Here is a 141,980-nt window from a genome sequence, read left to right as displayed (position 1 = left end):
AAGCTGCATCCAACCTTGGACACTGCAAGGGATGGGGCAGCCACAGCTTCTCTGGGAAACCTGGGACGGGGGCTCAGCACCCTCACAGCAAAGAATTTCTTCTTAATACCCAGTCTAAGTTGGCTATATTCCACTATAAAGCCATTCCACTTTATCCTGCCTCTTCATGCTTCTGTAAAAATTCCCTCCCCAGCTTTTCTATAGCCCCTTCAGGCACTGGAAGATGCTCTAAGGTCTCCTTGGAGCCCTCCCTCTCTTCTCCAGGCTGAACAACCCCAGCTCTCTGAGCCTGTTTTCATACGAGAGGTGCTCTATCCCTTGGATAGAGTTTGTGGCCTCTTCTGGTCTTGCACTGATTGCTCCATGTGCTTCATGTGTCCTCCAGGACTGGCCACAGTACTTCAGGTGGGGGTTACTGCGTCCTCAATAACATTAGCACAAAAATGCATTTATTTTTTAGAAAGTTTCATCTAATCAAAGGCAAAACAATTGTCTGGAAAAAAAAAAAAAAAAGTGCTCAGAAAATAAAATGCATATCTTCCTGGGGATGTCAATTGCCACTGACTAGTGTCATTTTATCATATCATAACTGGTAAAGTGTAATACACACAGTGCTGGGCAAACAGCACATTACACCTGTGAATCCAGTATAAATTGCATGGGTGATACTGGTGCTGATGCTGTGGAATTTAGAAGCTCATGACAGCACCACACCATTGGCAGCATTGTGTCTGTGATGGTTGTTTCCAAAGCATTCACCAGGAGGACAATTTTAGCTCCAATTTACAAAACTCCAGCTTGCCTTGTCTGGAGGGAATATGTGGAACCCGTGAACTCTCACACAGGCATCAGAAATCAGCATTTTGCCTGGGCCTAGGGGAACTCTGAGATGTGAGATGGTGCCACTGGATCTGTCAGCTTCTTTCCAAAGTTTGCAGCCCACCTTCTGCTGAATGGAGATGTGGTGGGGAACCTAAATTCTGCTTGTGGCTGCTCTAGGAAAGCTCCTCAGCCATGCATCTGGAAAGGTTGTGGTGGAGGGAGAAAAATAATCTGAACCACAAAAGGCTTCTTTTTCACACCAATATGTTGAGGATCATTTCCTACTGTCATTTTCCTACTATTCTTCTCCAGAGTTTAAGACTGGAAGTCAGAATGAGTGATGTTCATGCAGCATCCTGAAGACACGTAGTCCTCTGGCCACTTGTTAGAGCAGACCCACTGCCTACAGTGGGCAACAAGCTTGGATATCTGCTTTTGTTTTTTCCCTTCAATTATGAACTCCTTAAGACTTTAGACAATCATGGTGAAAAGCAAAGTTTTCAAAGAAAATCCAGACACTATACTGTGAATATTCCAGACTAGGAGGTTTTTTAATGTCTTGATGCACTGCAATACTAATTAACTGAATTAAACACACAGGGACCTGAGCCAACAACATGCAATTTTATGAGGGTAAGTTTTTGAACTCTAGTATCCCCCTAGTTTTATTTTGGGACAAAAAATTCACCAGCAATTTGTTAGGAAAACAGTTTAGTCTACTCTGGCATTTTTAAATAGGTTTTGAAATATGATTTACAAGGCAGGATCATTGTGCAAAGAATGAAGACCAAAACCATGTGAGTATAAATACCCTACATGAAAACTCATCAAGTGGGTTGGAGCCACTGAAGAGAAGTGCTCTGCAGAGAAGGTAAGCTTCTCAGGATCTTTGTAAAGAATTTTAGATGTTAGCTTGACTTTCTTAAAGGTCTTTTCCAACTAAAAAAATTCTATGATTCTATGATAATTAGGTGGAAGGAAATTAACCTGACAGGTTGTCCAGCTGTATGAAGAAAACAGATTTTTTTACTCGAATCAACATTAATGTTAATTTTTGTTGGATTTTGTTTTTTTGGGGTTTTTTTTTTTTGCCATTACAGGTTCTACAGCATCTTTTTACAGAGTTACTCAATTTGAAAGCAAGGCAGAGAACAGTACAGATTCAAAGATCAAATCAAAGGGATACACAGAAGAATAAAACTGCAGGTGCTCTTGCTGTTACTCACCTGGCAATCCTCACAGCCTTTCCTGAGCCACCATTCTCACCACCAAAGCTACATTTTTATACCTCACTGTGCCTTACTCCTCGATTACCACTTCTGTTCAAGTGAGAGGTGTGTTTGGCTCAGTAAAAATAGACTGAGTAGGGTGAATGGAAAGGAAGCCTTTTTGCTTAAAAACAGATCATATCTGCATACATGTTCGAAAGTGCAGGCCACATTAACAGGATCATATAATCCTCTAGAAGAGTGAACTCAAGCTTTAACCTCTGGAACCTGGGAGAGGGTACTAGACAAGAGTTCTTTGCTGAAATGGGTTTTTAAAAATAACCCTCAGGATAAGAGAAAAAGAAGCTATGTGATATTTTTACTGCTGTGGCAGTCACAAGTGAGGAGGTTATATGAATAAGATATGATAACAGCTAATAATAGAATCTCTGGTATTAGTTCTTTGTCACTAGCTGCAGTGTTCCTATGAAAACTCTAAGACCCAGATGTTAATCCTAAAGAGAAAATGCTCAGGACTATTTTTTCTGCCTTCAGCACCAGTGATCTCAAAGGACAAAGGGAAGATCTTTTCTAAGCATAACAAAAAAGATCTGCAAAAGAGATCATTCAGATTATTAATTGTGCATGAGAATGCAGTTATCTTACTTCGTGGACTGGGAGACTGCATACAATGAATTGTGGAAAATGCAGTCAGAGCTATGACAAACAATGTCCTCAGTACTGGAACAGTCTCTGTTCAGATGATGATGCAGGACTGAACCTTCACCAGCTTCTCTGATATCAAGGGATGTTCTGGCATACATCTAAAGGTAACATCAATGTGGCTTTAAAGAAGAGAGAAGCAGTTTCACCATGGTGCAGAGGTTCACACAACTCTATTTCTCTTAAAATGAAATAAAAGAGTAATTATGTTTCTTTAATAACAATATATACCATGTTCCCAGGGAAAGAAAGATGAAAATGACATTTAAATAAGTGTAAATCCTTGGTGTAGAAATAAACCTCTCATAAACCAATAGAAGTTTCTAGTTTTGAATTAACCTACATATGCATTAATAACACAACCTGTAGCCATGCCATGCTCTACCAAGTTCTTCATCATCATCATCATAAATCATCATCATCAACATCATTACTTTTGACTGATTTTTGTCCTACTGTGGATCTCAGCCCATTCTTAATAAGCCTGTTTACTACAACCACATTCACAGTGAAATAATTCAGCAGGCAGAGCCAAGGGAATTGTTGGGGAATGACCATCAGAGTCATCCTTCATCATTGCCAAAACTGTGGCTGGCAGCACTGTTTAACCATGTAACCAGCAGGAATATTCATCAGCTAGCCACAAGCTTTTACCCCAGGTTTCATGCACAGAATTGCAACAGAAGCAACAATGGTTCCTCATCAGTCCATTTACAATTTATCATTTAAACAAATCCAGCAAACAATTCAGAGTGGTTCTTAATAATCAATGTCAGCAGTTCCTCTTACATAGCCACAGAGATGCTCTTTTCACAACAGCCTCGTACCTAAAGCATCACTGATACCTCATTTCATTTTTTGTTCCTGATCCTAAAAACTTACAGTATATGTAATATATAATTATTATATATATATATAATACTTGCATTTTTTATACTAGCACAAGATCCTGAGCATATTCACAAATCAAAGATCTATTTTCTTCTTTCTCATGTTTAAAGAGTAAATTCAGTTCACTTTATTCTTATCAAACTATTTTACTGATTGTTTTTTCTTACACCTACAATGTTCCTTCTAAAGATAAGCATATAAATAGTCCAAAAGCCTATGATTTCTTGATTCAAGACTGAGTATTTTCCTAAGGGTTCTTATATCTGTTATTGAATAACATTTTAATCTGCATGGTTCCTAGCTCTTCATGACTTTCAAATTAGCTATATCTGTTTTTCCTGTTCTTCTAAATTAGGCCATATTTATAAATGCAGTTCATCTACTCAGCCATTTTACAATTCATCATTGATTTTCTTGTTCTGCTTGATTTATTAATAGATCTATTTATCTAGTGTTTGTGAGGATATATTTGATACCTCTTTGTAATTCCCATAGCCTGTTCCATTATTCTGTCAACTGACTCTGTAAGTGGAATTTGGGCTTTACATGCACCAGCACTAGCTCTGAGTCAAACCTTAAACACAAAATCTTCTCAGTCTTACCAATAAAAATTGCCACTGCTGTGTTACAGTCTGCTGAGTTTTCAGCAAAAAATCAATATTTTTACTTACCGCCTAGGCAAATGAAACACCAAATCTCAGCTCACACTGTTCTCCACATCCTTGTGCTGTATCCTCAACATGAATTCATCTCATATTATGCTGGAGATGGAAATTCCACTGACTAATGTATGTGAACATGTAACATCTTAACTTCTGAGACAGGGAGGGAGGAGAGGAAAATCCATTTTGTTTTCAGATCCTGTGTTAACTTCTGAAGGTTAGAGAATGCTTGCTCCACTTGCATGAAAACCAAGTAACCTGGGATTTAGTGAAAAACTACAAATTCCTTCATAAAGCACTTTTTGTACACTCTTGCAGGCAACATCCTTCTGCATTTTATTGGTCTCTTTTGCTTCTCTTTTTCTGTTTTGTTGATCTAATGCTCAGTTTTTTTACCTTATGAAGACTGGTTCTGATTCCATGCCATTTTGTAAATATGCTTCAGCACGTTTGCCCTGGATGACCCAAACATCAAAACCCCTGACAGCTTTTTCAAAGAAATATATTCAGTGCACCCACATATTCCCAAGATTTTTATGGTGTCACCTAATGACACAGATTTTGTCATTGTGTGGAGTCATTACAGTGAATTGAGAAAGCATTTATTTTTTACCTTTTATCATTACAATATTAAAATTACCAATGTATAAGAAAAAGGGTGACTTTGTTTTAAACTTCTAAAAACTCATTTTAGCAATATTGGCAATTTTTGAAACAGATTTTTTTGGTAATGCCCAATATTCTTTTCCTGAATCAGGATCAGTGTATTATATCCTCCATTTAAATAATAAACAAGACACAGTCTTAAAAACATATAATGGATTTTCATAATGTTTGCACTGAAATCTTAAAACTTTTAATATACTTCCTGATATTACATACCAGTCAGAAGTAAATTTTAATTTGTTTTATAGTCTCAGCTACAAACTCAAGAGCTTTGACAAAGGAAAATCTCATTAGCCATCTTCTCTTGCAGACCAGAAATGGATCTATGTTGTGCTAGGGCTTTTTTCTCCATATTTTTTTTTTAAATTAATCTAAATCCTGAGGGAATGAGAAGGTCTGAGACAGTTCTTTTAAGCTCTTACTGAGATCCTGCTGAATGTGAAATCACAGAGATTACTGAAGAGTTTTATAAAAAGGCACAAATCAGAATTCAAACACCAGAAAAAAAATAGGACACTGAATTAGTGATATAGAAAATATACTTTCTCCTACTGACTTCTCCTTCTGATGCTCATGCAACAGAACTAGTCAGTTTTGAAGATTATCTTGGCAGATAATTTAAGATTTTAACAACAGAAGGCATCAGAAAGATGAGACATGGAAGGTCAAAGGAAGAGACAATTTGATGGCTCCAAGTCCTGCTTCACTCCTGTTTGAAGGGCACAACAGGGAGGAACAGGGCTGCTGTGAATGCTGCACTGCTGAGGGAATTGTGCTAGATTCATTATTTTCATCCTGCAGAAATTTGCTGGAAAACAGTGAAATTTGAGTAAGATTGTGCTGCACATCTGCCTTACCACGTATTTGTACTTGGGTAAAAAAATAAAGGGGGGGGAGGCTTTGCATCACAATTTTTTTTCCAGAATAAAATGGTCTTAATGAACACTACATGGGAACTCTTTTCACAAAAAAACCCAAACCAAACCAAACCAAAAAAATCCTAAAAAAACAGCAACCAAAAATCCAACAAAACCAAAGAACACCACACCAGAAAACCCACAAACAAACTTAAAAAAACAGATGCAGAATAATTTAGAGTGCCCAAATATAGAACTAATTCTACTCCAGCCCCTATAAAAGACTGTGAAATTTGGCCTCAATGTGGAGTGAAATCAGAAATAAGAAAAAAAGAAAGTAACTTCAAAATAATATAACCACTTTCTCACACTACAAATATTTTCTTTATCGGGAATCAGTTGACGGAGGAACTTCTGAGAGGGAAGGGACAAAGTGAAACCTTACTTTTTTTAAACAAGCCAAACGTTTCAAATTAGATCTATCTTTCTACACAGTCATAGAAAGAGCATTCTGGGATTATTTGGAAGCTTCAGTCCTGCTGGAATTAGATTGTTTTTGTGTTTCAGTGTGGGATTTACCTGTGGGTGCAGGGAATGGCAGCAAAGTTTTGACAGAAATTAGGTAAGAATTAAAAACAAATATATGAATTAAAATGTGCATCTCTTTGTCTTTAGCTTTCAGGAATGGGAACAGACAACCTGTCCCTTTCACGATAGGTGGTCAGAGCTGCATCATCTCCTGATATTTCTTCTGTGGTTTATCACGAGACGAAAAGAGACCCGTAATCCAGAAGTTTTCACATAAGAAACACTCAGCATTTACAGCATTCCTCTTCAACATTGTAAGCAGGAACATAAAGAGACAAAAAAGGAGTCCTATGCTTCTCTAAAAGGAAAATCTTCCCATGATCATTGTAAAGCCTGCTTGACATGTATTGTGACTGACTGATGTGTTTTGCCTTTGTTTTCCTGGGAACAGTATCCCTCATGTGTAAAACTAACTGTCCATAGCAAATGAATTAACACATTTTGTCTCCCCCCTTCTTTTTCCAGACCATGGTGTGAATGTTTCCAGGAATGAACTCAAAAAGAAGGGAGTCATATGTTTAGGCTAATAATGATAATGGAAGTAAAGCTACATGGCAAAGGAGAGTGTTCAGAGAGTTTATATGGATGCTAGGAAGCTGAACAAAGTTTTCCAGGAGACCAGGTGCACTCCTGATAAGAATTCAAGAGGAGTTTTGATTTGAGAATCTTTTGAAAAATGACAACATGAGGAAGCCTGAAGAAGGTCCCTGAGATTATCCATGCAAATTTAAAAAAAAATTCACTGCATCCATCGTGACTTCCTGCACATGTTTGTTTTTCAGAAACACTGGTTTGATTGTGTTTTACTTGCATGAGTATCTACAAAATCTGAATTTCACACCCATGTGCAGAAGTATTTGAAGAAAATGAGTGGCAGACCCATTCTGTGTGTTCATGCAAGAAAAGCTCATACATTATTTTAATCAGGCTTACACAGTTCCGTGAGACAAATCTGACCAGTCACAAAGAAACCTAAATGTTAAACCAAGAGTATAAAGAAAGATCCATTTTTGATCAGGTGAAGAGGAGATGACTGCCAAAATACTCATGAGATGTCACACATAATCAAATTTAAAAAAATAAATTTACAGTATTTGAAAAAGAGCAAAAGGATCTAGTTTAATTTAATTAAATATTAATTATGAGTTATTCACTCACTATTAGTATTTTGTTTATAAGTGACACTTATTAATTTAGTTAATTAATTAATTTAGTTCTGCAGCCACGGACAAATCCATGAAAAGCTTTTTTTTAAAAAAAATATTTTGATGTATCTTAACTCCTAGTTTTGTAACTATTTCACTAGTTTTAAAGATCAAAATTATCTTCATTTCCCAGAAAATTTATTACAAGACTGCATCAGGAAGGTTCCTTTTCTGCAACTGGGAGACTCCCTCCAGGAATGAGTTCATCTCCTTTGGCCAGTATGTTACAACAGACTGGAAAAGGGATGGTGCTTCATCTTCTGATCCTTCTCTTATCCTCTGCTTTTCTTTTTTTGTATTATGTTATTCAAGTCTAGGGGGTTTTTGTTTGGGTTTTTTTTCAGCATTTCTGTCTTCCATTTATTTTCATTTACTCTGGTGGAATGTGGTTTGTTTTTTTAACGTTTGCATTGGTGTAAAAAATAAAAAATCGGTTAGAAAATTTTTTTCATAAAGTAAAAAAAGAAAACAGAGAGAATGTTCAATAAGGCATTCATGGCCATGAGAAGATTCTCAAAAAGTGAAGAGAAATGAGCTTTTATATCATATAGACAGTGCACTTGTTTCATCCACATTCTTATTTCTGAGCAGCACTGATAGGGATGGCTCCTGTGTCTTGTTAAGCCTTTCCTAATTTCTCTTGTCTGTGTTATCACTTCAAGATGTCCATTCACAGAAAGAAAACCAGTGCATACAGTACAGATACATCTAGACTTGCAATTAAAAACCAAAAACTACTCAGTTTCAGATTGAAATACCAAACATATATGTATGTTATTTTTCACTTTTCCTAATAAACCCACCAAGAATTCTGAAAGGGAGGCAACCAATCAATACCCACAAGCAAGGATTTTGGTTTGCAGTGCTGACTACCTTCAGGGTTGTCTCTCCAACTGTTAAGCACAGCAAATATCCAGAGATTATCAAAGGGAAAGTTACACTTCTTTGCTGATTTCCTCATAAACTTTCAGTGTACTTTTGTGATGAAAGAGTAGGGATCCAATCTATAGAAACAACATCATATGTTTGGGACATAACTGGATGAGGGCAGAATTTGCACAGAAAAATACACAGAAGTAAAACCTGTCTCTCTGATGCCACTTGATTGATCTGGTGGCTGACACTACTCTCTCCTTTTTCGTTATAAATATAAACTTTAAAATTAACCAAATTTGTGTCAGAGGAAAAACAATCAGATCCTTAATGCAAGTGACTAAAAGGTGAATACTGTATTTCTCCATCTGCTACAAAATGCTCCTTATTCTTGGAGAAATCATTTCAATAGATTCCTTGAAGACAGGATAAATAATACCATCCTGATGTAAATAATATCAGGTTCAGTTCATGATGTATTCAGATAAAACAGTGAGACATCATACACAAAGCCCATCAGGCCAAATTCTCACTGATTTTGATTGAAGTTTGCTGAGATGAAGATGGAAAATGAATTAAAAATATGACCTGTTATAAAAACCATTTCATTTAAAACTTTTACTTAGGTTTATTTAATGTTGATCCCTCATGTCTATGTTGTATGATCAACTAACAAACAAACAAAAAAGACCAGGAATGTCTGAGGGATGATACTTGAAGTGGTCTGTCTAAATCTTACAGTTGGGTTGTTTAGATGCAGGTTTCTGCTATTTAAAAGCCCTAATTAAGTGAGGAATTAAAGCAGCCTCCCATGAATAACAGGTGAGATGCAGACATCTGGAGTAAAACCACCACAGCTGCTGGTGCTTTGCTATAGGGAGAATCCTTCACCATCAGGATGTGGTGTTTGCATCACAAGAAGGATGCTGAGGGGCTGGAGCATGTTCAGAGAAGGGCAACCAGATGATGAAGGGTCTGGAGAATGAGTCTTATGAGGGAACTGAGGGTGTTTTGCATGGAGAAAAAGAGACCTCACTACTCTCCACAACCTGAAGGGAGGTTGGAGCAAGGGGGGTGTTGGTTTCTCCTCCTTTGAAGTAACAGGAATAAAAGGAAATAGCCTCAAGTTTTGTCAGGAGAGCTTTGGATTGGATATTAGGAACAATTTATTCCCTGAAAAGGTTGTCAGGCCCTGGACCAAGCTGCCTGGAAGGATTTCAAAGCCATGTAGATGTCTTGATGAGGGCCATGGTTTAGAGGTGGCCTTGGCAGTGCTGGGTTAACTGTTGGACTTGATGATCTTAAGGTCTTTTTTAACCAAAAAGATTCAATGGTTTTATGATCCTATGCCTTGACCAATCTTTCTTTAATAGCAGATGTTGCTTTGCTTTAATAATTGCTTGGAGGACACAGTTCCATTTAAATCATTGCTATACTTATTTAACATCATGGTTTTAGACAATTTTTATAATTTGCATGAAAAGGAAATCTCACACTCTAAAGCTCTTTAAGTCCAGACTGAGAAAAATTAAGAGCATTAGAGGACTACAGATCATGAGAAATTTCACTGGTGATTTCACTATTGCTTTTCCAAAATATGGTGAGAGCCATGTAGTAATTATTTTAGATTATCCCAACAGTCACTTCACATATAAACACCTTCTGTGGATGTATTGCTCTCAAAATAAGGTGTATTCCTACATATGCCACATGAGAGATGACATCACAGGATCTCTCCTTACTCATTTAATCAATCACTTTCTCTCTTTTGGTTTCTTCTGTTCTATATAGTTAGTTTTCTCTGAGATAAAGTCATCTGTTATCCTATCCTCTCTTTTGGTCACCTCATCTCTGTGCTTCCCTTTACCATCACATTTCAATCAGGTCATTTAATCTACAGGGACTAGAAAAAAGTAGGGCTGAGCCTTTGATTTTTCTCTTCAAAGCCTCCTGGCCCAAAACCTCTACTCAGGGGGAAAAAAAACAAATAAAAGGCTCTGAAGGGACTGCATCATTTTGTATTTTTTTAGATGAGTGTCACAAACCACTTAGAAAAATGCCTAAATCACACTCCAGAATGACAGAAATACTGAAAATGTTTTATGTTTCCAAGATTTTCTAACCGCATTGCCCAGTCCTTTGAAATGCACATGAATATGGAGTCAGTCTGAAAAAGAGGTCCCTACTTGAATGCAAAATTATATACAGTGCACAGGGGGTTTTAAAGGACATGTTGCAGCCACTCATGCAAGCAGGGAACATAAATATGAAGATGTAGGCAGAGGGCCCCAGTCCCAGATTGTTCAAGGTGGCAGCAGCTCACTGCAAACCTATCCTGCTGCCAGGGAGGTTGGTGCAAGAAATAATTTCAGTTTTTGTTGTCATCAGCAGTGGCAACATCAGTGTAATAGCACAGGACTTGTCTGAGCTGCTGTACCTTACACAGGTCCAACACATCCCATGTGCAATAAGCATATAGAAATGTTTCTAATAACCAAACCAGTTTGCTCTTGCAACTCTTATTCTGTCAGATTTTTTACAAGACACCTTGGTTGTGAGCACTGAACTTGCTCTGGGGACCTACAGCTGCTATCTTGCCCCTCCAGCTGCCAAGGACAGGGCTTACACCTCATTCCAGGTCCCCTTTACACAGCTCAGGTTTCTCATCTTATAGTCTCCAAGCTGCTCATTTGACACTAGTGACATGATCTTTTGAGAGATCCCAGAGAACCCTTCTGAGGGCTGCTCCTGCTGCAAATAGTGGGGGAGGAAAGGAGATAAGTTATCCAGTGGTTCCACCCTTGAAGTTGGCCCTGATCTGACAGGGGCAAGCACCAAATCCCAAAGACAAACTTCTCACGGCATCAGCAACTTCCAAAATGTCAGCCAGCAATTTATTGAGTATTCAGAAATCATTTAGATGATTTTGAGGTGGCTTTGTAGTATCTGCTCTTGGTTTTTTTATTTTTTTTTTTAATCACAAAGACTATTTATAGCCAGTTATTTCCATCCTGTTGCTGATGCTTCAATTTCCACATAAACCATTATAATATTGTGAACTAAAAATAGCACCAGTAAGACATGAAAATGTTAGTAGATGATACCCACAATTCCCTATTGATTTCCCCTTCAATATTATGAGAAAAGGGCATTAATGCAATACAATGGAGAGCTCACAGTTAAAATACAAGACTATTACATTGCAATAATAGCTAACGCTGTTGTATTTCACTAGTATGGCATTTGCATAGCATGATGTAAGAGTGTGGCATGATACATTAGGAACAGAAGTTAATAAAAGCCAGGGAAATGATGCAGTCCCACTTTTACTGGCTGGGAAAGGAAAATAATGAAGATTAAAATAAAATAAAATATCTTTGCATTTAGCTACGCTGCGATGGAGGAAGCGTTGATTAAAGTAATTTGCAGTGGTTCAGCTTTATTATTTCTAAAGAGGAGTTGTAGCTGCTGAGACTATTATTATCATTTATATGATTGGGGATTAGGCAATGTTTCACTGTAAACAGAGCACACTTTCCTCAGTGATGAACCAGAGTTCATTAAAAGAGGGTTTCTCTCCATTATGAAAATCTGTATTGACTTAGCTGCAGAGACAGCTCCAGAGTGAAGCCAAACACAACATGAGCAGGTTCTACACACTCACATATGATGCCTAGGTGACTATTTTATGGCACTAGAAGATAAGCATCCCAATGCCCACGTTCCAGAAATGTGGCTGGGCATAGAAAACCATGAGAAATTCAGCAGCTCTCCAAATCAAAAGATTATCTGTGGCTGCTTCTATGTTGGTTTGTTGGATTTTTTTCTTTTTTTCCCCAATTTTTAAATCAGAGGGTCTGTTAAGGAAATTACTTTCACATTATGTGCCACAATGAGTTCTAAAAAATCAGTGTTTTCCCAGTGCAACAAGAGTTTAGGAGCTGGCCACCACAAACACGTTTCACTGGATTTTCTTTGACATATTTGCAAGCCAAAATCAAAGTGATTATATGTGATAAATATGTGAAAAATAAGCAAAAATATGTGATACCAAGGTTTGCTAATCTTGGAGAATGGCCACAGACACGGCATAAAATATCAGTGACAATCAGTGAGTGTTGATATCAGCAATATCAACATTTGCTTTTTTAAAAAAATAAACCTAAAAAATTATTTCAACAGACACTTTTTTACCATGCAATTTTTTAAAGTCATCCAACAGCTCCATGACTCTCTGATGAGATAAAAATATTGCTGTCAACCAAACTGCCCACAGACTCTTTGAATTAAAGAAAAAGATCTTGATAAAGGTATTTGTCCTGGGATTGCATTTACTGCTGTTCTTCCATGTGTGTGTAATGTGTTGATGGTCTGGAAAAATATTAAACATGGTGCTGGAGTCCTGTAAAATGTTATCATGGAATTGTCAGCTAAAGAATTAAAAATTTAATATACAATAAACAAAAGATCTCTAGGCTACTTTTCAATTCCAAGAGCATAGCATTCTGTCGAAATCTAACCATAAGGTGTTTGTAAAGTGCCTGTTGTGCAGATGTTTAGGGCTTACTTAATTTCAATAAATGTCTTTACTGACTGTAAAATAATAATATAATACTGTGAAGCTATTCATCATAAAAAGTGGGCTAGTTACAAGAATCACAGCATTTTTAAAAGTTCTGATCTGCTACATTGAACTGGTCTTTAAAGAGGAAAAGAGCCTCCCTAAGACTTTCATTCTCATCTTGGTTTTTACTATCATAAAGGAGATGTGCAAATTAAGCACTTTTATCTGCAACTATAGGGCAAAGTTAACTTGAGCTGTGGAGGTGGAAATATTCCAGCAACTGCATCTAAATTATTTGGTATCAACAAAGAAATGAATGAAAAATAAGTTGAAAGGAAATCCTCCTCATGCAGTGTATTGGAAACTGCAAAATTTGTGTTTTCTCACAGTTGGTTTGTGGGCACTTAGCACAAAAAATAATCCATCAGTGTTTTTCCAAAGGGCTGCATTATCTTTTAGGCTTTTAAAATTTGCTGTTATGGAGGAGAAGGGGCACAAGGAGGAAAACCAGAGCTGGTGTCTCAGGGCAGTAAGCTGATTGCCTGTAGGCATCAGCCATCTATTGAAGTGCTTTATCCCTGTAACATCACTAAATCAAGTAGATGCACTGAGGTACATCACTTCCTTAAGACCTCAGGTCTTGCTGTCCATTGACTGAACAAATCACCCTAATTAACTGATTAATGAAACAAGGAACAAGGAACTTTTCCTCTGGTGTTACTTAATCCAAGCAGTGGCTCTGTGGCAGGAGCTTCTTCCAAACCACAAGAGCCTCCAGCCCCTAGACCCAAGCTTATCTGTTGGAAATTTATATAAGCACACCCCTATAAACAATAATATTAGAAGGGTTGGATATCCTTGAGGTCCCTTCCAACCAAACATTCTTGGAACCTGTGACTGTCTTTAAGACAGGTCTGGCCAGCAAAACTGAAGCATTGGTGCTGCCCATGGAATAATCACCTTAATAATCATTTCATTGACTGCAGGATGATAGAGGTACAATTAGTGAAACCTGATGAGGGAGTCCCTAAAGGTATTTGTTTATCTCTCCAGCATTACAGTGTCTGTATCTGAAATACCTTTGCTCTCAGAGCAAGCCTACTGTCAGAGCCTATTGACAATACTCTTAATCATCAGGTTCTCTGTATTTCTGTGCATATCTCTCTCTCTTGTGTTTTTAATACATTTTTCTATCTGTTTTCAACTAACCCACAAAGCTGTCAGTTTTCTGAAATGCTTCTCTCATACTCTCCTTCTCCACGCATATCTATATTTCTGGCAATATCTAGATAACTCAAAAAGAAAGCTGAGCATCTTGTTTTAAAAGTGATCATATTCAGTATTGCCAGCCCATTTTGTACATTTGAAGCAGTTTAAAAAGTCTATTTTTGTGCAATGCAATAATGAGGTCTCATGGACAGCAAAAAACCCACCACACATACCTCTGAGGAAACACTGACAACCTTAGCTGATGCCTCATTTTATGCTGAGCTTTTTGTTCCTTCGTTATATTCAGTTTATTTTCTTTTCACTGTATCTGACCTGATTTTTTTGAGCATTTTTACTATCACTCTCCCAATCTTTGTCTTTTACACTGCCAAAAACGCATGCATGATATTTAGAGGGAGCTGATTCATCAACGAATTATAGCAGATTAGATGAACAATAAATGAATGTTAGCAAACTGACACCTTTTCTTTGCCTTTGCTGAAAAGATGTTGCAGGTTTATCCCTAGCCTGCAGGAAATTTGAATATCTCTAAAAAGCAGAAGGACAACCAATGTGGTAAACTCTCTGTGGTTCAATGAATCCTTTTTTTCCCTCAGTGGGTCTATGCACAGTGGGGTCCTTCTGTTTTCCTTATTTCTTTCCTTTTGCTTTCTTTTAATCCAAAGGGGAGAACTAATGGTTGGCATCCCATTTAGAGGGCATTAGCCAAACCTGCAGGTGTTAATTCACTCCATATTCCTGCCAATGTCCCCACTGGTCTCTTGTTTCTAGCCCTTCATCAAACCAACACTGCTTTGAGCAGACTCCTCACATCTTGCAATAAATTAATAGTTTATCATTAACTGCCTGGAAAATAAGTCTGACTGGTCTGCATCACACAAAAACACCCTTCCTTTCAGTCTCAACAGCCGAAAATTCAGGTCAATGGGTTTCCCTATTAATTTCTCTGCTCTCTGAAGACCTCTATGTGTGTGTGTGGGGGGTAAAATCATATTAATTTTTGTAAGTTTGCATCTTACCCTGAATCTTGGGTTTGTCTTTTTGCTCAGGGCTTGCATCTAGTGTTGGAATTTCAGTAGATAGGTTAGAATTTCATGTGGAGTATATAGACTGGAAATAGATCAAACACTGCAGAATCAAAGGTTTTTATTCCCAAGCAATTTAATAGAGTCATTTTGGGTTGGATTTGGAACGTGCTGACATCAGTTTCAAGTATTCACTACTGTGTGGGATTCAGTCCATAAAGAGATAATAAATGGACCATAGATGTGCAGTTATTTTTTAGCTCTACCCCCCCCCCCCCAAGCATCTTCTGTCCTTTAGGGAGCTGAACAGGCTAAATAGAAGTGTCAAGAGAAGGACAGCTTTTCATTTGCTGAACTTAGAGGAAACACCAGTGAACATATTTTCTCTTCAGAGAAAATTTTTCTTTTCAGAGAAACTCTTTCAAAATGTGTTAGCAAAGCTACCATATTATTTTAATGCTAATGTCCCTAAGTGGCACAGAGAACTGTTAATTAGGTGATGTCAGCACATAAGAACCATTTTACTGCATGCTAGTACATGTGTGGTACAATTATAGTGATGCAAAGATATAATATTTGTGCATAAATTTGGAATGTCATGCAGTACGGTTTGCTGTAGATCCAAGAAATGCTAACATTCAGGAAAAACTCCGTTACAGTTTGGAAAACATAGCAAAAAATGATATAAACATATAAAGATACTTATTTTTCCCTTAGCAATCTGGCCTTCTCAGTGTTTTATATGAATAAATGCAATACTGTATGTGAAATTCCTTGATTCATAATGGTCTGATCAGATTTCTATTACTGCTGCAAATAAAGTGCTCAGGAAGGAGAGAGCCCCAAGCTCTGGGACAGTCTGTGATGCCTGCTGTTGACTCTTTTTCAGAAAGCAGCCTATGACTGTATTTAAAAACCTCTTTGGTGAGCATTTCACTACAGACTCATCTGGACTGTGAGGACTTGCATCACTACGGGCCCCATCATCCGCTCAACAAAATTTATTCTGCTAGATCTCCTGGGTCTGGCATAAGATCCTAAATAGAAAAAATGTCATTACTTATTACTGAGAAGTCATCACTCACTACTGAGGACATTGACAGCTGATATAAATTGCAGGGCCTGGCAAAACCATGAAAATTGTTCATGTAATCCTAAGTTAAAACAAATACAAAACTCAGCAGTATGCAGCTCTTCATATCCCACAAGTGATGAACAAAGACTAATTAATTATTCATTCCAACCCCCTGTGGAGGGACAGCTGTTAATATTGAGGTAGAGAAATCACTGAAGGGTCATCTGAGTGGAGGAGAACTTGAAGATCCTTCTACAGAAATCCTCCTGTGGGTATTTCCTAAGGCAGAAGGATGATACTTCTGTGTGCAGAGGGGTGAGGACAATACCTGAGGATGTGTGAGGAGTTCTATTCCACTCCAGACCCATCTTCCTGCCACTGCCCATTGGTACCTGAAACTTTTATGAGACCCATTATCTTTTCTTAGTATATCCTAAATAACAAGAGGGCAGCAGGCAGCCTATGATGACAATTACTCTCAACCTAACCCTTCTCCATCATCAATTTTCCTGGGAAATTGGATGCAAGAGGATGACTCTGTGCTTCTTCCATGGCATAAAGACACAACCAGGAGTTCAATGAAGCCCCATCAGAGGTGTTCAATGACAAAAAATACATGGAAAGCGGCTGTCCTCATCATGATCACAGGGGAGGGGAGCACAGGCACTGTGGTTCTCAGTGACTTCCCAGAAAAACCATAGCCAAGGCAAGAATGTAAAACTGCACCTGAAATATTGAAATTCTTCTGGAGTGTTGGCTCAGACTCACCCTGGCAGATTTCTGGCTACCTGGTAGATCAGCAAGCTGACTCTAATGGTGTTTTTAAATGCCCTTTGAAAATTACACTTGAAAGACACCCCCTCTAGTATTTTTCCCACTCCTTTAGCTCCAAAGCAGAAAGAAACCCAAGGAGCCACCAGATAAAATTCCGAACCAAAGCAGAATATCCAATCTGAAAATAACTATGGAGTCTTTTTACAGTTTGAACTTTTCTCTGGTTTTCTCCTGTAGAAAGCATGTTTATTCCACAAGTTTCTAGCTTGTACAGAACCCAGGACTCCTAGCCTTTTGTTCTCATAGCAGCATGACAACACATATCTAAAATATTATATTTTTTCTGATTTGCCCTGCTTTTCTCCTGAGACTAATAGTAACTCAATCAGCTGATATTTGAAGACATAGAAATTCTCTGAGTCTGATTTACCTTGTGGTTCTGGATATGTTAACAACTAATCTATTACATAAAAATGCTTCCTTTCATTATATATATTTCTCTATTGTCAGCACACCCATTCTAAATCCTGATTGTCAGTGGTTTGCCGCAGAAAATCTCCAAGAATACCAAGACTTTTTTGATGACGATGGAAGAGAAGGAGAATTTTTGTGGAGAACTAAATGGATACAAATGCATTAAGGCAGGCAGTCTAGCATGAGACAAAAACCTCTTTCCTGTGTGCCAGTGCAGTGTTGCTTTTTAGGAATTCATAAGGATGAAATGCACTGGGGCTGCACATATTTTAAGTCTAATTTGTACAAAAGAGCCATGGTGACATATCCACAGTACCCACCTGTGGGAATTTCTTGTCACTGGGGGCACTAAAAACTTCAAAGCTTAATTTTGTTCTTCCCTTTTTGAAGGCAATACCAGAACTGATGTCAGTGGCCTCACACCAGAGTAAAACTGGGGTGAGAGAGAAGTGAATCTGATTTATTCCTTCATGGCAAGCTATGTGGATTTGGTTTCTTTTGTTGTTTTGTTTTAGGGCTCACTTCTACAGTTCTCCAGCACAGAAACAGAAATCAGTATTACTGTTCATGACTAAAGGTTCATTATAAGAAAATGAAAAAGAGCTTGTTTCTTACTCTTTTTTAAAATATATACTGAAAGCCTGCAAACCTGTTTTCTCTCTTTTCCTATCCACAACTTTTTCCAATATAAGAAGTATAGACTTTGTTGCATGCTGTGGTCAGCCTGGAAAAGCAGGAGTTCACCTTCACAGCAACCACAGGAGCAAAGAAGGTGGAAGAGGGAACACTTATATTCACATTCCCTTCTCATTTTTATGCCCATTCAATTAAGGACTGACAAAACACTGGGATAAAATACATGTATTGCTGGCTCACCTTGCTGAGCAGCTGAGGATGAATTAAGCTCAAAGATCACTCTCCAATCATGGCTATTGCATATGTGCTTCCTGTAATTATTTATTTCCTCTAGGGGGAAAAAAAGAAATGTAAGAAAAAGAAGAAAGAATACTAGCAAGACCTATGAGGCCAGGATCGGGTTTACTTCTGATCTTGCACAAAAGAGATGAGTCCCACTCCCACCTATTTTAGTGATGCCATTTCAAAGGTGACAAGAAAAGGTATTTTCAGAAGGATTGGTGATGGGTGCTCCAGAGATGCTCATCAAAGCAGCTGGGTCAGGCAAGCCCAGGTGTGTGCAGGAGGGACATGGTGATCTCCAAGCATGCACCTTGGGTTGGATTTCTTTTTCAGAGCATCCCTTCTTGGAAAAGACATTAAAGCATTTCCCACCACCTACTTCCTCCCATCTTCTTGTGAACTTTTACATTATGCTTGTGGTCCCTTTTCCTATCTTTTCAGTAGATGCCTCAGGCAGCATCTCCCCTGATTTCTGCTGTGCCAACAAGGACATCTTCTGCTGATCATAAATTACTGACAAAGGCTCAGTCCCTCAGTAGATGTAAAAACTTCCAGAAATTTCACCTAAGTAGCAACTGTAGCAGTCACAGGTGAAAAGCATCATCACCAGGGTATTAAAACTATTGTCTATTCACTGTGAAAAAAAAAAATATATATAAGAGTTTGCTTAGCACAGAATAAGGCCTTACATCCTATAACCTCCTGGAAATAATTTATTTATTACCACACCACTTGTTTGGTAAGACTTCTAGTTCTAGGGTAAGCTTATTCTTTTAAAACTATCAGCCCTACAATCCCTACAGCATGTTAGAGGCTTCTTGTTTATTCTTATAAGTCTAAAAATTTAATTGCTGATGATTAAACACACAGTGAACTTATTAAAACCCCAAATATTTAATAAAATGTAGCTGGCAGGAGATAGAGATTTGAATTTTGTTTTAATATTTCTGCATAATATGTAACATTTTGTTAATAGGTCCATCTAATAATGAGAGGCATTTTTCTTTGCTCTTATTTTTACATCTTAAGTTTTAATACACTTCCCTGTGTCCCCTTTGAAGCACCAGGTGCTGATTTAAAAGAAAAAGGTAGAACAATAATTGGCAAAGAGGTCAAATAGTAAAACATGCACCAGTCAGATTACCTGATAGGAATCCTAAGAGTATTCCTTGAATGCTGCTTACAAAATAGCAGAAAAATTTATTTGGAGAAATAACATTACCCCAATTAAGGAAACTACCATCTAAACCAAATAAGACATTTTTGAATTTTGTCTTCGCTCCTCCAGGTTGCAGCTTGCATTGGCTTCCAAGGAGTAGCTGATGACAGTAGTGAAAAAACATTCTTTATTCAGTATCTTCACATCTTCACATTCAGAGAATGTTACTTGGTAAAAAATCACATCAGCCTCCCATCATCTGCATTGTATTACTCCAGGTTGCCTGGAGTCACTGTAATGTAAAATTTTTGTACTGTGCCATGGTTAAATCCCAGCCATTTCATGTTTAAGGTTCTACCTTTAGTCCAAAGCCATGGACAGCTCAGTATGACTCATTGGATGGGTGTTCTGGTTATCCATACACTTAATATGGCTTTTCCACTAACTCATAGTATTTTCTGTGAGTCTGTTTTGTGGATTTTCCTCTCCCCTTTGGACACCTTTGGTGCTCACATACATTATATTTTGCTTTGGGCATTGACTCCCCCAGGGACCAGAACACTTACCAGCTTCTGGAACCCTTAATAATAAGGGTAATAAGGAAGTTTTAGATGTGATTATTTTATCCTCTAATGGCTCATTTAAAAACACTCATTTAAAAAGCAAAAGAATAAGCAAAGAATAAGAAATACAATGCTGAATATTTCCAGTAATTTAAATGCACAAACTAGCTTTGACTGTCTATACGCTGTATCTCAAGTGTCTAGCCCTCATTTAACTCTTTCCTAATCACCTTAAGTTTATTAAAGGATACCCCTCCCTTCAGTACTCCTCCTCAAATTGCATTTTAGATACCAGAAAAATCAAACCAGCATTACAAATAAATTATATTCTTTGTAATTATTCCCTTTTTGGGATCACATCCCTGATTAAACAGAGGGGAGTGGAGAGATTTCTGGTGTGAGGATGGGGAGGGTGCACACTGCACAGCAAGACCACAGATTTTTATTTACATGTTGCTCATGTTTATGCAAGTTAAAGACAAATGCAGCTGCTGCTGTCTTTCCCAGGAATCTTGGGCTCCGATCAAGGTTACAAACAGTGGCTGCAATCAAGCTCTTAATGAACTCTTTGTGGAAAGGGAGAATCATTAATAGCTGGGGAGGGTATGGTGAGAGATTTTTGCAATTTTCTCTGAAAGGATACCTGACATTTAAAAAATAATATATATATATATATATATAGGTTTAATAGCATAAAAAATGCTGTAAGTTTGTTTCAGCTTCTCTAGTGGCTTTCATGTTACAGGAATATTTGCTGGTGATGAAAATGCCGCAGAACCAATCAAACAGCGCTGCTACAAGCCCACCACCCGAGGAGACCAGTGTTGAAAACAACCCTGATGCATTATTCATTAAGAGCTGATGTTTATGCAAATTAGAGAAGCATATGCCCACCTGGCCATCATGGGTTAATAATAACAAATATAATAACAAATATAATAACAAAAATAATAAGGATAATGGCAAAAAGCACATGCACATCCTCTCCTCTGTCAAACCAGCAAGCTTGGAGCCACCCTCAGAATCTAAATAGTCAATGACAATTCTGCCTTAAATGCACCAAAGAATCACAATTCTTACCTGGTTATCTTCATAGGGCCCTCGGTTTTTCAGGAAGAAATACTGACTGTGTGCACGAGCAATAAAACTGAACTGAAAAGCTTATTAAGGGCACTTACTTAATGCAAAGCCTCTCACTGAATATTCATATGGTGCTCGTGTTTATGCAAATTAAAGCAAAAGAAAGCCCAAGGGGATTGGTTGCCATAGCCCACAAACCCTATGTACAGCAGAAAAATAGAGAATAGTGTTAAATAAATCCTGAAAACCACAGCTGGGAAGGAGAACAAGGAATATAGTAAAATATTAAAAGTATTACATGAATTACTGCTTGTAAGAGCTTCATCTAATCCCACCATTTTTTAGATCTATCAGGTATTTTTCTACATTGTGCTAATCTGTAATTATTGCCATTGTACATGATAATATCACTAATGCTTATCAGCTTCATTTATTCTGTAATTGTGCAAGAATAGTTCTTAAGTGTATCAAGGAGGTGAAAAAATATTAATAATAAAAATTGTAGTGTGACAGATTAAAAACAATACCCATAGGCTTTTGTTACAGTATACTAAGTCTTCCACTTGAGTCCATCTTCTCAAGAAAAAGGAAAGAGGAAGGCTGAGTGTGCCAATGAGATCCTGCTAGAAATAAAATTTACCTCCTTGCAGCCTTAATTTATTTGTGTAGCTGCTTCTTTCCAGTTGCTTGTGTGTGGTACAGCTACAATTATTTTACACTGGGCTGTTTCTTAGCCTAAAGGTAATCTGAAAACACCATATTTTTTTACAAATAAAACCCAAAATACATCTGAAATTAATAGAATCAAGTCATGTTCCAATAGATCAGTCAATGGTAATCACCAACACTAATACCACTTCTCTACAATGGTATATTTCAAAATCAGAATGATATCATATATCAGAACTGCCATTTCCTTGATAAACACATATATATGTCAATAGAAATCCTACTCTTATATGGTATATTGTATTTTAGCCTTTTCAATGTGTTTCAATCAACAAATTACACTTCTAAGAGAGGTTCCTATTTGTAGATAACTATTTATAGTGCAATTGCTCAAGTTTTAACAAGGATCAGATGAAAATACCTCATAAAAGATATTTGAACCTCGGATCAATAGGTACACCTGGCTCTTAAATTTCATGTGTTTTCTATTTATACTCAGTGGCTGCTGCTAGCAGATAACAACCCAGCAACCACCAAAACTAAAACCCCAAGAGAAGCTGCTTCTGCATAAGCAAGTGGGAGCACTGGTTTGTAGAAAGCTGATGGTATCCCCTTCCTGGTAAGATGAGCTGAGAACAAATGCACCTACCTCATCAAGAAGCAGAGTGAGAGAAAAGTTGTGTCCTGGAAGGTGAACTTTGCAAAAGGTCAAAAATCATGGAAGGGTGGAGATATGCTTATTTGTGTTCAATAATTTGTTTTGATTTTTGTGCAGGATAATTGTTCTTGAGGGCCCTTGGAAAGCCTGTGTATCTTATGGCATCAGCATCACCACAGGTAGACAGGTTGTTAAACAAAAAATACAAAGTGCTCACATATAGAGAAGAGGCTGAACCCTTAAGTAAAAGGAAGGAAAAGAAATGTATCTGGTTGGAAGGGCAGAGGGAAGGGAGTGAGACCAGAAGGCCAAGAGAAGAGACAGTCCTGCCTCTTGCAAAAAACAGGATTATTCTTGGAACGAAGGTCTCATGAGCAGCTGAGATCAATCGACAGGTTGATATAACTATGTGTGCTTAAAACAAAAAATAATGGAGAGAAAAAACTTCCTCTGCATTTTCCACAGGAAAAAAACAGAAAGCATCACAGGGCCTTTTCTATTTTCAAAGTACACATGCACTAGAGAGAGTGGAGTAGTTTCAAATTGAAACATTGAGTTGTTTCTTTTAATTTCATGAAGATCTAGCAGGACTCAAGTGTTCAAGTGTTTCCAAGTTTTTTCATTTCTTCTTAAGAAAAGTAAGTCTAAAACCATTCTTTTCTTCAGAGAATAAATATTTTCCCAGTCTGGACACAGTGCCAGCTGAAACATCATAAATATGCATCCAGATGTGCATGTGAACACTGATACAATGATTTGCCACACCGGTATCTCATTCATGAGCTACATGGATATGCAATCAAGCAGGTATATTAGAAAGCAGAAATGAGAGCAGAATATTAAGAAATTGGGAACCAACTGTATGAACTTCACAAGGACCAGAGTTAACATCACTCCTGACTGCCAGCAGCAAGCTTCCCACTGGATTCAAAGGGGTGGGATAAGTCGTGGATGAAGAAGGCTGAGGTGTTTTTCCAGAAGTCTTTAGTCTTATTCTCATGTTGCCAAATCCATTTATTGCTAACATGTGGCACAATGTGATATAGAATCTGCTAGGGACTAGTTGGTTTCTTTTCTTTCTTTTTCACTTTTCCTCTTAATTTTTTTTCTGTTTTTTTTCTTTCTTTTTCTCTTCCCCCGCCCCTTTTTTTTTTAAAAAAAAAAAAAAAAAAAGGGTGGAGGGGATTTTATGTTTAAATGCAAGAGGAAGATGAAAAAATCCTACCTTTTCAACAGTAGCTTCAACAAAGATATGTGTGTATGGCCTCATACTGTGAAGTGACATTTCTGCACTGTGGTCCTGTCAATCCCTTACCTTTCAAGCACACAAAGCCGATAAAGTAAATTCTTTTAAAGAGTAAAGAAGCAGAGAAAATCTGATCCATAAATTGACTTCTTTTTTCTGCCAATTCACTAAGTGACACTTAAGATATCTCTAAGTGCCTGGAATAAAAAAAAAAAAAAAAAAAGCAGTTCTATTGCGAAGGTGATGACAACTTACAATTAGGCAATTGTAAAGCAGGGAATGGCTTAGTGGAAAACACATAGTGAAAATTTTCCTCTTTCCCATTATTTCTTTTATTTCACAGCAGGTCCCATAAGTGTAGCAGCAAGGGAACTTCACTTTCTAACCTCTGGACTGGTGAGAGTGCTGGAGATTTAGTTACATTCCAAAAGCCCACGTATAGAAATGAGGATCCCACCAGTATTTCAACATCATTTAGATAAAGAGAGAACAGCTCTGCTCTGACCTGCCCTTACAGAAACTCCCTGCATCTGTCTAACCTCAGGTGTTCACACTGTTTTCTCAGCTTGATGACAGAAAGACACTTCATACACTCACCCCCATGGCCTGTATAATCTCCTAAATCTCCAAAGCAATAAAAAATGTAACTCATGTCAGAGAACCCTGCTGATGTGTGACCGAAACCTGTTCAAGCTTGCTGTTCTCCCAAGGATTTCACATTTTCAAAAAAAAGATGGTGTTGAAGATCTCTCTGTAACAACAGGTTTTCCGCACCTTCTCAAAGCATTATCTCTGAATGGATTGACAGGAAGCTGAACATGAGCCAGCAGTGTGCCCAGGTGGCCAAGAAGGCCAATGGCATCCTGGCCTGGATCAGGAACAGCGTGGCCAGCAGGTCCAGGGAAGGGATTCTGCCCCTGTGCTCAGCCCTGGGGAGGCCACAGCTTGAGTCCTGTGTCCAGTTCTGGGCCCCTCAGCTCAGGAAGGAGATTGAGGTGCTGGAGCAGGTCCAGAGAAGAGCAAGGAGGCTGTGAAGGGATCCAGCAGAATTCCTGTGAGGAAGGGCTGAGGGAGCTGGGGGTGTTGAGGCTGGAGAAGAGGAGGCTCAGGGGAGACCTCATCACTCTCTCCAACTCCCTGAAAGGAGGTTGGAGCCAGGGGGGGGTTGGGCTCTTTTCCCAGGCAACTCTCAGCAAGACAAGAGGGCACAAAGGGTCTCAAGTTGTGCCAGGGGAGATTTAGGTTGGACATGAGAAAGAATTTCTTTCTGAAGAGGGTGATCAGCCATTGTAATGGGCTGCCCAGGGAAGTAGTGGATTCTCCGTGTCTGGAGATACTTAAAAAGAGACTGGATGTGGCACTCAGTGCCATGGGCTGGGAACTGCAACGGTGGTTCAAGGGTTGGACTCGATGATCTCTGAGGTCCCTTCCAACCCAGCCAATTCTGTGATTCTATGATTCTATGATTCATTTCTCAGCACTTGCTCATCCCTTGGCATTTTTCTTCCTTCAGCACTAATTTTTTTTTTCAAATTTCTTTTCACATTTTTCTCTTTCCTTCTCCCTTTACCCTTGGTTGCCTCTCAGCTGCTTTCCCACTAACAAAATGTTTCTTTGTAGTTAAAAATTTCCCTGCTCTCCTCACCAACACAAAAGCCATTAAAAATCTTCCCCCTCCTGGGATCATCATTCCATCACCAGTTATTTGTGAGATAAGGCCAAAGGAACTGCCCAGCCACATTGCATCAGGAAAGTTTGATCCATGTAATATAAACACAGATTCACAGGTAATTAAGACAAAGTAGGAAGATTACAAGGTAACAAAGATTAAGCAACTTTTGTCACATACTTCTGAAGAGTCAATAGAGAAAGATGGGAGGTGGCCAATAAAAAATTACATGACATATTCTAACCTGTTTAACAAAAAAAAAAGACATACAGTAAGCTAATATAGAATTACCTGGAAGATTACCCATACGGATACAAGAACTGAACTTTTCTTAGTAGTGGAAAGAATGGCTTCTGAGGTAAAGAAAAGCATTACTTTGCAACAGAAGTAAGGGATGTGAGGACTATGGGTGTGTGTGTGTATGAGCAAGGAAACACATTTCAGAGTGTTTGTGCCATTAGTTTGGATGAGACAAAAAAAATTTGAAGGGCAAACCTGCTACAGTGAGGATAAGGAGAAATTTTTGTTTCAGTCAAAGATTATTATTTTAAAAAAAAGGTACAAGATGAAGGAGAAATGAAATAGAAAACATTTATTTTAATGAGTGATGGGATTTTAAAATTAAGCACAGCAGGTAGAAAGATCCTGAAAAAATCCTGAAAAGAAAGAACAACAAACTTTGCATTTGCCTCCATGAAAGCCCTATTCCATCACATAGGATATGGGAAATCAAAGTTTGGGCTAGCAACATACATATCTTTACTCAGCCAAGCTGTCCAGTATGTGCAGGACTAGAATCAAAATCCAGACTAGAAAAACACTGGAGGCTCCAGTTTCAAAAATCACCCCTGGATTCCAATTTCTTGATGTTATTCTGTTCTAGAAAGTCTGCCAACAGCTGCTTTGAAAAATGTCTGGTTTAAAAAGAATATTTTTTTCTGAGCACTGCATCTGCAGGCGGCTCTTTGAATGGATGCACAATTCCAATATGAGTATAAAAATCTCACTCTGAGGTAACATAAAGGACAAGATGCCACTGGCAAATCTATTCAGGGAAAAAAAAGAAAAAAGAAAAAAAAAAAAAAAAAAGAAAAAAAGAAAGAAATAGATAAATAGATTAACTGATTTTATTACTGAAATATTGCTCTGCAACATGAAGGTACATATGATGTGCTGTGAACCAAGTCCTGCAATATCTGGAAACTGGCTACCCAGGTTGGAGCCAAAGTCCCCCATGGAAGATGTGATTTTGCACAGGAACTGAAAAAATGAAAGTAATTACCAGGGTCTGTATATGGAAAGTGTCAGGGCTAGCAGTGAGTGTAAATAATCTTATAGATGTTTTATGCTCCTTCTTTAGTGAATATGATATATGTGATATTCAGCAGCAGGAATAAAAAATTAAACAGGTTCAGTGTTTGCCTTTTTTTTTCCTTTTCTCCTTCAAATAGCAATTATTCTATATCTCTAGGTTGCTGAGGATGAATGAACTAGACAAAGCAGGCCTGGGACTCTGTTGAAGTTTCCAAGGATTTTTATTTTCTCTTTAGAAAAGGGAAAATCCAGAGCAAAGGACTGCTCTTATTATGACCTTTTTGACAGGTCTTAAAATCTTATGTTGACCTTTTTGACAGAAAGGTCAAAAATCTTTCTGTCCACTGCTCTTCCATCTCTGACAACTTCAGCTTATGAACTCAAAATCAAGCACAAAGAATAAACCTGAGCATGAGCTATATGCCACTGAGAAATAAGATTCAGGTGGGTTTTTCCCTCCTGCCTTTCAGTCTTACACATATTAAAAAAATAAAAATAATAATAAAAAAAAAAGCAATACAGACAAGCTCCAACTGGAAAGCTTGAACTTTACAGATGCATGAGCACTGTCTCCTGCACACACTAACATGAGTGTTATACTTCCTAACAGCATCAGTGGTTCTACAGAGCAGGTGGGTTTATTTCTTTTTCTTTTCCTGACAATAGGAAATGGTTCTCATCCAAGATCTGTAACACAGTTTGCTAATACAGTTTAATAATTTCTTTTTTTTTTTTTTTTTTTTTTTTTTGGTAATCTGAGAAAAAAAACACCCAGTGAGTCTCTTTTCTTTAGAGATACAACCCAATACTGTCTTTCTCCTCTATACTATACACACGACATGGAAAGATTGATATTTTGATGAACAGTCACCATATGACAAGAAAAACAAGACTTTTGATAACAAAAACCATCACAAAGTATTTTCAGAATTTCAGGAACTCTTGTTTGGTTTCTCAAAGAAACTGTTTTCACAGCTGAAGCAAGGTGACAACTAAATATGTTTACCTTATGTAAAGCATGTAATAGAACAAAATGATACATTTGCTAAGAATTGTTGTTTGGAAGGAGTGTTCCCTGAAAGATGCAATCTTTCAGAATCCAGTACACTTAATAGATCATTTTGTTTCTTCAATGCATAGCCCCTAGAGGCAATTCTTGTAAAGAGGATATGTTTCCCATTTTGTCCTGCAAGGTGACCTGAGAACCCCTTTCTCTCAACAGACGAGATCAATGACTACAAAAAAAAAAGGTCTGCAACTGGTAGTTTGATGGCTAGAAATTTCCAAATGCCACATACACCCTGAAGAGGTTTCAGAAGAGTCCACAAAGGGTGCTGGTCAAAGGACTCTTGGTTCCCCCAAAAAACCTTCAGGGTGTTGGCCAGAAGCAGCACACCCAACTGCTGCATAAAGAATGGTGTAGCTAATGAATTACACCTCTTTAACACCCTTCCATAGATACAGGTTGCAAGCCTAATAATTATACTTCCAGGAAAATCTTACAGTGGAGAATCTGACTCTCTGATGCTCCCCAATTAACATGCCTTTGATGATAATAAACTTGAGGAAAACCATTAAAGCAATTTTTTGTCTCCAAGGGCTGAGGAAAAAGTGGCATCTTGAGAGACCTAAGGTTGTTTTTGTAGGCAGAGGTTCTCTTATCTCCCCATGGTGTGCAACAAGAGCTGTTTGGCTGTGTGTCCTTCAAACCAACTACCCTTGACCAGTGCTGGAAACTCTCATAGCTAAGAGAAACCACAGAACTATTGGAAGGTTATGAAGGTCTCAGATTGTGATGCTCAGGGGTAAAAAAAGTCTCATAAGAGGCAAAAGGCCACAGAGCTGATATGCCAGGGTATGGCAATACACAGAAAGATGGAAGAGCTCCTTTCCTCTCCTGTGGTCTTTCATTCTTTTTTCTGGGGACAGGGGTAATATCACAGCAGATTTTCTTCATTATGAGAGTTTCTGGAAGCTGACCAGATTAAATGAACTATAAAGGTGAGAGGAGAAACATCCTGCAGCCCTCACTCCTGGACAAATTTTGTGGGTTTTGGAGCAGCAGCTACAGCTCCTGTGAGTTGATCAGAAGTCTCCTGTTAATTGGAGATTTCCTTGAAGAATGTGTGGCTGGTACCAGCAGATTGCCACCTAAATCTCCAGATATATTATTTTTCCAATGAAGAGACAGGCTTCTGTGCCTCCTGACTCTGGAGGGAAGCTTGCAGATACGAAGCGAGTGCAAACACAGAGCCTCTGCACAAAGAATTAAAATCCAGGAGGCTAATAAAAAATTACCCCAGATGACTACATGCATTTTCCTGTCGTTTTGGGACTCAGCTGCTGGATGGCCTTGGGTCAGCAGTATTGCTGCTGCAGACTAAATCTGAACCCCACACCTCAGCCCTGCTCCCTTGTGACTTATCCCATTTGTTCTTTCGTCTGATTTCCAGATGAAAGATTTTCATTCCCCCCCTGATTTCCAGCATTTAAAGATGTGCTGCAGCCAGGGCAAAACTCAAAGGTGGAATTATGCTCACTGTGGCACTTCCACCAAGCCATTACCACACAATTAACAAAATATCTCACATCAGGGGGAGCTGGAGTTGAAGCCTCAGAGCTTGTGAGGTGAGAAAAGTAGCTTCATTAAAATAATTTGAGAATGAGGAAATACAGAGCCTCATTTTATGTCCTCCTGTTAAACTATGAGAAACATAAAAGGTTCAAAGGAGACGTGGCATGGCCAAAGGGGATCTCAAGCAGCAAGAGACACCAAAGCTCTGGCAGGAGTTTATGCTAATTCTGCCAAAGCTACAAAATGGCCATGGAGTTAATTTTTCTCCTTTTGCTGACTACACAGGGGGATGGAGTGCCTCAGGAGGAGAAATGGCAACAGAAGCACATCAAAAACATCTTTGTAGAATTTGAGTTTATGATTCAGCTTGTCTGAGGGAGGTAAATAAGCATTTCTGTACAGCTGGATATTCAGCTTCATTTCATGGGGTCCACACAACCTCCCTGTCTATTCAGCAGTAGCTGCAGGAGCTCATCACTATCCATGATCCAGTCAGAGTTAATGACCCTTCTCCTGGGAGAAGACATCCTCACAAGAGCCAACACTAAGCTGCTACCTGGTGAAGAGAATGAGACTTTTATACCTGGGTAATATCGGGTTCTTTATGAAGAAAGGTTCCCCTCATAAAGCCACAAATAATCTTTGTTATCACTCATCCCTTGGAAAAATATATATTTTTTCAGTTGTGCAATTTTTGAAATGTTCCTATAACATTATATGAAACAGAATATTGGCCATATATGCAAGTGTATACTCTCAGCATCAAAGAATCACACTTGCCTCTGTCTAAGCTGACTCCACACTCAAGGTGATGTGTGCTGGCAAGGCTTAAGATCAGAGTGGATTCTGGAAGCATGGGCAGAAGAGGCATCCAAGTATGACCAGTATGGGAGCAAATTCATTACCTTTGGCTGCTGGAATGGAGCTGTAGGAAAGACTTTATGGAGAACAGGACATGCTGTGTGTCTGGGGAAATCTTACTAGCAAATTTCAGCAGTAAAAAGCCCAGCAAAACCAAGGGCATTTTCCAGAATCCCTGTGAGATAATTTGTGTTATGTAACTTTTTTGACTTCAAGCTCTTGTTACCTTCTTCTATAACAGGAGGATTATGTATAGCATAGGGAGGATTTTGTACCTAATAAGAACTTCAATCATTATGACAGTAGCTAAGCAATATATCAGTCAAGGTCTTTTTGACATTCTCTAAGGGGTGGGTATTTTCTGCTCACCTTTCACATTATAATACCAGACTGCACCATCACCAAAGTGGATGCTTACTTATAGCTTTAGCAATTTGCTCAATCTTATTGCCTGGACCAAACAAAAACCTGAGCAATATAATACAGTTCACATGTATAAGCAAGCTGTGAACTGAGAATGGCCAAAAACAAAACTTAAATGGTCCAAATAAATATCTGAGTTTGAGCTCTGCTCTTTCTGAATATCGTCACTAGCAAAGCTTGGGTATTCAAATGTTACAAGAAAACGAAAAAATACAGAACTCAACTCAATCAAGGGTGATTTTCAAAGTCAAACAAATATTTTTGAAACAGTTTTCTACCATTTATTCATTTCTACTAGCTGGCCAGTGGCTTAAATCCTGAAAATGTCCTTTTGTCCCTTGGATCTTATTCAGGCCAGGGAAAAAACCACATCTACATTTTTATATTTCTTCTGTGTTGCAGACAGGGTAAGAGCAGAAACTACATAACCTGTGACAAACATCTTGACATTTTTGGAAGGCTTTCAAGCCCTTCACAGCAGAACTAGTTTTCTGCTCCCATTTCACATGGATCACATTGCTGAGGTTCCTCAGATTTATAGAGGTAGTAAAACACTGCAGCAAACCTCATGTTCTGCTTGACTCTTTTGAGCACATCATCCTTTTCTACAGCCTCTCCTTTTCAAACATTAGTTTTGCATCCCACTTTCAAAGCCCTGCACAGAGGTGGGAAATACAATCTCACTCTCAGCTCATGAAGCCACTTTGCTCTATACCACACAATTTATTTTGCATTTTCTTCCACACCAGTCCTTACACTGGCAAGGAACTCCCAGCAGGATTTATGTTCTTCTGCCTTTCAGCAATGGGATGGGTGGAAGGACAAGGAGCCCTTGTACTGGGTGCCATTTATAACAGCTGAGTATCCCCAAGATTCATCTTCACTTTGTCATGAAAATGAACCAACACTTTCCATAATTTTTTCATCCTTTTAAGCAAAGAGGTGTAAAGAAGTAATTTGAAGGCTTCTGGGATCTTCAGAGCAGGAGATACTGGAGGAGAATTAAGCTGTAAGGAGATCCTCATGGCTTACCAAAACAGACTAGAGCTCAGAATTTAACCAGCTAAGTGGTGCTATTTAGCACCTGCATCTTGTATCTTACCACTTCTTGCACATTGAAGAGACAAATAGTTAGTGCCAAGCAGTCATTTATTATTTTTTAATAATGCAGCTGTTCCATCAGAAGACAATATTAACCCTTCTGTCTCTTCTTCCTCTAATGTGCCTTACAACTGAAAAGTCCAGTAGAGCGCCAGACTTTGCTGGAAGGAAAAAAAAAACAAAAAAAAAACAATCACTGGTGTTGAAGCAGAAATGTTAAAAGAGCTGAAAAGAAAATTGCAAGGAAAATTAACTTGAACAATTTTGACCCATTTTAAAGAGTAATAAATAGGGTTATTCACATGTATCCCCCAAAGACAGTATTCTTCTATAATGATGCAAGGTAGACTATAACCACTGCTGCTAATGCTATTTATCATAATCTTATGTTCCTCAGAAGCTGCTTGCACTTAACTGTTTGTGGCATAAACCCCTTTTGGTAATCAAGTTCCTTGGTAAAGTTTTCTTTAAATATATATATATATATTTTTTTTTTTAAGTTTAAAGCTCAACTGAACATTTCTATAAATAAACTGTATCAGTGTACATCCTCACAGTCATTTTCCTCCAAAATCTTTTCCACACAGAAACTCTGCCTCTGGCGTGTATCTATTACCAACCTCAGCAAGCTGTCACATCACTGCTGCCTACCCTTCTCAGAATCCATCTGCTCTTAGATGCCTCCCATTAAAAGAAAAGCTTCTTTAGGCAAAACTGTGACTCACCTTGGTCCACTCTGCAGGTGCCTGACACATGACAGCACTGTGGCTGGGGCAAATAATCTACAAATAGTCTAATGAAGCACTTTTATGGGGCTGCTTCTAAGGAGCTGGCAGTATTCAGGTACTGCCAGATGTTAAAGTTATGGGTAAAAGACATTATTTTAGAGCTCAAATGGACTGATCAGAAAGCAGCCAGGCACACGAACATGCCTGTGTTGACCTCACAGATCTGTGAGATGTGGATCAGGGGATAATGTGCACTCTTAGCAAGTTTGCAGGTGACACTAAGCTGGGATGGAGTGTTGGCTGTGAAGGCTCTGCAGAGGGACCTGGGCAGGATGGATTGATGGACCAAAGACACCTGGATTTGGTTGAAGAAGGCCAAGTACAATGTCCTGCATTTCAGTCACATAAACCTCAGGCAATACTACAGGTTTGGCTGGAAAATGCCAGGTGGAAAAGGACCCGGGGGTGCTGACAGTGGCCAAATGTGATCCAGAGTGTGTCCAAGTGGCCAAGAAGGCCAACAGCATCCTGACTTCTATCATCACCTGTGTGGTCTGGAGAATAACTCTTCTGAGGACTTTATCTGAGGGACCTGGAGGTGTTCAGCCTGGAGCAGAGGAGTTTGAGGGGAGAACTTGTCACTCTCTGCAGCCCTCTGAGAGGAGGGTGATGCCAGGGGATGTCAGTCTCCTGAATAAGTACCAGAAGTGGAAATGTCCAGGTGAAGTTAAGATTTTGAAAGAAACTTCTTCCCTGAAAGGGTGATGAGACACTGGCACAGCCTGCGCAGGGAGGATGTTGTATGAGCATCTCTGGAGGTGTTGAAAAGATGTGTGGATGTGGTGCTGAGACCATGTGGTTTAGCACTGCCCTCAGTGGAATTAGATTAATGGTTGATGATCTGAAAGAACTTTTCCAGAGAAAACTATTCTGTGATTCTGCTGTGCCAGAGATGATGTTGAGCCAACACTGTGAGCCCTGAGGATCTCCAGCTGCATGTCCCACCGTGATCCTTTTCCAGAGGAGAGAGAGGAAAAGCCTGGCTCTGCTCTGCTCCTGCTTGTCCCCATCACCAGCCCCAGGATGAGGCCAGTGCCATACCCATGGCACATGGGGAGGAGATGGAGGTTGCTGGCTGTGCCACTGTTTGGAATTTGGGAGCCAGGAGAACTGTGGAACAAGAACCACCAGCACTGGAACCAACAGCATTGACCTGCTCGTAGGCAGAGCCATGGCAAATCAGCATTTTTCACATTTTAAAAACAACCCTCATACTTTATTCTGGGCAAGGCAACAGTTGTTCTGGGAAATAATTAAATTAGTTGCAGATATCGTGGCCTCAACATGTGATATCAAGTGTCTCCCTGTGTAAATTATCTGTGGGCCCTCGTTCAGTTACTTCTGGGGTACAGCAACGTTGCCTGTGTTTGGTGATCCTGTAGTTATATTAATCTAATTTTTGGTTTGCCTGCTCTGTGAGTGAGCTGACATGATTTTATCATGGATAAGCATTGAAGTATGACACCATTGATCTTGCAGATGTGCCAGCATCACTCAGAACATTTTGCTAGCAAGTACTATAAAAATAGAAACATTTCCACAAATTGTTTTAACCCACTCATCACCTGAAAAAGCAATTGGGACCACAGCAAAGACCACGCTCTCCATGCTACCTGCTGCATGACCAAAGAAGCTAAAAACCAGAAAACTGCAATTTTTTTTGCAAGCAGTCTGAGGAATGAAATTAATTTCTTAAAAAAAAAAAAAATTAAAAAAAAAATTACAAAGGGTTTTTACCCCTTGCATCTTGGGTTTCTGTTTTGGGGCATGTCCCTGATGGGGTAAGTAAATCCTAAACCGAGTTTTTTCCAAAACACACCATCACCTGAGAGATACCTTCAGGCAGCAAAACACAGACCCAGGTAGGTGGGATAGCACAAGGTCTGACATCCAGGAGACTGGATAGAGCCAAACTGGTCCATGGGTTTGGTTGAGTGTAGTTAGCCCCACATCAAAAGAAGATGATAGACTGCCAGTGTTCTGGAACTCTAAAAAACACTGTATATAAAAAATAGTTGAAACTTAGCAATTTTTGTGATGTTTCCTGACAAAAGCAGGTAAGTAGGAAATAAAAAGTATGTTCAAATAATATAAACTCATAAAAATTAATACAATTGGAACCCTGCAGCACAGAGGTGGAACCAGAAAATGGCTTTTGTGCAGAGGCTGCCAAAGGGATGCCATTGAATGCAGTCAGGCTGCTTCAATTTTAAATTCAAATTTAAAGGCTGACAGTACTCTTCCATCCTGCTTTTAAAGGGCTTCAGCATTGCAGGAGCTTTAACGCTGCTTTTTTCCCTACCTGGATTTTTGGCATGAAGCTCAGAAGTTGGTTTGAAACTCTTCATCATTTGATTGGACATGCTTTCCCCTACTTCAGCTTTTTTAACAACAGTAGAAATCAGTTATGAAAAATAAATAGTGATAACAATTGCTTTTACTTACCAGTGATCAGTAGTATCTTGTACACCAAATAAAAAAGAATTATTCTCTATTAGAAAGAAGGCATGGTTTAAATTGAGTCTGGAAGGTTCAGATACACCATTCAAGTGCAAAGACAGGAATATTTTAAAGCAATTTCTTATTAAAAACACGAGTTATGAAAAGCACTGCTTGTCAGCACACGGTTTTTAAGTGGGGTATTTGTGCAATGCTAGACAGAACTGCACTTAGCAAGTGCTGCTTCCAGGAAACTTTCCACTCAACACTTGCTATAAAGAATTAAACGTGAACAGGAGGTTACAGCACCACAGGCTCCCAAGAAGTCCTGTACTTGAGCAGCACCTCCTGGCTAAAACGAGGTCATGCATCCACAGCTCTTGCCTGGAGAGCAGGTGCTGGCAGAGGATGCTGAAAGGGAGTTTGTTGCATCCCTTCCCTCATTAAATCTGTCACTCACTGCATCTGCTTCTGAAACCAGATCATGTTTCTCCAGACCTGTGTGAAACCTCACCCTTATCCAAACCACCAGCTCAGACTTTCCCAGCAGTTCAACACCAGCCCAATCTCCAAGACCTCCTCTCCAGGTGGACCTAAGAAGGTGTTCAGGGATTTTTGGCTGCAAAGCTCCCAGATCTATAAAATTTGCTTTTCCCAGTGCCCCAGTATGGGGTTCCCTCAGCAATGGTTCTCTCTACCCATTTTGAGGTAATTCTGAAAATGTTACCCTGGAGCATACACCTCTGAACACCCTCCATGCCTATAAACATCAAAAGGAATGGAGAGTTATTTGTTATTTTTTTTATCTTTTCTTTATTTTTTTCGTTTCATCAAAAGAAACTATAGAGATCTTTTCCATAGATACTGTCATAATCACTCGTGCTAAATGGATATTATTAAGTATAATCAGAATACAACTGGCTGACAATGACATCATGATGAATTCACTCCAAGATGCAGCTGTGTAATAGCTGAAGAAGCAAACAAAAATGTGGCTAAAGGAAATTAACAACACAGATGTAATTAAGCTGCTCACACCCATTTATCCAACTCCTTCTAAAGTGGCCAACAAGCATCTCTTGATGTTGACGAGAGAGAAAATTATCAGCTGCTCTATCCACATTTCACAATTCTGTGCATTGCAGTCTTTGAAGAGTTTACACAGAAATACCTGTCTGTGCAAATCCCCTCATAAATGAAATTCTGTCATGGGAACCTCCATAGCTGAAACTTCCCCTAACTCATTAGCTCCTCATCAGCTGTATGGCTTCATCCCCATGTCAGCACAAAACAAATTGTGCCTGAAACTGGCACTATTAAATGCTACAGTGCCACCAGGAAGTGGGAATACCAAAGATGTGTGGAGAACAAAAAACCCAAAACCACCTTAAATATAAAGCTGAATTTGTAGGGTCATAGCTGACATTTTTAGGCTCCAAGAAACTGGGTCACATCACTTCGTCAGGTTCTAACTTAACAGGTAGGAGCATACTTGAAGCACAATATTGACAAAGATTTCCCAGAACTGGAATTTTTGAACTGCAAAATTTGCATTATTCTTTTTAGAGCCTTACGGACATTTATAAATAAAACAATTCAGTTAGGTCAGAGATGGTAAAGATTCCCACTCCTCAAAGCTTCTCCTTAGTTTGTTAAAAGTGACCTAGAGAAGGCAGGCATTTTTCAACACAGAGATTTCATGTCAATCACTGACCCGGAACAAGGAATACCAGCCTCAGTGACAAGATTTGTCTAACAATATGGCCTTTTGTGGCTGAATAGAAATTCACTGAATAAAATAAAGGGGAAAAAAAAAAAAGAAAAAAAAAAAAAAAGAAAATAAAAAGATTAAAGCTCTTCTTGAAGGAAAAAAGAAAACCAATTTCTAGTCATTCCTGTTTTGAAGTATTTTCTTTCAGAAGTGATATGAAGACATGAACTTAGCAAGAGAAAGAGACAGACTTTGCTCAGGACATTTATTTGGGCAATGAGAGTGCCAGGTCCTTGATTAAAATGTTATCCTGCTTTCTGGTCAGCTTACTTTATGGGCTTCCTTAGAAGCAGCTAAGAAGAAAATGTGCCATTTAATTTGATAGCTTTCACCTTCCCAATACCAGACAGAACATTGTGCAAGACATGAGGGAACTGATGATTGTAACAGCCGTTTCGAGCCAACAATATTTTTTAATGCCTTATTTTTGGAAAAACCCTAAAAATTTCCTAAGGGCAGAGCTACCTAGCAGATATTGAACTGAGGGTCTTTGTCCTAATTTGAAGTCTTGTCTGTCATTATAACTTCCAGTAAATCCTTTTTCTACATACAGAAAAAAAAAAATAATAATAATTAAAAAAGCCATTGGAGCAACTACTATATCATATATATGGATTGCATATAAATACTTAGAGATCAGATTTCAGCTGCAGGTGACTTGGTTTAACTCCAATTTGAAATCTTATTTTTAATCTAAAAAGAAAATTCAGAATTACTTTTATGGACAGATGTTACTAGTATCAGCATTCTTTTGGCTTGAGGAGCAAAGACACAAATATGACATTTTTTTTAGCTTAACTTCGGTGGACTTGGGAATCAGTCTCCCTGGCTGAGCAAACTATCTCTGCTGGGGCAGTAAGACCTGGTTTGGGAGCATCAAATCATGCTGAGCCAGGAATTAGAAGTGGCAGGGAGGGATGTTTGTGTACCATATAATTGCTCATCCCTCCCAGCAGGTAGTGCTGCAGGATACTCTGGAAAGCTACATTTTAAGCAGCCAGTTAAGATGGTAGGGAGGTAAGCAAGCAGTACATATTTGGAAAGTAATTTTCTTTCTTTTTTTTTTTTATAATAAAAAAGAGATTCTTTGATTAATACACGCTGGGGAGAAAAAAAAAGTATTTTGTGCTAAAGAAGTGCTACAATAGCAAATTGTAGAAGTCAGGAGACTGAGCTGTGCTTAACATGGAAAACATTTTAGAAAGCCAAATAAAATTGAAGCCTACAGGATATAATTGCATGTGCAGATTGGTATTTTAGTTACTTACATTTCACAGATTTCTAAATCTAAGATGCATGACATGGCCATCCACAGAAACACAAATAAAACACACAAATCCATGCAGAACTCATAGAAACACTTCTACCATGCCAGAGTGTCCTGATTCCTTGCCTGGCATCCATGAATTAGTATTTCAGAAATTTTTTTTCCTTATACTGCAAAATGTACTCTTCTGACTTTCTGTCACAACTATGAACTCTGTAAACAACGAGTTTGATGACTGATTTATGGGTTTTATACCCATTCTCTAATAAACCTACTACCCAGTCACACAATGAAACAATATTCCAGTTGCTAGAAAGAGGAAAGATTTGGCTTTTTAATAAAGGTTTCTTATCTATATAACCCACTATGAGTTGGAATAAACCAAATTAATTTAAAAAAAAATACACACATATATACTCTTAAGTGTGCATGTATGGACAAAGAAAAAAAAGCAAACAAAAAACTATTTTCTATTCAGTTATTCTATTTAAGCCCAAAGAATAGGAAGTATTTAAAACTTGGTTGTTTAGACAGGGAATAAGGAAAAAGACATTTCTTTTTCACTAGGTTATACAGCTAATTCAACAGAAAGACCAGGAAAACACTATAGTTTTGAAATGCCACCAGATGTTACTAAAGTGTTACCTATTTCGTGCTATCAGCTTCCTTCAAAAGTCCATAATTTCAAACAGAAAAAGATCGAAGTCCCTTGGTTTTATATTACCTCTAAAAATCAATGCTAATAGATGTATACATTTCAAGCCCTGGCAGACCTATTGTGATCATCAAATCTGATCTCTTCACAGGTTACACAAACTCAAATGTCAATTTCCACATTAGCCTCTAATTTCTAGTAGAATCATAGCATATAATTTAGAAAGATGAACAGTGATGTTTTCATTATTTCCGATGACAAAGAACCTACCTCATCCCTAGAGAATGTGTTTCACTGACATAGATTTTTTTCTTTAATTTTTTTTCTTTTTTCTCTTTTACTTTCAGCATCTGGCCACTTTATTCTGCTTCCATGGTGCAAACAACTTCTGTGCACTGAATTACTGAACTTATTTCCAAGAGTAATTAGCTGTCTAATTGCTGTCTGAAAACACTGTTTCCAGTTTTGCTTCATATTGCACACCTTTTTTCTCTCAAATAATTTTGAATAATGAATTCTCCAAGTTTTTTAATAATGTAGTGGACAAATTGGAGATCTTCCAAGTTTTACACTATGTATGTCTTCTTTTTTCTTCCACAGATCAGAGTCATGGCACTGTCCCAAATGTCCAATATTCCTGGACATTCGAAACCTAAAATATTCTGTTATAATGTAAAGCAAAATAATGTGATATCACCCTTTATATCACCTCACATAACAATCTGAAACCCAAGCCTCTCCTTTTTTAGGAAACCGTATCAAGTTATGACATGAAATCTAGGAATTACATTTACTGAGAGGATGCTAAAATAAGTTTGTCATTCACAGGGACGTAGACTGTCACTTAGCATTGCAGCACTTCTTGGGTAAACCCCACAGGGAAAACCTTACTAAAATCAGATTTGCAGCTAAGTGACACCATTTGCCCAGTACATGCTCCATCTTGATCTAATTTTCTAGAAGAGACAAACCTTGAAAGGGGCTAATTTGATGTATTGATTAGCCAAGAAATTTCTTTAGCTGCAATTTCTCTGGATTATAAGAGAGTGTGGTTGCATTTTAAATTTTAAAAGCATAGAATATTTTTTCAAATAATTTTTTGATGGCCAATAGTCTTAGCAGTTTTTTCTTTCTTGCACCTTTTTGCTTTTGTTCCATAGTTTTCTATGGGCCTCATAAAGTGGCTGTAAAAGGTCTTGGAAACTGTGAGGGATAAAGGCTGTGGAGCATCCCCAAGTCCTTCCAAGGTGAGTAAAAATGGAGATGTTTACAGTGTAAAAACCGAGCTTACCTTAAGCAGAAGCATCCCTGCATTTAAGAATCCCTTTTGTTTAATTTTCTGACAGCAACAGTGTTCCTGACTTTAGAGACATGTTGTCCACTACCTTCCCTTCCCTTCCCTTCCCTTCCCTTCCCTTCCCTTCCCTTCCCTTCCCTTCCCTTCCCTTCCCTTCCCTTCCCTTCCCTTCCCTTCCCTTCCCTTCCCTTCCCTTCCCTTCCCTTCCCTTCCCTTCCCTTCCCTTCCCTTCCCTTCCCTTCCCTTCCCTTCCCTTCCCTTCCCTTCCCTTCCCTTCCCTTCCCTTCCCTTCCCTTCCCTTCCCTTCCCTTCCCTTCCCTTCCCTTCCCTTCCCTTCCCTTCCCTTCCCTTTTTCTTTCCTTTTTCTTTCCTTTTTCTTTCCTTCCCTTCCCTTTTTCTTTCCTTTTTCTTTCCTTTTTCTTTCCTTCCCTTCCCTTTTTCTTTCCTTTTTCTTTCCTTTTCCCTTTTTCTTTCCTTTTCTTTCCTTCCCTTCCCTTTTTCTTTCCTTTTTCTTTCCTTTTCCCTTTTTCTTTACCTTCTGTCCAAATCAACTCTCAAAACATCAGCTTTACACTTGTAAAGTGTTAAGGCCAATGGCTCAGAGGTCTAAGTTTAGATTTCTGTTTTCTCCACTTACCAAGGTGAAATGAGACATCCAAAGATGGTGTTGTACAATTCTCCCAAAAACTAGTTCTTAAAAATATGGCTTCACTGAATATTTTGCAAAATATGCTTGCCAAAACACAGCATATTAATAAAATCACAGCATTTACTGGGCTCAGCCATTATTGCTGAAGATACAGAACTAAAGAACAATTTTCCACTGAATTTGACAAAGATCTACACTCTTCATAGTTTTTATGATAATTACACATGTTTCAAATGCAGACAATCTACCTAGCAAACAAGCCTGGCCTTTTCTTAAAGGTCACGGAAATCATTAGACTTGTAAGCTGGATAAATCTGATTAAAGCCAATAATGAATTTCAAAGTGCAGGTTTAGTCATATCCTAAGAAACTCATGGCTTCTTCCAGAGTGATCACTGGCTCTTGTTGCTATTCCTTTCAGCCTGAAAGCCCCAAATCCATAAAAAAATACTCCCACCATTTGCATGCATTATTTTTGGTATAGAGATGGCCACGTTGGGGACAACAAGCATCTGAAGCAGTAACAAGCTCACCAGGGCTGCATTATGAAGAGCATCTCCTCTTTCCAACACTCCTTTTCCAATACTCCTGCTGCTGGCCACTCTCTGCAGGTTGGACATGTGGTGGCAGTGGTGACAAAAAGATGCTCACTGTGTAATAAAGGAAATAAACAGCACTGCTTTCCTAAGGACACGTGCCCTGTACCCCCTAACTTTTCCCTGCTGTTTCTCCATCTCCCTCTCCTATTCCCTGTGTGCCATCATTATTGTCTGTAAGCTGATGCCTGCGTGCTGATTGACCAGCTGGCTGTTCTCTCCTCGAAAGGATGAGGATTTGAGTGATAAATGCCTTTTCCTCACCATGGGGGCACTAATTTAGGTTTGCATTTTCCACCCTGCCCTCAGTTTGCTGGCTGATGCCAGCCAGGATAGGATGGCCAAGCTCTTCACGTCTCCACTTTTGTCATGACGGAGCACAGGTCCATCTCTGTCTCTAGCTGCCAGTTCCTCACCAGCACTCACGAGGAATTAATATCTCTGAGCTCTCCTGGATGGCAAAAGCATTCAGGAATTTTTCAGGAAAATAAGCAGTGAGATCAGAGATGTACCATTTCCCTCAGAGCTGAGCTGATAGTGTATGTCTACAGCTGCACTTATGTTCAAAATCACTGCCCAAAATATAGGATAAAGCATGAATTTTGGTGACTTCATACATTACCATCTGTCAAATGAGTCACAGAAATCAGCTGGGTGCACAGAGTCACCGTGCCCCAACTGCAAAAATAAAGCTTATTAGCTTAAACCTCAGCATGGTTCTGCAAACCTTTGCAGATTTGTGTCTGAGTTCTCCATCACCTTCATTCAAGCACTTACAATTTTATTCCAGTCTAACACATTGAATTTTTTCAAACCAAAGCAATTTTTATAGAAAAACCTACGTCTTTCAGACCTGCCATATGATTTTGCACTTCTGAATCAACGTTTGCAATGTGGTAAAGTGACCCTACCCCAGCTCTGCATGGCCTTAGCTAAAAGAAAGAAAAAAATCCCAAGACGAGACAAGCACAATTAAGATGTGAATTTTCTTAAAGGATTGCTTTGTAGAGCTTATCCTTTTCTCCCTTCCAATAGGTAATTTATTTAACTGCAAGTCTCCTGACAGTAAACCATTACATCTTTCAGAACATTTGCCAACGCTAACTCCTCTGGTCTGTTAGCAGCATGAGAGCACACAGTGATAGGATAACAACAAGATCTGAAGTAGATTAATACCTCAGGCTAGCAAAAGTACAATGACAAGGACTGAAATAAGATTTTAATGAGTGCAGTAAAACGTAGCCTAGCTCCTTGGGCTGGTGGTTTTATTCCCATAGTGTTAATCAGAAACTCCGAAGCCTTGAAAACCTCTAATAGTCCTTTAACATCCATTATGCAACGTTCAAGATGGAATATCTTGTGTTTATTGCAATTAATTAAACCTCAGGTCTCTACTGCTTTACACCTTGCCCAAGCTCTTCCAGTTTGTGTTGTGAAATGATGACAGAGGAGACAGAGAGAGTTCTCCATTGTGCACTTTGCACAGCTGGTAGAGGTTATACAAAGTGCTTGGGATAAAACTACTGGGCTGTCAGTTTCTCAAAAGTCTCTTCTTCCTTTTTTCTTTCCTCCACTGACTGAGTTGGTGTCCATCATTACAACAGGAGTGTAAGATTCCCCTTAAAAGAAAAATGAGCCCTATGAAGTATTTTGCCTCTTCAGTCCTTTCTCAGAAGCAGCCAGGACCTCTCACCGCCCTGCAGAAGCCTGCTGCACATTTTGGTTGCTTCGATCTCCATCAAGCAAGCCCAATTTCACAAAAAAAACCCCAGTGATTCTACAAATTCCCATGTGACCAGCAAAAAATCTGCCATTGCCACAATCCTTATGCCTACATCTTGGTGCTGTATTCAGGAAACTGTTGTAAGATGGATACAAACTATTTTGTTTGGCATATGCTTATAAGCTTTTATTGACTTCTCTATTATTTTCTATTCTTCACTTTTTATTTCTTCACTATTTATTTGCAATGCTGTGCTTAATAAATGCTTTTGAGAGAAGACTAGCTCACATAAATCAATCTCATCCTAGCTTCTAAGGAGGACAGTCAGACGTTGGAATGGTCTCCCAGGGGAAGTGGTGGATTTGGAAAGTTTGAAGTTATCATCTCAGATAAACAATAATATTGGAAGGCTTGGACCAGATGGTTCTTGAGGTCCCTTCCAACCTGACATTCTGTGATTCTATGGGCTACCTTTTTGATATCATGCCCACGTTATAATCACTGAGGAAAAAAATAACAGTTTTGTAAAAAAATGAGTCAGTAAAAGAAAAGCTTTTCAGAAGGGGAGGGCTGGCAGTCAAAGTTGTCCAAGCATTGGTGGAGAACCCAGCCAATGGCCCCATCTTACCAACAGATATATGACATTTCCTCTCCTAGGAAACACTTAGAAGTACCACTCCATCCTAACAACATTTTACATGTGATGCAAAAATCTCTTCATAGAAGAAGCACCTGCAGAGCCTTTCTTTTTTTTTTTCTTAACAAAAAGCAAGTACTTGCCAGCACTGAGACCTGGTAGTCTATCTAGAAATGGAGTGGTTAGGAGAAACATGGTTTTTTTCAGCCCAAGTCCTCTTTCATTTCATTTACATGGAAATGGACTGGGGGAAAGGATGAAGAAAAAGTCAGGGGAAAAAAGCCATTAATAGGAAGGTCAGGAAGGGAAACACCTTTGCCTTCAAAAACAGACTAAATTTACCTGCAGACTGTTGAGATTCAGGGGAAGTAATAAAAAAGCAAATAAAATAAAGTTTGAAGTATTTTTCTGCATAAGGAGAGGTTTCAGAGGAGGGATGGCTCCTTGGTCTTGCATGGTAAAGAGAAAGAACATCCTGGATGTCCAGGACATCTGCCACAGAAAGATAAAATGTAAAGAACATATATTCCTCTTCCCATTCTGGCACAAAGAGTGTGAAAATAGCATGCAAATATTGGAAAGCACAGAACAGGCCAACACATAGACTTTTTAACATAATCTTTCAGCTTTCTGCTTGGATGATGCTATTAAAGGCCTTCTTAATCAAGGAATTTCACTTCTGCTGAGGAAGAGAGTGAACACATCAGCTCTTTCTTAGGAATATGCAAACAGCAAATGAATCAGTGACTTGGTAAGTAGACAACTTTGAGGTTTTCTTCCCAGCCTGTTAGCCACCTGCCAGAGAAGATAGGATCACCCCTGCTTGTGATGAGAGCCTCTGCTTTCCATTTTACACATGATGAGACCTTGTTTGCAAGCTAAATTTCTATCATTGCATTGGACATGACCTGCAGGAACAATTCAGTTGACTTTGCTGATCTCTGGCTGGAAATTCTGAACTGTTAGATTTATCTGTTGAGATTTCCAGTGGCCCAGAACAATGGCAAAGCTTTATTTCAAACACTCTTTACCTTTCCTGCAGATTAGCTAATGCCTGTCTTTTTGTTTATTTTTGTTTGTTAGTTTGTTGCTTTGTTTTTTATTTTTCTTAAATGAAGGATCTGTACTTGCTTTTGTTTAATGAGGCTCCTCTTCCCCACAGCAGTCACAGAATCCTCATCAAGGGCACCACCTGAAAATTAATAGGCTAAACAATAATGTGAAGTGGCTGCAGCTTTCTGTTTATCATATGAATAGAAGAAGCAGTGGTCACAGCAGGCAAGACCTTAACAGGAGGATATAAAGGACATACATTCACATGCAGCTTTGTGTCTGTGTGTTACAAGCTCTGGCAGAGATAGACTGTGAATTATCACATCAGATGTGTCAAAACAACAGCAAGCATGGGAATGGTGGGGATTGCCCAAAGCTCTTCAGGCACAGCTCCTGGGAAAATAGGGAAAATGGTTATAAGGAAATGGTCGTCTGTGGATGAATAGGTTTTAAAACCAAAAATAAACTCACTTATCATTACCTCTTTATGGGAAATTACATTTTGATTAATCACAATGTTAGGGGCTGGAAGGGACCTCCAGAGATCTAGTCCAACCCCCTGCCATAGCAGGATTATCCAGGGCAGGCCACACAGGAATACATCCAGGAGGGTTTTGAAAGACTCCAGAAAAGGGGACTCCACAACCTCTCTCAGTATGCTTATGCAGTAAAATACAGCAACAAAGTGCTGGGAGTCTTCACACACAGTCATCCCACCAGCTCAACCACAAGGGCAATGAAATTTGTGTATTTATTTGTCCACACAGCTTTTATGGTGATAGATGGAAACGGGATGTACAGGTGTCACTCAAGGCTAGGACAATGCAAAAAAAGTAAGTTCTCTAAATAAAGAAACTTTCACTTGCATGCTGTGGATACTGAAAGGGAACCCAGTCTTCTGTTAAGATCTCTATTTCTGGAATGACATAAAGTACAGATTTGTGTTTCAGATGTAAACAGTAAGGCCAAGAGATGGACTGCAAATCCAAACTACATTTTCCTGAACATAGAGGATCTGGAGCTGCTCTATTAAATGGGATGCTGTGGAAGTTCTTTCTTATATATTCACCTCGATCCTTGTCAGTTTTTTCTCAAAGTGGTCTCCTCCTAGAACTACAGTGTTTTATAGCTCCTATCCTGATAAACTTCTCGAGATACTGCATGCACCTCACAGTCTAAGTTTTTTGAGTCTGAGAATCCATCCAGAACTTCTTTCTAAACCAGCAGCAGCATCAAGAATTCATTGATATTTGGCCAAAAATACATCAGCCATCACTAGATGTACACATAAACGAGCTAACTGGATCTTACATTATAGTTCTCAGAGGATTTACAAAGCACACTTTATTCATGGAGATACATGCAAGGAAATATCCCCAGGAGTCACAGTTTGGTTTTTTTGGTTTTGTTTGTTTGTTTGTTTGCTTGTTTTTGGTTTTGTTTTTTTAGCAAAGGCTCCTTGACAACTGACCCATATGTCATAAAATTAAAATCTGCTGGGAAAGAAGAGGAAGACAAAAAGTTGGAACCTCAGAAAGTTGAGGAAACTGGAGGTGATTTGTGTTCATTTGAGAAACTGGATGTTGAATGGACAAACCTACGAGGATGGCCTCTCTTTGATGCAGACATAACTCCTCATCCATTTAAGTTTTGGTTAGCAAGACATAGAGAGCAAAGAGGCCCTACAAGGGGGGAAGTTCTAGGATGTCACATCTTTCCAGTTGAAAAATCTGTAAATTCTGGAAATCAGATGAATCAACAGAAAAACTTTGTAGCTTTTCAATAAATCTAAGGGCATATAAACAGCAAAGGTAAAAAATGTAAAGTTCCCATTAAAGTCAGCACCACCAAGTGGATTCACAACAACTAAAAATCTGTATCTCAGCACTTTGGAAAACAACTGCTAAAGTCTGATGGCTATGCACTATAATATATAAAGGCAGGTGGGGTTTTTTGCCCAATAGGAAAGAAATGCATCTCCTCCTATAGCACAGAAGAGCAGAGAGCAGACTCAGTGCTGAAAATTGCTGTGAGTCTCTGAAGATTAGGCAAATCTCCTAGTTAGATAAATGTCTGTAATGACAGTTTTGACTGACTAAGGATTGTATCAGGGGAAGGACTCAGACTCAGAAGGCTAAAACTTGAATTGATAGGAATAATTTCCAAAATATTAAAGCTTTGCTTCACTTCTAATAAGAAAAGGAGTAGAAAAAAGATAATAACAATCAAGATGCCAGTTCTTCCCAAACTGCAAGTGAGAAAAGGACTATTGTGGTTGTAGTAGCTACAGGTCTATAACTCAACTACGTTTCTCCAGTACTACTTACCTCAAAAATAAAAAGTACAAGGAGAAAAAGGAAGAGAGATAAACTAAGGAGCATCAGGGTAGCCAAACAGCTTGATTTGTGCAGACATCACCAAATCTTTCATTAAGATTTACATCGTGACGCTGACCTAAGTGGCAAAGCAATTTTTTCCTTGCAGAAGAAAGAAGTTAACACTCTCCACCTGTGTCAGGTAACCTTCCTCACACTTGCAGAAAGTAATGGAGTTTGCTTTGCGCTCAGAGGACTGACCAACAGATGTGTATTTTTTAATTGCTCTTGCAGCAGTGTGCATTTCATGGGATCACCGTTTCGCTGCAGTACCCTGAGTTTTCCAGTTTTTCTCTGTGAAGAAGACAAGGCACACAAAACAATAACACAGATTAAAAAAAGATGCTCAGTGACATCAACACTTTCAGCTTGAACTACAGAATGTATCTCAAAAAGCGTAACGTAGAACCTGAGCAGCTCACTTCCCAGATAAAAATGGTGATGCTGAACCATGGTCATGCCTAACGCATGACATACGATCAGAATTTCTGGGATGTTGGCTTGACTGGACTAGATCCAGAAAACCATTTGGCTTGATCTCCAGTGTCTGGAAGGCATGCACATGTGCACACACCCATCAGTTCCCCCAGTGCCATCAGCTCCCCTGGTCTTGAAATTTTTGTAACCATAAGAGGTCAAAATGTCTACAAGAAAAGCAGGAGGGAATCTCAGAAATTAAGAATACCACGTGTCTGTCTGTCTTGGTTTGGCCAGGATAAAGGTGATTTTCTGTCTTGTACTTTTGCTTTCAGCTAAGTCTCTTGTAAGCAGTTGCACTTGTTGAAGTTAACAGCAAGTTTCTCAGACAGTGTCTGCTTCTGGGACTGATAACACTTGATGTTTATAGTTACTGCTAGAGACTGGGCTGCAGAACCTGGGACGCTGCTCAGCTCTGAGGAACATTTTACCCTCCAGAAGGATAAAGAGCCCTCCTGAGCCCTCCTTTGGGGAGGAATAGACAAGATAGGTGCCAGAATTGACCAGACAGAGTATTCCATCCCATACACCTCATACTCAGTATAAATTTGAGGCATCACGAGGGCCAAGCCAGCTTCCAGCTTCCAGCTGCCTGCCCTTCCTGCCTTTCCTGTTTCCCTTCCTTCACCTGTTCCCTGTTTCCTTCAGCATCCTGGGAGGATTCCATCCATTCCTCTGCCTGTGCTCCTGATCCATGGCAGCCTGAATCTGTGTGTTCCTGCCTCCAACTTCCAAAATGCTGCTGATCCCAGCATTCCAGCCTGGACTTTCCCAGGGCTGCCCTGCAGCCTCGGTGGTGATGTGAGAGTTATTGGGGGAAAAGGGGGGAGGAATGTGGTGTCCATTTTCCTGTATATTTGTATATATTTAGTAATTTTTCCTATTTATCATTACTGTTTCATTAAAGCTGTGTAGTTTAGTTTCCAACCCATAAGTCTCTCTCCCTTATTCTCTCTCCTTTCTTTATCAGGGAGGAGAGAGAGATTAATAGAGAGCATCTGTTACTAGGTTTAATTGCCAGGCCAGTGTTAAACCCTGACACTGTCCCTCATGGTGAATTACCATGATGGTAATTCACCATTCAGAACACCAGCACTGAGCCACAGGTGGAATTTACTGAGGCCTTCACAGAACTTCCCACATCTCTGTAACACAGATGGCAAACCCCCATTGAGGATTACTGCTTGATTTTTGTAGTTTAACTTTTCCTCTTTGTTAGTGATAATGGAGTTCTACTGAATCCCCAAGAAAAGACCCGTCTGAGCAGGAGGTTTTGCAACACCTCGAGTTTTGTTCATCCTCTGGAAGCATAAAGATAATTCATTCTTCTGCATGAAAGCTGCTTCCACTCTTCTTCACTGTCCTGCATCCCAGCATCACACAACACAGAGCTGTTCAGCATTCAGGTCTGCTGCAGCCCCAGACATGGCACTAATGTTAATGGTGTGAAAACACTTTGACACCAGTGCAATGTGCCAACAATGGAAATAATTGCACAGCTGCTGAAATGACACCCACTGAATAGTCTACTCACAGAGCAAAGGACCACAAGAATCAGAATCCTGGTAATTATAGAGAAAGAGGAAAAACAGCTTCAGTTACTCAATCACAAAATTAGATGTTTTAATTCTTTTGTTTCATGATTGATTGTGTCTTGACAGGATGGAGCTGAGGCACAATGGATCAGTATCAAGTATATAAAAGGTAGATATGATGAGGATGATAGGACTCTTTTGTAGGATGCTGAGCACTTCCAGAGTCATTAAGACCAGAAAGTGCTTTGTACACTACAGTGGCAGAATTCTAGACAAGGAAAAGTGTTTTTAAAGGAAAATTGTCTTAGACTTGCTTACTACTGTATCTACATTTACTATGACAAAGCAATAACCTGCAAAGCCACCCTGGTCAAGCCTGCTTGGGTCACCCTCATTAACCTTGATTTGGCAAGTGATTTGCCAACCACTTGCATTTCACTGCCAAAATAGGATCCAAATGCCCAGAATCTTTTGAGGCCTGGAGCTGTTTTGCACTCAGATGTGCTGTTTTCCAGCAAGTGTTTCTGCTGACTCCAGCAGACTTCTTCTGACTTCCAGCCACTGAGGAGCTGGCCTGAGAGCCTCTCAGTCATTTAATGGGCACTGTATCTTCACAAGTAAATTATTATTCAGGTAACATCTCTAGTTAATCAAGTATTCCTCCTAATGGAGACAAAGGACCATCTGCTGGGGCATCTTGATTAGGATTCCACTGTATTAAATTTACAGGAGTTGTGGGAAGATTAGAAACAAGTTAATCAAACCAGGTTTGGTGTTTTTTTAATTTTTTCTTTGTTGTTTTTTTCTTTGGTTGTTTGTTTAGGTTTGGGTTCTTTGGTTGTTGTTAGCTGCTTTGGTTTTAATTTTAACTATTCAATGCTTACTTCTCAGCCAGAAAAAAAAATAAAATTAAGGAACCCTTATCAAACAAAAATACACAAATCACCCCAAATCTCACAAGTTAAGATTCTATTGAATCCATGAAGTGAGTAACACTTTTCCATGAAGTTTAATAACAAAAAAATCTCAGGAAAAGCTGTGTTAGTGAAAAATTCAGTACACAGAGGACCCAATTTTTTGAATGTAAAAGTTTCTCTCCCATGATGAGAAGTAACAAGAAAGGTGCTTCACATTTTAGCAGCTGAGCAAATATTATTTACAAACTGTGTGTTTCAAGGGATCTGGTGGTATAACAGAATCAAAACAAACCCCTGCACTAGGATTTTGCAGAAAAACAAACAGACGTGTTTCCTCTTAAATATTTTCAAGTGCTTACTAGCAGAATTTTGGAATTGGTTTTCAAAAGAGCAAACTACAGCAAAATATATTAAAACACCTTATGAAACTGTCTGCTACAATGACCTTGGACACTTCAGGAAAAGTTTTTCAAGCCATTTACAGATTAAAAAAAAATTCTAAAACAATCCTTTGTGTATCTAGATGAAACTGAAGGCTGACCACAGCTACGTAGTGAGGCTGGCACACTGACCTTCAGGGAAAGAGCTGTTTACTTTCATGACCATGCTTGAAGAATTTGGAAAAGTACTGGTCAAATCATAAACATCATCATCATCATCATCAGGACCCCCTGATTTATTTCTAATAAATGAAAGCTCTTTGGGGTGAGAGGAAGAAAAAATTGATTTTCTCACTGCATAAAAACAATGACATGACTAAGATATTGCTAAAATAAAAGTAAAACCTTTTTGCATCTTGGTTAATTAACAGACTTTTTTCACTATTAAAAACAGATATGACTGTTCAGGGTGAGAATAACCTATACGTTGGCACACCACCAGGTGACCCAGATGAAAAAGAATAATATATATATTACATGCCATTTCATTGTCCTGAAAAAATCCTAAAATGCTATAAAATAAAGCCTCTATATTTTAACATATAAATCAAGATATTTCAACTTCAATTGTTCCTTAGCATTGCCTTGTTACTTTAGTTGAGAAACCTTAATAAATCTATTGTTTCTTTACTTATTTATAGCTTCTGCTCACTTTTATGTAAATAGGCAAAAGATCCAGCGGTATATATTAAAAAAATAGATCTGACTGACTCTAAAAAAAGAGCAGTCACAGACCTTTTAATTCATTCTCCCCAGGGGAAAACAAAACAAGGAACAAAAATTGCAAGCAAAAATTTGCAGTACAATTGCCTTGAAAAGGGTATTTCCCACAAAATAAATATTGCCCACTCCTCTCAGCCTTATCAAACTCTTTTGTGTTCCCAGAAATTGCCAGTAGTGAAAAACAGAGCAGAGCCAATGAAAGTGTTGTATAAACTGCTGCACTGTGGGAGCTGGAAGCCCTGCATTTAAAAAAACTCTTATGCATTATTCATAGACTATGTATGTTTATGTAAATTACTGAAGTTGGACGTGTATACCAAAGGAGAGCACGAGGAGAATAACAGTGATTTTTAAAATATCCTGCTTGAACTGTAACTAAGCAGGGGATATGTACAGATGGATAGATATATTTACCCCTTCTACACCTCCTAGTTAAAAATGAGTGCAATCATGTGCCATGACTTGTATGGGAAAATAAAAATACCTTCTGGCTTCTAGAACAGACATATTTTTCAAAGTTTGTACTGGAGCACGTATATAAACACAAAATAAAGTGTGTGAGCCTTTCAGTTATTCAGAAAGGAAGTGGGAAGGGTTGGTAGTGCTACCTTTAGGGATGTTACACATGTGAAACTATAGGAGAGGTGTTTACTTCAACAGTCATTTCAAAACTTAAATTTACTCTTTCTAGAAAAACTGGAATATTTCTAGGTCAAGGCTTCTCATTCCACCCATTTACACAAGCTATTATCACAAGCATGTATAGCCATCTTCTGAAAGGAAGAGTTTTAGAGAAGATTGCACTCATTACACAAACACAGGCAAGGGTGAAAAAATTATTATTTCATTCAAGCATTATGAGTGACAAGAAGAGGAGTATTTATGTAAAAAAGCTTTCTACCTCCAAGTCGACTCTGCAGCCCTCTGCAGTTGAGTAGTATGAACAGCATGAATACAATGACTGATTTTGGATTCAATCAATCCATACATTATGTAAATGTATATTTACATTAAAAAGTTAACGACTTCCTCCTTATGTGTGTAAATTTGCTGTTATATTATTTCAAATATGTATCAAAGATACATGCTATATATTATAGTTACATGATATTAATGAATATTACACATAATGCATTACATGACTGTTATAGTACATTAAATCATTTCACTTCTCATTCTTTAAATAAAACTTCTGCTTGACCCAAGCTCTCAGCATAACTTACTGAGTGACAGTGGCCACATACACATTTAGTGTGAGCAGAAAATTGTTTTCTTGTTGTGTATTGAAAGTCTCCCTTAGCACTCCCAACACCTTTTGAAATACTACAGAATTACCACTTGCATCTCAAAGAATCAACATTCCTTTCAAAATACAGATATTTTGAGTAAATCCTGAGGTATCCCACACAAACCAGAGTCAGCAAAAGAGGAAACACAAGACTGAGGCAGCTGACATGAAAAAAGATATTTTAAAGACATTTTCCCACTCTACCACAGCAGTGATTTTTGAGTAACCAATACTAGGACTATAATGAAAAAATATCTCAGAAACTCCATTGATGAACTGGTTTTAGGGTGTAAAATACTGTGGGAGGCAACTGGACTCATAATCCTACACAGATGAACAAACTGCTTGAATAACTGACTTTTGATAATACCAAATATTTTCCTCTGGAACTCAGATCCATACCTTATTTTTCATAAATTTCCTTACAGATCAAGTAATTCTCCATCACCTCTTCCTATGTGTGTAATAGAGAGATCATTTGAGAATACCCATAATAAAACATGTAGGCAAATGTTTATTTTGCTCTATCTGAGCAACTTTGTCTTGAATGTCAAAAATCCCTTAGGCCAAGTAGCTAAGGACCAATAAATAGATCTATGTCAACTCTTATCCCTCACTGCTCAGTGAGAAATGTTCAATGCCATGAAGTCTGAGAATAAAGCAATGTAATTATTTATTTTTTTTTGCTGTTAACCCAATGACAAGTAGGATAAACTTGAAAGACTCTTCCCTCAAAGAATTATTTGCATTCAGACCTCTTTGAAAAGACTTTGAGGAATGTGCTGTACCAAGCCATCTCAGACACCGTTTGACCCAGACATATTACTATATTTCTGTGACACAGTACTCAACATCTCTGATACCATGGAATGGACTTTATCTGGTATTTCCTGCATGCACACACACACAGAGACAACAAATCTATATCAGGCAAATGTGTATTGTCAGAAAGATTAACAAGATTAATGACCTCAAGTTGAGCCAGAGGAGGTTCAGACTGGATATTAGGAGATTCAGGAGAAAGAGCTGAATTCTTTCTGCATCTCCATAGGTACAACCATGGGAACCTTAATAAAACACATTTCAATAGGACAGAATAATACGTAAATAGCAACTAAACCTTAATGTCACCTCACCCACTTGGAACCCCACATGCTACTACTCTCCAGAAGATTGCCAGGGGCATTCTGTGTACAAAAAGCTGACATTTTGCCTTTTCCTGGCACTACAGATCTATGGCTTCCATCTCTCCATGTCATGCAGAGCTTTCGTGCTGGGCAACAAGTCTGTCAAGGTTTAGATCCAGCTGGTACCAACCAGGCCCCCACTCACCCACCCTCCATCCCCACTGTGGGACAGGGAGGAGAAAATCCACCAAGGGTTCCTTCATTGAGACACAGATGGGGAGGTTTGCATTCCACAGTTATGGTAATGAGCAAATACCAGACAGACTCAGCTTGGGAAGGGAAAAAGCGTAATTTAATCTACAAGGAGAAAGAGAAAACATGGACAGAACTGTTGCCCGTAGCCAAAACACAAACCAACAGAGTCAGTTTATGCGGTGCTTTATTCAGGGCCCGGGAAGCCTGAGGACTAGCGTCCAAAGTCAGGGTTCCGAAGACCCTCGTTTTTGGTTCAGCTTTTATACTTTTTTTCATTACAGGCCACGTACAGAGTTACATAAATTTTAGTCACAAACAGTCACATAGATCATGCAGATAACAATAGACAAACAGTCACATAGATCTTACAAATAACAATAGATAGTCATCTCTTAAACTGTAAATCCACGGTTTACCATTTCAGCTGTCATTACCACCTGGCCCACCACCTGGATACAATATTTCATCTTGATCTTTGGTATATGGCATCAGTTTGCTTAACTATTTCTCCTTTTGATTAATGTTTTTGCTGATGGGGTCAACACACTCCTTATTCTCCTTTGATCATTGTTCTTGTAAGGGTTAGCTCATTCTTAACTAGTTACTTATTTCCAGAGTTTTAGTCTACCCGAGCCCCTTCTAACTCTTAATTTGTCCATTTTAAAATTTTACAACCAATATTATTTTATTTCTACTATAAACTGCAACAGAACTTAATAACTCCTTCCACCCCTCCTGAGCCCAAATGGCTTCACTGCCACCTCCCCTCAGGGCACAGGGGATGGGCAGGGGGGGTTCAGGGTCAGTTCCCCACACGGTGTTTCTGCTGCTCCTTCCTCCTCAGGGGAGGACTCCTCAAGTTCTTCTCCTGCTCCAACACAGGAGAGTCCTTCAGGAACCCCTGGGACCTGAGTCCCTCCCATGGGGTGCAGTCCCTCAGGAACTGCTCCAGCCCGGGCTGCCCACAGAGTCACAGCTGCTTCAGGAACAGTCGCCTCCTCTGACACGGGCTCCTCCATGGCTGCAGAGCCACACCTGACCCACTCTGTGATTCCTCAGGGGCTCTAAATACACTTCTGCCCCTCCATTTCCTCCTTCCTCACTGAGCTTGGGGTCTTTGCTCTGGCATTGCTCACACATCCTCCTCTCTCTTGCTCTGCACGTCCCTTTCTTTTTTATGTTTGCAGTTTAGTTTTCACTTTCTTGAATACCCTGCTTCCAGGTGCTCAGCCTGAAAATGGGAGAGATTCCAGCAGCTTGTCAGAGACTTTCCTCGCATCCAAAACACCACCAATCCAATACAAAGTCCTCTTTCTATACCGTTTTCTCAGGAAAAAAAAAAAAACAACCAACCAAAAAACATTCTTAATTTCCAGGGTTTCCTACACTGGGTAGCATTCCAACCAGTGCGCCCTCGGGGCCCAATCCCAGTTCGTGTGTGCATGCCAGTTTTTCATTACATGAAAAGATCCAGCGGAGCTCCTGGGAGGAGGAGGAGTCCAGAGGAGGCCATGAAGATGATCCCAGGGCTGGAAAACCTTCAGGTTTGTACAGCCTGGAGAAGAGAGGGCTCTGAGGTGACATTAGAGCACTTTCCAGTATGTAGAGGGAGGGACTTCTGACAAGGGTCTGGCGTGATAGCATGAGGGGAAATGTCTTTAAACTGGAAGAGAGGAGACTTAGGTTAAGAGATTAGGAAGAAGTTCTTTGCTGTGAGGGTGAAGTGAGCCCCTGGCCCAGAGGAGCTGCGGCTGCCCCATCCCTGGCAGTGTTGAAGGGCAGCTTGGAGCAACCTGGGCTGGTGGGAGATATTATCATTAGACGACCTCTAAGACCATTTCCAACGCAAACCCTTCCACGATTCTATGGATAATAGAATCCAGCAGAATGCAGCTCGGAGCAGCGTCCCACCCCCACGCTGAAGCACTTCCCCCATGACCTGCTCCAGCTGACCCAGCATCCCTTTCCCTTCCCCTCCCGCACCCCAAATCTGCCGCTGTATTCAGCCCCTACAACCCCTTCTCCACCTCAGGAAAACCCCTTCCCACATAAAGCGGCCGCCCACCCCTCAGCCTTTTCCCCTCCCGCTCTTTTCCCCACCCTTTCCAGCCGAACTACAAGTCCCGGGATGCTCGGCGGCAGCCGCCCCTATGAAGGTGATGATGGGGGGCGGGATTGGTGAGGCAGTTGCAGTTGCCGCCATGTTCCACAGCAGCACGCAATGGCGGCACTGGACCTTCCGCAGCGAGGAGGAGCTGGCGCGGTGCCGGGCCGATGCCAACCGCAAGTTTCGCTCCAAAGTGGTGGCGAGCGGGAAGGTGCGGAGCCGGGAGGTGGGGGTTGCCGTGAGGAGATGGAGGAGCGGGGCGGGGGAGAACAGAACAGTGGCCATTGAGGCCGCCTCCCTGAGGGGAGTAGCTGGGGAGGGCTGAGGTAAGGGGTGGTGGTGGGGGGGAAGGGATGCCGGAGCGCAGCCCCTGAATCAGGCTCTGCTTTGCTGACCTCCAGGTCCAGCAGGCTGACTCAGTCCTTCTGGAACCCCACGAGGAGCTGGCGATATGCAAGTACTACGAGAAGCGGCTGCTGGACTTCTGCGCCGTCTTCAAGCCGGCCATGCCGAGATCCGTGGTGGTAGGCAGCGGCGGTGCCCGCTCGGTGTCACCGAGCTGCTTAGGGGATGGGCGGTGACGGAGATGAAGGCTTTGCCCCCTCTGTGTCTCTCTCCTCTTGGTCTGTGTTTCAGGGTGGTTTTTTTTTTTTCCCCCCTGGGCAGCACAGCCGTTTCAAAAAAAAAAAACAAACACACGAGTGAACTTCTTGTCTTCATCCGTTTCGTGTGGCTCTTTTACACGGCTTTTAACCGGTTGGGTTCAGCAGAATTGTTTGGGTTGGTAAAGACTTGCTAAGAGTGCCAGCTGTTAACAATATCAACCATTAACCTCACTGTACCCAGTCTGGTGCTAAATCGTGAACCTCAGCACCACCTCTGTACCTCTTTTAAACACCTCCAGGGATGGTGGTTCAGTCACTTCCCAGGGCAGTCTGTTCCAGTGCTTGATAGCCCTTCCAGTGAAGAATTTTCTTATAGTAGACAATCTGAACCTCCCTTAGTGCAGCTTGAGGCCACTTATTTTGGTGCTTATATGGGAGACTGACACCCCCTGGTGCCAACTCACTTCCAGGGAGCTGTAGAGAATGAGAAGTTCTCCCTTCAGCCTCCTTTTCTCCAGGATGAACGCTGCTGGTTCCCTCTGATGCTTCTCATGATGCTTGTGTCCCAGACCCTTCACCAACCACTTTACCCTTCTCTGGACACACTCCAGCCCCTCCATGTTCTCCTTGTATTGAGGGCCCCAGATCTGACCACAGGATTTGAAGTGCAGCTCACCAGTGCCAGGTACAGAGGCACAGTCACTTCCCTGCTCCTGCTGGCCACATTGTTGTGGATACAAGCCAAGATGCTGTTGACTTTCTTGGACACTTTCTGGACACATCCTGGCTCATAATCAGGTATCAAGCAATACCTTTTCAAGTCGTTTTCCATGGGGCACTTTCCAGCCTTTCTTCCCTAAGCCTGGGAGTGGTTGTGACCCAATGCAGGATTTAGTTTATGTTTAACCACAAAGCAAGCTGGTTCAAGCACCTGTAGTGGCAGTAAACTAACCTACAAAAGAAAAAATAATTCTTTGAAGCAACTTCTCTGTAAGGCAGAAGAGTGAGATTCAGAACACAGTGGGGGCTTACAGCAGGAGCAGGGAATAACAGTGTGCTTCTTTTGTCATTTAGCTTATTAAGATGTATAACCCAGATTGTCCCTTGTCAGTCTATAATGGAGCAACAGATAATCAAACTGCCATTTCTTGAGGCTCTTGCAGGCATGAATGTGTTGAGACTTTAAAATTTTTCATGACATGGCATTGTGTGCATCTTCATGTCTTCTGTATGTCTGCACTATATGTTCAAACTTCCCAGTTTTGTGGCACTACTTTTTCTTTTTTTTTAAATTAATTTTTGCTTCTGTACTTACTTTTTTTTTTTTTTTTTTAAATTTAGGGAACAGCTTGCATGTATTTTAAACGCTTTTACCTCAATAACTCAGTGATGGAGTATCATCCTCGGGTCATAATGTGAGTTATCATCACAGCTGGAGTTTTTCTATCAAGTTGAACATTACGGGTTTTAATCTTTATATCTGTTAAGACTTGAAAAAAACAAGAAAGGAAATCTGAGACCCTAAAGACAAAATATGGTCACTTTGAGTGTCCATTTGTAAAAGCTTGCTGTGTTCATACAGAACGTGAGTGTTTAAAAATAGATATTTTTAGAACAGAACTCTGTATAATAAGATGGATACTAAATGACAGTTGTTTTCCCTTTTTGCCCCTATCCAAGGCTCACATGTGCATTTTTGGCCTGTAAAGTAGATGAATTTAATGTGTCCAGTGCACAGTTTGTTGGGAATCTTCGAGAAAGCCCTGTTGGACAGGAGAAGGCTCTTGAACAAATACTGGAATATGAACTACTACTTATTCAACAGCTGAACTTCCATCTTATCGTCCACAATCCCTACAGACCATTTGAGGGATTTCTAATTGATTTGAAGGTAGTATTTTTTTTTATATGCTACATACTCTGTGTACTAACATAATGCAAATCCTGGTTTCTGTTAGAAACCTTTCCTTGTGCCTGTGGTATTAACAGATATAGTTTCTAAAGTGATAGGCAGGTATCTAAAAGGAAGCCAGTTTACTTGTGGTTTTCAGGAATGGGAAGGTGGCCTGCTACTTTTCAGCTGTGCAAAATATTGTTGAATATTTGTGAGCTCAGGAACCAGAAGATGAGGAGCAGCTACTCACTTCCCTCTGTACTTGCTTTCTAGACTCGTTATCCAGCACTGGAGAATCCTGAACTTTTGAGGAAAGCTGCTGATGACTTCCTCAGTCGAGTGGCTCTGACAGATGCATACCTGCTCTTCACTCCCTCACAGATAGCTCTCACTGCCATATTTTCTAGTGGTTCAAGAGCAGGAATTAATATGGAAAGGTAAGTCTTTTCATTATAGATGAGATTTCAGCAGTGTATTTGCCACTTGTATAAAGTGGTTTTGTTCTAGACATCCTTTAGGGGTATAGTGCATATTTGCTGGTTGCTGACACTTTTGCATGGTAAGTGTCTTCCAAAACTTTTGGTACTGTGGGTTCTTAAGATGGGGATTTTTCTATTTTCAAAAAGTAGATGATAAGTGCAATTAGTTGGTGTCTGTTTTTTATATTCCTTTGCAAGAAGGAAGAAAAAATTCAAACTGGTGACCTTGCCCTAGCACAAACATGCACACCAGAAGCACTGGATTTTTAGACTCATCCTGAAGAGTGGAATGAAGAAAGTGGGAATAGAGTAGCAACTGAGAGCATGAGACCCCTAAGAATCACTAAAAGAAAAAAAAAGATTTTGAAGTCATCAGAGGTTAGAGTCAAGCCAGATTGTACTGAATAGATGGCTGCTAGGCATGTGAAAACTAAGTGCAGTATTTGGCTGGTACAACTATAAAATTTCCATAGGAAACAGACTGTTGATAAGGTGCTTTTTTTAAATCAAGCTCTTTTTTCTTTTCTGTGGTCTAGCCACTGGTGTTTGCAAAGGCATTATCAAGCACTTTGATATCACTGTTGAAAGCATGGCTTGGTTCTTCTGAAAGACAAAACAACTTCAGAAAAACAGCTGAGACAGTTGCTGTAAATAGCTGTATCTGGAGTGTTTTAATGTCAAGATGCTCCATGTCCTTTTGTATCTGGATTCTTAAAACCTACAGGCACAAGAGCTGATTGCAGATCCAAACAACTCTTTTTAAAGGAGCTTTTCTTCCACCTGCCCTAAAAAAAGCTCTTCTGAAAGAATGAGGCAGTGTGGGAGTATCCTCTACAAGGTTCCCTGTCCCCTCAGAATAGTTCAGGTGCTTCCTAGAGCTTGAAACATTCTGCTCTCATTCCTGAATTCACATTCTGTCCTGCTTATGACAAAATTCAGAAAAGCATGCTTGCAAAAAGAATGAAAATAATTTTTAGATAATGTGTGAATGTAAACTTTATCTTTCAATATTAATGAAGAGCTCAAGTCTTTTGTTACCTGGCCTGCACTGTGCAGTTGCTGCAACCTTGTCAGTCACTGTTTCATGAGAGAACCTCATGCTGCAGCTCCACTCTTGTGGACCTCTGAGTGCAAAGGTGGGACAGGACATGGAAACTCTGAAAACCCATAGCTCCCAGGATGTCAGCCTCCAGGTCAGTCTTGGAAAAGTTAAAGCTTCAGGAAAAAATAGGCACCACTTGCTAATAGGTGACTTCAAATTAATCTTCAGGTCTGGTTTCATCATGAATTAAATACTGCTCTTAAATCGAGCTCTATAAGAGCAGTGATGCAGATAGCAATTAACCATCTTGATGGTGGCTGGTGCCTCAGTTTGGGAGCTGCAAATGACAGAGCTCTGTATGTCTGTATATAAAGTAAGTTGGAAGTTAACACAGACTGAGATAATTTGTAGTCTTTGGATTTTTTTTAGCTTATCCATAAGTACGTTTTCCAGGATGGGATAAAACTTTTTGTTTACTTGGTGATGATCACTGCTCATGTGTGTTGAGGTTTTACCCAAGTGGTGTGTGTGTGTATTAATGTTCTCACTAAAAGGAAGTTTGAATCTCTGAGGAAAGAGGAAGAAGCCCACAGACTCTTAGAAGATATCATGTAGGATTTGCTTTCAGCTGCCAAAACGAGCAGTTCCTTCCTGCAAGATACTCTTCTGCAGTATTTACTTTCCCAGCAATAGTGTGATGCTAGTTCACAGAATCTTAAACATAAGTTGACTTAGCTACTTACAAATGTTTAATTCTGCATTGTTGGTACTTCAGTTCTTTATGTGGCAGGGGAATGCTTCTGTCATATTGCTACAGAAGGATGCTACAAGTGATAATTTGCTTTTTCATCACTACAGCATTTTTGTAACCAAAGTGTTCTCCCTAAGTCTAATCATAAAGCTCTAACAGTTGTGAATAAGAGACAATACACATTTTTTTAACTAGTGGTGTCACAAATAATTATCAGGTGTTATGAATGGTCTCTTCCATGTCTCTGCAGTTATTTGTCAGAGAGCCTCATGACAGAAGAAAAGACATCTGTAGACAAGCTACTGGATATGATGAAATGTAAGTAAACCTTGGAAAAATATGATACACACTGTTGCTAAAAGAAGATATTTTTTTTCCAAACAAAAACTTTTAGCAGAACAGTATGCTTCAAGTGGTTTTCTTCACCACAGGGCAGGGCTGGCATAAGGTAAATAAAACCCTGGTAGTAGAATGAACTGGGGTGTGGGTAAATTGAGATTTTTCTATGGAACAAACAGGTTAAATTGAAATGCAAAGAACCTGATGCTTCTCAAAAGGTGTTACTGTCAGTTAGGTGCTAGCAATGGACTCAAAAGAAAGAGAACTGTTTTGGTAATTAGTTACTGATTTTTGTAGGTCAGGATGAAATGCCTCTTTTTACAGTCACTGACTTCAAAATTACAGCTTCTGGCAAAAGCCTGCACGTAGCTACTTCTGCCACCAGAGGGTATATTTTCTAAGCCAAGTGATGAGTGTTAAAGAGTGTGCCAGGATTTATACCTCAATTCTGGTTTGCAGTGGTGAAGAGCTTGATGTTTAGGTTTGCTGGTGTGATATGTAGATAAAATTATCAATGGTTTCGCTAAGAAAATAAGGAATACAGAACACTGATTATTACCTTTTCTTTAATTAAATAAAAAGGCAGTGATAGAAAATTTCCAGTAGGTTATCAGTTATTTAATGCTTTAAGCTAATACATATAAAATGGGAGAGTGATAGCATTAAAATTCCATCCCTGTGACTAATCTGACTTCAGTAGTGAGTGTACCAAGCAAGCCTACAAGGGTCTGCAAATTAAATTTAAATTGACTTTATACAAATTAGGATGCTCTTTCCTTTATAATTCTGCTAACAAATTCAGTCTTCAGGTTTCCATTGCTGAGTTGTAAAGTGAATGCTGATACTGCTTATTCTTCACCTGTATTATTCTGGAAGGTAGCTCTTCCCTAAACATATGATGACTGGGAGAAGAATTTGAAGCATCTGTAAATGACTGGCTTTACAGGTGGTAGAAGGAAAAGTCTTGTTTCTTGCAGGGTAGCTGTAAATTTTTTTGCATTCTTAGCAGTCTGTCCTTTTTTAAAACTGAGGTACAGTGCTGAATGCAGAAAGTACCCGTGTTTCTTTGAAGAAGAATAATGTGGATTCTACATCATTATGTTTACCTTGAGTAAATCCAGCAACTTGTGTCATTTTAGTAATTTGTGCTCAGCTTCTGCTGGACCTTGATGCTCTTTAGAATTAATTCTCAGATGTAAGGTGATACTTAAGTCTTTCATATGTGATCCTTGATCCTCTAAAGTGTGAGTGCTCTGTGTGTGTTGAAAAGTTTTATAAGCAAGCAGTTTGGGAGCTAGGATGGAGTTAATACTTTGAACCTCTAGTTCTGTTTTGTTTTGGTTTTCTTGTTTGGTTTTTTTCCCTTGGAAAAAGCTGCTTGAAAATGTATACTGTGCTCTTGTTACAATGAGGGTAAACCGTGGGTTTATGCTTAAGTATGATGGATAAGCAGTAACAGTAGCTGTACTTTTGACTGATAAGCTTTGGTAATTCAGAAAGTACAGCAGAAATTATGTAATGTGCTTAGGGCTTATGCTGCTGCCATTGCAGGCATGAGAAATCTCATAAAGAAATATGAACTGCCAAGGCCTGAAGAGGTGACTGCTCTAAAGCAGAAATTAGAGAAGTGCCACAGCCCGGAGCTTTCACTTAATACAAACCCGTAAGTAGATACACTTTGATACATTTATCTCCCTTTTTTTATTGCTGTAGAAACACCAGCTTTCCCTGGTTTGTGTTGAGTGACTGGAAATGAAAACATTTAAATGTACACACCAGGATGTTTGTTCACCTGCTTCCTATGTGGAGTGGAGGACCAAGACTCAAAGCAGTGCTTTCAGCAGTACATAAATACACTCTTGTGTGCTGATTGGCACTGCAAGCTGTAGTACTAATCATTGTGTAACACAGAACTAGAATCCCAGGAGGTATGTAAGGTCATGCCACTGGATGTCCTATGTAATGAGAATAAAGGCCTGTAAAATCACATGATTAAAACAAGAATTGTGTAATGAGGTTTTCTGGAGTCTTATGTGGATTTTTCTTTTCTGCCCTTTTCACTTCAGTACCCACTGTGCAATTCCAGCAAGCTGCTGGTTGAGGCTTCAATAGTTTATATGACAAATATGCCCCTAAACTAGTTTTATGCTCAAATAAGGGGACTGTGACCTAAAACCTAAACATTTTCCCTTTTTTTTCCTGGATGGGGGTTAGGAAGAAGAGGCGGGGATATGAAGATGATGAGTATGTTGTAAAGAAACCTAAAATGGATGAGGTCAGTAAAACTATTGTACTTGTTTTTCCACTCTTAACTGCCAAGACAGAAGTATCACAGTAACTGAGACAGACTTCTCCATCTGTTAATATTCTTTTATCTGTTGCTCAGAAAGAATATTTTTCAACTTTTTTTTTTTTTTTAATGAGACAGAGTTCATACTATCCTGCTCTTGGGAGTGTGCTTAAATATCCCAATCTATTATGGAACATCCTTCCTGCTGTTTTCTATGCTTTTACTTTTCTATCAAGCCATTGTTTAACCACAGAACACAGCAGAGATGAGTTCTTAATTCCAGCAGGTGAAATTCCATTATGCCACTGAGGGGAAGTAGCTGTTAAAGTGAGATTTGGAATAGTGTGATGAAAGGTTTTGGAAAGCAAGGAACTGAACACTTGAGGAGAAACTGCACCTCTACAGGTGGAAACTCACTCCTCAGGATGTGGGTGAGATAAATGAGTACATGTTGAAATATACTTCCAAATCAGTCTTTTTTCACAGAAGTTTTACGTGATGGTTTTTCTGCTGGCCAGCGACTCTGAAACTGCTTTCATGTACTTTGTTTGGCTTGCACAAAGCAGAAGTCAGCTGCTGGACTAAATTTCTGTGTCAATTTGCTAGCAAGGCTTTCATAAATTACAGATGGGTAGCTGGTACTTCAGGTTGTAAGATTTAAGTATAAATGAGGTGGAGGATAGACTGAGAAGTGTGACTCAACAGAAAACAGAGTTAAGTTTATCCTTCAGGTCTGAACCTTTTAGAGCTTGCATTTTTAACACTGACTGCAAGTGTTAGTAGTGAACAGCTTCTGATAAAGGAATAGCTTTGTGAAGAACACTGTTTAACTGGACTTCTCTTAATACTGTACATCCTGATAGCCTTAACAAACCTTAAGTATGGTATTTAGAGAAATGGTATTCAGAAAATAACTTGCTAACAGCAACAGGTTGTTGCCTGTCAAAATCTCAATGCAAAATGAAGGATTTTTTCTGGCTTCAGGAGTCTTGCTGTTGTAAGTTATCATAGGGTGATGCTGTAACATCAAACTAGAAAAGGGATTATATCAACATCATTACAATAAAGTCGGGCTTGAAATGTGTTCTTACAAAGTGTGGAACCTGAAGCAGATTTTATCACCACTTTTTAATGCTGAAAAAACTTCTGACTTCTGTTTGCACCAAATGCCAGTTGTAAAATGTGCACTGACATCAGCAGCTCTAACAAACCTGCTCATAACTTCACTTTCTCACAAAATGATGTGAGAGAACAGCTTCAAGCTCTTCTTCCCCACCCTAGTTTAGTCAGAAGGGGCTCATAGATTAATTATGCTGCTGTGGTTTGAGGCAGTTTTGACTTTTGGGTTTCTTCAGAATTTGTATTCACAGTTCTTTTTACAGAGAATAAACTGGTTAGAGAAATTCAAAATAAGCTTTTGCACAATTCTAACAGCTGCTGAGACTTTGGATTTTTACATTGTGAGGTTTCTTGCAGAAATCTCTAGATAGTTGCCAATAATAAAGAAGCATGGGCTAAATAAACCTCTGACAGGTGCTGCTAAAATGAGAGTGTCTCTATGACTGCAGGAGTAGACATTGATAACTAGCTTTAAGGTTAAAGGGTTAGTCATGGCTACTTAAAATACTTTTTCAGTCTTTCTGCATAGCTGTTAAGTATTAAATCCTGGCTACAAAGAGCATAGATTTTTTTTGTGGGGACGGTGCCTTGCAGAAGTATGAAGCACAGTTCAGGCTTTCAGTCCCGTTGTGGAATTAGCCACCATTTACTAAAATAAGTAAAAAATTAAAAGTCTTCCCTTCGATTGATTTACTTAACCAAGTTATTTATTGCTTTAACTCCCTGCACAACACACTGAGCACACAGGGTAATAAAGTTTAGAGTGGTGGTGGGGGCATGCAGGAAATGCTTTAAATTAACCCAGGCATCTGAAGTGCCAGCAGACGAGGACACGTTTTAAGAAGCTCCTCTAGCTGTGCTGATGTGTAGCAGTGGGAACAGCAGAAATCCAGATTGTGAGGAGTCTAAGGAAAGGAAATACCCTTTCATGTTGCTCAGCAGTTCCTGGGGGCTGCTGAAAGGGAACTTAACAAACATGCATTTTGTCAAGTCACTGCTGGGTAGGCCTTTAATGAATTCTGATTTCCAGGTTGAGCAAACCTTGGTCATTAACAGGGCTGACAGTAGCTGTTAAAAGCTGAACTGAGTGTGCAAGATCTGCATGGTCGGGTGTCATGGGGGAAATGCTCATCTGCAGAGTAATATGGATGAGAACTAAGTTTAAAAACAATTTAAATGTGCTATTTAAGTCTGTTACTTAATTAGCAGACAGCTCAGGGGTGTGAGAAGTTACCCGTGGTTCTTAAATTCACATGTGGCAGAAGTTGCTGTGAGAGCACATGCAGTGTAAGAGGGACTTAAAGTCCACTGTGGAACTGACCCCCTGCTTTCTTCCCTTCCATTAGGAAGAGTGGACAGATGATGATCTTGTGGATACTGTGTGACTGAGGGGAGATGGAATCCTGACACTGCAGAAAACTATTGTTGGGTGTCAAGTATGAACCTGCCTGCTGCAGGTTCCTTACTGTCACAAGGTATTTATTCTGTCACTTTTTTGTATCTTTGCAATAAAGCATTTTACTTACCAGAAATAACTGGTTGTAGTTCTGTTAAACCTTGATCCATTCAAGGTCAGGACATTAACAAGAAATGTTTGTTTGAAATCTGTCACTCAGGGTTTTTGTGAGGGGGCAGTTTGAGGTGTGACTGAGTGTGGGATTACAGCGTGGCAGTCGTGGGTGTTTGATAATATAAATTATTAATAGATAAACATAAGCAGGAGACAAATGGGGTAACACACCCAGAGCAGGATGTGCTCCCCTCTTCCCCAGCTTGGCATTGAACCAACTGCAAAACGGCAACTGTGTCTGTAACACTTGATACAACTGGAAAGCTCTTCTCAAACCTATTGAGGCTGCAGCAGGATGTTCTACAAGGTGGAAACTTACTTAATAATCACACTTCTGTGAGTTCTTTAGAGTATTTCTAAAATCTTCCTAAGTAGTTAAATGTCTTCCAGACCTGGAACCAAGTGTATTTCCTGTTCATATCCCATTTTAGAATATCAGCACTTTGACAGTACACACACACCTAAAAGCGACTCTGGGAGCTTCCTACTTCCATTCTCCTCACTGCATTTTGTATGTAATACAGGAGTAACCAGACAAATCTCTTCTCAAAAGTTTGCATTTTTACCATGTTACACTCCAGTAACACACCCATCCAACTTAATACACAAAATAACCCACTTGATTTTTTGATAAACCCTTCTATTCCAGGCTGCTTGGCTGACTAGTCAGGGAGGAGAAGCAGCTATCACAATTTCACTCCAGAACAACCTGACACAGTTGACACAACACCTTCATAACCAAGTGTGACTTTGTAACAGAGTTTTAGCTGGGTGCTGACTTTCTGAAATGGTTGGAAGCAACAGGCAGCGCACTCAGCAGTGGCTCATCACAGACACAAAAGTTACAGACTGTGACCCGTGTCACCAAGTGGTATAGAATAGAGAACAGAAAAAAAGATTGATAATTACCTTTTCCCATGAGGTAGGTTTAATTGCAAGTGTTAGTTTTATGGGATGATATCAAGAATTCAGCAGTACCAAGGGTACTACTTGTGACACCTGGGAGCTCTGGGCTACAACACTGGGCACCCACCACCTTCAAGCAAGCTGCCCCAGGGCAGCACAGCCAGAGCTGACCCCAAACCCAGCAAATGTCCCCTGATGTTACAGCAAAGATAAAGTCACCATTTGGTGTCACCCTGATGGAAAGAATTGACAGGAGATACAGTCTGGTCGTTCTCATGGTATAATAGAGTCAGTGAATCTCAGAGTCCTCTAATTCCTTACCAGATTACAAATAGAGATGCTGAAATACCCTCTAAATCTGTTTTTCTTTTTTTAAACAGTTTTAATGGGTATTTTGATCCCCCCCCCTTGAGAGATATGTACAAATTAAGGTATATGGACAAGGTCATGATGTTCTGCAAGGTTTATGCTAAAAAAGTGACACTACATGAACATGTCAAAGTACATCATGTGTGCAGACACTAAAAAAAATTTCCACAGCAGCCAAAGTTATCCAGTTTCCAGAAAGTGAATCTGCAGCTTGATTTATTTAAAAAAACCCTTTTCACTTATAAAAATAATATTTATGCTAAACTTACAGTACACAAAAGACCAACCAATACATATTTTATAAAATGGTTTAATGAATGCATGCATGTCTGATACAATGATCAATAAATTTACTGAATTCAAATTATTTACTGTTGTAAACATTTTACAAAAGCATTGTGATTTATCTGGATATACAGTTCCTGATGGAAGAACTATTCAGACTGAATCAGTGGCACATCAAAAAAATAAAGCTGACAAGACACATTCTGCATATTCTCTTTCAACATGATTCCAGCAAGAGAAACAGCATGGTATAAAAAAGTGTAAAGATTGTTCCTACCATAACATCAAATTCTGGAAACTGTAAATACAAGTTAAAGTGTTTGAAACAGTCAAAAGTCGTAATTATTGTAACCAGTCAGAAATTACAGTAAGAAATGTTATCCAGTTATAACATGGCTGTCAGAACAACACATTTCTTTTCACGTCAGTTGATAATTCTTTCCAACAAGACAGCAAAACTTTGGCAATCAGAGGTGCTGAGAATTTTTAAAAAAGTTCAAGACAGAGTCACAGCATTTTCTTTGCGGAAGGTGAACTGTACACCAAGGCTCAGAGGTTATGAAAACTGTTTCCAACTGGAAAAAAACAAAAAGTGCAAATGTCCTGCACAGATAGCTTAAAAAAAAGCTGCTGGTACAATCATTCACCAACAGAATCTTTGTTTTCTTTTTGCATAGTTCACACATCACTGGGAATGTGACAGGGTGTGCTATTTTTGGCAAGAGCAAGAAGAAAGTGATACTGGTGTGAGTTGCCATGTTGGGCATGCTGGATCCATGCAGAATTCAGGTAGAGGGCTGCTACCTGATGTTGTTAGACACTGAATACTGGTTTTGTTTTTGTTGAAGCAGTTCAGTAATAGCCAGAAGCTTCTTCAGAACATGCTGCAGAAATATAGTCAGTGAAACCATACGTTAGCTGCTGGGAACAGAACTTCTTGCTTGATAAACATTTTTCACATTAGCCAATCAGACCTGCTATGAGGTACTTTAAAATACAAAAAAAAATCCACCACAAAAAAAGGAAACAGCTGATTCCCCAGTCAGTAAGACACTGCTTTCAAAAGGGAAGTATAAAACAGTATTATGAACTCTGCCTTTCCACCCATGGGTCTTTTTTGCTCTTTTGTGGTTTAACGGGGACAGGCTGCTGGGCTGTGCTAGAAGAGTTTGCCATGTTTGAAAGGAGGTATCAATAGCAAGCTAACAAAAGTGAATTTATTTCTCATCTGAATAAAACCCAAGATCCTAAAACTAACAACCCAGAGCACCCTGCCAAGAGACAGAAACTTAGTGGGTTGAGGCTTCCTCTAGGAACTAAAACTTCCTCTGGAAGCTTTACAAAAATTTCTCCGTTTTTGTTGCATGAAGAAACAAAACTATGGACAAAGTATTTACAGCTAAGAAACCTCCTGGTGAAATGCACTTTAAAAAGAAAAAAAACAAAAAAACCCACAACATTTCCCAGGCATACTGGTACAGAATCACCCTGGCACTGGTCTGTGGGCCTGTCACTCACCTGCATTACACCTCGCTCGTTGCTGAGCGTCCGGAGTTCATCTGAGTGTGCCACACATATCTCATGCAAGGCTGCCAGGTCACGGGAGAGATCAGTTCTAGAGTGCTCTGTAGTGTCTGGAAGCTCAGGAACATTCTTCAAAAACAACACCAGCAAAAAAAAAAAAAAAAAAAAGAGAGCAGAGTGAGACCCAGGACACACAGGAAGCTAAATTACAGCTCTGCCAACACAACTGCACCGTGGGCAAGTGCTGCAAGGTCAGTCTGCCCAGCTCAGCCTCCAGTCCATCCCTGTATTACAAATATCTATTCCCTCCTCTCTAAAAACAAGTGTTTTTTTAAGTATTCTTCCATTTCTGTCTTAGAAGTGTTCTTACTAACAGCTCTGGTATTGCTACAGTACCAATGACCTGATCAGACAGCTGCTACTCATAACCATCCCCTAAATCCATCCATCAGGTGTTTCTTTTTTTCCATCTAATAAGAGAACAGCATTGCATTCAGTGACACATTTTACAGTACATAACAGAATCAACCCAGTATTTTTTGAAGCAAGAAATAATTTCAATCTTTGGTAAAAACCACATGCCAAATTACCTGTACAAGGGTTTTGTTTTAAAATGTATTTTTAAAGATTTGTATTTTTGGCCAAAACTTTTAATCCTCATAGCTATAAAATTACCTGAGCATCTCACATCTACAGAGACACTAAATCAGTAAAGTCTTAAGATGACATTTGATGGAATTAATTCCCCATGACAGGCCAGCAATCTGTACTTTCTAAACACACGTAAGAAAAACTCAGTTCCAAGCATTCAAAATTATCTGTGAGCTGATGCATTTTTGAGGTCATTAATAAGAATTTCCATTTTCAAGTTCACACTTAGTTCAGACGCTGCTGTGTAAATTCCAGCAGAGATTTACCCCACTTACCCCAAGTTCATCCAAGAACATGATCATGCGATGTTTGTTGCTCTTGATGAATGGATTTACTCCTTCCATGTATGGCTCCTGGTAAGTTTTAAAAGTATTAATTAGAACAAATCACTACCAGGATAATTGCCATACCTGAAGTGAACACGGTGAAATCAGACAAATGACACTGCAAAATGTCTGCAGTGTTGTTCTTTCAGGTTAATTTTTAATGTCTGGTGTGCAGGCAGTCAAGACAACATAGAATGTGGCATTTTCTGATTCTCAGAAGATTCAGAATCTTTGATAAAGAAATACTCTCACATAAGCACACTGGCAAGAATTTGCTCTAAGATTAGTATCTCTCTCGATGCCTAGCTGCAGTGAGCAAATGCTATACTTGCAAAGGTATGATCAAGAATAAATGCCCTCCCTCCTTGCTCTTTCAGTAACATTTGAATTCCAAGTTATGTCAGTCAGAGAAATAACTTCATAATGCCAGCCTGAAGACACTTTTCATTATGCTTAAGCCAACAGATTTATTTTTCATCCAAGTTTCACCCCAGGAACTGAGACAGATCAATTGTTCCTGGCATTCCTTTGTGTTACAATACAAACTTTATTGAAAGCTTAGTGTGTACACTTTTTACTGCATTATATACATGTCTAGCAATATGAAAGTGAGCAGAAATAGAAGAAACTTTGAAGTGCTCTACCACAGAGAACAACCTAAGGATAAAATGCAGGGTGAACACAGGTGAGGGAGAAGAGACAGACATTGGCAAGTTCTTCATGTTTCAGAAATGGATAATCTAAACCAAGCTGGTGTGTGTACATACATACACACACAGAAACACTTCTGTTGTGGTGGGACAGCTGCCTCTCTTTCCTCTCAACACTTCTAACACAGGAATTCCTGTAGTATGACTGCTACTTTTTCTGTTGCAGACAGAAAAACTGAATGCTCTACATACTTCCACTGCTAGCTTTGGGACAAATGCCTGCTGAGTTTATCTGAGTTCTCATAGCACCAGTAGGTGGCTGCTTCACACACTGCATGGTCACTTGTTCACCCATTATTTTCACAGACCAACACTGGTGTTACTACTACCAGACTCAGTATCTCCACAAGACATGCCAAGTCATTAATGACAGCTTATGCATCACTTCACCTCAAATTAATACAGCTTTTCTTCCCATTTGGCCAAGCTTTGTGATGCTGCCCTACCTCAGATCAAAACCCTGTTTAGCTCTAAATAAGAAGGACAGAAGAAATTACAGCAACAAGGACTTCCTGCTGATGAGGACAAATAGGTGGTGATTTATCAGGCTTTGCACAAGAAAACAGCAAGAGATTTTTGCATGTATTACACAGAAACGTTCAGAAGTACTGGAAATAGACTTCTAGGCTGTTCTCTGTGTGTAAGATTTTAGTTACCTTAGCTCCAAATTCAACCAGATTTGCTAAATTCTGCACAGACTTGGCGACCAGCGTCAGTGTTCTTGCAGCAGTGGGGGAAGGAGAATCTGGCAGGAATATAAAGTAAAGAGTTACTGGACATTCCATTTAAAACTAACAACAGTCACATGAAATTAAAGCCCTTCTCCAATTCATAGTTTTTCATGAAATAAGGTATTTTTTAGTATTGTAACAGAGCTGCATGTGGGAGATGTCACCTGGTGAAGTAAAACTTAAGTCGCTTTAGTAATTTCCACAAAAATACATCAGTATGAACAACTGATTTTCTCTAATACTTGCACACAGAACAAGTATGCAAAATGATGTTGTGGTAGTAAAGAGGTGAAGCTAGAACCATTTTTACAAATATGAAACTGTTCTTTTGAAAGGACAATTTTTTGTTGCTAAAATAAAAAAATAAATTACCTTCAGAATTAAAAAAAAAAGCAATTTTTCCATTGTTGTGTATACCCATTTAAATGGACTCTTAACAAATTATACAAAATATACCTAAAGTGACTGGCATCAGGAAAACAGAGTAGATGTTACATGAATTGTGGCTTGTATTACTATGAAATTAGAGTCACTTTCTGTACTCAGTGTTACACTGAACACTCTACATCAACCACTTTTTCCAGCAAGTGATATTACCCAGTAGTATCTTACAGAATTACTTTTCTCTCCAGTTGTGGTAAGTGGCTTGACTGAAAGCCATGTTAGAAGTTTTCCAAAATTGACAAGGTTATTTTATATATATAGCTCTTCCTAAGAATGCTGAATTCTCTTCATTGTCTACCTGCAGCTATTGTTGCTCTTTCCCTTCCTTTTTTCTTGCAGCTGTCAAGGTAATAGGATTGCTGCTTAGGGCTATGCACCCAGCTTCCAGAGTACTTTTTTCCCTACTATGGGAAGAAGGTATGTTGAAACCTTCGCTCCAAAAGGAGGACTGCCTCACCTCTTTTTGTTTAATAACTCTAAAAGCCTTAGCATCTCTAAGTTTAGCTTAGCAATAGTCAAAAATATTGAGCTGCACGTACACAAGCAGGACTTTAAAAATAATGGGCAATTTTTTCAGAGATTACTCAAATTTTCAGGTAAGCTGTTACAGCTGCAAACACTGTGACCCAAGTGAGGAGGCACCCAACTTGCAGATTACCTGGAGGTAAGAGAAGATCCTAAAGAAAGGATCACAATGTACCAGGCTGTTTCTCAAATGCCTTTTTCAAAGCATATGTGGCAATCGTTACTGGGTGAGAGAAAGGATCTTTGTCTGACACAGCCCTTCTCATTTAATATAATTTAAAAAGAAAGAACAGAAAACATGCTACATTGTCCTAAACACTGTTTATGAATGAAGAAAAAAAAAAAAAAAGCTTTGTGTATGATTTCCTCTTATTTCCAAATCAGCACTTTACTGCTAGGGAGGGAAGCAGGAAGAGCAATGGTGGGTGCAAACTAAGTATCTTATATCTTGGGGTGATCTTTACCAAGGAAAAAACTCCAGAAAAATAATGATGAAATGTAAAACATTCAAACATCTAAAACTAAGTGATTCAGTTGTCCCAATATTTTAACAGAGCTTTCAATAGTGACAGTTTCAGAGTGACAGAGCTTTCAATAGTTTATGCTTTTCCTTTTTACTACTCACAGAACTTAACTTAGAATGCCCACTAAGATTTTTATGTGCTTAAGCTTAAGATTCCATATTTGAGCTTGACTATAATCAAAGATGTCTCTAATGGCTGAAAACTAAGCAGGACAACTGAACCAGTTTTTCAGGCAAAGTCTTCTGGTGCTCAAATGTATTCCAAGCTTTCCAGACACATTTTCAACTTTATAAGGCTTGTTCATTTAGGAAGTACTACTAATCTGGCAATGCTGCAATGTGACATATGAAGATCACAAAATATATATCCCACATTCCTGGGCTTGAACTCAAAATTAAATACCACAGTGGATGCTTCTCTGGACCTTACAAAGGAACTGGAGTTAACAACAATCCAACCTTTAGGGGTGAAAAGCATATGCTGGCTGCCTTAATGAAGTTAGTCAAATGAGTTGCATAATATAACTTTGGACACACCATTCAAAAAACCTTCATATTATGCTTCAGCAGACACTTCAATAACTGTATGCATACTACTGTATAAAGAATTAATTCAGACTTAAGTATATAATTACCTGAGATGATATTAAACATCCTTGGGTTCAGGATAGCAGGACAAATCAGCCGAAGAAAAACAAAGCCACTGAAATGTGAAGAAAATTATATTATATTATATTCTGCATTGGTGAGGCCGCACCTGGAGTGTTGTGTCCAGTTCTGGGCCCCTCAGTTCAAGAAGGACAGGGAAGTGCTTGAAAGAGTCCAGCGCAGAGCTACTAAGATGATTAAGGGAGTGGAACATCTCCCTTATGAGGAAAGGCTGAGGGAGCTGGGTCTCTTGAGTTTGGAGAAAAGGAGACTGAGGGGTGACCTCATCAATGTTTTCAAATATGTAAGGGGTGAGTGTCAGGGAGATGGAGTTAGGCTCTTCTCAGTGGTGACCAGTGATAGGACAAGGGGTAATGGGTGTAAATTGGAGGTTCAAGTTGAATATTCGGAAAAATTTTTTTCCTGTAAGGGTGACAGAGCCCTGGAACAGGCTGCCCAGGGGGGTTGTGGAGTCTCCTTCACTGGAGACATTCAAAACCCACTTGGACACGTTCCTGCACGATGTACTCTAGGTGGCCCTGCTCTGGCAGGGGGGGTTGGACTAGATGATCTTTCGAGGTCCCTTCTAACCCCTAGGATTCTATGATTCTATGATATTACATTAAATAAAATTAGGGAATTCATGTAAAATTATTTAGTCTTTAAGTATTCAAGTAAGCATAGAATCTCTTTGAGACAGACCTGCCCTCTGTGACTGTTAACAAATTAAGAATATTGTGCTATGACATCGACTATGATAAAAGCTGAAAAGAACAGGCACATTGGTTTCCCAGTTACAGTGAATGGTTTAAACCACATGGGATGAACTTTAAATTACACAGTTCTGAAATCAGTCTCAGAGTGGCTTCCAACAGGAGGAGCCTCTGGTCTATGACCTCCCAAAGGTTTTCTATTGTCTGCTCCCCCAAGCAGTGAGAAGGGAGGACAGGAGCAGGTGGGCAAAGGGAACATCTCTCTTGACAGAAACACAGTCTTAGGTCTGATTAAGCTGATTCACATCCTGGTGACTGTGTACTCTAGTAGCAGAATAATACAGGATCTGCTATCTTCCTCCCTGAAGTAATTGCTGCTACCTAGAAACCTGGGGAAAAGTGCTCTGCTTTGACTGCAGAACTAGAACTCATTGAACAGAAATCCAGAACAGCATTCAGTAGTATGAGAAGTATCTAACTTCCTGTCAATAGCAGCAGTAATAAGCATCCACCTCAGGTTAACCTGAATTCCAGCTGACTTTTATGCAATGAAGTGACATGCAGATGAACTAAACCAACCAAACCAATCACTTTTAGATTTCTTCAGAGTGCTTGGGCACTACCAGCAGACTGCTTTTCACTACAGCAGTAACAAGGGGACTTAACCTTCCCTGTTGGTAAGTACTCAGTGATGGTGATGTCCATATTACTTGGAAATGACATGCATAATAGTGAGATTAATGCACATTCCATATGCCCAAGATGCCTAATATATTCTGTTACAGATGTTTCTTATTTCTGCAAAACCCATGAATTGTGGGCTGGTAAAACAACAGTATTTGGTCTTATGTGAAGCTCAGATATTTTCTCTGGTGTGATTTTAAAGCCATGAGGTAGTAATTAATTTTGAAGTCAGGACATGTACACCAATTCCCCTTTCAAAGTACTCAAAGTTGAACATCCATGTGGTATGAATCTAGGAGGACATTGCTGATATTTTGAAGATCTGCTGCTTCTTATCTGATTCAACCTGGGTTTTACAACCAGAGTGACAGGGGAGCACCTTCTGAATGATCAGAGAAGTTACCCAGACATCTAAAAACTGTCTCTGAATATTTTATCATCCTTGGAATAAAAACAGTCCAACAAAATATAACAGTCCTCACCAGAGGCTGTGAAACTGCACCTTACAGAGAAATCAGGAGTATTTATGTTACTGGGAAAAGAGAGGGATAAAGTATTTATATTATCCAGTGGAGACTTCTGGAAAACACTGGATGTGGCCTGTGTTCCCTAAGGAAAGCCACACAGTTCCCTCTGGAGCTGCGGAAGAAGAGAAGGAGATCAGTAGCCTTCCAGTAGGTTATCCCCTCAAAGGAAGAGTGTGTCTCATGATAATAGCAACCTCAGTTTCAAGGCAAAGCACCTGCACTGTACTCTGGATATCATAAACATTTGTCTGGTGTCAAAACCACAAACAAAAGCCACAGACAAAACCTCTGACTCTCTCCACAGGAGATTATCCTTGGGAAATCATATGACTGCCAGATGCTATGAAAAAAGGAAAGATGTGGCTCTAATGCCCTTCAAACCTTCAGCAGCATGTAAAAAAGCAGTGTCAAGACCACATCTTTGTCAGATTGTTGTGTGACTTGCACTGGCAATGGACAGGGTTAGAGGAAGAACTTGTGTAGGGCATTGGTTTGTGAATGCACACAGGAGTTTTTGTAGCTGGCACAAGGGCAGAAGGTTCAGTAACCAGCAACATTTTTAGAGTTGCTCCAGAATGTTTCAACATGACTGGGCCAGAGCAGAGAGATGAAACAAAACTGAGAGACCAAAGAATTACATGTTTTTTTGAAACTTAAGTGATGCTTCAGGGTGATCAGAACCAGCAGCCCAACACCAACACACCTTCTCCAGTGCAACAAACTACATATCCTAATGCAGAGAGTACTTCAGCAAAACCTAACAACACTCCAGTTGTCTTTAGGAAAAAGTGCCAAGATTCTTTACTATGTTGGGTCTGCATTTTAAAGCTTAGGGACCTTCAACCATGTAAGATTTCTCCAGCAATTAATACACAGAAGTCACTGGGTAAGGCACAGTCCTCCAAGAGGGTGTATGACAGGAACATGAACTCCAAAGGTCACTCCTCTCTACAGGTATTACAAAAGTAAGCTATTGTTTTGAGAGAAGCTTCTTCTTTCTAAGCATTGGAAAAGGAAACAACTACTTTAGATTAGAAGCTACTACTTTAAATCAGTTTGTAAAGATTGACAAAATGCAAGTAAATTCAAAGTTAAAACTATTAAGTTAAGCTATACTGAGCTCTATATTATATGATCTTACTCTGGTAAAGCTCAAAGAACATGATTAAGAATCTAGCAAGCTCCTGATTTTTAAATGGAATATCATGCCTTAGTATTTAAGTATTTTAAATGTTGCTATAATCTGTGCAAGTGCTATACAGTTTTGTCACTGAAAGAAACAGATAAGCACACTGAAGTATGCCTATAAAAAGCCTTGAAAATAATATTTTCATAATCAAGTGACAGGTAACTTACCTAACAACTCTGGTTCTCATGGTGGTATTAGCAGGCCACTTATTTTGAACAGACTTCTGTAGGCACCCGTAAATATACCTCAGTGTTCTGCAAGATTAAGTTAATTACTCATTCTGTTAAACTGATAAAGCTGGTGAGAAAAGATCTAGAACAACTTCCTACTTGATTCAGAACTAATACCAATTCTGTATTTATCATTGAGATATAAACTTGAAATTGCCTTTAACTAAGAGTTAAAAGTTTAATAGTTTATGAAAGTCAAATTTCTAAGTTTATATGTGTATATTAAAAATAAATGTATAAATAGCAAGGAAAAACTTCCATTCTATACACAATTCTGTGTGCAGCTGTCATTATCCATATATGCATTAAAGTTTTATAAATGCTTGTTTCATGTTTCTTAAGTAGTATTTCTTTTTTAAAAAAGATGGCTTTGATGGCTTTTTGTATTTCTTGAAGTTTTTTTCTTCTTCACTAAAAAAGTGGGGTTTTTTCCAGAAATAAGGGTTAGGTATTCAAAAGATAAGCAGCCACAGCAGTGGTAAAGTTTAAAACAATAGGAAAATTATAGTGTATTTCAGAAAAATGTTGAGAGCTGCATCACATACTTAAAAGGAGTGCAACTTTTAATGATAACCTTGCCAGCACTGTTCAGAAGAAACACTTCTGTGCTACTCTACTATCTTTAAATTGAGGATTTTTTTTCCATCTGAAAAGCTAGCAACACAGTGAAAAAACACCCAGCACAACCTGCTTTTTATTAGGTGGTCCAAATCTAAATTATGAATACAAGTAATTTTAGCAATTAGAAAAAAGGGAAAAAAGAATTTAACTTCTACATTTCCCTGGCAAACAAAAGGAATTGTAGCATGGTCTCATTCTGCTATGACCTGCTTGTATTTTTAGTATGCTGTCAATAATTCCATTTCTTTCTCAGAGAAGGACTGGGAAGAATTTGTAATCAACTTAAATATATTTGATTGTCTGCTAATTACTTATGTCTTCTTTTTATGTAAATCTGAGATTATTTTTTATTATTCTTCTTTCCCTGACCTCTTGGGTATGGTAACTTCTCCTTAAAATAAAAACGTGTGCTAGGCCAGGGAGTTTTGCAAAAAGCAGCATTAACTCCTGAAAGAGTTATTGTTTTCCCCATCTATATTCCTCTGTGTGCAGAAAGCAGCAGTAGAAGATGAAGCAGTTAAGAACCAGTTAAGAACACAAGTTCAAGGTGCAGAGAAATTCACACAAACAGGAATTTTCAAGTGAAGGGAAAAATGCAAACTTACGGAGGCAGTATCTCTGCAGCCATGAAGATTTTCTCCACCAGTTCTGAAAGTATACTGAGTAGATGTGCCAAATTAGTGTTTACATCTTCATTTTTTTCTAATTTGGAAGGATTTAACTAAAACAAAACAAAACAAAATGTCATGCTGCTTCTGCTATACAGAACTACATATATAGCTCCATATCACTAAACACTTCAAAGTAAACGAAATATTCTGCTGCTGTAAAAGTGCCCTACAAAACTCACAAGTTTGTTTCAATGGCCAGGCAGAAAATGTGAAGGAGCAGTGGTTTTAAGTTCTAATACATTAGTCACGGACATTCACCACTATTCATCTGCATGACTTTTTTGCCTCTATTAATCCAAATTTCTGAAGATTCCTATTCTTTCCACAGTTAGGTTAAACACACAAGCTGCGAGTGTCATATTCCAAACAGCTTCACAACCAATAATAACCATCTAATACCAGGAAGTTCAAATTAAAACCAAAGTTCAGATACTGAGTTCTATGATATTATCCAGGGAACCACAGCCCTGACTGCCTGACCTCTGTACCAAGTAAAATCATGGATCATCTTGAATGCACCCACGTGGCAGGTTCGGGAGAACCCAGGGATCAGACCCTGCCAGAATGGGTTCAGGAAAGGCAGGTCCTGCTTGACCAACCTGATCTCCTTCTGTGACCATGAGACCAACCTGGTGCATGAGGGAAAGGCTGAGGATGTTGTCTACCTGGACTTTGGTAGTCTTTGATATCACCTCCCACAGCATTCTCCTAGAGATTTTGTTAGCTCATGGCATAAAAAAAAAACCTGCTGGGTTAAAAACTGCTGGGTGGCTGGGTCCAGAGAGTGGGAGTTCACTGAGTTAAATCCAGCTGGTGGAAAGTCAGCAGTGGCCCAGTTTTGGAATTGGTCTTCTTCAGTATCTCTATCACTGAGGGGATTGAGTGATTCCCCAGAAAGTTTGCAGATGTCACCAAGCTGTGTGGGAGTGTTGATCTGCTTGAGAGTAGGAAGGCTCAGAGGGATTTGGAGATTGAATATGGCCCATTTGAATTCATGGGCAACAGTATGAGGTTCAACAAGGCCAAGATGCAAAAAAGACTTTTATGGAAATTTATTTTTAAGATGATAATACAGTAACAACCCCATGGGGAGCTCCACGCTGGGCACAGAGTGGCTGAGAGCAGCCAGGCAGAAAGGGACCTGGGAGTCTGGATTGACAGGAAGCTGAACATGAGCCAGCAGTGTGCCCAGGTGGCCAAGAAGGCCAATGGCATCCTGGCCTGGATCAGGAAGAGCGTGGCCAGCAGGTCCAGGGAAGGGATTCTGCCCCTGTGCTCAGCACTGGGGAGGCCACAGCTTGAGTCCTGTGTCCAGTTCTGGGCCCCTCAGTTCAGGAAGGAGATTGAGGTGCTGGAGCAGGTCCAGAGAAGAGCAAGGAGGCTGTGAAGGGATCCAGCACAAGTCCTGTGAGGAAGGGCTGAGGGAGCTGGGGGTGTTCAGTCTGGAGAAGAGGAGGCTCAGGGGAGACCTCATCACTCTCTACAACTCCCTGAAAGGAGGTTGGAGCCAGGGGGGGGTTGGGCTCTTTTCCCAGGCAACTCTCAGCAAGACAAGAGGGCAGGGTCTCAAGTTGTGCCGGAGGAGATTAGGTTGGACATTAGAAAGAATTTCTTTCCAGAGAGGGTGATCAGACATTGGAATGGGCTGCCCAGGGAGGTGGTGGATTCTCCATCCCTGGAGGTTTTTAAGAAGAGACTGATGTGGCACTGAATGCCATGGGCTGGGAACCACAGTGGTAGTGGATCAAGGGTTGGACTTGATGATCTCTGAGGTCCCTTCCAACCCAGCCGATTCTATGATTCTATGATTCCTGCATTTTGGCCACAACAACCCCATGCAATGCGACAGAGAAGGAGTGGCTGGAGGGCTGTCCAAAAGAAAAGGACCTGGGAGTGTTGGTCAGCACCCAGCCACACAACAGCATCCTGGCTTGTATCAGCAACAGTGAGACCATCAGGGCCAGGGCAGTGATCATGACCCTGTATTCAGCACTGGGGAGGCTGCACCTCAAATCTTGGGTTCTCTACAAGAGGGGCTGGAGCATGTTCAGAAAAGGGCAACCAAGCTGATGAGGAGTCTAAACAAGACATCCTGTGAGGAGAGGATGAGTGAACTGGATTTGTTCAGTTTGGAGGAGGCTGATGAGACTATTTCTCTCCCCAGCTACCGGAAAGGAGGTCGTATGGAGGTGGGTGCTGACAAGTAATGATTAGACTAAAAGAAATGGGCAGAAGTTGCACCAGGACAGGTTTGGAGAAGATATTAGGAGGAATTTCTTTACTGAGAGAGTAGTTAGGCACTGAAATGTGCTACCCAAGGTTATTCAAAAAGCAGGTAGATGTGGCACTTCAGGACATGCACTAGTGGGCATGGGGGTTTTTTTCCGGGTTGATGATTGGAGTCTATGACCTTAAAGGTCTTTTCTCACCATGACCATTCTGTGATAGCTTCAGTTTGCTAGAAGTTACATAAACCAGGACACTCAGTAAGTGCATGAGAACACTGTACAATTGCTGAAGTGTAAGTAGATAATTTACATAAATTTTCATTAAAAAAAACTTTAAGAGTTCTATTATGAATACTGTTCAAAGACAAAATCTACAGGGTGAGACAAAATCTCACAATAAATTCAGTTCCTGTACTTCTCATGTAAATGAATTTTTGTTCTGAGTCATCAGTAAATGTTTCTGAAGGTAATATTTACGTGGACATAAAAAACAGCAATGAATAGATAACTGTGTCAACAAACCAAAAGGTTAAAAGAAAACATAGTTCAAGGTATCACCTCACAGGACTGCTTGCTCTCCATTATCTTTAATATGGAATCTTTCAGTGCATGGTGTACAAAACTTGTTGCTGTGGCTTTCATATATTGCTCCATAAGTGTACTTGCTAAAGTGGTGGCACGAAACAAGGTAGTAGCTTCATCTGAAAAAAAAAAAACAACAGCAAAGAGAAAAGCTAAGTAAAGGAGACAATAAAAAGCAGAGGAAATATGTGCTGTGTTTACACTTTGATATCCATTGCAACTAAATGAGAAGAAAAAAAGGATTATTCCCAAACCCTTCCTCCCCACCTGCCCAGACTTCCAGTAAAAGTGTAATTTAGTGCAGTACCTTCCATACTTATCTCCCTGTCATTTAGTGTTCGTAATAACAAGGACTCAAGCTTTTCATGAAGAAAAATCTTCAGTAAAATACCAGCCAGCAGTGTTCTATCCTGTCCACAAACATGTGATAAGGCATAGACTACATGAAGCTCTTTCTGGAGTATAAGCTGAAAGACAAACAGAATCTTAAAATATTCAGAAGCTTCTCCCAACATGCAACAACTTTGGAAAAACTCTCATAAATAGTTTTGCAGTGATATATAGATGTCAATTATTCAATTATGTCAAGCAGTATAACTGAGATCTTTCCCAAACAACCAACAAAATTTCTTCTGACAGATAAACCAAGGGAAGTTAAGCAACTTCATACCTCTTTAAATTCATTGTACTCCTCTTCTGGCATGATCTTCTCCATGGAATATCGTGCTCGAACACGCAAGGATCCTGGTTCAATGCCCTTTAGTGGTACATGGGAACTGAGCTGAAACCACTCATCTGTTGCATGGCCTTTTTGTAACCGGCTTAACTGGCAACGCATAAACACTTAAGGACAAAAAAAAACATTATTCAAGTGAGTTATCTCCAGCGAGACAGCCCTACCATTGAATAAAAAAAAAAAAAACCCAGTTTATTTTCCTCACTTGCTCTGCGGTTTCAGCAAAAGAATATTAATGACTATTCAAGATTTCTGCCATCTATATATTGATGTTTTTATCTTCAATGGTTTAACAGACTCCTGTTAAACTGAAGAAGAAACATAAAGCACTCTGTAATGAATGTATAGATATTCATTAAAAATTCCTCATGGATAAAGTTTTCTTTCTAACACCCAAGACTGTAAAAGTTAAACCTCAGCTTACTAAAAACAAAACCCAAAAGTGAGGTTTGTTGTGGCTTTTTTCCCCCATTTCTGCAAAGAGCATACACTGCACTGCCAACAGTTCCAGTCAACTTCCCATTGCCCCAGTGTTGCAATGCACAGGATATAAATTTGACACTAGAACAGAAAAACATCACCTTTATAATGCTCACTTCAGGATGCCCTTGAATATTTTTGGAGTTGATAAACTGATACAAATTAATGCTTTCAAATCAGCCAAGAGTTGTGAGAAGCAATTCACCATCACCTGCTGAACACAAGAACTATGTCTTTAGAGCAGATAATCCATTGACTTTCCTAGAATGTTTCTCCCCAGCACCAAAGCTCCTGTACTGGCAACTAAATATCGTGTTTTTCTCATTATTTTGCTTCCATATGTAAGGCATGCATGTAAGGAATGGTGAATGAGATACAAGATCCAGAAACTGATGATTCCACTTTCCCCTGTGGCTATAATAGCACATCATAAGTGTAACATGAATACTATAATCTTGCTTAGATTTAAAAGAAGGTCAGAACAGAAATACCCATGGCAATACATTCCTGGCAACAAGACTTTTTAACATTTAGCAGCTGGAATTAGCAGGCTACCTGCTGTCTATGGTAAGAGAATGGTATTAGCTGAAAAAATTCAGGATATTTGCACATTGCAATATAGTGCATTTTAGAAGAGAAAGCATTATACAGAAAATCATCAGAACAAACATCAGCTGGTCTCTCCAGACACAGGTAAGAATTCACTTGATAACTATGATCTAAAAAGAATCACAGTATTTTATATGGTGGACACTAGTATAAATCATATCAGTTTCTAATGATTATATTAGAAATATAAGACTGAGGTTTCTTAATGGTTTATTTGAAACCTCAGGCAAACAAAATTACATTTCTACTGTTACTAATTTTAACCAGGGAGTTGAAATGAAAAGTGGTTCAAACTTGGGTTTGTTCCAGTTCTCAGACTAGAAATTAATCTGAATTTACGATGAATTATTTTCCAAAAAAAACCCAGAACCAATTAAAAAATACTGCTTGCATGAGGTGACGGCCTCCATTATAAAAAATATTTCTTTTTCAACATGAACTAAATTAACTATCAGAGTGAAAACCAATCTAGAACTTCCACTTCAGTTCAATGCTGTGTGGAACTGTCCCAGGAGATTTGCTAATTCATAGAATTGGCTGGGTTGGAAGGGACCTCAGAGATCATCAAGTCCAACCCTTGATCCACTACCACTGCAGTTCCCAGCCTATGGCACTGAGTGCCACATCCAGGCTCTTTTTAAATATCTCCAGGGATGGAGAATCCACTACTTCCCTGGGCAGCCCATTCCAGTGTTTGATCACCCTCTCCAGAAAGAAACTCTTTCTAATATCCAACCTAAACCTCCCCTGGCACAACTTGAGACCCTGCCCTCTTGTCTTGCTGAGAGTTGCCTGGGAAAAGAGCCCAACCCCCCCCTGGCTCCAACCTCCTTTCAGGGAGTTGTAGAGAGTGATGAGGTCTCCTCTAAGCCTCACAACAGTCCACACTTAGAAGCTGGGGCTGAAAAGAATTTCAGAAAAGGAACCATTTCTCTTGCTTTTGAGGAGTTCAAGGGTTACTCAGGCAATGCAGCACACAGGGAAAAGCAAGACAAGGTTTGGTTTAGCTCACTCCCCCCAGCATGTCACATATTTAATAGGACCTGTAAGCAGAGGCTTGTGCTCATTCAAGTTGACTTAATCTAATCCTTATCCCCAAGAGAAAGAACTCCTGGATTACTCTGTAAGAGTAATCTGCAATCAAGAAACTCAAACAAACCTTCCTTACCTAGGAAACCAAACCTCCCATCATCTGGATGTACCCAAAGCCAACACAACCTCCTTGATCTGGACAAAGAGGAGGAAACTACAAAGACTCTTACAAATTACTGAAGTATTCTATTTGAAAATTATCCTTTTAAAGATTCTTTTACTAGCCAGCTTTGTGTAGACAGATAATGAGTTTTCCATACAAAATTAAAAAAATAGAACACTGCAAGAAAAGCTGCAACTGAATCCCTTTTGTCTGGTAGAGGGAATGTGTAATTGTTCTCCTTTCTTTTTCAAGTTTTCTACTCAGAGGAAGGAGGAAGAGTTTTGAAACTGAATTAGGTTCTGCAAGAGCATTTAAAATGAGTACTAATTCTTCTGCTTTGGTCAAAGTTTCTGTACATATCTCAAGGAAAAAAAATAATCAAGAGATAAGCACTGATGCATACAAAACAGGCCAGTAACACAATATATGCAAACTGGAAACAACTGCAATAGCTTACAAATACTCTGACAGGCTTTGAACACAATGAATGAGAGAAAACCTTGGAAAAAATCTGAAGGGCTTGGAAGGGCATCATGTGCTGCAGGCAGCAAAGAGAAGGCAGGGGACTGAAACTGCTCTAGAACAACTATGGTAGAAGTAAAGGTGCCTTGAACATAAGAAAAAACCCAGAAACCTAAATATGCATTGTGTGGGATGAGAACTCAACTTTAAAAAATTATTTTTTTCCGATCTAAAAGCTCAGAATCTGTGTTCTTCAAATTCTCTTTTCTAGAAAGCTGTTGTTTCTTAACCACTTTGCTGTCAATCTGCTGGAACAGAAATAAAACCACAGTTAAAAAGCACCTGTCTAGGTAACTTGAGAAAAATTAAATTCTTGTGAATTTCTTTAAAAGGTAGAAGAAAATACAGATCCTTTCCTATTCAAAGTGATACTGAGGGAACTTCAGGTTTATGCCCAAGAGTTGTACAAGCTAAAGAGAGATAAGGTGAAACGGAAAGAAAAAAAGGAAAATTTTGTGCAGAGACCACCAAGATTTTAGAAAAAAGTATTTTCAATTATTAAAAGTACTACACCCTTCCTCCTTTCTTCACTGTCACTGGAAGCAACAAACTTCAGTCTCTGGAACTTAGAATTCTATGGATCAGACTAAAACTGACACCTTCTCTTTCCTCTTGCTTTATGGTTAGCAGAGCCTTTGTGTAACACAATGACAACTCAGGTGCAGAGCTAGAGAATCCATTAGATACACAGGACTGGATTACTGTATATTTTATTACTAAAAAAATGAAGGTTTTTACTGTAAAAACTGTAATGGGAAGCCAGTACCAGACATCCAAAACATAAAAACACAGCAGTATGCTTAGCATAAAAATATACTTGATTCTCTTGTAACAGTGTTCAGCAAAAGTAATGAAAACCACATGCAGTATCCATTTCTGCAATATTTATGCATTTTTTACAGAAAAAATACTTACATATATCTGGATCTTTACTTTTCTTTGTTTTGTTACTAAGACTTATCTCAAATCTATTAATATCAGATGAAAGATCACTAGGAGAAAAGACAGAAAAGCCTCAGTTAATACTATAGTTGGCTGCCATTTAATCTTATTTTTAACTCATTTCAATCCTGCATTCTCATTATCAGCCAAAGAAACTTAAATAAAACAAAAATATTTAGGTGCCTACAAAAAATTCTGCCCGTGCAGAACTCAGCTGAAAGTTTGCACATAGAGTACTTTTAAAAAGCATATGCAACACAATATAAATAATTTTAAATGCATTGCAACTTACAAGTGAAGTTCAGTAACTCAGAAGATCAGGACTTACTCAAAGACAAATTCTTCTGACCACACAGGGTTCTGCCCCTCCCTGATGTGTGTTTTTGCCACCTGGACACTGTTCAGGTAGATGTTACAATATGGATTAGTAAAATGCTTTACTGGGAGCGTATGAGCTTCTTCTACATGCAAAATAAGACTGCTGACCTAAAAAAAAAAAAAAAAATACACAAAATTTTTGTTAATGAAACAGAAATACAAAAGACATGAATGGAATACTTTCTATCCTCTCTGCAGAAGGATAATGTTCACGTATGAATACAAAATAAAATTTCCCAATAAGAGCAGCAAGGAAAAGAAGTAATGGAACAACATTTACGAGGTACCAGTGACAAATGAAAGTAACTCAAATCATTACTGAAAACAAACCTCCAGCTCTGTGTTTTTAAAACATCTTAGAATTTGCACATACTGGCTTTTATATACACAATTCTACTGAAATCAGACTGGTGCCTAGAGTGCTATAGACAATCTTAAAGACATTAGTGGGGATTTTTTTACAGTTTCCTAACAGATCACACAACATTCCCCTGTGGAACATGTTATATTCTATTTCTTTAGTAAATCAGCACTTTCTTAACTTTTTTAAGAATTTCAGGTTGACCTCTTTTTGCTTTGCTTGTGAACCTTGGAGCCAATTTAATCTACCACTTCAACTGTGAATTCACCTAATTTACTTAATTTATTGAGAAGTATCTGAGCATCTTTTCTGTTAACTAAAGAATATTTGTGTACCTGAAAACCACTGTGTTTTATTCCTTTTTCCACTGCCTGTTAAAAAAACCTACACCCAACATTCATAACATTAAAGGAAATAAATCAGGAATTACTGAAGCACTTTCTTGCATTTCTCCAAAGACGTAGCCATTTATGATACCTGATATCAATTATGATATCATTTATGGTATCTGTCCTCTACCTCTGAGGAAATTATGACAAACACAGCACTTTAAAGAGGCCAAGAGAAATTAAGCCACAAGTATGGTTCAGTATGGCTGCAGAACGTATCACTAGTTAAACAATTATTTTGTTGTAACATTAAGTCAATTTTTAAAATTTTCCTGTACTTGGCAAATTTTAAAGGTTAAGGCTATATAACCACTGACTTCTTTATCCTTTCACTTAAAGGTGGTCGCAAATTAATACCTAGCAAAAACCTTAAAACCATTTGGGTTTTATGTATAAAATAGCATAACAAAGCACAAGGACTTTCTGGTTGGTTCCACAACAGTATTGCATAACTCCAGAAAGGAAGGAAAGTGCATGCAAGATTTACTACTGCTGGAAGTGGAATTCTGAGGTTTATCAGTGTGGTTTTGCAACGAGCAGACAAAACACTTCCAAAAGCACTGCCAACACAGAGCACCAGCTTCACCTGCCGTAGCCGTTTATTTGATGTTCCTGGACTGGTTTTTCTTAGACTGCAAAACATCTGCAGAGCTTTCATCCAGTCCTAAGAGAGAAGGAACAGAACAGTATAACAAAACAAAGTCAGATAGAGCTTCTTGCAGTGCAACAAACATAACTAAAAAAGAGTATCTGAGATTTTTCCCTTTATGCAGGCAAAATATAATTTTCTTATAATTCCAAAGTATGCAAATTTGACTATGAAGGCAAAATCCTTGTCTTTACTGAGTGAAACCTTAATAAAGGAACTGCAGATCTGAACCACTTTCTCCTTTAGAAATACTAAGGAATAATAATGGGTATACACATAGTGTGACCTTTACCAATTTTCCAGTCTAGCAATATTACATGAAATTCCAAATGTCATATGAAATGAAGCAAAACTTGTTCGCCTCTGAGAAAATTAGAATTATCAAGCCAAACTGTTGTGATTATTCTCTTCAGCACTTCTGCCTGGCAGTCATAATACAGTGTATGCTTCAAACAAAAACTAAAACAGCACTAAGGGAGAAACACAGCAGCACATATGTAATGTTCCTCACTTTGCTCAGAAATGCAGAGGAGTGGATGGATGGATTCCATTTGATCAGTGAAAAAAACTGGTTGTCTGACACCAACTGACTGTGGAACCTTGTGTGTGTTTCTTTCAAACAAATAAGCTGCTAAGAGGCACTGCCAGCTTGCCAGGCCTTTTTTTGAAAAAGTCACTGCAGTGTGAGAAAATTGCTAAAAGGAGCTTTGCAAGGGACCTTTGGAAAGTGGAAGGAATGTTGTATCCTCTTGTGCTAGTTTCTGTCCCTCAGACACTGAATTTTGTCTAGCTCTTGCAAAGCACAAAGCTCTGGTTTTACACCAACAACATAAAGTCTGTACATCAAAGATCCACCATCTAGTCTCAAGGCACAATTTTAAAATTTTATTAAAAACCTATAATGCTGTTTCAATCTTACCCTTCACAGTATCTTCCACCTTTTTAAAAGACAGCAACATGTACTGCAGCTATTCTCAGCCAGACCCTTTCTGAGTCAAGCTTCAGCTTTCAAAGCCTTTTGAAGTAGGAAAAGCTTCAAATTATGCATCACAAAGTTTCAGTAACTTGTTTCCTTATTCTCAGAAGGAGTAGCAATCGAAGAAACAAATGCCCCCTAAATGTTCTAGCAGAAGTATTTCCTGGATGCAGAGTAAGCCTCCATACTCAGTCACAGCAGGAAAAACCTTTCCTGTGAAATGGCAAAACTCAACAGCTATGGGAATAATCAAGGTGCCACAGTAAGCACAGTAACACCAGGTTGTAAGGCAACATTTTATATTTGCTTTTATTTTGTACACACCATAAAGACAGCAGTCCCTCAGGATGGTGTTGCTTTGGTATTTACCACACTATAAGAGAGCCCTAATATACAAATGAAACTATTCTTCCCTGAAATGTTACAGGGTAAAGAGAGCTGAACTTCTGAAAGAGAAATATCCGTAAGCTTCCTGGGTCTTAAGCTATATTATTTAAAAAAAACAAAACAAAAACAATGAAGGAAAAAAACCACCACAAAACAAACACCAAAACCAACCAAACAAAACCAAAACAACCCAGCCAAACAAAAACCCACCCTGTATTCTGTAAAAATGTAGAGAACAGCCTTTTAAGCAGATCAAAACCCAAAGCAGATTATACCAAGTGTTCAGGAAATAAAACAGGATATTCTGTCTTTCACACAATATTAACTCTTTTATTTTCTAAAACACAAGACATTGCAGATGTGACAAAAATGAATGTGCAGTAATGAGCTTGGAAATCAGTGTATGTATGCTCAACTAGTATACAGCATGCTGACTCTCAAAGACAGTATATGAGTTGTGTGACAAATGCCACCATCATTCTGTCATCTCAAAAATGTTCATAAATTTGTATTAATTTAACAGGAAAATCTTTGCTTTCCTTTATGTAACACAAGAGGAATACTAAATATACACTGCCTTCATGCTTTAGTGAATAGCAGTCTCCTACAAGTGCTCTGAACAAATAAAAACTCCCTAATCAAATGAAATCAAATGGAATGCTTAACAATACAATAGGTGTATTTCAGAGCTGTGGGCTTTCAGAGCTGTAAACTTAATAAAGACATTGCCTCATTTGATGTATGTTCTCCTGCTGGTGAGTGAATTTCAGAGAATTAGGCTTTTATTCTTTAATTATTAATCAGCAAATATAACTGCTACAGAGCCAGGAACTAAAGGATACCAGCTAAAACCAGTAAATCTCACTTTCTGTGCACAATCAGGGCCCAAGACTATGAACCACCACCAATTTATGGACAGGACAAAGGCAGCTGTTAAATATATTTTGGTCACTGGGCACACATGCATGCACCAGCATTTTAGTACATCAGCAATACACCTTTGAAGGAGAGAACTCCCAGTTAACATGCTCTGGTTTATAAAATGCAAAAGACTTGGAAAGTAAGCTATTAAAGAAAATATATCCTCCAGAGTTATAAAGTGGAAAATAATGTAAGTTCAGTCCATGGGACCTGACTGGAACTTGTCCAGTAAGGGTAAGGTAACATAGGTGCTGGATTTTCAGCACTAACCATTCCCCTGCAGATCCCTCTGCTCTAACACCTGCTAATGGAGACACAACCAGAACTTGTGATACACTTCCTGTTTAAGAAGGAAAATATCATTAAATACCTTATGACACAAAATTACTTTAAAAACTGTATTTATCAACAAAAGCTCTCACCTGTGCTTGTTCTGGAGTCTCGCCTGCAAAGTAAAAGATGTAATGCTCTTCACTAAAGTGCTGAACTACTATCTGAAAACAGTTTGGCCTTAAAAATAAACAAAACACAAAAACAGTAAGTTTGATTAATCTTCATAATATGTACACTTGTTGATCTGTGCCAAAACAAAGCTTACACTAAACTAATATATTTTTGCTGTTTGCTTGGTGAACATTGCATCTGTTTTTGTTTCTATACGTGCAGCATCATCACACATGAAAAGATAAACTTCAACTCGAAAACTCAGGTGCTTCAAAACTGCTTTTTGTTTTGAATGCATTAGATCATTTTAAGAAAACTGCTCCCAGTATAGTTTGTTTTGGAATGCTGAGGAACTTTCAGAATGGTGTGTACTAAATAGATATGTATGCTGACTTACAGCCAAGGCAAAAAATAGCCATCTGCTAACAGAAAAGACCTGTCAACAAGGAGTATTCCTAGAGGCTTTAAAAGCAGACACTCAGTATTCACTCCCAACAGGTTAATCCCATGTTGAGGATTTTTCTTTCAGGAATTCAGGAACAGAATGAATATAAGGAATCTCCTATCTGAATCTGTCCAACAGCTCTTGAGACATTAAAATGTGTATCTGAATCTGTCCAACAGCTCTTGAGACATTAAAATGTGTACTGGAGCACATAATAATCACTGAATGAATGTGACACAACCCTACAGCCTTCAATGTAATTACAGCATCTTTGCCACTTAATGTGCTTCCACTGATTTACCAAAAAGGCAAATCAAAAATATTTCAAACTGTTAAATTACAAGTGATTTAATGTGCACACTTAACTCGACTCATTCCCCACTGTGCTCAAGGAAATAGAGCTCTCCCAAAACCAAAGGTGTATGGAAGGATCCTACTTGATTTGCAAAGGAATTTCAGTTATCAATTCCCACACTGCCTGGAGAAATGCCGACACAGCTCTATAGCCATGCCTGAGAAGGCAGCCAGGTCTGGGGCTAATTAAATCACTGCCACCAAAGAACCATGCAAAGATAGAGACTTGCCTGTATTTCTGAGTAAGGAGAAAGAGCAGTTTTTACCAGCTAGTTAAAATGCAGTCCTAGGCATTTGTCTCAGCTACAGCTCCTCACTAACAGCTTCTTAAGCTGGTGCACCCATGATCCATCCATACATTTACCATCCAACTGCACAGTGTTTCTTAAATGCTGTTTAAGAGTCTCTGTTAACTAAAATGTTCCTTGTTTACAATATACACCAATGCTTCCTGTATAATTGCCAACTTGCATAAGGACCATTTCAGTAATTTTTTAATTACTGTTCTCGAACTCTTGTATCTTGTATTCCATTAGTTTGTGGGTTTTTTTTTAATTATTAGAACAATTAAAAAAAAAAACAAACCAGAACAAAAACATCAAAAGAAGCACCAGTCTTAAAAAATGCCTCTCATTTTAAGCATTATCTTTAAGTTTCTTCACAAAAATAACTAGAATTGGCTATGTGTCACTTTGTAATGAATGCTAAGACTCAGGGGATAACCCAAATTTCTACCATTTCTGTAAGTACATGTACATATTTCATCATCATACAGGACAGAAGACTTTTCTTGTAACTACTAATGAACAAGTATGTAAACTCTTTCTTGTTAATTACCAATGACATTTGGAAAAATTTTGATTCTCAACTTCTTTACCAGTCCTTAGCACATCTCTTGCAGTTGGCAAAGTTTGAATATCAAATTAATGTAAAAAGTAAGATCTGATGTGAAAATTATCTCTGAATACAGTAACATGGCAATGTCAACTTCTGAGGACGCTCACTTAAATGAGCTAGTTTACTGTTAAGTTGGTCTTATCTAAAAAAAAGTACTTGTGCTTTAATAAAAAGCCCTTACTGTCACCAAGTTAGCTTTCAAATAGCTCTCTAGAATGTGAATCTTTTTTGTAACTGACAAAACTTTTTATCTTGCCAACTCCTCATTCAATAAAGGATGTAAACCCTCAGTTCATAATCTCTAGTATCTGACAAATGAAAGATGGAACAATTACTTCATTTGATATGTAAATATTACAATGTAAAAGGGCTCAAATTATCATCACATTTTATTACATAATTAAGCTCCAATATTAAATTCTAAAATTTCTAGCTAGAATCTTTTTACATACAGTTGCTAGGCAACAAGTCACTATTCATCAGCTACAGCTCTTGTGACCCGCACCAACTCTTGGTATGAATCAAGAGCCACAAAGCAAGCCAGGGCTACCTGTTCACACGTTGCCAATACCATATACATGCCTCAAAAAAGCAGTCAACTGCACATACAAGAATCAAAAACCAAACAAATCCTACCTGCCAAACAAACTGTCATGTACTCCATAGACGGAACACACGCTAAGGTCTATAAGTCCTTTGGGTTTTGTGGCTCGTTTTTCACTTTCAAAATAAATAAGCTGGGCATCATTTCCCTCTAATATAAAGTACAAGTTTTTCCATCTCTTTCCTTTACCTGTAGCAAAGTTAAGCAAAATGTTACAACAGATACCGTTTAATAGGAAGTGTAACAATTTTAAATGAAGAAAACAAAAGAGGCCACTGAAGTTTTTTGGTAAATTGCAACCAGAAGAACAAGGAACACATCATCACATTTCAGTTGTAGTATCAGTACACATGCTCCATTTTATGAAAAATGGCTAAAATTTGACGCGACCCCCTTTGTAGAGAAGCAAAAGGTTCTCTGAACATTTTCTGTGATTTCAACATGTTTAAGCAAGTTCATATGAGCTAACTGGGTAGTGAATTCCTGTAAGTGTTAAGACTATATCCACAGATCGCAAACAACGATGCTGTGGGTCCCATTTGCTGTAATTTTAATTAAGAAATAGATTCTTGACATGAAGAAGTTACTCCTAAATTCTGACCACTGTTCAGCAGGTTGCATTACATTATCATATAAACAGTACAGCTGAAGAACAGAAATGGGAATAGACTATATGCAAACTTAAGTCAGAGCCACGTCGCAAACTACTCTTAGAATTTCACTAGTTCCTTGCCTCAGAGAAAACATTCCCTTCACTAAAATGGATTAGGAACTTTCTGAAACTGATGCATAAGTCACAGTACCATTTAGCAAAAACTTGCAGCCTTTTATACTTGAACCATCACGGGCCTCAGTAAACAATTTTGAAATTGTTTAGTCAGTGGCACTGTTTTGAAAAGACAACTCTTACCTTCCATTTCTTTCACTGCCTTCTAGATGAAGCAGAGATTTCACTGTATTTGTTCCACATGCATCTCTCTACACATACTCCAGTTTCCACATTTAAAGTATCCTATTATTTCTTTTACCTAATGGTTTTCAGTTCATATTTGATTCCTCACTCTCCAATATCCCTCCACACCTTCTCTCAGCATCAACTTTCTCAGTAGGAGAGACACTCACCTTGTCAGTGTCAGTTCAGAGGGTGGTCTCATGCTTTGCTTTATCTATATAATATATAATATATAATATATAATATATAATATATAATATATAATATATAATATATAATATATAATATATAATATATAATATATAATATATAATATATAATATATAATATATAATATATAATATATAGCATATATATATTATATATAATTATAATTTCTTCTATATATATTTTTTCTCTTGCCTCTTTTTTATTTGGCAGTGTTTAAATCATACCTTCTTTCTCAGTTTTCTCCCAGAACACTATCTGTAACTTATAGTTATGGTCTCTGTCATTTGTGAAAATTTTACTATTGATAGTTTTCCTCCTTCCATTAATGCTTTGTTGTTTTTTTTTATAAAGTAGAACCTTAACACTTGGTGAGGAACAAACTTCCTCAGAACGAGCTTCAATCCCAGTTGCTCAATCCCAATTTTATTAGGATGTTCCTGCCCATGCAGGGGGGTTGGACCTAGATGATCTTTTAAGGTTCCTTACAGCCTAAACCATTCCATGATTCTGTAAGTCAAGCAGTCAACTTTTAATGCATTTACTGTATGTTATGTTGCCTGTGTCAGTGTTAGAACTCTGCCACATACAGTAGAACACAGTTTACACTTAAGAAATAACAAAAAAAAAACACGTGCCCTCCAGCAAATGTACAGATTTATATTATTCTAGCGTTCTAACATATGCCATCAGCTAGAATTTAATGAGCTCCATTTTAAATTTAAACACATATAATGAAAATATACTTCATTGAATGAGTCTGAATTCCACCTCTGACAAGATGCCTAGTTTTTGTGCTATGCTCTTATTTTTTTCAGGACAACTGCCAATCAGCACTTTCCCACTGCATGTAACTTTATGTATCACGTTGTTCCATTCATGTGCTACTTAAAGAATGATATCTGCTATACTCTCCACACATTTTCTAGGACCTTTTGCCCACTAGTACCACTGCTATACTAAATTCACTAAGCATGTGTATTCAGCTTGGAGAAGAAAAGGGGTGAACTCATCAGGGTGACTGTGCTCAAGGAGGGCAGCAAAGGGGGAGGTGCTGAGCTCTCCTCTCTGGTGCCCAGCAACAGGACATGAGGACATGTAATGAACTTGCATCAGGGAAGCTCAGGTTGGACATTAGGAAAAGGTTCTTCACTGGCTGGGCATTGGACCAGGCTCCTCAGGTAAGTGGTCATGGCACCAAGAATGTCAGAATCCAAGGAGCATCTGGACAACACCCTTCAACACACAGCTCAGTTTTAGGTAGTCCTGTGAGGATCAGGGGGTTGGACAAGATACTCTATGACCTTATGATCTGCTTCTGCATTTATTATTTTTTAGGTATTTCATAAAAGGAAACACAACTCACTTTTTTTCAGAAGATAACCTTTTTTGACAATATTTTTATAGAAAGCATCCTTTGTTTTCCGACGAATTGTATTGTAGATTTCTTTTCCATCCACTGTATCATTAAGCACTTGTTCTTGGTGCTGGTAAACATGTAAGAAAAACATATTTTAAGTTCAGAAGTCACCATTTACAAAAAAACCAACTGTCTACAATGAAGCTGCAACTAGGGTCATCTTACATAGAATTACCAACTTACTAGCATTGTTCTCTCATGCATTTTAATAATCAATATAATTTTTTATATAATGTCTTTGCTAGAAATATAACTACTTAATTATTTCAAGAATTATAATACAAGTTTTCAATACAGAACAGCTTTACCAAACTAACATTGCGTCATTTTCATATTAAAGAAAAAGCAGCATCTGTCCCCATGATTTCTGTTAAATTTATACAGGTTTTAAGATTCATCTAGCTCTTGTCTTCATCCAAACCTTTTGGGACTGAGTAATCATGGATAAACTCTGAAGTAACAAGAATGATGTTGACCACAATTAAAACCAACTCACTCAAAGTTCCTCAGTCCCTCATTAATCTCATTAGAACTCACATGTCCTAACTGAGCAGAACTCAAGACAAGAAAAGAAAGTAGAAATACGAAACAGAAAAAGGATAAATTCACAAAGAAAACTGTAGTATCTGGAAGGCAAGTAACAAATGAAAATGGCCAAAAGCCAAGCTAAGTTTAACCTTCCTAAGTTAAGCCTTCCTAAGTTTAACCAAGCTGATCAGCAAAAATTCTTTAGCAGTAAGAAAACATGAAAAGTAAGACTGTCAAGCAGTGAGAACAGCATTGAGGTGAAAAGTGACACACAAACTGGCTCATACAAAATATTCTACTTTTCCTCCTACCCATACATCTTCTAGAATTATGATTTTAAACAACATGACAGAAGCAAAGTGAAAAATACTTTAAAGATACTAACAGAAATTACAAGACCTGTAATGGAAGCAACATCCAGATATTTATGAGCTCAGAATGATCTCCATAACATAACTACCCACAGAACAGTGCACAAAACAACAGACTCACTGACAAATACTTTTAAGTACATTTCTGATTAGACACAGGAAGTCAAACAGACTGACCCCAAGAATATGCATGAGTCTTGTTTTCCTACTCAAAACCAGAACACGTTAGTGTGTGGGAGGAAGGTAACAAAGCTGTACATAAATTTCACCAACTGATCACTAAATTTTTAAGCAAAGCAAGTCACAAATATGTTTGAATAGGGTAAAATAATCTGAAGTAGCTTCACACGGAAAGTTACATCAATGCAGAGATAATTATCAATACAGGAAATGTATCTACATATGCAAAATCTAAAATGAAGATAATTACTGCCACGATTCAAGAGGAAGATGGAGCATGAGGAATGCTACAATGGTGAAGCCCTGCAAGGAGAACTTTCAGAATTTGCATTTTCTTCTGTTTCCCCAACCACATTACCAAGCATGAGTTAACAGTGGCAAACAACTGGGAAGTACTGATGATACAACCTAATTAACAATATAGAAAAAACGGAAATAAGAAGGTGAAAGTCTACTAGTTCAAGGCAGAAGTTACAACTGTTGATAGCAACAGGAGGGCTGAGTTTTGATAGAGTATGGCTATAACAATGTAGCTGTGTCTGCCAGGCATGGCCTCAACTTTCATCACAGCATTTTGGTTTTGTGCCTAAATGCTGGTAACCACCAGTTCTTTGGTTCCTGTTCATCAGTGTTGACCACTGCCTCAAGATTCTCTCCTTTCCCACTCTGCCTGACTGCTCAGAGGCGGGGCTGGGGTGGGAAAGGTGATGGGAGTGTACACAGAGGACTCAAGCTGATCAAAGGGTGATCTGCCACATACCATCACAACCACCAATAAAAGCATTGTATAGAGGGTCTTTCCCTGGCTGACCACTGCTAAGAAATTAACTGAACACAAGTCTTCTTGTAGGACGTGATGAGTGACTGCCTTTGCATCTACTCAACCACCCCTTCCCTTATTAAACTGGATTTATCTCAATCCTGGATTTTTTTTTTTTCTTTTACCCCATCCTGCAGGCTGCAGGACAGGGGCGTGCACAAACAAAAGGAATGACTCCTTTGATGCTTGCCAGCATCAACTCACCACAGAAAATGCCACCTATCCTAGGGTAATTTCTTTTAAGTATTTTGGAGAGAGAAACTATTACTTATGATGTGGTGATACTCCAAGCTGTTCTGGTCCACCACATTGTAGAAACGTGAGCTCACATCAAAACTGATGGCAAGGTGACAACTTTGACAGTATCACAAAGGGACAAGAACAGCTTTGGGGGCCCAGCTTAGTAAGCTGACTAAGGGGGGATACAAGAAATGTTCTTATTAATACAATGGTGTTAATACACACAAAAGGACAAGAATTGTCCGTAACTATTTAGGATGGAAACTAAAGGCTGATTTCTAACTACTAAAACATGGTAGATTGGGAACAGAGAGGGAACAAAATATATATGTATGCTTTATAACACAGTGTGATGTGCTTATTACTTGTAGTCTCTTAGGACAAGGTTCTGATATGGGGGAGGAGTACTCCAGAACAAGCACTGCAATCCCAGCCATACTGTGCATGCAGGCTGACTCAGCCTGGTTCCTCCCAACATGGGACTAAGGCACAGCAAGGTTGTTCCAGGGACCAGAGCTAGGGGTACACAGGAGAAGATGAGCACCTCAGAGGATGGACAGGGCTTACCATGCTCTTTGGTAAGTGGATGCATTTGAGGATAAAACAAGAGAAACACACAAGGTGAAAACATTAAGATGGGAGATGAGGTTGTTTAACTACCACTGGTTCAGTTTATAAATTGGTTTGATGATGATGATGATGTCTGTCTTCAAGAACAAATGCTCAGAGTTTAAATCTTACCTGCATTGGAACAGGATCTTTAAGGTAATATCCTTCAACAATCTGTTCTTTTCTATAGTGCTCAATGATGTCAGCAATACTGTTCCAATAAGAAAAAGAAGATTCAAATGTTAAAAAGATTAGTTTTCCCTCTGTTTGAGAATTTGCTTCTCTATGCAACTACTGAACACTCTCACAAAGTTCCAATAAAATCACAATCTCTTTTGTAGCAATAAGAATTTACTAATATCCTGAAGTCAAGAAAGTTCACAAAACTTTATTCAGAATGTATTAATTCTAAACTCTGCAAAATATTTTAATTAGTTGCTTAAAATGCCAAATAAGGACACTGCTTTTTCCACACTCAAGTAGCACATGTGCATTACCAGCTCTCCAACCAGGATGAAAACTGCTATTTCATTGGCAGTAGCTTTCCAAGTCCTAGAGTGAATAGGGAAGGGGAATTTGAGATACCACAAGTGCAGAGTAATTTCTTTCTAGGAGGACAGGAATAGAAAACAGAAAAGGTTTGTAGCAAAGCTTATGTAGGCTATACATGAAAAACACTGAGCTATCCTGCTAAATGAAACACTTGTCAGTAGCACTCCAACAGGGAATAATTCATTCTAATCAAAAGACTCAGACTGCAATTGTATTTGGAAGGCTCAGGAGAGAAGTAGTGACAGACAAAAAGCTCAAATTCAAGGCATTTGAGTTGCTAACTTTATTTTGCTGTTACTAAAATTTGCACTGTAATAAAGAATAGCAACATTAACTTCCATAGGAATTAAACATTTATATGCAAAGTATCAACCTAAAAAAAGTACTAAATAAGTAGCAAACAAAAACATACTGAGTATCTTTTTGTTTTATGCATACTTAGCTCTGTGTGTCAAAATAATCAGCAAGGCATGCAGCAATGAAATCTCTGACCTCTAACAACTGGGTGCTGTTGTGTCCAACACAGGAACAGTATCTGATGCTATAAAAATAATCTCAAAACCTTCTAAATAAAGATATAGAAAGGCATCTTCACTCACTTTTCTCTCTCATTCTAAAGCTATGAATTATTGCATGCTTGATAAAATACTCCCCACAAATATTTTATTTGTTCGGGTATGTGAAACGATACGGATTAATATCACCACAATGATATGGATTAATAATACATTTCAGTATTACTGAATTCAAATAATTTATTCCATTTTTTACCAAGATGCAATCTGCATATGGCATTTTCTGCATAAAAAAATAAACTACTGGAAATGACAACTCAGTCAATTCATTTTGGATGTTGAATTGGTACTGCCAACACTTAATAAAAAGTAAAGCAGAATCGACATAATTTTTTCTCACCAAATGAGGAATATCTTCACTGTCAATGCCTTCTCTCTCCTTCCTTGGCTAAAAATATCAGCAGGAGTTTCTCAAGGTACGGAGCAGGTGCCCAGTTTATTCTAATTTTGTAAAATGGGTTGAAGAATAAACTCCAGCTGTACTTGGAAACTCCCTCTGTAGTTGGAGTATCAGATAAACGAAGACTTTGCCTTGTGATAGAGCAACAAAGATCTTGGCTCTGCAGTTCTCTCCTCCCGCAAGTGAACTTGATTCACATGGTCACTTATATATTGCTTTACCCCCACAACAGCTAGAATGCCTCAACAAACTGAGTACTGCAAACACAAAGATAGCAGGTATCTCCAGACAGACAGAATTTGCAAGTGTTGGTTATCTAACATGTAAAACATCGACCGTGAATCAGACTGACCACAGAACTTATCTAGAGGACAAGAAAATAAAAGCATAACCTTCTCTGGTGTCCTGACAAGCAGCAAATCTTTACACAAAAAATGCATCAAGGAGAGCACAAATAAGCACTGATTACAGAAAACTGTTAAAACTTGATTAAATCTACAGAAATAAGGATGGCTCTTGATACTACAGCACAGTTATTTTAGCACTAAAATAAATGCTAAGCTTAAGAGTAGGTTCCCCAAATCTTGGATACTTGGATATTTTTAGAAGTATCTCACAATCACAAGCAGTATCTTTTTAAAAATACTTAAAGAGCTATTCTGGCAGCTGATATTTCAAATAATGAAGAATATGGATTGATCTACCAGTTGAAGCCCAATTCTCTTTCAATCATCTACTAAAATTTCAATTTGTGCTGTTTCAAATTTAAAGCTTGTTCACTCTATGAACAAGGCCAATGTTGATCTTCTCCCTTGACACAGATTCACTGGAACAAAGAACCACCAATAATTTTACAGGTTCTCTTGAATCTTACTTGTCACTCAGGTTGAATTTTGGAAAGAAGGTAGATAAGTTATTCACAGAACAGCTGAGATAGTTCTGGAGACCACCTAGACCAAACCCTCAGCTCAAAGCAAGTTGGCTATATCCCTCTGTCAGTCACATTCCGAGCATCTCCAAGGATGGAGACTCCATACCTTTCTAGGTAACTGCCTCCAGTGTTCAACCACCCTCACAGTAAAAGTCAGGAAACAGTAATTTCTCATCTGCAGACTGATATTCCATGACACAGTCAGTGAAAACTGGGGATGGAGTTAAAGCTCTTCACTGCAGCCCCTGCATTGCAGCATACTAAACATGTGAGTGAAATCACATTAGTGTTTTGAATATTGTTGGACCACACCTGCAGTGCCAAGGCTTTCCTTCTTCCTACCCTACTTCCTTGCCCCCACTCTGCAAGCAGGAGAGGGGTGGGAAATGAGCTGAGGGTAGACACAGCTGGCCTGAACCATCCAAAGGGACAGATTCCCTGCCACACAATGTCACACTTGAGCTTTGAAAGCTCAAGAACAGAAGAAGGAAGAAGGGAATGTTCAAAATCCTGTGAAGGGGTGACCTTACCCAGCAGCCACATACAAGACTTGCTTATTCCTTTCCCTCAGGACAGAGGAGAAAACAGAAAAATTAAATTTGAGTTAAGATAAAGAAAGTTTAATAAGTGATAGGGAGGTGGGGGGAAGTACACTAGTGAATCAAAAGCATTCACTCACCACTTCCCACAAGCAGACATGCTCAGAAACTCTGATCAATACCCACCTTTGAAGACAAAACATCACCTCCAATTTTTAGTGCTGACTCTTTGGTCAGTTTGGTTTGAAAGCCTCAGCACTATACAAGCCCAGCAATAGCCAAAACACTGGAGTGTTACCAACCTGTTCTAACCACAGATCTGAATCACTGCACTGTAAAGAAAATTAACTCCACCCCAGTCAGACTCGGAACAACCACTAAGAAATGTTTTTTCCTATTTTTTTCATTAAAATATAGACTGTTAATTAATGAAGTAATTTTTTTGTTATCCATGGAATAAGCAGCAGGACCAGAGAAATTCAAGACTTTACTACAAGTGTCTTCCTATACAGTACAGACTACCATATTCATAAGATATACCCAAGGAAGTCCCTCCCTGTAATCATCTGGAGTAACTCTAGCAGACATGCTTATATTACTTATTATGGTCCCAGTTCCACTTCTGTATATTCAAATTATCTGAGAAATAAAACAAACTTCCTCCATTTTGTATTATCTTATTATTCTTTATTTTCTTCTATGTGGAAAACCTTGGTCTGTAATTTATTGAGAACATAACTTTAACTAGTACTCTGCAAAGAGCAGATTGTTTCATTTCATTTTATCTTATACCCCAATTAGAATCACAAAAAACATATATTAAAAACACTCAGCTAACAAGACCAACTTTGTAAAGATCTAGAGTAATACTAGTCTATCAAAGAAGATAGCTTGAGAGCATTTACAGAAACAGCTTACTATAAAAAGTTCATGGTTAAAGGAGTTGTCAAACTAGTCAACTTAAATAAGAAGCACTTCTTAAATCTGAAATTTTCACCCCGAGGACAAACAAGACAAACTAGATAAGCCATGAAGGCAGAACATTCTGCACCAAGAAATGCTTATGAATAGTTTCATTATCTTGCATAAATTCATTCCTTATATATCTCTGTTACGGATTAAATGCCCAATGTTATTTTCCATCCACTTCAAATTATTCTACACACCAAAACCACATTAGCCTACACAGATTTAAAGATTTCTTTCTTACAGTGTTCCCATTTAAGGATTTAATAAAAGAACTTAAAAGCCCAGTTATTCCCTCTTCCCTACTCCTCATTTATTGCCCTCTCAGGCAAATATTACATTACAGGATTTGAGCAGTTGCAATCTTTATTCTGCAGCCTTATTATCTTGCATACTTCATTAGATGTTTGAAATTCCAGGTAGTTTACCAGCTTGCTGAGCTGGACACGCAATAAAAATAAATCCTGTTAAAGCTCTGAAGATTCTGACACACTGGGGAAGATCTCTGCAAATTAGATAAAATATTTTCAAAAATTCTAAAAGCATTTTTTCATAACTTAGAGCTTCTTAACTTTAGAATCTTATTTTTTATCTGTTTGACACCATGGAAAGAATCCTCTTCCAATAGATGTAATTCATATCTATGGCTCAAGTCACTCCACCACTGTGTTCTGAAGTCATCTAAACCAGTAACCTAATGTAATAAACTGAACTTATATAGAACTGAAGTTCTGAAGTTATATTTAATGCTGCAAAACCCTGAGACTAGCAGGAGTTCTTCAAATTTGCTAGCTAGTTTGACATGATGTAGAGGAGGGCTCCTACCTATAATCCTCCTAATATTCCATATATCTAGGGAATGGGCAAAGGAGCATTTCCCTTCACAAAAGGCTGACACTGCAACTAGCTTGGTTTTCAGTGAGAATGTCTGGAGGCCAGACTGATTAATGCAGAAGATAGTCAAGCAGCCTGGGTGTGGGATATGCATAGGTTCATAAGGTTCTAATTAATTAGTCTCACACCATTATCCATTTGAAAATATATGAACAAGCCCATTGAACTTCTTGGTTAGGAGAACTGGACATTTTCTCAGACCAGCTGCTAGACCCACTCAGCAGCCAAGCTGGAAGTGAGAGAAATTCTCTATTGGGATGAAGAAGAATTCTCTCTACTAAGAAGTCTTCCACCTACAGCTCTAAAACCAAGATCATCAAGGACTAATCTGTATTGACAGCTTCTCCCACAAAACAGGAAACATCTGTCTTATCAGATCTTTTTGCACAGATAACTGCTTTTTGTACCAGTGGCATCCCAAATTTGCTCACCCTAAAAAAAAGTGATTTGTATTTCTTACACAAGTATCACACACATACTACAATGCAGGTTTATAACTTTTTCCAACAAAGAAAGCATTTTTCCTCATTTTCCTTTTTCCATTCCTTAAAAACCCATTTTTATTATTTCAATGTATCAGAAAAATTAACACTTGTTTTCCCTTTTCAAAAATACTAGAGAACAAGTAGTAGCTTCCAAGCAGTCTCTTAATTACAGATCCACATATGATCCATACAATCCACAGTTTGCAGTGTGAAGACACTGGTTTGCAGAAGGACAAGTACTTCAAAAGAAAAAACTATGCTTAGGCTTCTGCAAACTTTAAGTACTTGCTCAGTTACAAGTAAGAATTAAGCAAGTTAGGCAAAATGGTTAGTATACTATTAAGAAAACTACAGTCTTGTAAATAGTTATCAGAACCAAGTTAAAAGAATTCTTTTCATTAATATAAATCCACACAATTCCTTTTTACCATTAAAACTCACCTATTATAGTATCTGCCTCCCATCATAAACTGATTGTTTGATGTTGGACATATTTTAAAACGCTGAATATTTTCACTGGTCCGAAAATAAAGTGAATAATCCCCAGGTGTATTATCTGAAGGCCTCACAAGAAAACTGCACACCTGACCAACTGAAAACATAAAATAGTGTTACTTTTCTTCACGTTATATGTAAACTTCTATCAAATCTATTCCCAAGCAAATTAGCAAGAATTGCACACTTGAGGAAATACATACTTTGCAAGGTTAAGTTCCAGATTAATGCCAAAAGTAATGTCACAGCTGTCTGGCAACTTAGATGGATCTTTGCCACCTCTTTACAAGACCAACCAAACAAAAAGTGTTTGGCAACATATTTTCAAAACCTGTCAATTTCTATTCTAATATTTAAAGTATGCTACTTAATATGGGTCAGAAACCTTAACAATTGCATTTAAGAACCACTTGCTCTATGAAAGGGCAAGAAAAGTTTGCATATACCTTTAGGCATATAAAAGAATTTTCTTCATAACATTTTGATGAAGACATCAACAAGTAAAATAACTTATTACACTTACATGTTCATTTAAAACACTATTTCAAACAAAAAGGATTACATTAACTGCACTAGAGAACATAATACTCATCCACAATATAGTGATATTCACACATAAAGTTTTGCCACAGTTTAATACAAATAGGATCACTTTGTGCCATTTCACTCAGAAATACAAGTACCTGTCATCAGCAAATTGTAAGCCTCTTGTTTGGAGATCTTCCCATGGAACCATCTTAACAAAGATGAAGAGAAAAATTAGAAAGCAAGACTACCAGCTCTCTTTTTTGGCTGTGGTGACATCCAAGGCTCTGGCACCTATGAATTGATCTTTATTTAAAAAGACCTAATACATATAGGTGAGATAATCATTATGCTATTTTATTATTCTGTTCTACCAACAGCATGAAAAAGCTAATACTAACAGATATAGGAATAAATTAATTTCAATTAAAATGTCGAACACTTGAAGTTGATGTTAAAATCCACCTGTGATTAGAGATGAAAATGAATTCTCTAAACAGCAGATAATTAACAGGCATTTTTTTAAGCTAGTCATGTATAGAAGTTTACTTGTATAATGAAATCCAAAGCTCAAAGAAAGAGGTTAAGCCCTGTACAGAAAAACTCAAACTGAATTTTGCCAGAAGGTGTGAAAATAAAACCTAGCTTTGTTACAGCTATTGAATACAAACTGCTTTGATTCCACACCTTGTACCTTCCCAGAGTCCCATTTCAGAGCAGCACCTTAAAAAAGTTCAGCAGCCTCTGCCCATTCTCAGTCTGACACTAGTGACTATGCAGAACAGCTTAACATGCTACAATTTAATCAGTTATTGTCATTTTATAGAAAACTAAAACGTGGCCTTTTTATGTAAAAGGAAGAGCTGTTGTTCTAACTTTTTACACTATCTTTGAAGGATACTTTCTGGCCACCAAAATGTTCAAAGGAAGCACTGTCTCCCCAGGGTTTCTCTAAGTGGCACAAGTGACTGTGGACAGACAGTACCAGAGCTTCAAGCACGGGCTACAAACTGCTTTGCAAATAAATTAAAAAATCCTACGTTTGAAGGCATCCCTGCTGCTAAACTAACTGAAAGAACACAAGGAAACAGTAAACAATAAAAACACCAATGATTTTCTTTCTCCTAATAAGATAACAAGAAATGTCTCCTTCAGCCATCAGCTTCCTGAAGGCCACAACATGCAACACAGAGAAATAGCAGCAAGTGGAAACATGGCAAGCAAATGGAGAATTATGAAGTAATCCAGCCACTAGAAATTATTTTGAACTTTCTTTTGCCACTTGCCTTTACTGGTGAAAGCTATTTATTAACAGCTTGACATATCAACACATTGTTGATACTGAATTTTGGTCCATCTTTAAAATTTTAGAGTATTTAAACAAATAGAACTCATCTTAATCCTCCAGCTTTCTCTTTAAAGCATGCTGTTACATGAAGTTAACAGAGACAAGCTGTCATCTCATTATAATTTTTCTAATTGTACTTTACTCTCTTTACAGTGTTTGAGTTGGGAAAATTTGAAAAAAAAGTGGTGACCTCTACAGCAAACACCATGTTCATTAAATACTCTATGCGCATATTTTGGCTAAAAAATGAACATACAGGGACTCATCTAAGATTTTGACACTGCAAAAAACATTGGCAAAAGGCATTACAGGACTCTTTTATGGTAATTATCAGTGCATCTTCAGCAGCTAGGATAGAAAAAAGTCCTGAGATGAAAAAAATTAAGTCTCTTTGGTTCACTTTCCCAAAAGCTGGGAAATGTCATAGGTGAAGTTTACAAAGAGTTATGATTGTTTTAATAACAACACAAAAATCCTTACATTTTGCCTTCATGTGGATCTTCTTCTCTTCCCTAATGAGAAAATTAACATATTAAGTGCATGATAACAATACAACTCAGTTTAAAAAAAAACCAAGCAAAACTCCATAGGTTAAGATCCTCTGTAAAAAAAAACAAAACAAACAAAACTACTAAATAGTCTGAGACATTTTTGAACTAAAGGGCTTCTTGCAGTTCTATGAAAAGAACTTATCCTCTTCATTCACTAACCAGAAATTCAGCCAAAATATGTTATTTTATAGGATTGCTTCTGTAATCTTTCAAGCCCTTCTTCAGGGGTAGAAACTACTTAAAATGACTTAGCCACTTAATGTATTAGTTTACATTTCAATACCCTAATAGTCATACTCCCACTTCAATTTATCCTGACTTTATCACTTCAATTCACAACCTGACACAGAGAAGCATCTGCAGGTAACGCTGCTATTAGCAAACTATGTACTGTGCAGGAAAAATATTATCAAAAAAATTTGATAATATTTTACTCTGAAGCAATGTTGAGCTTGTTAAAAAACAAACAGACAACACCTTTTTCTTTTTTTTTCCTTTCCACTCTGTAGTAGATTAAGCCATCTGTTCCCCTACAGCTACTGAATTTTCTGCACTTCACCTGCTTATAGGCTTCCCTAGCCTATACAAGCCTTTCTAGGTATAATTAACTCATCAAAAACTTTTTAATGAAAATGAAAAACAATGAAAATTACACTTTTTAGAGTTTGTAAACATTTCATGGTAAATATAAAAAAGAAATGCAATCAAGTGAGAAGCAGATTCTATACCTGGACAGTCAATTTCAGGAAAATGTCCAGTAAACTTACAGTGCCATTCATTTTTACTTCTCTTTAGACAACACTAAGCTCTTTCTGACACTGATTTAGGATTAAAGATTTGTTAATTTTATTCTAAAATGTGTAGATCAACTTACTGTGCTTACAAACGTACACGATTAGAAAACAGGTTATTAAATGTGATTCTGTAATTAAATGTCACTAGTTTATCTCAATATTATTTTACGAAAAAAACCCCTTCATTCTTTTAAGAAATTTGAACATAGAAATTGCTTACCACTTCTTCTACCAGGTCTTCTACAATAAGACCTTGCTCATCTGTCCGTAGGTTTGTAACCCACATCCAGCCATCTTCCAATTCATTATGGACAATAAACATGTCTCCTTTAAGGAAACTAAAGAGGGTTACAGCAAGATTTAAATCAGAGATACAATCATATTATGAAGTTTAATGAATACAATTAACCCTTGTGTATAATTTCCACAAAGTAGTTGAGAAAAGTTATTTGTGAAAAATTCACTGACACCTCAAGCATATTATGTGTATTTTTGCTCACTGCTAAGTGGAGTATTCATACTTGAAATCTAAGTTTAGTATCTAATACATACTTCAGTTCTGTCATCATTGAAGTGTGCTAAGGATGTGTAGAAATAACACCACAACAATATTAGAATATAGTAATATTATTATTACTAATAATACTAATTAATACTAATATTGTCAAAGGATCAAATACTAAACACAAGTGGCTAGAGGTACCCTTACTTTTTGTAAGAAAATAATTCACCTTTCATCAAAAATTAATCTTGTATAATAAAAGCCTGTGCAGTATCTATTCTGCATGTTCTTACATATGAAGATAAGTGCTACAAAGACAGTACAGAACAGTTACCAGAGAAGCCATGCAATTATCTGCAAGCATAAAAAAAAAAAAGCATAAATAAGAAGCATTAACTTGTTTAAGGGAGTTTCATTTCTGGAAGGTTGCTTCAAGTTACTCCTGAGGTGTTATCCAAACTCAGGTCATCTGAGAAGCTTTCAGGGTAGCACAGCAAGACTTGTGACTCAAGTCTGACAATACACCAAAGTACAAGAAATAAAGTATTGAAGCTCATTAACTACTATTTCAGTTCACAATTTCTGTGGCATTTCTCTTATTTGAAGAAGGATAACAGAAATGTTATTAACTCAAGCACAAAGCAAATATCAAGAATTAGAGACCAAAAACCAACAAGCACCCATTGACAGAATAAATTAATCAAAAACTCTGCACTTTAGCTGTACCCTAAAAGAGGGAGTTTTCTATGATTTTTTTTTATGATAGCAAGGTAATAAAATGCTTTTTTTTTCTTAAGTTCATAGGAGCAATAATGCACTCAATTTATCTTTTTATTCTTACACATAATAGGAAGCCTTACTTGAAACACACAATCAGAGAATCTCTTCTCTGCCTTACCACCTTGTCCTCATCTGCTTAGAAAAAACAGACAAATATCCTCACATCATTCTTTAAAGAGGTCAGAACTGGACTGTGAGCACTGGAATAAGTTTTTATCCCAATGAGGATATAAACCTCTCAGATACCTTTTTTTTTTAAAATTTTCTTAGGCTAGTATTCTAAAAAAAGGCCAATTCTCAGTTCAATTGGTAGGCTAAATCAAATTAAGAAATTAATCAAATTAAGACTTTCTCATTAGAGAAATCAGAACTCACTACAGATATCTTTCAAATCCTCCTTTTTTTTCATCTGAAAAAACATAATTCTGACATCTCAAGAAAGCAGTGCCAGTTCCAGGCAACAAGCACATCCTCTTCTATTAGATATGAGACTGTTGGTTTTGTTTCCTAACCTCAGTATCTTGTGAAATTGCAAGACAGGTGAAAAGCACAGACCTGAGGTACCAGTGTTAGAAAGGAAGTAAGTAATATTAAAAACAAAAACATGAGAATGAGATATACGCCAGCAATTGAGTAATTTCTAAAGATCTTAAAATGCTGCAATATTACACTTGAAAAGTATCATTTGTTCAAATACAGACTCATGGAAAGGGAAATCACTCTTGCTCCATTTTAAAGAGAAAAGAACTATTTTTTCTAAGTTTCTAAGCACAGGTAAGAAAATGAATACTAGAACATTAAGGGCAAAGCTTTTTTAACATTGCTTTTTTCTTGTGTCAAAGGTTTCAAGGCTCTGTTCCTCCACTTATGAGTAGTCAGTGATCACATACTGGTGGTCAGAACTAGTTTGGATTGAACTGTATGTCTGCTGTTAATAGGAAAAAAAGACTAGCTCATTTGTTTCACACACTCACATGAGCCATTTCTGCACAGAATTCTTTCTTATACAAATTTACACTCTTGAAGAAATATGCAGAGATTTATAAAATGTACTTCTAGCTATAATATTACTGATTTTACTCCTGCAGATCTAATGTAATCTTTACGATTCATAGACAAATATACACAGAGAAACAAAAGTCTTACTGCTATTTCCAACAAAACACAGAGCAATACAAACCTAGCTGTGTTAAGTTTAAAAAGCAACTGGACAGTATTTGCATATGACCACATACTTAAATCATTAGTATCTATCAACACTCTTGAGAGCATTTATCTTATTAAAACATACCTTATTTCATCAGTTTCTGGCACTTTGGTGTAAGGTAGAATTGCTCGAACTCTCCTTCTGTCCTCCACAGGCTACAATTCAAGAGAAGAGAGCAAAGGTAATACTTCTCTCTCTTTCTAGTGTAGAATCCTTCTCCTCGGCACTATGCTATTCTGAGGCAAAAGAATTGGTAACAGTCCCTTATAACACCCTTGGCAGTTTTAATTTTTTAAAGCTCAACACCATTGAGAGACAGAACAGTGTAAGCAATACAGTTAGCCACAAGAAGTCTTGTTTTGTTTTGTCTTCAAGCATGACAGACCACAGAATCAGGCAGGTTGTAATGGAGCTCTGAGACCATCAAGTCCAACCCTTGATCCACTCCCCCTGTGGTTCCCAGCCCATGGCATTCAGAGCCACATCCAGTCTCTTCTTAAAAACCTCCAGGGATGGAGAATCCACCACCTCCCTGGGCAGCCCATTCCAATGTCTGATCACCCTCTCTGGAAAGAAATTCTTTCTAATGTCCAACCTAATCTATCCCGGCACAACTTGAGACCCTGCCCTCTTGTCTTGCTGAGAGTTGCCTGGGAAAAGAGCCCAACCCCCCCCTGGCTCCAACCTCCTTTCAGGGAGTTGTAGAGAGTGATGAGGTCTCCCCTGAGCCTCCTCTTCTCCAGGCTGAACACCCCCAGTTCCCTCAGCCCTTCCTCACAGGACTTGTGCTGGATCCCTTCACAGCCTCCTTGCTCTTCTCTGGACCTGCTCCAGCACCTCAATCTCCTTCCTGAGCTGAGGGGCCCAGAACTGGACACAGGACTCAAGCTGTGGCCTCACCAGGGCTGAGTACAGGGGCAGAATCACTTCCTTGGACCTGCTGGCCACACTGTTCTGGATACAGGCCAGGATGCCATTGGCCTTCTTGGCTACCTGGGCACACTGCTGGCTCATGTTCAGCTTCCTGTCAATTTAGACTCCCAGGTCCCTTTCTGACACTCTATGCCCAGCCTGGAGCTCCCCATGGGGTTGTTACTGTTTTATCATCTTAAAAATAAATTTCCATAAAGGTCTATTTTTCAATTTTCTTCCACTAAAAAATGGAAGTTTCCTTGAAGTTGAACACTTGTGGTTTGGTTTTTTGTTGTTCTTGGGTTTGGGGTTTTTTGGGGTGATGTGGAAGGGCATCATGCAGTGTTTGGCTTCATTTTAACTATTCATTTTAATTACTTATATTGGTTTTAGGATGGATATGTCAAGGAAGCCACATTTTCAGAAACCTTGGTTATTTCCAGGATGCATGTGTTTTGAAGCAGCTGTTGGATAAATCAAATACCCTGAAATTCTCATTACATATTTTCAGCAAATAGTAATTTATTGTTTTAATCATTACCTTGTAACCAGTAAGAATGCATTTTTATACTTGTTATACTTCAACATACTCTAAGGCTATGCAGAACTACAGGAAACTTTCTACAATACCTTTTTGCAGCTGCGAATGACAGATAAACTTACCAACATTTAAGCAAATGACACCTAAAAATTTCACCTATAAAAGTTTTACTACTTACCTCTGGAGGTGCTACTGGAAATAAGAGCTTTTCCCCTTTCAGCAAACAGGACACGTGACTGTAATAACCAATTAGGTCTGAGAGAGAAGCAAAACGACGCCCTCCAATGTAATAGTCTCCACACATGGCAATAATCCTGTTAATCAAAAGAAAGAAGATTGACATAATAACAATTTTTTTACCTTTTTTTTTTTTTTAAGAAAAAGAAAATTAGGATAATATTCAACTTCCAAGGTACTGTCTACATTCAGCAAAGTGCAGCATTCAAGCTGCATATAAACATATAAAGAAATGTTAGCTAATGAGTATTTCATCAAAAATTGCCAACATATAGTGCATGAGATATCAGTATATTAAGGCTCTAAAGAAACTGCTGACTCACAAAAAAAAAGCCATTATATTTTCCAGAAAGAAATGAAACTGAGGATGAAAAAAACATAACTGTGAGTGTCCTAGAAAACTGAAAAAATGCACTAACAGACAAAACAACATCATTATTTCAATCATGCAGCACACAGGCCTTTAAGACAGGCTTTTTTAAACTTAAAATATTAAAAAATTTTTTCAAACTACTGCACTTGATTATACAGTGCAGTAAAGCATCTTCAAAAATTAGTCACTTTCTTACAGTTAGCAATATATCTGTTATATTTAAGAAATTACTTGGAAATAATCATACTATCTCTTTACACAGAATTTAAAGATTTGCTAACCAATAGGGAAAAAAGCTTACAGAACCATTTCACTATTTTAACACAACAAAAAATTCTTACAAAACTCTTAATTTTATTCTTTAAGGGTTGTAATTTTTCTGAAATTCATCATCACCATTAATGAATAATGAATCAGAGATTCATTAATCCATTGCTGTACCAAAAATGGGACATACCATGTCTGTTCCCACTGACAGTCAATACAAACCCTAAAAGCAGTCACATTTTTTTAATGTAAAACTATTAACAGACTTAAAACAACCCTGTTACAATCCTCAAGCCATTTGCAGAAGCGGAGAAAGTACTTAATCTGAAACAGCCTTAATATTTTTTACAAATATTTAGTCTAAAGAAATGATCATATTATGTGAATCAATGGCATCAAGCAAAGCTCAATTACTCCAGCAATGCAAAGATCAGACACAAGTCCTCAGTAGCAAGTAGGTCACTTGAATTCTTACAACAATGGAAGAAACTGAGAAATAAATTACCAAGTTAAGCAAATTTTTTGCTGTTTAAAAAAAGAAAAGAAAATTAAAAATAAAAAAAAATCTAAAAGCTCCCATTAACTGTCCCTTCAGTGTCCAGAGAAAAGATAAATTATCTTAAGGATATTTAAAAAATAAATTGCAGTGCCAAGAGTAAACATGTTTAGTGTTTCTACTTCATGTTTGACCCCTTAAAAACTTGTGAACAATTTAAAAAAGAAAAAAAGGGACAACATTCAATTGCCAAGAAACTTATCTTTCATCCAAAATCAGTAAGCTATGTATTAGCTTCTTCCATTTTTACTGATTTTCTTTAGCAGGTCAGTATTCTGACATATTCCTGTCCAAAAATTCCTTCTACTCAGGTAGTTCTTTGAACTACATAATTTCTCCCAAACAATGATGTAACATGCATACAAAGATTAATATTCTGAGATCTGCTTCAAGGGGAGTCAGAAAAGAATAAAACTTTAAAGACAAAGGGTAGATCTTTTAGCATATTTTCTGTTAAGATTACTTGGTAAAAAATTATTCAAGAGAGATAAGAGTCTAAACGAAAGTTAAGTTTTCTAGATTATTACTTCATCAAGTTAAAATGAAGCCTTTGTTCAGAACACTGGCTCAGCAAATATAGGAAGACTTCTGCAACCACAGAAGATTATAATAAATTTATACATTTATATACATATATACATTTATATAATACATTAGAATACATTTTCTTTCAGAAGATTTTGTATCACTTTGACTCACCACAAAGAGATAAACACTTCAGTGAAAAAAAAGGTTTAGTCCTGACATATTCACATGCTATAAATCAAATCATATGCTGCACAAGCATTTTTGTCTCTATGCAGCTTTTTAAAGGAGTTTAAGAAACCTTCATCTAAAATTATGGAATTTCTGTTGAACAGAAATCTAAGACAAGTTTCATGGGGAAAAAACACTTTCAGGAAACCATATATAAGGAGTATTTTTTATGGATGAATGTGGCTCATACGTTGGTGTTCTGGATACTTCCCATTACAAGAAGTTGAAGAATTTGCTTTGAATCTGTTTGTTGCTATCAACACAACTGGCAAAGGTTTTTTTTTTTAACTGCTGAAGAAACATTTGCTTTCATATTTTGTAAAGATGAACGTTACATTGTGACACTATACTCGCTGATTAACCTTCAGGCTCTTCTCTGAATGCATCTCATTTAAACTAAAGAATAAATGAATTTACCTATGTTCACAGTTTGACAATGGTAAAATAATCCTAGTTACAACTGTGGACTCTAACACATACCAAAAGGTGTTTCCAGAAAACCTTCATATTATTAAATATATAACCTATTTGTCTCTCTGTTTCGTCGTGGGGTTGTTTTGGATTTGTTTGGTGGGTTTTTTTCTGCTTTTGGAGGATTTTCACTCAAAATTAAGGAAGCAATCAAATGTGCTAAGACTGTAAGTATGCCCTGTGAGCTGCAATAGCTACTGTGTAACAGACTCAAAACAATCATCTTGGCTAAAAGATTTGTCTGTTCACAAACACTTGAGACAGGCTTGTCTGTCCACTGGTGTCCTCACAGTTTCTTCAGAATGTAAAATAATTTTAAAGCAGCACATGCTAAAACAATTAAGCAGAACTAAATAGCTGTCCCATGCAAGAGTTTTCAAAAATATTCAGTTGCAATACAATGATTGCTTTCTCTGTGCATTCTATTGTGTTCTAAACCAAAGCAAAATGGATTACAGTATTTTGAAATAAAATATTTAATTCTCACCTAAAATGATTGACATTCATTTTACTGAAGAATGAGAGCACAAATGAACCTGGTCTCCGATCACTCTCTCGAATCAGGTAACTTCCAGGTTTTCCTGCTTGTCGAAGACGTTCTTCTGCAATTGTTCTGTCAAGCTTTCCATGATACCACCTGAAAAGAAGAGTAACAATGGGTGTCCTTAGAACCTTTAGTTTTTGTTCATTCTCACAGAATAGGCCGATTAATCTAACAAGTTTTCAGTCAAAACTTTAGTAACTCCAAACCTTTCTTTCAAAGCTGTCGTATTTGTAGATGTTCAGCCTCTCATTTTACTTACTACCGACAATATTTTTAACCAGCACAGCTTTTCAGACAACCTGCTTCTTCCAAAGAATCCAGAAGCATTGGAAACCAGACTGTAAAGTATGACAAAGGGACACCCTAGTTTAAATTAAAGGTTAAACTGTTACCATTCTGAACAGCTTTTTTTTTTTTTTTTCCACAGCACTCGGTCTACTGCAAATTATCAAGTTTGAAATAAACCCAAAACAAAACACAGCAGTGATTGTGACCACCATTCAAGCCAGACACTGGCTAATCACCTTCACAAAGCCACTGCATGTTCCACTGCTCCATACTGTAATAATTTATCAGCTCTGCATCCATCAACTAACTATCCTTAATCCAGTTTTAATTTCTATGCTCAAGAAGGCACCATCTTTCATGCACCCACCGTTTTAGACAATTTAAATCATTTAGCACTGCAGACCAATCCCCTTTTAGTTCACATATGTCCTGCAGGAGTCATAAAACTGTATTTTGGAGGAGACAGATAAATGACCTTTTGAACTAATATAAGACAGACCACAAAAAAATTGAAGAAATCACAGTTCCAGGAGGAATAAATAGCTGCTCTTTTGATAAAATCTGACCAGAAGCACTGGTCCCTATGAAATGAATGCAAGAGTTTTGAGAGCTTTTATAAGAAAATCAGATAGACTGAACAGATAAATAAACATGCTGTATACCAGCAAGAGCAGCACAAGCAAATAGTGTTCACCCTGGCAAAGCTGTGCTCTGCTTTGCTTCTCTTTCCTCACACTGATCAAACAAGATAAACCATAAAATGTGCTGTTCTGTCTGTATAACACACAACACTTGAGGCTGCTACAGAATTACCATCACCAGCAAATTCCTGTCTAATTTTCCAGAGGAAAATAGCCTCACAGACAGAAACCTGTCATTTAAAGATGTTCAGCAAAAAAGTGGATCACACTACCCCTGCCAGAAAGATACTTAAGGAAATTAAATACGACCAAAGCAGTCCATTCAGAAGTACCTGGGGTGAAATATTCTGCTTGTCAGTGTGCAAGCACAGCTGAACCCTGGGTTTCTTTTGGGCTGTGTTTCTCTGTTCCCAGCATGTCACAACCACCAGAGAGACATTAAACAAGGCAGAAACTCTCCAGAGACCCAAGAAACTTTCCTGATCAAGAAATTCTTATAAACTAACAGTAGGTTCACTAAGCTTTGGATTGCTCCTGTTTATCACATATTTGAGAAAAATAATTTTAACTCTGATGAGAGACAAATTGCATTACAACACCAAACGTGAAGGCATACTTCAGTAAAAGTGCTGATAATTGCAAACTGCTACTGAAAACCACACTCTGAAATCAAAAAAGTGGGACTAAATGCAAAAAATCCCAACTTTTCAGTAAGGGTCTGGGATTTCTTAAAATGACAGCACAAACTTCAGAGCTCTGGTTTTAAGTCCAGAAGCTTTGAACAAAGAGGACACTCTCCTTGGTGGTAAAAAAAATAAATATATATATATATACACGCATACTCACACACTGATGTATCCCACATGTTGGAGACCACTTCCTCTGACACTTAATGGGCCACTAATATTATTTCCTATTCAGCAGTTTTGTATCCAGAATAACAAAAGAGCAGGCAGAGTAGAGCAGGGCTAAAAATTATTTGCTCATCCATTTCAGAAATAAAAATTCCTAGTTAACTTCTGAGTGCAATTACAATCAGTGTCACTGAGCACATATTTGAAATATCAACAGCTGATAAAAAATAAACTGTCTTTTACAGCTCGCTATGCATTAGCATAATGCACAAATTGTTCTTTACCACTACCTAAAGAAATAAGAAACGCTGAGTTTAACTACCAGCTGCTATGAACATACAAATGGCAGCATGGCAGTCAATATTGAGAAATGATAGCAGAAAACAGCTCCAGTGGTATCCCCAGGGTGCTTGGGTAGACAGCACACATCTTTTAAAAAACAAGATAGACACTGAGGTACAAGCTTTTACAATACTATTAGAATCATAGAATGAACCATTAGAGTATGCAAAATGCTCATGGGGGAATAACTGCATATTTCCAGATTGCAGAGCTTCCTCATTGGCAGAGCCACTTTATCCAAGCAATACAAAGCGTAAGGACATAGAAAAAAGTTAATTTTTAGAAGTGCATGTCTTACTTTCATCCAGCTATCACCTTTTTTCAATATATGAAGATGTACTCTGCAACTTTACATCATTATCTTCAAGCAGTTTATTAGTAAATAGTGAATAGTAAATAGTGAACATCAATTCTAAAGAAATATCTATCCCGTACTCAATATTATCCAGAGAAGGTACAATATAAATTACTAAAATACAGAACCTGCCCTACTCATTTTAATTTAATTAGAAAACAAGGAGTGCAGAACACTGAAAGATAGGACCAATCCATCACAAAATTCATAAAATTATAACAAATGCCAGATCCTCCAGCTTTAACCCTCAATCAGGTTCTTCAATAAAGCCTGGGCAGACTGTTTCTGCAGAAATACATCACAAGATTTTACCTTTCCCCCTCTGGAAGCTTTGTACCATTTTGAGTTTGATAGGTCAGGACAGACCAGCAGCTTCAGCATTTTTAACAGCTTCAAGCTTAATGTGTTCAGAGGCAGAGGCACTGATTAACCAGATCCCTTGATTTACCTCAAACACAGCTTCTACACAGATGTAGGAGGAAGTCCTACCTACAGTGTACTACGAGTTTCATGGAAGGAATTTAAGGTTTGGATAGCAGGGTATCAAATAAAAAAAACAAACAACCTGTGTAGCTGTTTGTAAACAAAGCCTCCCCTGTGGCTGTGACCAAATGAGTGCACTCAAAGCCATACCTCACTACACTTACATGTATATCCTCCACCATGGCCAAAGAAAAGATCCTTGTCATTCCTAGTCAACCACCTATGCTTGCTTGCCTAGTCCTATCTAGGAAAACTCTTTCATTTTTAACATTAACTTTGCAAATTTTTAGATTATGACAATCCGCTGTTTTCACAGTGGTTTGAGCCAACATAACCAAATGAAATTCTGAATCACAGCTTGTGCCCTGACAATACAATAGCTACTGTCAGATGCATTCAGAGAGAAAATAAAGTAGCCTTGCAACAGAATGTCACAGAGTGATTCAACTATATAATGTGTCACCAACTGCAGATCTCAATTTATCTGGTTGTTTACATGGCCACCCTTTAACTGCTGCAATAAACTTGTAAACTTGCTACCTAAATTGCAACTCTTATTTTCCTTCTAGGTGATTACCAATACTAGGCTTCCACGTTCCACAAACCAGTCAGAAGCTGTGCAAGGAAATACTCCCATCTACCAGTCTAAATCAAAAGCAGCATGTTCATAACTCCAGCACTGTGTGTCACAGTCTTAGTGAGGGCGAACAGACAGAATATAAACACAACATCACGGATTATATATACACACAAACAACATAAGATTTCTTCCTTAATCTCCTCCAGCTTCACAAAAGGTGCTGAGCACCAGCCACTCAGCTACCAGCCTCACTAGACTCAGCCAGCACTTTCTGCTGCAATTAGGAGTGAAACTGCACTGCATCCCTGTAAGAAGCTCATGGTAAAGTAACAGGAATTTTGGCTCCCAACATGGACACACACAAGATCCATGCAAGGCACGGGCTGTTCACAGAAATGCAGCAGATGGTGAGTTTGTCATCTAGGAGACAGATGCTCTTGAGTGTGGAAGTATGTCACATTGTTCAACCAAATCCTTTTATTTACGTATTTCCATTTCACATGTGGGAAAAGCAAATATGACGAAGCTTTGGTACACAGCAATTTTCACTTAGGAGCCCAGGAGATTAGGAAGGAAGCAATGCAGAAGAAAGTGCTGAGGGAGAACACAGGTGTTTTTCAGCAACGTCACACAAAAGTAGATGCTGATAGTAGCTGGCGACCTCACTACTTCCGTCTGGAAGAAAGTTATGGTGCACAGGAAAAACAGTCACCAAATGCCACAGCCACTTCACTCAACACTCCTTAGTCACACCTTGCTGCTTCAACAAAACTTGTAAGAAGAATGCAGAATTTCTAGGAGTCATGGTCAGAGCTCCCCGCCCGCCAATTCAGTCACTGCCTTGGTACCTTTCACACATTACAGAGCCTGGTTACAGTCTCATTGTCATCATTTAAAAGTTTGCAAAGTTAATGTTAGAAATAAAAAGTATTCCAAGGCAGGACTAGGAAAGCATGTGGAAAACTTAACTGAGCTGCACTTCAAGACCAGACAACTTTCCAGAGGCACAACTTGGTAGACCAGCTGTGCTCTTAAGCATGGGATCTACACACACACACACACACACACACACACACAAAAGAAGCTGTTAAAACACATTCAGCAGAGTTTTTATCTGCTCTAGGCCAGAAAACAAAAGGTAAGCCAAAAAAACCTCAGAACATCTTAAAAAAAAAAAAAAAAAAAAAAAAAAAAAAAAAAAAAAAAAGATGAAAGAGCAAGGTAAACAGTCAAAAATGAATACACTTGAGTAATTTCACTAAAGAAAAAAGTCTGTAAATGTTTCAACTGCTGTAAGAAACAATGCTCTAAGATTTAATAGAAAGATGTGACAACAGCATAATAATCAACATAGACAAAAGATTTCTTTCAATCCTATCTTCTGTATATTTACTGAAGACTCATTTTTGCAAGAGCCACCAATGAGTAGATGAAATGTTGCTAAACTGGCTGAAAAACAGCTCTTGATATAATTTGCAGTTTCTTCCTGAAGTATCAGTTTTCGAAGTGAATTCTGGAACTCATTAGTTTTTAGCAAGAAACTGTATTTTACATTCCTCCATACTTGCATGCTTAGCTCAAAACTATGCCTTTTTCTGCTTGAATTCTGAGTAATTAACTTGAAGAGAAACAGTGTTAAAGCAGCTACACAAACAAGCAGACCTCTCTGGCAATAATTAAAGAATCTCTATGATATTGCTCATGTTGTCTGCAATTAACTTCACTAAATGTACCATATTCCTCTTTCACCTTCTTCCTCTTTCTTCCTCTCTATCTGAGCACAGGTTTTGTTTTGTGCTCCACTGTCACCTTCTCTTGAAAGCTGGAATGTTTCTCTGGAGTTGCACCTTTTCCCTGGATACATGCTTCTATAATGAGAAATCCTTGACAGTTATACACTATAAATCAAATACAGGTACCATGCCTGAATCAAAAGATGTCCAATACTTCCCACTTGCACTAGGAACAGTGAGGCAATATAACCTAATGAGAACAATCCACACACAACAAATCCAACAGCATGACTTGTAAGAACTGTGTGTATGAGTAAGAAAACAAACAAACAAAAAAACAAACCAAAACTTTTTCTAGGCTTGAGCATAGAATGATTGCTACAGAGCCTTGGTTACATGTTGCTTTTGCAAGATTAAAAATGTTTCTTTAGCACCCCTTTTATTTCCAGGAAGTGGGAAGAACAAAAAAGGAAATCTCTACACAGAGGCTTAGAAAGCACAAAAAACTATGCATGAAAAAATCTGGGGGAAAGGTGTCGTTTGAACAAGATAATGCAAGAAATTCCCTAACCTTTTGGATTGAATACCCAAGCTTGAATCTTATGTCTCTAGTGTAGTTCTACCAACAGATGTCAGAAAAAAAATAAATAGAAATTTATCACTTTATGGTTACTCTGAAATTTTATGTGTAGAAAAAGATGATGCAAATTAGCTATAAAAAAATTATAAAAACCCCAATGAGTAAGGCACAGCTAACCATAATAAAAAAAAATTAAAAAGAAACTGATGTTCTTATACAAATCTACACAGAATTACCAGGTAATTCCTGAGCTGATTATCAGTGTTAACTAAATTTAGATGATTTTTGGAAATTACTCCAGAAAAGAAACCTATGTACTCTGCAGGGAAAGTCCACAGAATAAACCCTTGTCCAGATACCTGTAAGTAGCTATTAATAAGAAAACCCCATACCCACCCTCGCTGAACCAGTCACATTAATCCTCAACAAAAAATTTAGAATATTCCCTTGTAGTTACACACATGTCTAGCCTGGGGAGCAGCTTGGCAGCATCTTCCCACTCTACCCAGCACGTGTCATGCTGCACCTGGAGTACACTCCAGTTCTGGTCCCCACATTTCAAAAAAAAATGAGGACAGACTGGAGAGGATGCAAAAAAGGGCCATAAGATGGTGAAAGGGCTGGGGAACCTGCCCTATGAGGAAAGGCTGAGGAGTTATGTCTCTTATCCCTGGTGAAAAGAAGGGGGTCTCAGCACAGCATCCCAGTACTCAAACTGCTTTTACAGAGAGAAAAATCATTTCTTGGAACTATGTACACAGGGATGTGGTAGAGCCACCATCACTGTAGGTTTTCAAGATGAGACTGAACAATGTGCTAGATAATATCACTTATGATCTCTTTCCCACAAAAGAATTCCCTAGATAGATGATCTTTCAAGGTCTCCCCCAACCTGGGCTGCTTTATGGTTCTATGATTCCAACCCTGATAAAACAGTATACTTATAAATTCCAATTAGCACTTGAGAATGAACAAAAAAGGAAACCCTAAGGAAAAAAATATTTTGATTAAGTAGCTGAAAATGCTGGAATTTTAAGAAGTAAATTACTTCTTTAGGGCCTGATCATCAAAAGACTCAGACAGCTAACTTATGGAAAACTGACTGGGTACACCAAGTGTCCTGGTGACCACAATACTCCATTCCTGGAAGATGACCAGAGCTTCCAAGGTAATTTAGCAACACTGGTTTGTATACACTAATTGGTACACATATAAAAACATAGCTTAGAAGGAAAAGGTATATATTCTAAGGAGATTTATTAAGCATTTAAAGAGAACTGTTAGCACCCTCAGGAAGACTTTTTAAAAGCCAAAAGATTGAAGCATAAATTATGAGAACTGCCTACACAGAAAGTAATGCAATATTGTATTCATCCACCTAAGGATTTCTTGGACATTAAAATCCTTCCTACTAGCAGGACAGAATTCATGTCTACTTCAAGTAACAATTTCAGTATAAGAGGCCCTGTAACACTGATCCTAAACTAGAATGATTTAATTTGGAAGTGCCTGCTGAGTATTCCAACTCCCCCCTCATTCCCACCCCACTCAAGCAGGGTCAGCTACAGCAGGTTGGTCAGGGTCATGTTCAGTCTGGTAATGAACATGCTTAACAACAGAAACTCTCCAGTCAACCTCTGCCACTGTTTGTTACCCTCACAATAAAAGGGTGGGGGGTTTTGTGTTTGGTTTTTTTTGTGATCAGATAGAATACCAAGTTTTAAAAAACTGTTTCCACTGCCTCTGACCACCAATGAGGATAGCCTGGCTCCTTCACCTGCATTCTCTCAAACCAGACATTTATATGCATGGATAACACCCACCCCCAAGCCTCCTCTTTTCCGAAATAAACAGTCTCAGCTCTCAGTCTTTCCACATCTGACAGATGGTCCAGTCCCTTCACTATCTTGGTGGTTTTATACTGGGTCCACTTCAGTAAGTTCATGTCTCTCTTTTAACAGAGAGACCAGCACTGGAAATAGCACACCAGATGTGTCTCACCAGCACAGATCAGAGGGGAAGGATCATCTCTCTCAACCTGCTGGCAATGCTTCTCCCAATGCAACCCAAGATGCCTTCCTTGCCATGATGATGCATTGCTGGCTCTCTCCTTCACTGCAGAGCTGCTTTCCAGCAGCCCCCAAGAATGCTTGGGGTTTCTCCTCAGTGACAGAGCCCTGCATTTCCTCTGTTAAAGTTCATAAGCTGGATTCTCCATTCTGTTCAGGTCACCCTGGATAGCAGCACACACGCCTGGTGTTACAGCCACTCCTCTCAGTTTTACACTGTCTGTGAACTGGCTAAGGGCACACTCTGTCCCAACATCCAGATTAAAATATTAAAGAGGAACATTGAGGAACAGCACCAGGGATATGCCTCCACATGAGCTTTGTGCTGATCACCAGCCTCTGGGCCCAGGTGTTCAGCCAGTTTCCAATCCACCTCATGTCCATTCATCTAACCTGCACATTTCATCAGCTTGTCTAGAAGAAAGCTTTGGGAGACAGTGTCAAAAGTGTTACTGAAGTTGAGGTCAACTCTTTCCCATTCTTCCTGAGCCAAGAGCCTTGTTGTAGAAGGCTGACAGGTTGGTTAAGTACAGTTTTCCTCTCATAGATCCACACTGACTTCTCACCACCTTCAGCACAAACATAATGCAAAGATAAACTAGAGTCAGAACATCTGCTCCAGAGTGACAGAGCAGACATTACACACAAAAATAAAAAAACCCATCAGACTCCTTTTATATAAATGTATATAAACCCGACAAATATATTAAACTTGTCAAGCATTGGTAGCTTTTTGTGGCACTGGCCATATTTCAGAGAAATTCTGGGACAGAAACCCAGAATCTTTTTACTGCAACACTTCTCTGCACAACAAAGACAAAAAAAAGATGCCTTCTCCCTCCTACATGTCTACCAGAGAGACAAATACCAGGGTTGTTGTTTTGTTTTTTTGGTTTGTTTTGTTGATGGAGAAAGAAAGAGACATGAGAAACTGGAAAAACCACTATGGGAGTCCTAAGAATTTATGGCTGGATCAACAGATGGGCTCCTAAACCAGAGAACAGAACCATGCTGCCACCAGAAAAAATTGTGTTTCTCCTAACTCACCAGCCACAAAATGATAGAACAATAAAAGATTCTACAGAAATACAGCTCAGTGTTACTCATCTCAAGGGGTCAGGGCAGTAGCTGAAGTGCCTAGATCACTGAAGTTCTGGGAGTCAATATACTACACCAAATAGAAACTAGATAAAGGTCAAGAGAGGTTATTCACTGTTTAAACAAAATTACATCATCCAATTCTAACCAGAAATACTGGCTGAAATCCTGAAAAATCATCCTCAAACTTCTTCAAGCATCAAATTCTATTCTACTTCTGATCATCTCCATCTGCAGCTTTCATTTCTTTATGCATCTAATATATTTAAGTTTACTTGCTGCTTCACATCCTGTGTATGGCTAGGTATGATTTTGCTCTGCTGCTTCTAGCCACCCATTCAAGACAACACTTCTAACACAATACATGCAACCAGAACTAAAACTCGATTTTTATTTTTAAATGGCCAAATCCATACACTACCCATCAACTTCAGAAAAATAAGGTGTTTCCTTTCAGTAGAGAAGAGGAATTAATAATGAAATTAACTATCTAAAATAAGGAAGTTTACACGTAACCACATTAACTTCGAAGCAGAAAAGAAACCTCATATAGTGAAATCAAGTTATGACAAATTTCACTATTGACTGTTTGCACATAATTATACTGTACACATTGATATGATTAGTTTCCAGATTCCCTTAGTTTCCAGATTCAATCATTAGTACAGAAATGGCCTTCCAACCATCATTCAAAAAAAAAAAAAAAAAAATTCCTTTTCAGGAGTTACCAAAATAAACAAATCCTGCAGAACTCTGGATTTGCCACCTTCAACATTTAAGTCAAGAAGCCAGAATTTCACAGTATAGTCAGGCAGAAAAATACTTTCATGCAGTCTCTGCTTATTTAATACTTCTCTACACATCTTTCTCTGCAACTCTTTTTCTCATTCTTATGTTGCCTCAAGAAGCACCAACAATGACTGTAAGAACATATCTGCTTTGGTTAAGATTCATTTTAACCAGCCTGCTTTATTTGGTATGATTGATAGCTATCAATTTCAACTAAGTTCCATTTCAAACTGATAACCACTGCTCAAAAACCACCGAAAATGTAGGTTTTGCTGGAATATACTGGACCTTCTGCCACCTTATTGCAACGCTAAGATGTAAAAACATTTTGTCAACTGAGATTTTTAATCAAATGCATGAATAATAGAGCTATTCCACATACAACCAAGTAAAGTTCCATTCATTCATTAAATCTGAAAGTTTTTCTTTACACTGTTTCAAACTCTGTCAGCAAGGCTTAGAACTGGGGTAGAAGGCACAAAAAATATGGCCAAAGCAAACACATTCACAGCATCCAGTGCCTCCCACCTACCATTAAGCTGCAATATAAACATGCTACTGCTGTGCTCCAGAAAAATTAAAAACCATGCACACACTGAACAGACAAGCCTAAGTCAGTTTCACTTAAGATCAAGGAAGATAAATATCAACCCTACATGGGAATTTTGAGATTGTGAATAAAGAAAAAATGCTGAATGCTGACAATCTCCACGTACTGCTAGAAAAAATTAAAGAAAACACTCCAAAAAGAAGCACGTTCCCCTTTTTTTTAAGTATGTGGAAAAGAGAAGAGGAAATTAAGTGTATTAGATGCTTGCTAGTGAAGACGAACACATCCTGATTACCCTGAGCAAGCTATATTTACAGCATCCTGATGGGAAGTGCAGAAAACTTGCATCTGCTCCACTTCCCATCCCTCCAGGTTACTGTGAAAGTCAGACTGCCAAATATCTGGTATTTAAAATTCTACTTATGATTAGAAAAATGTTTTTTGTCTGTAACAACTGTACAGCCTAACACTTGCAAACCAGGAACTCATTCACATTTTGGTTGTTTGTGTCCGTTTTGGTTTCTTTTTTTTCTTTTTTTTTTTTTTTTTTTTTTTTTTTTTTTTTTTTTTTCTTTTTCTCCCTTTTCATTTGCAAAACAAGTTAGGAGATGATGAATGTTTATATAGGAAACTTCATGTAATTTCATCTCATACTTACGAGTCTAATCTGTATGGAGTATGAACTTGGAAACACCAGCAGCAACTTTTACCAGATGTTTTTGTTTGGAGTCATTAACCAACCACTCAGTAAATCCTGAAAGATGATGCATGTCCGTGGGAACCCAAAGACACCTCATGAGCTGTTGCTATTATGAAAGACTTTAACACTTTTTTATTCTTACACAGGAGAACAGTGACTTTGTATCAGGTAGTGCCAGGCCAGGAGTGAAGAGCACTCAGTTTTCTGGTGCGCATGTAATATATTGTAACCAACTAGGATAAAGAAACAAAAACATCTGACAATATTGTAGAATTATCCATCAGACCAACCCTGCATGTAACCCTCCCATAAAAACTGAATGAATTGGGAGGAAGTGGGAAAGGGTGGAGCTGGCAGTCATATTTAAACAAATGGAACAGCAGTTTTGTAATCATATTCAACTGCAGAAATTTAATCCGCATTTAAATTACAAGATCAATTACTGTTTTTAGAGACTTTATTTACCTTTTCTTCTAGCAGACGATAGATAATACTGATCTTTGTCTTTTGTAACAAATTAAGGGTTCAACTTCATAAAAACAGATGGTAAGACTACAAAGAAAGGGCACTTCCAAAGTAGAACAGCAGGACTGCAAGGACAGAATTTACTATTGACATATGGCCAGTTTAAACGACTTAGCTGTGAATAGTAAAAAATGATGCTGTATAAAATAGGTATAAGATAAAAGAAAGGGGAAAGGGCTTGTAGTTAGTTTAATCAACAATTTATTTTTTTTTTCTGTGGAAAAGACACAGACCTAAGACCAAAGACACCAAAGATATAAGAAAAAGAAAAGAAGTATAAGTATATGCAGGTCTGAATTTCTGAATCATTTTTAAAATGGATTTTATTTCTTGGATCTTTTTGCAGAGAGGAATTTTCAACAGAAGCACATTTAACTACAGCTATGAGCTGGTCCTACAAAAAAAATTATTCATGTCTGAATAAGGTAAGCAGCCTTGTCAATCAACACAAAATCAGGGCCCCTGCAATCTTCCTCTAGCACAAGCTCCTATGTCAGAAACCTAACATCCTCTTCCATGAAACTTAACCACCATGCTTGCACGCTGTGACTGCTAAAAGCACTCAGAACTGTAGATGTAAGAATTATGTGAAAGCAAACAGGAGATTATTCGTAAGTACTTATCTTACTTCCTAGAAGTATTTTTTTCAAAAGTTTGCTTTTTGGCTTTTTCAACAGTTCTCTGAGGAAACTTAGCCAGGCCTAACAGAAGAAGCAGTCTGATCTTTCAGAAAGAAAACCAGAAGAGCAGAATTCTGTGTCTCACCAGCTTGGCAAACAACAGTGAAGAAGTAACTTTGCATTCATGGGCTTCTACTTCCCTCCTTAACCTCTGTCCTGTCTGCCTAATCCTATTTCCAGCTCTTTCTAGCTCTACAAGTTTGAGACTAATTCTAACAGTGTCTTTACAAAACAAGGCCTAAATGTCTGCAGGCTTCCACAAGAGGTCCAGAAATTAGCAGAATGAAGAATTACTGGAAAGCCAGTCAACATAAGAGAGATTAATTTAAAAGAAACATTACCATGTTATGTTTTCACAGAATAGTTTAGCTCGAAAAGGACTTTTAAGAGTCATGTAGTCCAGACATCCTGGAATGAGCTGGGACTTCTTCAATTGGGTTAGTTCCTCCTTGTAACTACAATGACTACTCAAACCTTACAAGTACCTACATCAGTGTAAAAGTCAAGCACCTGATAACGCAGCTACAAGAGAACTGACAGGGTAAAAAAGAACTGAAATTCTAACAGTTTTGCCACCCTGTTACCTCTAAACAATAAACTGACTATACTCACTGAAACTTCAAGAACAATGCATTTCTAGATACCCACGAAAGCAATTAAAGCCTTTGAAGCAATTCCATTGCCAGGTACCTGGCTCAAAGGCTGTTTTCTTCCCAAGACAGGCCTCTCAAGTGCTTTACATAAACCAGCAGACTTTCTACAGTTAAACCCAAAGGTTGTGTTCAGGCTGCTCACACTAAATTACACAAACTCCATATACCATTATCTGATCTTATATTTCACACAAAAGAAACACAGAACGGGGCTGTCTCTAGCACAGTATTCTATTACCAGCACTTCAGGAATCTCGATTAACCTAATGGATTGAGAAGTGTAATGAAATCTTAACTGTGGGTTTACAGTTCATTTTTTTTTCAACTGCCTCCTCTCCAAATGTAACTAAAACCTCCTCTTGTAAATTAGTTGAAGGGCAAAGCAGTTAGATATTATTTATAAAAACAGTCTGCATGATAAGGCTTTAAAATACAGTATTTTAACTATTTTTAAATCATGACCGCCTGGATTTAAGAAAAAAGGCCAAACACGTGGGCATTACATTAGCTGTCTGTATAAAAATGGAAAAGCTAAGCATTACTTGGGATTTTTTAGTAGAAAGCAACGCAATACAGGAGGATAGCACTGCGTGCATTTTGTTTTATGCCACGGATAGCAACTTTGTTACTTTTCAGACTTAAAAAAAAAAAAAAAAAAAAAAAAAAAAAAAAAAAGGGAAAAAAAAGTTTCTGGCTCTTCTGAAAGACTGAGGCGCTCCGGGAGACTGGAAAAGTCTCCCCAACAGGTAGTTAAACCATAACCGGAATAGCTCACTCTTCCTGGCAGCCTGGACTATCCTATGAAAACTTGCAAAAAAAAAAAAAAAAAAAAAAAAAAAAAAAAAAAATGGAAAAAGTAAAAAAAAAAACCAAATTCAACACTAAGTCGTTTTGATCAGATCGCTTTTTTTTTTTTTTCCCCCCCCTCTCATTTATTACCGGACTTCCACCTTCAAGCGAAGGGGAGTCCTCACCCTCCCGCACCACCAGGCCGGGCTGCGGGGGGCACGGGCAGGGTCTGCCCGTAGCGGGACCGCCGTTCCCGGTCACTGTCCCGACGGAGCAGCCTTCCTGATGGAGGGGAACCGGGGAGGAAAAGAAAGAGGGGAGGGAGGAAAGGAGGGAGGAGAAAAGATGGGGGTGCAGTTGCCAAAGTTCTGTGGGACTTCCCCGGGAGTTTAACACACGCCTTCTCCCGGGACAAGGTGGGAGGCCCGGAGCCCCGGCCCCCCGCTCCAGGCAGGCCGGTGCTGAGGTGCTGAGGGGCGGTCGGGCGTGGCGGGCCCCGGCGGGGCGGCGGCTACTCACTGGTTGGTGGGGGGAGCGTTGAGCGGGATGGCCACCTCCTCCTCTTCGTACTCCGGCCCGTCCAGCGAGTCGCCTTCATCTACGGTCCCCAGACCCCCGGCTAAAGGAGGCGGCGGTAGCGGGGGGAAGGCTGAAGCGCTGGTGCCGGGATCGTTCGCCCGAATCCCCTCCGAACCCTGCCCTGAGCCGGCCGCCGTAGCGGCGGTGCCGGCCGCCGGAGAGGGAGGCCCCGCTCCCAGCTCCAGAAGCTCCAGCACCGAGGACAAAGCCGGGCCACCCGAGGGGCCGGCGCCCGGGCTGCTACCGCCGCCGGAGCCAGTGGGGAAGGGGCCTTGCGGACCCGTTCCTTTACCCCGGCACACGGCGGGGTAGTGCCCCGGCTCCACGCTGGCGGCGGCGGCGCCGGCGGCTCCCGCCGTCCCTGCTGAGGTAACCGAGCCGCTCTCCTCACCCCCGGCCTCGGCCGCCATCATGTTGAGCCTCGCCCCCCCCCCCCCCCCTCCGGTCCCCCCCCTTTGCCCCCCCTCCTCCGCCGGCTGCCGCCGCCGCACGCCGGGGAGGTGGCGACAAAGGGGCCCCGGCTCCCCCCCGCCCCGCCCCGGCGGGGAGCGGAGCCGGGACGAGGGCAAAACTTCCTCGGAGGAGACGGGCTGGGAACAATACCCGGCTGGGCGGGGGCTGGGCGCGCAGGGCAGCTCCGCAGGGCCCCGCCGCGCTGCCTCAGCCCCCGGCGGCCGCCAAGGGGAGCGGCTCCGCCACTCGGCGCTCTCTGCCCGCCTCCTCCCGCCCAAGCGGTACGCGGGAGCCAAACGGGCCGGGCCGGGCTCCACCACGGCTGCGCACTACGGCTCCTCCTTCTTCTCCTCCTGCTCCTCCGCGTTGTCCCCGGCCCCTCACGGACGCCTGCGCGGGTGGGCGGCTCTGCGGGGGTGTGAGAGGCGGAAAGCGGGGTGGCTGTGCTCACCTTCCCGGCAGAGACAAAAAAAAAAAAAGAAAAAAAAAAAGAAAAAAGAAAAGAAAAAAAAAAAAGTAATTAAAAGGACCAAATGGCGCGGAAGGGCGGGCGGGTGGCAGGTGATGGGCAGGCGGGGGGCCGGGCGGCGGGGAGGGGCAGTGGCGTGGGCTCCAGCCATGAGGGGATGGGTGGTTGGATGGTTGGATGGATGAATGGATGGATGGATGGATGGACGGACGGACCGATGGACGGGTGGATGGGTGGGTGGGTTTGAGCGGTGGTAGCGCTGGCCCTGAGGAGCAGGTGGGACTTTCCCGGGGGTCGGGGTGAAGTTCGGCGTTGTTCTGGCCCAACTGGGTCGCTCTCAGGTCCAGTCAGCTCCGGGTCGTCCCGCTGGTCCAGCAGTGGGGAAAAAACCTCACGGGGTAAGGGGAGATGGGCGTCAGTGAGGGATGCCCTCATGGGATGGCTGGGGTGCTCGCGAGGGTTGGTCTTGGCAGAGGAAAAGACATAAAAAAGGTTCTTTTTCTCTGCATATTGTTTGCAAACGCCTTATACGTTATCAAGAAAGAAAAAAAAAATAATCCTACAGTTCACAAAATACTGCCTTCTCAGTGTTGCAACTCCACTGCTGTTAAAACAGATATTTGCAAGCCTGCAAACTCTGGCACACGGTGATCTTCACCGTTAATAAGTGTGCTGACTTCCAAGTGCTGGGCAGGTCAGGTTCAGCTCACACGTAAGTAGCTTTGTGATGAAGAAGACCTCATGTGACAAACATTACCCGGCAGTTTTAACATGTAGATAGCCTTTGATTTCCTTCCCCCCGCCTCCGTTGTTAAAAGAGCTGACAAATAGCAGCACGTTGACACTTGCATGTCTCTCAAGAGTTCTCAGAAGGCATCTAAACATTCAGGTTTTCAAAGCTTTTCGTTACCCAAAAGTATTCAAGTGAGTTTTTCCTGAGGCCACTAAAACAAACTGCTTACTCCCACTTTCAGAGGTCTCCAGCCAACCTCTTTTTATCTGCTGAAATGAAGTTTCGTATCTCTCCTTCTAAAGGCAAAATTTGCTTCTAGTTTACACCACTAAGATCTGTGGGATTAAGCTGGGTTTGTGCCCAGTGTCAGTGAAAGGAGAAGCTGGCTCAAGCCCTCAGTTTGGAGCGTTGTAACACAGTCATTTTTCTGTTTAATAAATTACAGTTTCAACAGCCATCTCTCACAACTTCTGATTTCACATTGCCATGTTTCAGTATTGTAAATGTAATTTCAAGTAATGTTGTAGCCTGCCGTCTTTGTGGGTTTTTATTTACTGCTATTTCCTTTCCCTGGCACATTTTTAAATAAAATGATTTTAACACAGCCTTGTCGCTGCTGTAGAAGTGATATGCCTAAATATAGAAGTGCAATGTAAATATTTATAGGATTCCCTTTATGAGGCAGGCTTTTCTCAGCACGTGTATGGGGGTGTGGAGACTGGAAGGACAGCTGTGCTAAGAATTTCCTCCAAGAGGGGGTAATTTGGCTGCAACTCTCCTTCAGGTTTATTCTGGGGAGAACAATTTTAAGTCTGCCAAGGATGCCTCAGAAAGAGAGCTTCTAGTAAGATTAGCTGAGTTGTTGCTGTGATGCCCCTGACACAGCATTCCTCTTTGCCTTGCAGGAATCATCATAGAATTGGCTGGGTTGGAAGGGACTTCAGAGATCATCGAGTCCAACCCTTGAACCACTGTTGCGGTTGCTAGACCATGGCACTGAGTGCCACATCCAGTCTCTTTTTAAGTATCTCCAGGGATGGAGAATCCACTACTTCCCTGGGCAGCCCATTCCAATGCTTGATCACTCTCTCCGTAAAGAAATTCTTTCTAATGTCCAACCTAAACCTCTCCTGGCACAACTTAAGACCATGCCCTCTTGTCTTGTTGAAAGTCTTTTGGCAAAAGAGCCCAACCCCCACCTGGCTCCAACCTCCTTTCAGGGAGTTGTAGAGAGTGATGAGGTCTCCCCTGAGCCTCCTCTTCTCCAGGCTGAACACCCCCAGCTCCCTCAGCCTTTCCTCACAGGACTTGTGCTCGAGTCCCTTCACCAGCCTGGTTGCCCTCCTTTGGACCTGCTCCAGGACCTCAATCTCCTTCCTGAACTGAGGGGCCCAGAACTGGACACAGTACTCGAGGTGTGGCCTCATCAGCGCTGAGTAGAGGGGCAAATATGTCTTTTTTCTGACATCCTCAGTGCAAAAGATAGCAGGATAATTAGTCCTTCATCCCTTTGTGGACGGTTTCCAGCCAGATTCCCTGAAAATGTTTGCCTCTTCCCTAGAGTCAGTCTGCAGGATGGTGGATCTGGGAATATTCACTGTTTTTCTCTCTGCTATTGAGTCTGGCATCCCTTACTATTGGAGCAGAATTGGAATGCCAGAGCACAGGTAGATCGTGATTTTTTCCAATCTAATTTAAAAGACCTGTCTGTAGAAACTGAAAAAGAACCCCAGAGCCTGACACATCCCAGTACATTGTAGCATGTTTATGAATGCTGCCATTAAAACTATATTGTTAGTTTGTGGATTTATGGCATTGGAATGGTGGCAGGGGCACAGCCAGGACCCTTCCTGGCTGGTGGTCTGTGTGCTGTGGAGAGCAGGAGAGCTCCCAAATGGAATCACCTGCCAGGCTGTGCCAGCTGCTTCAGAGCCTCTGCATGTTCACAGGGATGCTCAGCCTGCTAGCCTGGAGTAGAGGCACTTTGTTAATAATGATGAATGTGCTTTATAGATCCAGCTCACACCACAGAGACTTTTGAGAAATGAAGCTGTGTTTTCCACTGTCGTGGTGGGTGAATTACACTGGCATTGTACACTGGATTACTAAATCAGAGACCCTGGTTTATAGAGGATACCTGTGCCCTGCTGCTCATACACAGTTGGGACTGGCAAAAAAGGAAGGAAGGAAGGAAGGAAGGAAGGAAGGAAGGAAGGAAGGAAGGAAGGAAGGAAGGAAGGAAGGAAGGAAGGAAGGAAGGAAGGAAGGAAGGAAGGAAGGAAGGAAGGAAGGAAGGAAGGAAGGAAGGAAGGAAGGAAGGAAGGAAGGAAGGAAGGAAGGAAGGAAGGGAGGGAGGGAGGGAGGGAGGGAGGGAGGGAGGGAGGGAGGGAGGGAGGGAGGGAGGGAGGAAGGAAGGAAGGGAGAAAAGGGGGGAGGGAGAGTGGGAGGGAAGGCCTTCCTGATGGAGGCCAATGGCATCCTGGCCTGTATCAGGAACAGTGTGGCCAGCAGGTCCAGGGAAGGGATTCTGCCCCTGTGCTCAGCCCTGGTGAGGCCACAGCTTGAGTACTGTGTCCAGTTCTGGGACCCTCAGCTCAGGATGCTTTCCAACCTTCCCAATTCTGTGAGTCTGTGACAGAGATGAGATGTTCCAGCCAGCTGAATACATGGCTAAGAACTCCAGGCTGGGGATGTCATGTGGAAGGTTTAAAACTTAATGGCTGCTAAGATGAGAAGCCATATAAAGTGAATGACCCAGTATTTCAGTTATTTATATAGAAGGTGTTGCTTGGATCGTGGATACACACAGTGTAACCTTCACTTTCACACCTTACTTTAGCAAAAAGCCTACTTCTCTAACAGTGCCGTTTATTTCCACTTTTCCAAAGGTGTTATCCTCTCTCAGAAATAAATATCAACAGTGGAATTCTCAATCTTTCTGTCATAGGATGGGGCGATAAGAAAACAGCCTTCCAATGCTCTAACCACACCAGTTCTTCCCCACTATTTAATAAACTGCTAAAGAGGGAATGCTCATTCTTCCTACCTGCATAGCTGTTATGACCCCATGGGGAGCTGGAAAGGTGGTCAGAGTCTGGGTAAGAACTTGAAAACTGATATTTTTTTATTCCTCTAACTAAAATTCTTTACTTCCATCACATTATACTTTCTTTTGGTTTTTTTGGATAATAATCAACAGCGTTTCCAGAATTATTATCATAGGTTAATCATTGAACAGTCATTATCCCTCTGTGCATGTTACATTTTGGGTCTGTGCTGTCAATTTTCCCATATTCATGATACAAATTAGAAAATTTTGTTTGCATTGAATACTTTGGTTGTATTGAATTTCTGAATAGGTCACTAACTATAGACTATTTTTAAAATATTTCCCTTCATTTTAGAAGAACAGCAGTTCTAAAATAATATTTTTGTTAAATTATTTGTATTACTGATTTTCAAGGTCATGGGAAATGATACCACTCATATCCAAATTCTTCTATAACCTTTTGTCCCTGTGTATTTTGTTCTCATGTAGTCTGATATCCCTTCAAGTAAATGCTTAATATAGAGATTAATTATGCCCAAATAGAAGACTTCAATGCACATACTAATCAAAATTGTATCTATCTTTAAGACTCAGTATGATCTTAAATTTATGATCTTAAATACATGATAAATATACGACCTTCAATTTATAAAGAAATTACCTCAGAATGACTATCATTATTTTTGTCTCTTAAGCAGATGAAAAAATATATATGAAAAACTACTTCCAGGTAATCATTTTTATTAGTATGTGATACTGTTCTTTTTGATTTGCTTTGTATGCCTTCCAAATCAGCTAAAAAGTTTTTATATAGTTGCTTGTAATTGTTCACTTTCTCTTTTCAGTTTTAGAACTGAATCCTTCCACTGAGGCACAGTTCTTTGCTTGTCTCTTCAGGCTCTTACCCCTGCCTTTAACTTTGTTTATTTCATTTTTTTGCTGCTGTAAAGAGACATGGAATATTTTCAGTCCCTCCGTGCTCTGAGCAAATCTTCTTTTCATAAGCAAATTACAGTTTGATACTCAGCCTTGGCACAACCTTCTTTGCCTATGAAGCCTTGCGTTAGAGCATTAAGGCTCCAAATCTTTTCTTACTGGCAAAACTTGTCCTTTCCTAAGCTGAGTGTGGACATTCTTTAACACCATTGTTCCAGTTGTGAACACTTGATAGAAATATTTTCCCTACCTTTATTATTGGTACATCCTGAAAGGTTTGCTCAGGACCTGCCCTGTTACTGTTTTGTTGAGAATTTGAAAGCATGCTCTTTCTCTTCCATACAATTTAAATGTGCAAAGCTTATTAATTTAATCAGAGTAGTTATTTTTCTGATAACTTTTTTAAAACCTGGGGTTTTGGATGTTTTTTGTATTTTGGGTTTGTTTTTTTTTTATTGAGCATCATGCACTGATGTCATTATACATTTTGCTGTTTATTGACACATTACCAATGACTTTTCAAAATACTATGTATTTTGTACTGTGTTTAGCTTGATACATTTCTAGTTTTAGACAGTTTACTGTCTTCCTGAACTTTAATGATGTTTTAATGGTGAACTTTAATAGATGTTTTATGGCTTGCCCATAGATTAATTAATTTTAGGTAATGTAATATAATATAACAGCAAGTGAATTATTCAAAACCAACCATTCTGAGCAGGACAACAGCATCTGGAGGCAGGGCATTCCCAGATGCAGATGCACCTGGGCAGGTACTCACAGAGTCAAAAGTTTTGTTCACTGCTGCCCTTTGCCTGGTAAGTCAGTGCCCAACTTTCCTCCTTTGAGACCTTTCAAAAGAAGGGTCTTTTAGACTTTCTACTTTTTTTTTTTTTTTTTTTTTTTTTTTTTTCCACAAATCCTAACCAGGTTCTATGAATATCTGCCTGTGAAGGCCAAAAGAAGCACACATAGCATAAGAGAGTGCAAAACCATGAAGTTTTTGTAGAGCAAAAACAAATGGGGCACTGCATCAGAATACTCAGATTGTTCACTCACTCTGTTTTCCCCTGGCCAAATACTTTCTATCATTTTTGCATCAGAAAATCCATAGTCACTGATAAGTGAGACTGTGCTTTATATATAATGCTGCATGGCTTTAGCTGTTGTGATGTGTGTTCTAGCTGGAACAGAGCACCTGGAACAGGCATAAGTGCACATGGGGCCCAGAAAATATACCAGGCATGCAAATAGTCTATTTCTCCAAAGTAAATGTTGTAAGAATCAAATCACAGTAACAAACTAAAAAAAACAAAAAACAAAAAACAAAAAACCAAAACAAAAAAACCCCCAAAAAACCCCACACCAATTTAAACAGCTGTTCTTAAAAACTGCTTATGATTTTTCATATTTGTTTTTTCATATATGTCTTTGTCCTTGTCTGTATCCTCTTTGATAACTCAGCTGTCCTCTTCAGTATACAACAGTTAATAAAGCAGCACCTGCATTTTTCTTCTTTTTTGAGAGCTGAAGTTTATTGTCTCTGAAAAGCCATGGCAAAACACCTCTCTAACTTCAGTAGTACAAAAACCAGTGCAACATGAATGCACTGTCAGTCTTTGTGACTCTGGTCATTTAATTTCAGTTCTATTTTGTTACCTATATTTAAATGTGAGAAAACCCTGTCTGCTTATACTTTGCTATATTTATAGTTGATGCCTTCTCATAAAGCAAGTATGGATTCTCTCCTGAGCCCCTGAGTACTGAGTGACTTCATTTATAGATATGCTACAGATACATGGAGTTTCTGAGGAATGCTAAAAGTGTTATTTATTTTGGAAGATGATTTGCTAGTGATGAAGTTTTTTCATAAGATACAAAAAAAATGAGTTAAAAGGGAGAAGTAACATTTTACTCTGTTTTTGATTTGAAAATATTTTACATGTAAAAATATTCCCTGCTTAGTTAATTACAGCTGACCCCCATAAGGGTTGTCAGTCATGAGTGACCCCTGGGTTTATGCAGCATATCTCTGGCTGTTCATAGACAAAAATTAACACTTTCACAAACATCTTTGTATTTTTTCAGCTGTTTAGGTGTCCTTTGCATGTTTACATAGGTGCTTTTACAGGAGCGAGGGAAAGGAAAAAAGTCTGATAAGAATGAACAAACAGGAAAATGTGATTACACTCATAATGCCTACAGAACTTCCTCTGAGACCAGTGATGTGTCCTATGCAGGATAACACCATCCATTGCCTGGAGTACTGTCTTTCATTTCAAGCTTGTGCAATTTTTCATGCTGTGTATAATTCCTGTGATTTTTCATTAAAATAATTTCTCAGTTTGTGGTTGCTAGTCTCAGTGAATTAATACAAGCCGCCCACCTACTTCTTGTGTTTAAATAAAGGATATTTCTGTCAGATGTAGCTAGCAGTGTTCCTGTAAATTATATTACATGCCTAATCTTTAAAAATCAACGAAAGTCTGTAATACATATATTAGTCATCAGGCTGATATTTGGCATTGATAGCAGAGATTGATGTTGTTGCTTAACACAGCCATTCAAGTGTAAAATTTCAATAGAATATTTCCAGATATTGCTGCACAATAGGTAGCACATAGCTATATATCTTGATATTTTCAAAGAATGTTTGTGTGGTGGAGCTCATAAAGTAATAAAAATTGAAATTAATTAATTTTCTTATTTTAAAATTCCATTTACTTAACAGTTACAAGAAAATAATAATAATAATAATCTAGTATTTTAAAATTAACATCTTCATGAATGGTGTAATTGAAAGCTAAAAGATCAGGAAAGGAGATCCTATTTCATGTAACAGATGTGAGTTGAGGTAAAGTGTAGCCAGACCTAACATCATGGACAACAGATCTGTATAAAGTCATTTTTTTAAAACTGGCTGCTCACACACTGCCAGCAAATTTACTGTGTGCAGTTACTGATTGTGCAGAAAACCAGTATTTGCATGTAAGGCATATAAAATATATTTGCAAAGCTGGTAACTGTGTCTGAGGTCATATTTGCACATCTGAAGTATCCATTCTGTATATGAAGATTCCTGTTTTATTATGTGTATGTATATATACTCCCATGAAACAAGTTCCTTCAAGTACTAACTGGGATAGTTTAGGTGTCCTGTTCCTCTCCTTACAGATAGGTCCTCCTTCCTAGGATGATTTTTTCAGTTAAAATTAGACAGAAGACAAAAAAAACTTTAAAATTCAACATGCTAAAGCAATAGTTAAGAATATATTTTAGTTATGGGATACAAGGCCTTAATTAAGAAACTGTTGCAAGAATGAATAGGTGAAGTGCTGTGGTTTGTGTTATGTATTTACCCAGACTCTTAAACTTCTTGACCTAATGATGTGTCAATCTAATAGTATGCTTTCCAAATAGCCTACTTATTCCTCTTTCCATTGCTTTTCTATGTATTGCTTCTGTTAGTTTTTGCAGTTTACTTAAACTAGTTTTATTTCCATTGTTCACTTTGAAATCAGTTCCACACTAAAAAAAAAACTACTAGGAATAAGAACATAAGTAGTTCATAGATTTAAGGTGTGGTGATATAACTCATTCCAGAGTAACTGGAGTGTAGTTGAACAGTGATTACTCCTCTGGATCTAATCATGGATCTAATGCCAAGAGGTTTTAAATATAAAATTACTAGTCACCATCCCACTTTAGTCTTTGATTTTAAGTCAGGGAAACCTGAGGATCTAATGGTAATGGTGAAATCACTGCTAAACCTAATTGCTTTGAAATTTTCCTAATTACTCTGATCTATATACTCCCACATGCCATTCTGGGTAGTTAGGAAGAGTGGTATTTTCAGTGTTGCATCTGATTTATGGCACTTTCTTCCTGAGGACACTTACTGTAGCAGCAGTTAAAGGTCAGTTAAGAAGATTGGTTACTTGCCATTTCAGTGATAACTTCTATACACCGTTTATATTTAAGTTTTTCAAGGATAAGCTGGATTACAGTTGTTTTGCTGCTTTTTCTGCTCCTGTTAATGTCTTTGCAGCCTTCATTGACACAGCGTGATTTGCAAGGATGTCCATCTCCTCATAATCAGCAATTACACATAGTTTTTTTCTAATTGTGTAAGTGTAGAAAAGTGAAAGGTGTAAATGTTTAGAGAACTATGTCAGTCATGGAGTATACAGTAAGAATACACAAGGCTTTGTCTCTGTTCTGAAAATTTTACCATGTAAACAGCAGTGTATATATAGTTTGTAATAGAGGGCATAGCACAGGAAACAGAAAGTTAGAGAAAGCTAAATACTAGTATATATATATATATAAATACTAGTATCCTTCTATTCTTACAAAGGAGAAATTGCAGTGTACATGGTTGTAAAGCAGGGATTTGACTTAACATACACAAGGCATGAGCACATTGGGTCCCTGCAGAGGGAGAGCAGAGAGGTGATGTGACAGAATCTGCCACAGTCAGTGTTGAGAAAGAAAACACTTCAACAGCACTTGGAAAAGAAGAGGAAGCAGGTGATCTCTGTGTAGTCCAGCTGTTTTTCTCAGAGGCTTTGTCTTCTGAGTAAAGCAGCTTGCAACTGGAGGAGTGCAGTGAGCTAAAGGTTCCTCTGCATTTGGTTGTTAGTGGAGGGTCAATAAAGTGTGCAGTGGGCATTCCCTGATATGGATGTTTTGGAGACTGGAGGTTTTCCTCTGGGTCTTGTGAGACAAGCTCCTGCCTGTTCTCAACAGACCTGCAGGAAATCTGAAGCTGTTTTCTCTCTAGAGAACAAAAGGTTCTGTCTTCTGGCTAAGTTTATGCAGGATGATGGTCAGCAATTCCAAGAGGAATGAAGGCAGCTTGGCAGATTTCAGACAAGGCTGGACTTACTTTTCCGATGGAATTAGGGCTGGCAGTGGGAGTAGGTCTTCACTAGCATATATCTGTAGAATTTTGAGCCTCTGGCTCAGTTATTTAAAATCTGTTTTTCCCTTTAGAAAGGAATCTTTCTTCTTTCTTTAGTGGCAAATTAGCTCACAGTATGTCTGCACAAGAAAACAAAGTGTCCCTTCTCTCTGACAAAGTATGCTTAACATTTGTGCTTTTGAATTTTTGTGTGAATAGAGGAATTGTGGACTGACAGATCACCTCCTACGGTTACCACTTACCCTTAAATGTTTGGCAATTCCATGCCTGAAGTTAAAAATATGCAAATTTTAAAAGTTGCAGGCTTGTGTATGTGACAGTTCTACAGCTTAAGTATAACACGCATTTCTCTAACTCGAATTTCCTGTGAAGAATTTATTCTTGTGGGAATGAAAAGTAATTTGCATTGACACAGATTTGCTTAGTTGCATCTGAGCCAAACTTTCTAGCAATTCTTAATTTGCCTTCCTGCTCTGCTTTCTCACCCTTCCAACCACTCTACTGTCCTAACCAGCCAATCCACCTACTGGTATCCCCCTGTTTCTCAGGGAATAGGGTACCCAGATGGCAGGAATGCCCTGATATGACTTCCTAGTCTGAATGCTGGGGCTGGGCCATCTTTTGCCTTTTTCTGTCCCACAGTTTTTGATAGCAGCATAGCTAAAAAATAGTGTATTTTAGGTAGACCTTAACTAAACCTTTTCATTTTGGATCTTTATCATAGTTTAAGAAGAAATTAAAGCAAATCTGACCCATCAGATACCGAAAGGATGGCATATTTGAGAGTAGTGCTGTGATAGCAGAGGAGCAAGATTTCAGATGAATTACTATGCAGTGCTTCAGTGAAAGAGGGGTTAAAAATTCCAAAAGCAGCAATGTCTTATGGATCTGGCTGTACATTTTCTATGCATCTGTGCCTCCTGCACCATCCCACATCATCACCATTTTTCTTGCCTGAATACTGCCTGAGGAAGAGAAAACATAAATTTTAACCATTGGTAAAATCTTAGTAACTGCTAACATCAAATTAAGTCTGTTTGAATCAATAGAAAATCACATCTGAGTTAAGCTCTTTTTAATCAACAGAATTTCCTATCTGCGTTTTACAAAAAAACTATTGCAGCAATATGAAAACTTCATATTGATGTTGTGTCTCATGGGATATTTTGCAAGTTGCCAACTGCTTAAAGCCCCTAAATTTCTGAAACTCATTGAAAGCAGCAATGATGGTAACATAAACTTCAAGGCACAAGGTAAAAGAATCGTAATTTAGATGCAATAAATGGCATCACAAAGATGTTGGAAATGCCAATCTCCATCTCCCTTTCCTAAATTCTCCAGACCATCATCATATCTGACTGATGGTGATTCCTAACAGGGACAAAGACAGACCCACACCTTGCTCAGCTTCATCATGAACCCCATTAGCACACTGGTCAGTGCCAGCAGAGGGTGAAGAAGGGAGACAGGAGCTATTGTTCTCTTAATTTTGTTTTTGTATCTTTGCTGTAATTTTTGTCATGTCTCCCTTAGCTTTCATAGAGAGATACTCTGCTAGAGAAGGAATAGATCAAAAGGAGAAAGAAATGGACAGAAAGGAGGTGAAGGAAAGCATCTCAGCAGCCACAGTGCTGGCAGGGATGTTGCTTATAATGAAAAAATGGAGCCTTATAGCCAAAAAAGTCAGACACAATCACTAGAAATACTGAGCAGGTGTGACCCAGCACTGATGACACAGAAGGGTTCTTAGCAGATCTTAGGGATCCTTAGCAGAATGATGACAGCAGAAAATCCTAGTTAAAATTAAAGGTTTATTTTCCTAACAGAATATTACAAGTAGCATAGCCCAGAATCTATGATGAGAATGGGTCAGGGCTTTTAAGAGCAGAATCAGTGCAATTTACAGGCAGAGCAATAGAGAATTTATAATATACCTTAACTCTCAATTTCTACTCATGTCTGGGGCCATCCCCATCCCCTGGGATGTTCAGGCTGGTGAGGAGAGGAATCACAAGCCAGGAACCTTGAGGGAGGGGAAGGAGAGATTTGTTTCCTTGTCTGCTTGGTGCATAGGAGCTTCAGGGGCTGGTACTGAGGGGCAGGGAACCAATACATCACTTGTTTGGTCACAGAGAATGGCTGCTTGCCTGGGGAAATGGCATCACTTGTGGCCACCACATCACTGGGAGCAGGAGCAGGGGGGTTACTGGTGGTAGCAGGTGAATAGCATTGGTGGTGCTTGTGGTCACATTCCACCACTTTCCTTGCTGGAACCCTGCTACAATCACAGCAGCCTGTTAGGCATGCTGAATCTTTGGGAAAACTTTGCAAAACTGAAATGAAAACCTCAAACGTCCATCACATGGCAGCGGTGGAAAACTGTGAAACAATGCACTCATTTTTCAGAGAAGGAACATGCACATGACCTTGGCAGCCCAAGAGAGAACTTCCTTATAAAGCTTCTTCAGAGCGCTGTAAAATTTTCTGCTTTGCTACCAAGATGTGGTAAAGGACTGGTGTGTGTAATTTGGGTATTGCTTGCTGCCTCGAGGTTACACTTCATGTTTGCCCATCAGTTTCCCAAGAGAATACCCCTTTATCTTCCTGCATCTCCTTTAATGACAGCTAAGACTTTTCTGGTGTGAAAAAGTGTTTCTTTAGCCATGCTGCTTAAGGAGAGTCTTCTGGAATAGCAGAGAGGTGCCAACACTTCCAAAGAACCTTCTCTAGCAAACCAGTCTTTCTTCATTACCATAAACAGGTGAGAATACCTGGAAATTTCAAATTACAGGGGTTTTAGGCTAACCTGCAATAATGCTAATGGAACTTATAAAAACAATCAGACTTTTGAACACATCCAAGAGTCAAAGAATAATTTTCATTGTAAAAGACCTTTAAAATCATTGAATCACTGCTGAGCCCCTTCTAGATGCACATCTACAAATGAACCTTAGAGTATATAAGAGCTCCTATATAACCTCCTAAAGCAACTCCTAATCTATAAAATATCTATATCAATATACCCTTGCATATATGAAGAAGATGATAAGTTATAAGTAGACTGTGGGTTCATTTAATTGCATGAATGTGACCGGAGGGCTGTATATTTGCAATTTTATTTTTAGCAACCTTAAGCTGTTAGGA

General features: G+C 38.8%; 2 protein-coding genes across 3 annotated transcripts; one reads left to right on the top strand and one right to left on the bottom strand.

Annotated features, from left to right (window-relative positions):
* Nucleotides 1–55,968: 55,968 nt before the first annotated feature.
* On the top strand, nt 55,969–66,035 carry CCNH (cyclin H). Of its 2 annotated transcripts, XM_030467849.1 has the most exons (9): nt 55,972–56,202; nt 56,393–56,515; nt 57,938–58,011; nt 58,277–58,487; nt 58,764–58,927; nt 61,013–61,080; nt 62,653–62,764; nt 63,316–63,376; nt 65,857–66,035. In XM_030467849.1, exons 1-9 carry the CDS (start codon nt 56,035–56,037, stop codon nt 65,893–65,895), a joined length of 1,020 nt encoding a protein of 339 aa, XP_030323709.1. In that variant the 5' UTR covers nt 55,972–56,034; the 3' UTR covers nt 65,896–66,035. The 2 variants fall into 2 exon arrangements, with proteins under 2 accessions (XP_008490370.2, XP_030323709.1); XM_008492148.2 differs by lacking the exon at nt 56,393–56,515 and having other exon boundaries at nt 55,969–56,202.
* A 2,095-nt stretch (nt 66,036–68,130) lies between these two features.
* Nucleotides 68,131–128,700, bottom strand: RASA1 (RAS p21 protein activator 1). The gene is made up of 25 exons (XM_030467825.1): nt 128,213–128,700; nt 113,928–114,077; nt 110,959–111,094; nt 109,412–109,482; nt 107,059–107,176; nt 105,974–106,005; nt 104,304–104,356; nt 103,567–103,717; nt 97,916–97,994; nt 94,982–95,102; nt 92,489–92,645; nt 90,135–90,222; nt 87,366–87,443; nt 85,980–86,137; nt 85,625–85,701; nt 81,838–82,010; nt 81,475–81,634; nt 81,144–81,286; nt 78,292–78,407; nt 77,003–77,089; nt 73,710–73,777; nt 71,508–71,596; nt 70,091–70,168; nt 69,159–69,293; nt 68,131–68,524 (listed from the first exon to the last, which is right to left on the bottom strand). The coding sequence occupies exons 1-25, from the start codon at nt 128,683–128,685 to the stop codon at nt 68,441–68,443; spliced, it is 3,075 nt and encodes a 1,024-aa protein (XP_030323685.1). The 5' UTR covers nt 128,686–128,700; the 3' UTR covers nt 68,131–68,440.
* Between the last annotated feature and the right edge of the window lie 13,280 nt (nt 128,701–141,980).

This window comes from Calypte anna, chromosome Z, assembly GCF_003957555.1.
Source record: "Calypte anna isolate BGI_N300 chromosome Z, bCalAnn1_v1.p, whole genome shotgun sequence".
Lineage (NCBI taxonomy): Eukaryota > Metazoa > Chordata > Aves > Apodiformes > Trochilidae > Calypte > Calypte anna.
This window is presented reverse-complemented; position numbering and strand designations above follow the sequence as displayed.

Bases quoted from the DNA above. Each gene is read 5' to 3' on its own strand.
- CCNH (XM_030467849.1), top strand. From the start codon at position 56,035: ATGAAGGTGATGATGGGGGGCGGGATTGGTGAGGCAGTTGCAGTTGCC. The intron at 61,081-62,652 runs GTAAGTAAACCT...CTGCCATTGCAG, and splicing joins GCTACTGGATATGATGAAAT to GCATGAGAAATCTCATAAAG. The intron at 63,377-65,856 runs GTCAGTAAAACT...CCCTTCCATTAG, and splicing joins AGAAACCTAAAATGGATGAG to GAAGAGTGGACAGATGATGA.
- RASA1 (XM_030467825.1), bottom strand. From the start codon at position 128,685: ATGATGGCGGCCGAGGCCGGGGGTGAGGAGAGCGGCTCGGTTACCTCA. The intron at 81,635-81,837 runs GTATGAAGTTGC...TTTGTCTTTCAG, and splicing joins AGTACAATGAATTTAAAGAG to CTTATACTCCAGAAAGAGCT. The intron at 81,287-81,474 runs GTACTGCACTAA...TTTTTTTTTCAG, and splicing joins CAGGGAGATAAGTATGGAAG to ATGAAGCTACTACCTTGTTT.